General features: G+C 41.4%; 3 protein-coding genes across 8 annotated transcripts; 1 reads left to right on the top strand and 2 right to left on the bottom strand.

Annotated features, from left to right (window-relative positions):
* Positions 1–2,981: 2,981 nt before the first annotated feature.
* Positions 2,982–46,534, bottom strand: ALKBH8 (alkB homolog 8, tRNA methyltransferase). Of its 3 annotated transcripts, none has more exons than XM_036385627.1 (13): positions 46,471–46,534; positions 43,718–43,863; positions 42,780–42,920; positions 40,673–40,913; positions 39,503–39,634; positions 38,558–38,653; positions 37,030–37,134; positions 34,030–34,100; positions 16,939–17,045; positions 13,783–13,937; positions 12,705–12,970; positions 4,877–5,026; positions 2,982–3,696 (listed from the first exon to the last, which is right to left on the bottom strand). In XM_036385627.1, exons 3-13 carry the CDS (start codon positions 42,909–42,911, stop codon positions 3,127–3,129), a joined length of 2,025 nt encoding a protein of 674 aa, XP_036241520.1. In that variant the 5' UTR covers positions 42,912–42,920; positions 43,718–43,863; positions 46,471–46,534; the 3' UTR covers positions 2,982–3,126. The 3 variants fall into 3 exon arrangements, with proteins under 3 accessions (XP_036241520.1, XP_054369984.1, XP_036241528.1); XM_054514009.1 differs by having other exon boundaries at positions 42,843–42,920; XM_036385635.1 differs by having other exon boundaries at positions 43,718–43,853; positions 46,471–46,491.
* Positions 46,535–56,772: 10,238 nt separating this feature from the next.
* On the top strand, positions 56,773–101,169 carry ELMOD1 (ELMO domain containing 1). Of its 4 annotated transcripts, none has more exons than XM_036383376.2 (12): positions 56,773–56,931; positions 72,223–72,317; positions 82,790–82,935; positions 83,082–83,110; positions 84,292–84,389; positions 89,859–89,988; positions 93,054–93,187; positions 94,400–94,468; positions 94,758–94,781; positions 96,844–96,894; positions 98,373–98,506; positions 99,348–101,169. In XM_036383376.2, exons 2-12 carry the CDS (start codon positions 72,301–72,303, stop codon positions 99,518–99,520), a joined length of 1,005 nt encoding a protein of 334 aa, XP_036239269.1. In that variant the 5' UTR covers positions 56,773–56,931; positions 72,223–72,300; the 3' UTR covers positions 99,521–101,169. The 4 variants fall into 4 exon arrangements, with proteins under 4 accessions (XP_036239269.1, XP_036239300.1, XP_036239289.1 ...); XM_036383396.2 differs by lacking the exon at positions 56,773–56,931 and adding an exon at positions 57,016–57,112; XM_036383386.2 differs by lacking the exon at positions 56,773–56,931 and adding an exon at positions 57,999–58,064.
* Positions 101,170–120,566: 19,397 nt separating this feature from the next.
* SLN (sarcolipin) lies at positions 120,567–122,371 on the bottom strand. Its single transcript, XM_036387516.2, has 2 exons — positions 122,278–122,371; positions 120,567–121,224 (listed from the first exon to the last, which is right to left on the bottom strand). The coding sequence occupies exon 2, from the start codon at positions 121,115–121,117 to the stop codon at positions 121,022–121,024; it is 96 nt and encodes a 31-aa protein (XP_036243409.1). The 5' UTR covers positions 121,118–121,224; positions 122,278–122,371; the 3' UTR covers positions 120,567–121,021.
* Positions 122,372–136,351: the final 13,980 nt, after the last annotated feature.

Raw genomic sequence — 136,351 nt, 5'->3', positions numbered from 1 at the left:
GTGAGTACTGCAGAGGGCAGCTGTGGTTGCACATAATTCTGTGTTGTAAATCTCTGCAATATGTTTTGTTAACATCTGACTGCCCTCCTCCCTTGTCATTTTCTCCTTCACCATTTCATTCTTCTTAGAGCTTCTGAAGAGACTCTCTGACTTTAACCAAAGAAATATTTCGTAACATTTCCAGGCCTCAGAGGATTTCAGAGTACTTTTAACTTTTCTATTGTCTTTGAAGAGATAGCATGCCGCTGGGACCGTCCTCTGGCTCACAGCCCTCAGAAGTGCCAGGAAAGGCCTCTTTGGTAAGGAATTATGTTCAACCCAGTGTACCTGTCCAAGTAGTGTTGCCCAACCTGGTCCTCCCCATGCCAGAACCTCCTTCCAGAACCAGGACCCTAGGTGGTAAGTTCCAGTGGGTCCTGGTTCTGGAAGGAGGTTCTGGGCTGCCTAGGACAGGGAGAACAACACTTTTTGCTCTGAGCCAGCATGAAATGGATGGAAAGCAAGTCACAGCATGAAAAGCTGCTGTGACTCAGCTAAAAGGAATACCTTGCAGGAAGATTGATGGCCTCCAAAAGACTGACAATAAAATTTGACTCTCCTCTCAGACATCCCAGGTGCTTCACTGCAGACCTGGTGAGAGGGAATGGGACCTATTCATTTATATGCCAGTCAATAAATGATGGTAATCAGCCCAGAAGGCAAGAAATGCTAAGTGTGACACCAGACATTGCCTAACACTGCCTCTGCCAGAGAAACAGAGGGAAAACAGGAAAGCTCTACAGGAACCACAGGGCCTGCAAAAAATAGATCAGTGTTACATAAAGTCCACATTTAATTATTCCGGCTTTGTCTACTTGATGCATTTGAGCCCCAGGTTAGAACAGTGCTTAACCCTGTGTCCAGTCAGAGCCAGCAATGAATTTGGAGGCAGCACCTCTGAGCTATCCTCAGTCAGAACAAGGGTACATTGACTAATCCAGCACAACTGCAGACCTGATTCCTAATTTGTCACACAAGGTCATGATACGGCAGCACTTCAGAAGGACTTTCAAGGAGTAATTGTTCCTTGCCAGAACACTGTATATTCTTTAAAAAAATGCAGCTACAGGCAATGTACAAACCCAACAGCAGCTGCTGTGTGCTCAGCAGGAGTCCAGGCACCAGCAAACACAGGGGCAAGCAGGCACAGATGTGTCCACACAGAGATGTGTCCTCTTCCTTTATTCTACATGAATGCAATCCACATAATCAGAAATAATAGGGAGCCCAGGTTAGTGAGTCAGTCACTGCACAGACACCCAGCAGAGGCTCTCCCTGCCCTTTCTCACCAGTGACACAATGACATAGTGTAGCACTGGTTAGCTCTGGTGCTACAGTCCAGCTGGGAAACGAGTGAGTTCCTGCACCTAAACACTGTGTACCAGTACTAAAGCCAGCTCAGGCCTTTATAGAGGACATGTTTCCGGCAATGTGATATTCATTGAATGTTTGCAAATCAGCCCCTGAACATGCCCAAGAGGGCTCATTGCTACAGACATGCTTCCTTTGTTGGCCAAAGGAAAGGAATCAGTTAGGACAAGGCTGCTGTTACATGGACAGCATGTGCAGCTGAGGATTGAGACCTTCTTTCCCAAGGCTCTTTGGAAGCAGACAGCACACAAAGCACAGGCCAGGTGAATTGTGGTTGCAGCAAGCTCCTCTTGTACTGCTCTCGTTCCCCTTGGATTTTCTCCATTGCAAGATGGGAGCCTAGGAGAAATGGTGACTGTGAGCAGGCTGCCAGCACAGCAGCCTTTTACCTGCACATGGGAGGCAAGCAGGAATAAGCCAAGCTGTCCTCAAAGTCCCCACATGATTTAGGATGGGCACCTTGGTTTGTATGCCATTATTTACCGCAGCACAACCTGCCAATACCATTGAGCTTGCTACAATTACAGGTGATCAATATAACAGCAGAGCTAAGCAGCACTGGTTTCCAGAGGCACCAACAGCCATTCATCCCACAAAAGTCAGCCCATTATTTTAGCTTAAGAAATACATTCTAGGTGTCCCACTCCTTTGGCAGCACAAGAGCTGTAATCAAATAAATTGCACTAGTCCTTGCAGGCCACAGCCCAAAGAGCTGCTCTGAGACAGCCAGCCCAGCATCAGTTCCCCTCTACTCAAATCCTTTCTTCTGAAGTGTATTAAACAAAACTTGCTCCACTGTTTTTAGAGGTTGAAAATACCCACAGGAAACCTGCACCAATATTGCCTTCACTTTAATATTTTTCCCTTTTTCCTCTGGGGGACCTCTGGGTCACCCCACCCCCACAGCTCCTGGTGCTACAGGCACAGAGATGCACGCTCATAGGAATGCAGGTGTGTAGCAGAGCTGGTCTGGCTGTTCCAGCTGGGCTGGAACTCACACCTCACAGGAGCCTTCACACAACACTACAATGAAGAGCTACAGAAATCTGGGGATGGATCGTGGGTATTTGAGAGTCAAGAGCAAAATGTCTGTGGTATCCCCAATATCTTTTCAGTTCCCTTTGAGGAAATCATTATTACCATAACCAAGAGAGTAAATTTCAAACTGAAAGAGATCTGTCACCCCTCATGGACACCAAAACAGGCAAGACCAAACTTGAGGCAACATTTTGACTCTTCAGCTTAACTGCTTCATATGCAATTCACTCCCTCCTCCCTCATCCAAAATTTTACACAGCAAACAGCCCTGCCTTTCCTGCCCAGAGTCCATTCCTATTAGCTGTGGACTGCAGGGAAAGCACTGCAGCTATGTCAATATAAAATGGTGTAAGAGAAGGGAGAATCAGGCCCTTTGTCTTTAAAAGCTCAACACTGGTCTTAGTGATTTGCATGGGCAGTATTTTCCCACGTAATCCTCTTCACTGTAATTCAGAGAAGTAAAGCAAACACTGCAGAGGTAGTAGCTGAGTTTGGGCATTGTTTTGTTAACACATGCACACAGTGCTAGCCACTGTTATTAACTCAATGCAAAATCTTTATTCTGCTATTTTAAAAGAGGCAATAGCTGCAGCCTGCAGTAAAAATACCTGTCACAAAATACTTTTCACTGTAAAAAACGAAAGAAAACTCTACAGATAGTAGAGGAAGCATCACAGGCTACAACTTTTCTAGAATCACACACCAGTTTCCCTGATCATAGTAACTCTTTTGAACCTTCACACAATCCAGGGATCTGCACACTGCTTCCAGTTCCCCTTCAGAGAACACATGGTAATAGCGGTGGAAAACAGGGCTGAGTTCTTGCAATTCTTTGGAGCCACCTGGAACCACCACTGTATCAATACTTTCCTTCTTCTTTTTTGTACAACCTTTCAGGTGCCAGGGAACCAGCAAATCTTGAGAGTGAAAGGACGTTCTATTAGTGTGAACAGGCAGTCTGAAGTCTGCTACTGGCATGGCACCACAGCTTTCATCCTTGAAGTCATTAAGCAGTTGGTTAGACCATGCTGAGTCTTGGCTGCAGTTATCAGGCCCTTGGTCATTAAGTGGTCTCTGGGCTGTGCCAGTATTCATTTCCTTCTCTTTGTTTTTACTACCATTCTTTTCCTTAAGGTATTTAGACTTCTGGTTTTTGTATTCTTGTTCCATTGCCCAGACATAAATGAGTGCTGTTCCACCAGGTCGCAGAAGCCGAGCTAGTTCCCGGATAGTAGCCAGTCTCCGCTCCTGGAAAGGAAAAGCCAAAGTGTGAAGCTGCTACATAAACAGGAAATCAGGAGAATAGAATGGCAGCAATTTCTCCTTACCCAAGATACAGTAAATCTTGAAAAGAAGCTGTTTTTTCCCACTATTTATTTTCATTCATAATATAGCCCATCACTGTGTGCAAGCCAAGACATTTTCCTAAACACAATTTCATGATCAAGACATCATTCATGTCAAGCACTAGAATAGGCTGTCCAGGATTCACCATCCCTGGAGGTATTTAACCACATTGCCCTGTAGATGTGGCACTCAGGGACATGGTTTAGTGGTGAACTTGCCACTGCTGGGTTAACAGTGGGACTTGATGATCTTGAAGGGCTTTTCCAGCCTCAATGATTCTACTATTCTCTTTCCATTTGAAAATAGTTCTGTGCTGAGCACGATTTCTTGGACATTTCAGCCCACCTGGAAAAGACAGACACCTTCTCAAGAAGGTGATTCAGGATTTAAAATCCCCGATTCAAATCTACCACACCTGATGATGCACAGGCTACGTTTGCAGCTGAAGGGGTCAGACTTACAGCTTAAACACAAATCCTCTGACCACACAAAGATATGTCAGCCTTCTCCAAAACAGAGTTCTTTCTACTTTTTTTTTTTTACTGGATTTGGAAACATCACTGCATTTATGGTATGGAAAGGTCCATGGGGCCCCTCTAAGATAACTTGTTACCATGACACAGTTTCTGCCAGGAGAACCTTACCCAGCCCAGAGATACAGCAGTCTGGTGAGCAGTCTCCCTTTTGTTTGGAGATGCACAAGCAGTGCACAGATTAAAAAACCCAAGATCTGTCCAAGAGCCCAATATCTGACCCAAGGAAACAATAGATGTCTTGACTCCCAAAGCAGAGCCCCCTTCTCCAGTGTCATCAATCACAAGCACATGAAAATGAAACCCAAACAGAGGACCAAAGCTTCAGTGGGAGCAAAGGCATTCAAGGGAGAAGCAGGAGGAGAATATGAACAGAAAGTCTAAGAAGCAACAGTAGCACAACAGCTTAACTCTGCTCTCACAACTGCTTACACCAAATGCAAACCTTGAATTTCTTCCCATTTTGTTCCTGCCTTTGCTTGTATTGCAGTATTAGCAGCTCTGCCCAGCAACCCAGCAGTACCATGGAGCAGAGAGGGGTGACTTACTGCTGTTGAGAAGTGGTGGATTACAGCAATCGAGATGCAAGCGTCACAAGAACCGCTGCGGATTGGCACTGACAGGGCATCACAGACAAACGCCTGGAAATGTTTTTCTCCACAAATATCCACCAGGTTTTTGCTGCGATCACAGCCAACCTAGAACAGAAAATGTTTCATTAAGCTTTTCAGAAGAGGATAATTACAAGACTGGAATATGATTTTCATTTGATGCTTACAGTAATAGAGTCATCACAGTCTCCTACTGAGGAACACAGTTTAAAATCAAAACAAGAGCAAGTGTGAGAAAATAAGCCTTAAAAAGACTATATAGTTCCCAGGTATAGACAAAAAGAAAACAACCCTGATGTAGACTTAAAACAAAGATAAGAAACTGGATATTAGACAGCTCATTATAGCACCCTAATTTTGAACCAGCTTAAGACAGACCAGTTTTCAACCTAACTTTTCTTCAAAATTCATTCAAGCTGTCTTGAAATGAGCAAAATGAGATGTCACCTAATCTCAGTATGCTCTTTTCATTTCAACTGCCATTTTTAACTTGACAACATTTGAAGTACCGAAATAGTGAACTCACAAAAGCTGATCTACAAATGTAAACAATTATCCAGTGATTTGGTGGTATCACTAAAGTACGGCATACAGCTTCACTCATCACCCAGGTTTTGTCATTTCAGTGGGATGAAGTGCTCAACATAATTTTACAAGGTTCTGTACAGTCCAGTGAAGTGACCCCTAGAACCATTTCTGAATACCTAATTAAACATTAATTTTTTCCCCTTTTAAACCCAGCGGTCAGCCCACTACACCTGCCCAGTGTCCACATCAAAGGCAGTAAGACAAAACTTACCATCTTTGAAAAATCAGCATCTAGAAGTGTTTTTTACATGCTTGCATCAAAACAATTGATCAAGACACCTTCTGAAAGAAATAGTGAGGCATGTGCCACCTTGTTTTCATGTCTGCCATGCATACTGAATATGCAAACCAAAGCCCTGCTACCAGGTTGTATACCAAACTGTGCATGTATGAGAATAATAAATTTTATTTGTTTTCAATGACTAGCAACAAGTAGATAGCAGAGAATAGGTTCAGAATCCTAAATAATTACTGTTGACAGTGTTTATTGCTGATTAGACAGTGAAAGAGTACTAAACCATCTTTGATGCAGGAAGAATAGCAAACAACTCACCCTGCTTTATCAACCCAGAAGAGACAGCAGTACCACTAAAATTAAAAACCTCTTTTGCATTAATTACTGAAAATATATTTATTTTCCATCATAATTTTTGATTTTATCTGTTCAAGTCCTTTTACCTTTCAGCCTACCACCACAGTTTTGAAGAAAACCAGAATTCAGCTCCAGCCTTATTTCCTGAAAGCTTACCAGTGAGCTGCCTTCTACTCAGGTCCCTGACTTTTGATCCAAAATAAATGTAACAGTTGTGAAAATGCCAACCTGACAATACAAGATAATCCTCCACCAAAACCTATGAATGTGTACATATTAGCCAATTAGCAATAAACAGACCTAAAAAGATCAATCCTAACATTGCTTTCTTCACACTCATTCCTTGGTCTCTCGCATTTACTGAAGCACTGAGTGAATTGTGTTGTTTATGAATTAAAAAACTAAACCCTTGCTTACTTGAATGCAAACAAATCCTCATCATTTTACACTGGCAGCCAACTGAAGTGTCTTTAAATTACTCTGACAACCTGCATGTTAGTGATTGCACACCTCATTACCAGTACCTTTAACTACTTCTGCAATTAAGACATTGGCTTGCAGTACTTAATAATAAAACTCAAAGGACCAAATTTACTGCTGGCAGAAGGAGGAAGAGCTTCCACTGATGGCAAGCTTTCCCAGAAAGAATTGCTTTGGACCTCCACATCTTGAGTGAAAATGGGCTGGATAATGGAACACAATCCCCTGTTCCCAAAATGACCTTGAAAAGGACTACAATATATGTTGATGAATTCCAACGAACTGAGAATGAGAACAAAGGCATGACTGCCAGATTGCAAAGTTCTCATTTGCATCTAAATTATAGCAAATATTATAAGGTTTGGTTTACTTGTATTGACATACTTTCTAAAACAAACGTACATCCAAAGCAAAAAGATGCTGTTTCACAGTGAAAATGGAGACCTTGAAACAGAACACTTTGAACACACAGCTGCTCTAAAATAGGTATACTAGGCTAAAACTTTACATGATTTTAAACGTAAACAGGACAATAGGTGCTATGCATATATGCATAAATGGTGAATGCAAAGAATCACCACAGATGCCTGGCATTGAAACTAGGTAACTTTAGCATCTATACTAGAATTATCGCTAGGTGATATTTCAAAATAATTAAAATCACCACATTCCTGCATTTTCTGACTTGCAAGAAACATGCATTCATTAAAAACCAAAATACATTTGTTTCAGTCACTTAAAAAAACAATAAGGTAGCAAAATGCTACCTTAAATTAGTCTATCTGTGGTTTTTATGAGTACAGAAAACATTTACAGCAAGGGGCAGAGATCCCAAACTCAACTTTTCCCAATTCCATTACTAACTGATTTTTAAATTCTAATGCATGAAGAATCTCTGATTTGATGAAACTTCATCTACAGAAGAGTTCAACTGACTGTTTTAATTGAGAACAGGTTTTTCTCTATCTAATTAAATATATAATCAGAACATTTAAAACTAATCTCAAAATATAGCTGGAAAGCTTTAATTTTGCCAGTTCATATCTCTATTTTTGATGGTCAGGACAGGATATTTATTGTCTTTGCTGGCTTCTCTTCCAGAAGAGTGGAGAAAGGCAGATGAATTATTATTAGTCTGGTGTCCAAACCCAGAAGAATCTAGTACATCTCTTGGTGAGTCAAGCTATATGTGTATGTTTTTAGACTTTCTATTTCTTATTATCTATGATTCTTCTCAATCATTTCTTATACCTCAGCTTTCCAAATCAAATTCCTTGCTCAAACTCCACAATTTCTCATATATATCTCAAATAGCATGGCTGATAATTCAGCTGAGTCTACCTCAGCTAGTTCACCTCTCAGCAAGTCACTCCACACCTTTCAATACTCCCGTAAAGGAGGCTGGCTTTTCAGGCTTCTCAGATTTTGCTCCAGATATCCATTCCCACATCCCTGCCTTTCTGAGAAGTACCTCCAGCCATCTCTTTACCACTTTTGTGATGTAAACAATGGCTTACAGGAGCTCAAGAGTGGCCACTGACAGTTACTGTGACTGAAATCCACTTGGATTTCAGGCACTGATTTTCAGTGTATAAGGATAAATATTAACTGCATCCAACTCTTACCTGAAGACAGGAAATCTGTATTAGTATGGAGGCCTCTAAGTTTGTAACTAGAACTCCAACAAACACAAAACTTAGGAAAGGCGGGGAAGTTTGTCATCATACTGGCATACCACACCCTTTCTGGGCACACTGGATAATGCAAACCTTTAGACAATCAAAAAAAAGGCAAAGATAAAGAAGGAAAAAGGAGGGAGAAACAAATACAATGCCTGTGATTTGTCTGAGTGTTCAGGAACTCTGTACTGACTTCCTGGAAATGGATAACACAGGCATTTATGCCATCCTGCTCCTTCATGTTCCCATGCACCCTCAACTCCACCTTTACAGCAAGGAGTAGCTAAAGTAGATTTTAGAAAATCTATTCAATGCAGTGGTTTGGTATACATCATTGTGGGGAAAAGACACTATTAAATAGCTTGCTTTGTAGTTATGCTGCAAATCTGCAAAAGATAAACCCTCTTGCATGCTGAAAAAAAAAAGTAAAGACAGGTTGAGGTTACCCACCACTATGTTTTCTTTCTACGTTATCTCATTATAACTAACTCAGCCTGGTAGACTTAGTTCTTGTAAGTATCTGGGAACCTGATTTATTCAGCACATTACAGAGCGATGAACAAAACGACATCTAATTCTGAAATCCAGCCACTGAATGGAATTATCTCGCTCTCCAGAGACAAGCCTCAGCTATAACTAACTGCATGAGAAGCTCAAGAAACCAAATTACATTCCAGCAAACAATTCATCTGAGTCAAGCTTTCAGCATTCCTTTCATGTAGTGTTTTGCTTTTCCATTGCATGTAGTCAAGGTATCTCTGAAAGCAAAGTGCTGTGTTAAGACACGGAGTTCATTTCTCAGTGACAGAGCAACAGAACCAAGTTGAGCAATTCAGCTTTCATTCTAGTTTTGTGCTGCTCTTGCCCAGTTCCTTCTGAGCTCTCTTCCCAGATCTCTCACCCATTTAATGACTCTTATTCACTGAGAGAAAAGAGCAGGAAAGGTTCATCTGTGTCACCCTTCAATTGCTAAGATATGGTGAACTTACTCCATTTACTAATTAGGTTTTGTCCCTCCTGCTTTTACCCACTACTAAAAAGTCCTTGGGAGAGGAATCTATTCCCAATCTGTACAAACCCAGTGAACTAAAAGCCACGCAACTTTATGCAACTATACCACAGAAAATATTAATTCTCTCTCCTCCCCACACACTGGAAAAATCAAATTTTTAAATAATTCTAGTAGATTGTAGTTTGGGACAGTAATACAGAAAATAGAGGTGCACATTTCAGAGCAAAAGTCTTGTGAAATATAAAATGTGTTACCAATTACCTCTGAATGACACACACACACACAACAAAAACAGGAATATCTGTATTAAAGCAAATCATTCTGGCTCCTCTATTGGCATATTTTTTTCCCTATCATCAGTACTCTGTCAATCAGAATAATTTCTTTATACAAAACCAAAACATATCTACCCTATGGCATCTTCAGTTATTTGCCACTGAATTTCCCACCAATTTATCAGTTCAATTAAAAATGGAAACCACAAATTTGAAAGACTTCAATGGCTTTTCATTCACGCTGTAGCCCTGTGAGGATTTTGAATGTTCCTGCAGAGACTTACACATCACCACACCTACCTGAACACTGGAAATAAGGAGACAAAGCTAAAGTGCATAGAAATTAATGATCTCATTGCAATAAATCAATGAAACCCTCATGGTAATCAGGGGAATGGCTAAGGCTGGAACACACTGTTCCATAGAAAGAAAAGCTCTGCTTACAGAGATGACTATTAAGCTTGAAAGCACCTAAATAAAATCTGTTAAAATAATTCCCCCAAATGAGATTGGGTGAGGAGAGAATCGTGGAAAAACAACACTAAAACCATGTCTCTTTTTTGCTGTCATTTAAACAGTAACAAGGTGGGCGAGACAGAAGAAGTAATCTGAAACTGTTAAATTCAACATTTCTCCAGCTTTTGTGCTAGCTACATCAGACATGGATTCCATCTCTAGCTGATACATCCTTAATCTGAATTTGATTGGCATGGAATTGCTGCTCTCTCACTGTGTCAGAATAATACAGCCATTACAGCACTGTCAGTTTTGCTGAGTGTAGATGGACTCACGCATTTCATTGTCACACGGGATACTCAAGTAGATGAGGCCACATTTAATCATCCAGGGAAACTGAAGCAACTACAATAGCACAGGTCACAGTGAAGATGTTTTCAGACAGTACCTGAAGAGTAAAACATCAAGAGAGCTACCTTAGCTGTGATCTACCATTAGCACTGCTACTTAAAGCATAAAAGCATATTGCTTGTCTTCAGGAAATGCTTGCCTCAGGTTTTCAGTATTTCTGAGTCAAAACACCCCAAGCTACAGAGCTGTGCCAACAGTGCCTTACCCAATTCCTACACAACTCCTAATTTCAGCACTGCTTTATTGCTTCTTTCCCAACAGGACCTGGGCTAAGAGCTCCATTACACTGTGCACAAAAAAAAGAGATGTAGAATTTACTAAGTTTATGCCTGGATTTTATGCTTCCAACTTAATATGAGTAAATAAGGAAGAAAACTGATGCCCTACATCTAGAGACCATTCCTTTTATCCCAACAACGCACCTGATACATAAAACATCGTGTAATCCCTCACCCTCTGCTCCATGATTAAACCATGGTAGGTGGAACAGCACTTGAGATACCTTGTCAAAAGTTTAAAAACACCTGTAAACACAATATACACAGGGTTTTCTTTAGCCACATTTTGGCTGCTACAGAAAAAAAAAAATCGGATAGAAAGGAGTCAAGTCCATTTTCCTGAGGCTCTGTGCTGACTTGTAGATGAAAACAACCAAATGCAAAGTCTAGAGTCTATCTCCATCTAAGAACCACTAGTTGTCACCACTGGAAAATAAAATGTCAAGGGAGGCCAACTGAATGAAGCAATTCCCAGATTCTATTTTTCAACTGTTTCAACTGCTTCTTTAATAGTTTCTTCCCTTTCACTGTTATTTTTCATGTTTTTTATTTCTCCTTCTGACACATATGAAATTAGGCAACTCCTAAAGTAACAGAGAGGAGCTGGCTTTCCTTTTACTGCCAGCCAGTATGTGATCTTTCCTTTCCTTAGCTGGTTAATTGTGTCTAGAAAACAGACTGATGCTGGCAATTTCTGAATACAGTATCTTGCATTAATTTCACTTTACAAGTCTACCACAAACCTCCAGAACTGCAATTTACCAAATCCATTCTAGGACCAGTCAACCCTCATGATACTCTGATAAATGTTTCTCCTCTCTAGTTAGGCTTGCTGATTTTTCTTACAGCAGTCAAGACTGAAAGACAAAAAGACTGAAATATACTGAAATTAATAACTGGGCTACAGCGGTTAGGCATGAAGATGCCTACTTATTAATTGGCTGACGTGGTTCTAGCCCTTAAGAACAGTAAGGGAGATAATTTACTAACACAAACAGCATTGTAAATAACCACTTATCTTTTTTAGCTGAATACAAATAACAGGACAGAAACTCCTGAAAAAGACAAACAACTCCAAGTTTTACTGTCAATAATGAATGCTTTGCCCTAAATAGAAGTTTTCAAGTCTGATGGATTTCAGAGTGTTACACAGGACAAATGTGTGAAAGAATCAGACAATCCTGGAATGAAAGAGAGCAGATACCATAACACACACTTCTCTGAGATTTCTCTTGGGTTAAAACAATGGCAAGTTTGACTCTTTTTTATTTCCCCCAAAAAGGATCTTTTAAATATTTGCAGTGAAAGCTATCTTTTGGTTCATACTTGTACATACATCATCTCATAAAACTGGACTAAGTACAGACTGTGAGACAGTGAAAGAAAGAAAATGAGCAAGAATTATGTCAGAACTGTCTGAAAGTGAAGAAAAGGGAGTGAAAGGCCAGAAATCTGTACCAAAGTTGAGATCTCCCTGTGAATTTTATGTTGGCATATTTACTGGGCCTGTGCAAAGAGCCAGAGGTAGAACAGCCAAACATCACATCATTCACAAATGAGACATGCCACCAGGCCACAGGGAACTGAAGAGGTCATGAAAAATAGCATTGCCCATGGAGATTTCACCCACTCACCAAACAACCAAAAATTTTGTTGGAAGCATTCAAATTGCCCAAACATTTAATAAATTTATTCAACACTAATGACAAGAAAGCCTAAACCATCCATTATAATTATTCAATCTGCTGCATCCATTACTATTTTTCTTAACATATTTTGAATTACAAAGCAGAAGTGGCTTTGAAAAAAAGAAAAAGGTAAAGCACATAATGAATACAAATGGAAACTTAAGACAATTGGTACTTGATCTTGGATCAGGAAATAGCTTTCTGTTCTTGGCATTCTTCCAATGCCAACCTGAACCTCCAGCAAGTGCATCATGACAGAATAAACACCAGAACCAGTGAAAACAAATGACAGGAACTACTACTTACCATGTACAAATCGTCATTGATGCCAAGGTACTTCCCATTACCACAACCAATATCAGCCACTATTGACCCTGTTGGCAGGGACCTGAGAAACTCTACAATTTGGGGCCATGGGCTGTGCCTGGTACTGCTGAAGTGTGTAGCAATCTCTTCATACACCTTGTGTACATATTCTTGCTCCAGCTTTGAGGCCTCCATCTCATTCTGGGGAAATGAAGGCTGCACTGGTCTCTGCTGTCCTTTCTGGCTGTCACAGACAGATGGGTAAACTAGATACAGCAACAGATACAAAATATTAATTTTAAATCAATTCCTCTTTGATTAAGCATATTTAGTAATATTAAATTAAAAGTGAAATATTAAAATGCAAAAAATGTTTCAATCCTCCTTTATCTTTTAAAAACTGAAACACAGGTCAAAATACAGAAGTGTTTGATGACCTGAAAATAAGTAACCAGCCCACATGTACCAGAGGCTGTTTGCAGTGATCATTAATCTGCTATGTTAATGATGTTTATGTTCTCAAAACTGAGATAGTGCCCCCAATGCCAAAGACCATGACATCATTGAATTCAGCCTCTGAAATTCTGTTTTAAGGGCATAAATGGAATTCAATTCCATGTAATCATTGAGCCACCTCTCTATTATTATTTCTACTGCCCTAAGGCACTTTACGTGGCTCTGTCACAGCAGATATGACTACTTCTCCTTCTCTAATGTACCTATTTTCTCAAAATTAGAGGTCCCCTCAAAAAAAAAAAGGATCAAAACTGAGGAAAAAACTTGAAGAATAGTAATTATTTCTATTTTGTTACATTATTAGGCACTTGAAATGCCAGTGACACAGACTCCAGATTACTTGCCTGGCTCTGGAGCAAGCCAAATGCCCTCCTGTATAAACTCCAGCAACCACATGAATGCAAGCAATTCAAGCCATATAATATGCTACAAACCATCCAGGAATAGCTATGACGACTGCCAAAACTACCCAAAAGAATCAAATTATTTTCTCAAAGCAAAAAAAGCTACCTCTTGGTGATAAATATCAAATTTGACTTGAAGTTGGCCTCAAGACACTTACTGCAATTGCAAGGGCTTCTCCTCACTTTCCTGAATGTAAATGATGTCCTTGTTTCCCTTCGATTTAATGTTAAATCCCCAGCATCAGCAGTGATTGTTCTATCTTTTTGCCCAAGTTCTGATGCTTGAACAACATCATATTTTCTGGGTGTGATCCTAAAATAAAGCAACACAAAGTAAAGGAATAATTCCATTTGCATCAGAAAAAAAACCACAATCCATCTTTGTAAGAAGGCAATCCCTACACTGAGAGAAATATAATTACAATGTCCTATTTAAAATATTTCTGCCTCTCAGTTTTCAACTTATTCAATTTCAGAGAGAAAAGAGATGACACATAAACTAATAATATGAATTGAAGTGTTTAATTGCATGTAATTACATTTCCCTTCCCTCCCTCCATTTTCTTCCATAAAGTTTGATTGTTTATTTGTCTAGCACTTTTTTATAAATATTTTTTAAAATATATTTATTTTTGTCCTGGTTTTGGCTGGGATAGAGTTGATTTTCTTCTAAGCATCTGTGCTAACAGCAGCAGTGCTGTGGTTTAGATTTAGTACGAGAATAATGTTGGTGACACACTGATGTTGCATTTGTTTCTCAGTAGTGCTTAGTCTAAGTCAGGACTTTCCAGTTTCCCATGCTCTGCCAGTGAGGAGGGGCACGAGAAGCTGGGAGAGAGCATGGCCAGGACAGCTGACCCAAACTGGCCAGAGGGATATTTCATACCACAGAGCATCCTGCTCAGTGTATGAACTGGGGCATGGGCTGCACATCAGTCACTGGGTGGTGAACAACTGCACTGTGCATCACTTGTCTCTCCTGGGTTTTGTTCCTCTCTCTCATTTCCTCTCATTACTATTACGAGGACTTCCCAATGTCAAAAATAAAATGCTGCCACCCCCTCTTGCTTGGCACAGAGTGATTTTACTATTGCAGTGCCAAGAATATAGTTTTGCCAAGTTATCCAACCAAATATCAAAAACATCACTAATGAACTTCATCAGAAAAGTCAGAATTCTATTTTCACCTATGAGTAAAAAAGAGAATACATCTTTTGTCCTCCTTGATGACACTGCATAAGCTTATTTCTAAACCATGCGTTTCCCTTTCACAGAGAACTAAACAAAAATGCTTTTCCTGTGCACTTTGTTAATGGGGTCAAAAGTAAGTCTCTAATTCCTTGGCATACACACTGAAAACACAATCAGATTAATTTCAAAACTGACTCTTGTGCTCTTATAATTTGAGTTCTGAAATGCAGATAAAAGGCATCACAAATTTTATTAAATCTATTTTGACATTATGTATGCAAGTGAATTAGTTACAACTTCTCGCTGGATGATTATAATTTTGATTACAATACAATGTTCCAGTGGCACAATGCAAAGCTTACTCCAGTTGAGTATCTTCACTCACTACTGCTTTTAAAAACATATAGAAGAAATATATTTAGGAAAGGTGGACAAATACCAGCACAGGAACCATTTGTACATGAGTAGAAAGGTCTGGGATCTTCATTTTCCATGTAGTTTATTCATTGGTTCTTGAAAGACAACCATCACTTGAAGGTACAAGGGAGTTAAGTAATAATCTCATTCCACATTTCAATAGACAGATACACTATTCCAACTTCAATGGCTGCTGGCCAGTACTGTAAGTGCCAGTCATGTATCCTTCTGCCTCCTTGGGAGTGTGGCTGCCCAGGGCTGGCTTGAAGGAGCAGAGCTGGTAGCCCTGGAGAAAGCTGAGGCCTCAGAAAGGGTGAGCCCTCCTTCCCCTGGGAGCTGCGTTTAAATGGAGGCTGTCCCCCTGGCCCTTGTTCCAGTTACAGCCTCAGATGCACGCCCAGCTCTGTCTGTGCACAGCCACTACCCTGACCTAGGGCTGGAGTTCCAAACTGGCCTCAGCACGGCCCAGGGAGCTGCCTGATGGGTTGGGGACTGGCCACCGGCTTCCCTGGTCAGCAATGTCACTGACATGGAAACTGCACTGTGTTCTCAGAGCTGTGCGTGACCTTTCCAAAAGGCAGATGATAGGATTAGACAGGACAGCATAAGAAGATTACAATGCTGGTATCTGTATTCAGTCCTGTATGTCAAACAACAAGGGAGTTCACTGCTCTGGGCTTCTATACTGAGGCACATCAGAAGTATCAAGTGCTTTTTACAACTTTATTTAATTTAACGAGGGAATATACAGGTGGTATAAGAGCTCTCTAAAATTAACACTGTAAAGGTTATCAGGGATTTCATATTCACCTGTTTACATAATACATATTAACCAGCAAAATTAAAAGGCAGAAAAATTTCTGCCAATGAAAGGATTTGGTGTTTAATTGACACAGAATGTAATTAGTGCCTCCAATTGACTGCTGAATCAGTGATGGCTTCGATCAAACAAAGGAAGAAATGCTTGCTATGGGCATTTCTGTCCAATACAGGGTTGCCATACGCTCCTGAAATGCATTACTGTCACACTCAGAGCTCAGCAAGGTTTTAGCCTTTTTGCCAATTTCAGCACTCCAATTCTAAGTATCTCCCAGTGGTGCATGATTTAAAAAGCATGTATTTAAATTCTACAATAAGCACAGCCTGAAGATGTATTTCAATAAATACTCTTATCAGTGTCCCAAAACTGCTGAATGCAGTCTTACCAGTATTAAAGTGTCCCTAAAGCAGCTGGGAACAGTTCAGGAAGACTCCCCTCTGCCACCCTCAAGGTCTCAGTGCAGGGGAAGTCAATCTTTTAAACTCTCAAGTCCCTCTCTCAAGCCTTTGGCATCTGTAATCTAATGGGAAAAGTTGTGGGCTGAAAAGAGAGAAAGGGAATGGTGACACTAATTGCACTACAATCAATTCTTTGCCAGCTCAGAGTCATTGAGAACTTTCACACTGCAGATGTGAGAGCGATTTCCGACTGAAACTTACGACAGCAGCAGGAAACTGCACCTCAGGGACTGGCAATTAGCTCCCTAAATCCCCAAGTTTTTTTAATTTAACCTAAGCAGCATCTGAGCAAAGGAGTGAATTTGGATATTAATTATAAAACTTGATTTCTTTCAGGAAATTTCAAACACAGAGTGTCTTTAAAAAAACCAAACAAACAACATTTATTACTCTTCTATTTTCAGCAATGCAGGGACTCTTACACATACCCATGTGTCCACAGGTATCTGGATTCTCCAGTCATCACCAATAAACTGCATCGGGGCAACATAATTGCCACTGTAAGGCCATCAGGGTGTTTGAAATCCATCACAATCTAAAAAGAAACAAAACCAGTCACCATGAAAGAGCATGACTTATAGAGCTTCATATACAAGCCAGGTATTCTCAAGTCCTAGCTTTCTTTGTTTCTCTAATGTGTTTAACTGAATATTGCTATGAAACAGCTACGTATTTCCTAGGGATGCAAAAGCCTCTAGGTCCCCTGTCCTAAAACTCCCTCCCTTTCAGCACGATGTTCAGATCTTGGGCAGTCACAAATATATGTATATAGAGATAATTATAATTACATATTAATTTCTTTTCACAGTAAACACTTTGTAAGAACAGTAGCACTGTTCAATCTCTGTGTACCCGTGAGGCAGGAAAGGACTGCTACCCCACAACTAAAGGCAGCTGCATGAGAGGAAGAGAAGGCTCATTTGCTGTATCTCAAGCATCTGAAAGTTATGTACCTGGACTAAGGCCATCAGCTACTGTCTTTTTGTGATGTCTACACAGAGAGACAAGTTTCTCCACAGGGTTATTCATCCTAGTGTAAAATGTCGAGCTAAGTGATGTGGAATGACCCCATGCCCTCTGGAATTGCCTATCCGCTCACAGTGGATGAGCTGAGACAATTAGCTCAGTAGATACATAACATGCAGATAAGCAGTATTAGGTGAGAGAAATAATTTCCAACCTGCCCACATTTTGGAGATTTGAAGCACAACAAGCACATCCCAAGATCCTGACTAACATGCCAACTAACAGACCATCCTTTTATTATCTGTCATCTGGCTTCCAGCCACGGCAATATACTGAGGTAACGCTTTCAGCTTTATTCCAATTTCACAGCCCAGATGGCAGTGGTGCATTTTGCTTCTGCTTGGGCTAGGAAAGTTATCCTTTTACATTTCCCAAACGAGAGAAACTCCTGCTGTGGAAAATAAGGAGCAGGTCATTTAAGCAAGCCAAATGAGTTACAGAAGACTTACTGAAAAGGAAAAGTGGTCAAAACCTATTCAAGTCAGCAGTTCCTGGTACACTGGAGAATTAGCACCATGCAAATGCTGCCATCTGATTTGTAACCTACTAAGTATGCAATTTAAAAGCAGACTTACTCCAGTATGCCAGATTGAAACAAATTAGGCAGTTCTCCTTCTGCGTACAGATGTGTTTCACAAAGAAAAACAGTGGTGCAACAATCAGTCATTCAGCACAAAAACCCAGCATGACAGAGACTGAGTAAGCAAGACTCTTAAACACTACAAATTGCCAATAACAACAATTACTATTTAATGTTGTGCACACTGAAGCAAAGCACAGAGGCATTTACATCATTAGGAAAAAAATTATTTATGCTGTACTACCACTCAGAGTGACACAGCTTCTCCTGTTGGGCTATCTAAGGCAAAAAGTGATAAGGGTGACAAACAGTGTGGTTGAAAGGGGTAGAGAGATATCAGGGGAAGACTAATAAAGCATAACTATAAGCTCTGATTAATGATCATGCAATGCTTCAATAGCTGCACAAATACATGAATGGCAGCCACTTGCTACAGTACTTTGGACTTTGCAATTTCTTCTAGGAAACCTCAAAGAAGCATGGGGTGAGGAAGGAGAAAGTACAGTGGACTTGACAAATCTGATGGGGATGCTGTCCTGTAAAGCACAATATCATCAAGTCTCTGCAAAAAGATGCAGCTATCTGGCAAGGCAAATAAATCAGAAGATAACTAAACAGGACCAGCATGTAAAGAAAGAAAAAGAGGAGTAAAGAGGTCAGATGAAATGAGTGAGATGATGCCTCAGTCTGTCTTATGCCTCTCTGGCTCACTGCTGCTGGAGACATGGGTGAGGGGACAAGATAGAGTCTGGGCTCTTCAGCAGCATGATATAATAAGCTGCACACAAGAATGTCTAGATTCCTTCCTGGAAGGAATCCCGTTGCCCCACTGGCCCTCTTTCTGAGTCAGTAGTAACTACAAAGCTCTATTCTTGCAGATGATATTAAAAAACTGTACTTTATCCATGAATCAATGAGGAGACCTTGAATGGGTCCCCTGCATTTCCAGTTCCCATCTCCCTCCAGGGCCCAAGAGGACCTTGCTCCCTTTCACTTCAGCATGCCAGGCTGGTGACTCCGTACAAAGCAGTGGGAAACAACACTATCTCCAGCTCCCTGCCTTCTCTGCTGTTTTACCTCATTCATCTCCAATTCCTTTTCCCCCACCATCTGTGTGGCCCCAGAGTCTCTTCACAGGAGATGCTTCTCAAACCCTGTCCTGTAAACAACTGTGCATCCAAAACAACAGAGGTTCAGAGTGCTCTATAGGCAGGTGACACCTTGGGAATCAGAAGCCACAAAACTATCCCTGGCAGCTGGATTTTCAGGCAGCAATGGCAGGAAATAAAAGAAGAGCATGTTCTCCTGGCTGAATTTCAACTTCACTAACCCAGCAAGAAATACATGAAACAAAATTTCTGATGGTGCAGAATTTGAGGCTGAAAAGCAAGAATTTCTCTTGGTGACATCTAGTCCTCACCAGAACAGAATCCCAGCTCTGTTCCTGCTTTTCTGGGAAGGGAAAGCTTCTGTACTATAATGTCACTTTGTGTAGCTGCTCCCCATCTAACTGAATTTCATCCTTATGAGAAGCTGTGATAATTTGGGAAGGAAAATATAAATAAACTATTAATTTACTTGCAAATGGGCAATGACAAAGTAATTAGCAGTAATTAAATGAGTCAAAAATCCAAATCCAAATCTGACTTTTGCTTATGAAGTGGACTGAGGTCCTAAGCTAGAATATATTAAGGTTTTGCACTGATCTATTAACAACAAATTTGACATTGCAATTGAGACAGAGAATAAAATTTAAGGAACACCTGAAGAAAATTATTATAATTCCTACGCTTCATTCCTTTACCTAGACTAATTGCACCTGAATGCTTAAAAAAACAAGCAGGAATACTTCCTCTGTCCTTTGTTTACAGCACAGTAAAGAACATTCAATCCAGAAGGATTTCTGAAGAACCCTATTCTTATCTCTGGCAAGCCTGCTACTGACTGAAGTAGATAACATTCCCACACTCCTCTATCTGTCTTTATCCTGGCAGAGCATTTTCAATTGTCACTGTCAAACACACACGCACACAGAAGATTAACACATTTGCTCCTCTTTTTAATTTACTAAGGACTTACAATCAATAAAGCAACTTTGCCACTGCTGAATCAATCTGCTTCATGACAGCTTTGCTCCACAGGAGCTATTTCCAATTACTATTTTTGTTTTTACCTATCTTTTTTTTTCCTCTTAGATGGCAGAGTCAATAAAGATCAAATTTCTAGCTAGCTCATGGTGTATCATCCAAGGATTACAATCAAAACATAAAAACAGTGTGTGTTACATAAGTTTTACCTATTTCATTCTACTATGGAAAAAGTGAATCTCTGAATATAGCAAAAAAACCCAAAACTTAAAAGAAACAGCTAATATCTACTTGTGGTTTTAAATAATTTGTCATGATGCCAAGTTATTTAAGAGAAGATGTTCATGACAAGGGAGCACATGAACCAGTAAACAGCTTTCAAGGATGGCTAAACCTGAAAGCAAAGAGACACCCACATCGTGAACATTGTTCCTTGTGACATAAAATATGGCAAAAGAAAATAATCCAACATAAGAAGGGAATAAAGTATCTTTTTCTTAACACCTCAGGGTGCAGAAGTCTGCACCACCTTTCAGTGCAGTGGTACTGTACTTCATGAAAGAGTAGGAGGATGAAGGTGAATGACTGGTCTATCAAACAAGTAAAGATTCAAAGGGAAAGCAGAAATAATGCAGCAGAGCTATAAAGACAATGTCAATAAGAAATTCACAGCTACAGTGGGGATCGGCAATTCTTTTTCTAAGCTTTGTCTCTGATGCAATTTGTATTTGATGATAATAGACTACCTTAGACGAAACATACTCTAAAGCTAAAAAAAGTACAATGTGGAACGCTTCTCAAGTCTCTGACATTATTTACTGAATTTTCAGAGAGCAAAGACAGATTATCAGCCTACATAACAGTTTCCCACATGTAAAACAGATGAAAAAGAATGTCTACTTCAAAGACAGCTGAGAGGTTTAGAGCCCACACACAGAGCTTGAACAACACAGTAGGGCTCTATGCAGAGACAAGAGCCTGCTGGCTCACACAGGACCAAGGCACTTAATTGGTAACATACAGCACCTTTCACTGCAAAAACCATGCTAAATTCCAAAATTCAGGATTCAGAAAATGCTGAATTTTCAAAGGAAAGCAATTAGGATTATCTTTCCTGAATAATCCACATCACAGGAAATTTACCTTATGTAATATATGCAGATATTTACATCATGTATCATGTACATACTCTGGCCATACTTCAGAAAACAAGTGCAGCATTGACAATCGTGACGGTGAACTATTTCAGTACTGCCTTTTCAAAAATCTCACAACACATGTGCAGGCCTCCCCCATATCAGATCTATACCATAGCATACCATCTCTTGCTAAGCCTGTTTATCCACTTAGGCACTATGGTGATGTTACTCAGATGCTTAATATACTTACTAGGCTTTCTTTCTTCAAAAGTTGTATTCAATTTTCCATCCATGCAACATGTAACTATCTTCCTGGATTCTGTGTCATTTTAAGTATCTATGTGGTTTCTTTTCTTAATCAAAGTCTTTTCTTAATCAAAGTAGCATATAAGTGTTTAAAAAATATTTCAATATATGGACACTTCATTCTTTTATACCTGAGGTCTCACCTTGTTATGATTTTCTTGGTATGCCCATGGAGTTGAGTGCATGCACTGAACAGCACACCAGTATCTCTGCTAGTTATTCTGTATGCCACTGACTCCATGATACAAATTCCTTTACTGTCTGGCCTTTCTCTAAAAGATTCATGTAGTGCACAAGAAGAGGAAAACTATTGTAATTTTCAAGCAAACGACAGTTGGATGGAGGAGCTTCCAATCCTCTGCAGGCGTTGTCATAGCTAGTAGGAATATACGCCACTCTCCTTTTGTACCCAGGGTTTCATCTCTGGAGGTTCACCAACACCAAGTCATTAGAAATCATCAGTCACCTCACTAAGCTGGATGCCAGCTCCTGGTGATGTCCAGCGAGGTGGCTGCTCTGCCCAGCCCTGGCAGAGTTGGGATGCTGGTGGTACTTATGGCACCATCCCACAAACTTCTGTTCAAGCTGACTCCTTGTTTCAACAGCCTTTAAATATGTCAGTTCCTACTGCTCTAAAAGTATCAAGTTTCTTTTGTATGTCAGGACATTACCTGTGGTGTTTGCACCTTCCCAGATCATTACCTGTGTTAAAACTCAATGTTGTATACTAGACTCTTATATAAAAGGCTTTCAATGCCTACAGTAAAAGGCAATAGTTGCATTACCACTGCTCCCCTCTCTCTCCCCACCAACAGGTATAGATGTCTCCTTTCTGGGAAGTGCTATCTGACCCTAGCAAAAAACCTTGATGTCCTTTTGTGAAGCCAGAGTCAAAGAGTCAGTCAAGTTCCTAAGAAGAACCAATTTAGTCATTCTCACTAACATTTCATCTTCATCCTTTAATAAATTGCCTCCCTAGCTCTTAGCTTAAACTCTTTTAGTACACAGAAAGAAAGAGGCTAATGCTGTTAGTCTTCATATAATTTCTTTTACTGATTTAGCCTCCTCTGCAGTATTTTCCCATTTTTTCAGTCATATATCTTCCCTCACATCCATGGGTGCTACTACACTGACATACAGGGAATTGCATCCAACTGTATCAGGGCAGAACGTGCCTGAAATGCACCAAATCATTCATCTTCCCTTCCAAAGGAAAGGAAATTTCTAAGGTTTTGCATCTCTTGCTTTCTAATGGAGTACAGTTCAATGGAAGAGCACAAGAGGATGCCTACACATCCTGACCCTGATGACCTACAAATGGCTCAGTCTGTTAAGATGTAAAGCCCAGACATCATAAGAAAGCAGCTGTGTCCTCAATTACATCTCCTCAGATTTGCACATAATGTGTTACTCTATGCTCTGAAAGCAAATAATCCTTATTTACATGTCTAACATTGTACCAAATGTCCACCAAGAAACCACTAAACAAGTCCTTACAACACAGACATAGCTGTTCTGTAATAAGCACAAATTTATATGCAAGTATGATATTTAGATGATCCTAATATTTATGATATTTATAGGATCCTAAATGGATGTGTATGGTAGCACATGGTCTATGCGATGCTGTGGCATATCTGTAATTCTTCCACCCATTTAGAAAAGTTCTCAAGAGATTTTCAATTTCTAAGTAGAAAGGGAAACACCTCAGCATTCAAAAAGCACATCTCAGCTTTCTAAACCATTGATTGTTTACCAATACCTGTGGAAATACACACAATTCTCACATTACTGAGGTTGCAAATACATGTAAGCAGGACTCCCTTCAACTGTAATTGTACATCCATTCCACACTACCTGTACATTTATCATCCTGTCATCAACCATTGCAGGCTTTAATTGCAAGTTTTCTACAGCAGAAGCAGTGAGAGGAACAGAGAATAAAGCCTCCATGCTAAATAAACAATAATTGATACAGCAAAAACCAGGCTTTGCCTGAGTAATATTGCCAAACGTGGAATAAAACAGGTAAGTGTAATTTGCAGGAAAGAGGACCTGAAATATTTACATTCAAAGTGTAGACTCATACCAAGTTACTAGTGTGGCACAGACCCACCAGCTCTTGTAAAATAGCCCAAGTCCTTGCAGGTTTAGTGTATTTCAAGGCATGGGTAAAACATGCTGCATATTCATTATCCCACATTGCGGAAAACCATCTTCCCTCATTCTCTACAAACACTGGGATTATTCATCAAACCTTATTCTCCTCTGCAGGTCTCAGCTTTCTGCTTGCAGTGCTGTAGTAAAGGAATTCAGGCTAACTTTAAGACTAGGGTGGAAACAGGCAAATCAGTTCAAGATTAAGATCTACATTTGGCCTTAGATTTTAAAACAACCCATTGGGGAACTGAAACCTATGAAATGAAACGAGATGCCTAACCCAGCATGAGCTGAATTACCCCATAAGCTGGACTGACTCAATCCCCACTGATTACAGAGGAGCTCAGGCATGCAGCCCACAGGTACACCTACTTGTAAATAATAAAATTTCAGTCTTAATCCTGGACTAAATACCATTGACAATAAGTTATTTCATAAGGCATCCACATATGGATTCAACAGATGCTTCAACTCTGTTTAAACGAGTCCTGCTTTAATTAAAACCGAGTCCTGCACTATTATCATCACTAAAATCTTGACCCCTATATACTGAGAAAGTAGTGTGGAAACGGTGTGGTGCTGAATACCTGTAATTCAAAGGGATGAAATAATGAATTTATGTCCTCATAGTTTGAAACAAAGGTCAGCTAGTCCTTCTCATACCTGCATCTAACAGCTGCCCCAGAGATCATTACAATAAAAGAGAACTGCCAGGATACAAGACATGCAAACTGTGCCTTCCCAAACTAATTCTTGCATCATATCTCATAAGGGCTGACAAGACATGGTTTTTCATCTATTGCTATAGAAACTACCATATGGCCTGTTTCTTAATCCTCTACATCTTCACTGTAAAAGGGAAATCTACTGAGGAACAAAGATTTGGGCATGAATTTAAAGAAATTGCTTACATACATTAAGAAACCTCGTTCCTTAGCAATCAAAAGCATTCCTCAACCCCCCCCCCCAAAAAAAAAACCAAAAAAAACCAAAAAAACCCCAAACAAAACCCAAAGAACTAATGAAAGCCAATGAAAGTCATCTTCTTAGTTAACAATGTCTCCTGTGGCCATAAAGTATGATTCAAAACACTGCTTGACACAAAGATACTTGTTTACAATAATTTGAATAAAATTGTTTTATCAATTACTCAATTGCTACATTTCATCCCACAAACCTCCCACACATCTGACATATATACGTTATTTTAGAACAGGGAAAACAACCATAAAGGAAAAACACCTTCTGAAATTTGGATAGGAAGTATTCCAACACTGCTGATTTTCATCACAAAGGACGTCATCTCTTTCTTCTGTCATTCCCTCCATCTGCTTCATTAGCACAATGACTGCCTTCTCATAATCCAGCCAAAGTTACTCAAAAGGGCTCTAACCAGGGCCTCAACATCTGAATTTACAACTGATTGCATGAACGCACATGGCAGAGATGCAAGCAGTAACAAGAAGGGCAGGAGGAACAAGAACACCTCCCAAGGAACTGTGAAATGTCCACTTTTCTGCTTTCTGGTGCACCATCAGCCTTGGTTTCCTCCAACCATTCCTCTGCTGCCCCAGCAAACAGACCAGGGTTTTCCCTGCACTGCCCCTGGGCAGCACAGACAGGCTGCCTGCCTGCTTGCTTCTCTGCTAAGGGCACAACTCTCCCACTGACAGAATCATTCTGCCAAGTGTATCAGCATCACAGGTCTGACAGCTCCAGCACGCTTTAACTGCTCAACATTACCAGCTCCTCAGCAAAAGTTTAACTCTACTGCAACAAGAGCTCTGTGGAGAAACCCCTCTCAAACCATAGCTGGTAAGAAAAACAGAAACAGAACATTAGAGCATGCAAAATACTCAGATTTGTAAGATAGTATAAACACAGAGAGACTTCAAACCTCATGTGCTACCACTTACTGCTATTACAAATTCCTGTCCAAAGCCATGAGAGACAATACACCACAGCAGGAGCTCAACAAGTTAAGCTTGTTTCTTTGCTTATAGGCTACTTGTGATTATTATTATTGACTGACTAGACATTTCTACATGAAATTTGCCACAGTCTTAAAATAGGCTCCTATGACAATACAGATGACCTCAACAGCTAATGAAATTAGGTTTTCTTATTGAATTCCAGAACTCAAGTACAGTCGAAATGCAACAGCTAAAGATAACTTTTTAATCCACAGTTCAGCCTGTTTGCTGTTAACTGGTAGGAGACACCAGGATTCCATTTCACACAGCAAGTACTGACCTCCTAAAAATAACATGGGGAATTAAAGTAACTTTTACTGATGAACGTCTTGACAAAACAAAAAATACTTTAAAAAAAAATAAGAAATTAGTAACTACTAAAAAGCAACACAGAGGTTTCTATTAAAAAATTTAACTCTATTTAAAGAATGACAACTCAAAACCTGACTCAAAAACAACTTCAGCTGTAAAAATACCAGTTGAAATGTAAATTCAAATGCTCTGTTAGTTTTCATAGAATCATAGAATAGCTTGGTTTGGAAGTGACCTTCAAGAGCATCTAGTTCTAAATCCCCTGCCAGGGGCAGGGACACATTCCACTACACCAGCTCAAAGCACCATCCAGCATGGCCTTGAATCCTTCCATGGGTTCAACCCTTCCAATGGGGCATTCACAACTTCCAATGTCTCACCAGCCTGATGGTAAAGAATTTCTCCCTAATATCTAATCTGAATCTCCCCTCTTTCAGTATCCATTACTCCACTTCAAACCATTTCTTTACATTTTTTCACTATACTCCCTGATAAGGAATCCCAGTCCAACTTTTCTGTAGGCCCCTTTGAACTACTGGAAACCTCCCCAATCCTCTCTTCTTTAGGTTGAGCAATCCCAACTTTCTCACTCTGTTTTCACAGCAGAAGCTCCAGCTCTATCAATTTCATAATCCCCCACTAGACTGTCTCCAAAAGGTCCTTGTCCTGCTTAGGTTGGCAGCCCCAGAGCTGGATGCAGAACTCCAAGAGGGATCTCATGAGAGCAGAGTAGAGGGGGAAAATCCTCTCCCTCAACCTGTTAACCACACTGCTTTTAATGGTCTCCTATCAGATGCTTCTTTTCTTTTATTACAATAAGTTGGGTTTTTTTCCCCTGGAATAAATAGAAACTTTGTATTTAAACAGTTAATTCATCTCACCACCACAGAAGAACAGTTCATGTATCATAGCAAAGGATACATAGGAGGCATGAAGTGCAAAAGAGAAAAAATAAAGGTTTTAATCTAAAATTAGTGGTACTGTATACTATAATATAATGTTTTTTCCAAGATTGTTACCTATCTATCTACATTTTTCTTACCACATGAAAACCAATTAGAAATATGTAGCAATAGCTATGGAATAGCAAGATGCTTTTTAGAGAGTACATTTGCTTCCACTGAAAAATTCAGTAGCTGTATTTGTGTGTTACGGTAGCGCCTTAACAGCCAGACGTCTGAGAATTGAAAATGAAATGGTGCTGCCTCAGCATACAAAATAAGCAAATAGCCTGGAGATAACAGGTTCTGTTAAAACAGAATCAAGTTGCTAAAGGAATTAAGCAGAAGCTTTCTTTCATTATTTAGCAGTTATGACCCCAATTAGAAATTCTTAAGCCCTACTGCAGACTGCAAACATTTTAGAAAGTATTTCAGTCACAGTAGGCATTCTCTCACAATCACACAAAAATAACTGGAACCATATGATATTTCTTATAGCATCTCAATGTATTTTTCTATGTGATATTGAGTGGATTTCGTTTTCAAATTCTTCCTAATTGCCACTTCTTATATCTCTCTTTCCACATTCACTTTGGATACACTGCCCAGAGGAGTTCAGCAGACAAAGAAAATATTCTTCCCACAACCCTTTCTCAACACTACAACGGCTCAAACAAAACACAGGAAAAAAAGAACAACCAACTCACTGTGAAGAAAGCAAACTGGTAAGAACCAGGAGAAGCCACAGCTCTGCCTTCCCCCTCAGTAGCCAAAATAATGGACCACGAACAGGAAACAAAACCACTACAGAGAATGGAGTAAAGCAGCTTCCCACTCTAGCAGTCCCAGGAGAAATAGCTCAGCAAGGCACAGCACATTCTGCACATTGAGCAATCAAACCACAGGGTGCCTTCCTTCCTCAGCACTCAAGTAGGAGCTACTGGACTTTGCATAGTGGGGAACAGCTTTATGGAAAGGTATGGAGTATGATAAGTTTCCTCCTTCTGTGGAGAGGAAGGTAGGCTGGTACAAATCCAACAGAAGGGAGAGAGGAGACCAACCTTTTCAGAGTTATTTACCTGGTATTGGCCCACTCATAGTAAATACCCAGCCTCAGACCAAGAGGCAGCTGGAAACTGTAATGTCTCGCCAATATGAAAAGGGAGCAAAAAAGAATATTTTTACATACAAAACCCTTGAAATATGGCTCTGTCATAGCTTAGCTTTGATTTTGTTCTTCCCAAGTAGTTGAGGAGATATCAGAGAAAGCAACATCTCCACACTGCTGTCCTGTTTCTTCACAAATTACTGCCATACAGCTTCTGGGGAAATAATGCTACCAAATCATTGTTCTGAGGGCAATTCTGACCAAACCAGAATGCTCTTCTTGTAGCATCTCCATGCAAATTGAAATTGGTTAGCAGATTCCTACAGCACTTGGGAAACAAATGCTTGTCTACATTAATTGCACACAGTGGTTGCCTTGCTCTTGTTACCCTTGGCTAACACAGAAGTTAGCCTATCAACAACCAAGGAGGGGTTTTTTTACTGCAGGACAGGTTTCCTCTGAACAGTTTACATGAAAGCTGGGCTTTCTGGATCCTTTCAAGAGTTAAAATAACTCATCAGGTGGAAACATCAGCAGTACATGTTGATATCTGTGAACAGAATCCTGTATGTAAATGGGGAAGACACATCCAGCACAGAAATAAAAACTCAGAACAGAATGTTTCACCTTTCCCAAAAGAGACAGACTGTTGTAAGTATTTCCATGAAGGGGCTGCAGGCTTTGTTACTTGTCTAAGAGGGCATATTTCAATGTTCAATTACATCAAAGGGAAGTTTTCCCTTGATTTGGTGCTTCTTGTATCTCATCCAAGCTCAGTGACAGTCAACCATGGTATGACATGCACGGACAGAAATAAACACACAGGACATATCTATAAAGAGTAAATGCAAACAGAAGAGACAGATCTATGAAGCTTGATGCATTTAATCTGCAGTGCTCAGCACATCTTTCACTTGGAGCAGCTCCTCATTAGTTTTCAAAAATGAAATACCACTTTAAATGGGACAAACCAACTAAACTTGGCATACAATTATAAATTATGTCCATTTGGATTTCCAGCTAAAACCACTGCAAGTTGCTATTCTTCAAGAACCAATAAAATCCATGACTGTAAGACATGTTTCTTGAGTTGCACCTGTCTTACAGAATGGAAAAGCATTTACTGAGCTTTAGGAATCCTACCTCATCTGAACAAACTTTTAAACTCAGCATTAGGTTGTAGTGATTAAAATTAGTATCTTCCATTTGGGTTCAGAGACAATTTGATTCTGCCAATACAATCTCTTTTCAAATAGTGATGACTATTACTACTATTTCACCCACTACCATCATCCTGCCAACACAGAGAAAAAAACTTTAGTATAGCCACTACCATAGTAATTCTTTAAATAGGTAAGATGCTTTCTGCCTTCCCTTACAAGAAAAAAAAAAGGACAATATATATGTAAACAGCAAATTAACTGAATTAGCAACTAATCAAGATAAGCAGAGCACAGCAGTACCTAGTGCCTGTCTATCTTATTAAAGCTCATGCAAGACACAAAACAGCTGCTAACTGTCAAAGGCTGGGTACAGTCTAGACTTTTAAAGGCTTCTCATAAAATCTCTCAGCTATTACAGAAACAGCTGCTGCTATACCAGCCACAGGTTTCTGTTTGTTAGCCAAGACAGATTGGAAATAGATCAACAGGTAAGAAGCAAAAGTGCCAGAAAAAGGGTCAATTATCAGACTGAGAGATGAGTAGAAGCAGCATACCTCATTCTATCAGTTCTAGAATGACCATGCTCAAAGGTTGTTCAAAAGGTCTGGTGAAGCTTTTCTTTGAAACATTGCTCTGCTTTCAAGGCTTAAGAGACTCACAGGTTTTCTTTATAGATCAAAGTACTTAAGATCCACAGGCTAAGAGATGATGGGTGTGTTCAGATGAATAGAAGCTAGGCAGAGGTCAAGGATGATCCATCCACAGTCCCCCCTCTTTAATCCTGAGCCACAAATCTGGCTGATATCCCTAAAGCTTCCCTTCCTCAGACATTAGATCAGGGCCTATAGCATCACAGCAGTTCTGTGTTTGTACCAGCCTTTTGCCAGCCCAAGACACAGGAAGCAGAGTAAGGCAGGGAAAAGCAGTGCTAAGGACAAGAGAATGACAAGCCTGGGGCTGCATCTTAGGAAAATGGGACACAGCAACATAAATCAGGATACTGTGCCAAACTAACATCCCTTGGGAGCAAACTATGACTGTGCTTTGCTGTGTGGCAGGGCACAGTGGGTGTCCCACAGCAGTCTCAGACACAGCAAGGCAGAGCTGACGAGGAAGGACTACAGGGGGTTGGTAACTTTAGATTGGGAGTAAGATCTGCACCCAGGAAGGGAAAATTCTTCTATGGGTTGGATATGTTCATAGCACTGCTTGGCTCATAATAGAAATGCATGCTACCTCTGTATTTCTAAAGTTTTAATGAATCAAGGCTTACACAGCAGCATATAAAATGGCAAATTAGGAAAACTGGAAAAACAGAAATCTCAATATCGATCAAGCTCCTGCAGCAAACCTGCAAAGAGAAATTCAACACAGGTAAAAATTAGGATTGAGACGGCTGCAAACTTGGTCAGGCTTCTGATGAAATACTGTAAAACTGCATATCTTTAGAGACACCAAATGGAGGCACTGAAAATAACACCTAACTGAAATAAAACCAAAATTCTCAACAGAAAGGACTGGTCCCTGCTTTGCAGTATTTTGTTCAAATTTATGGATACAGAACATGATTTGTCATTAAGTTCAATAAAAGACTGTTTATCTATATTTACCACATTGTCATACTAGGAAAGACAAGGCAATTTATGAATAAAAGAAAGTTACATTCAATAACAGAGCATTGAAACTAATATTCATTAATAATTTCAGTGTATCAACTCCTATAAAGACAGGATGAATGTGGTGATTTATAAAATGCCTTTACAAGCCACAGGACATTCTAAAAGTCTAATTTTATTCTGCAGTTTCCCAGGAGATAGCATAGAAATGGGTTACAAACCCATTACAAAACCCAGGAAAGATTAGTCTGCGACCCCCACTTTTCCTGAAGTATTATACGACAAATCACCTCGCACTGCTTTGCCCTCTAGCTATTCAGTGGTTTTTACAAACTAGGCAGAAGTGACAAGCAATAATGAAAATTTCCTCCTTCAAAACAAGTTCAATCCACCTTGTAAACTCCTCAAAACATGATGGATTGCACCAACCAGGGCCACCACTTGGCCACTCTGTGCCCCTTGAGAAAGCTGCTTCATGAGACTGAGATAGGAAAGAGGATCTCACACCTACACACCTACATTTTCACCTCATTTTGTGCAGGTGTAAGAACCTGGATCACAGAATCAGACATCACAATTGCTGTAGATTATCTGATGCAAGACAAATGCAGTGTTGTGAAGAATCTTGCCTTTATTTTGCAAGATTATTTATATTTTAAATGAACATATATGCCAATAACTATTCATTTTTCAACATAAATCAGATTTGCAGAAACAAATTAAACATCACTAGTGGGCTGCCCTTGGGATTGATACTGGGGCTCGTGACCTGGATGATGGGACAGAGCACACATTCAGCACATTTACAGAAAAAATAAAACTAGAAGTGGCTGATATCAGATGGTTGTGCCACCATTCAGAAGGATCTGGACAGGCTGGACAACTGCTGCCAACAGGAACCTCATGAAGTTCTACAAACAAAAGTGCCAAGTCCTGCACCTGGTCAGGAATTATTCCACGTATCTTTACACACTGGCAGCTGATGAGCTAGAAGGCAGCTTTGCCAAAAATGACCTTGAGGTCCTGGTGACAAGAAGGTGAACATGAGCCACCAATGTACTCTTGGAGAAAAAAGGGCCAACAGCATCCTGGGTTACATTAGGAAGAGCACTCAGCTGGTAAAGGGAAGTGATCCTTCCTCACTTACCAGTCCTGGTGAGGGGGTATCTCTTGTACTCTGTTCAGTACTGGAACTGGACTGGGCTTCCCACTACAAGAATGCCATGGACTTACTGGAGCAAGTCCAGGACAGGGCCATAAAGATTATTAAGGAATATCTTTACATAAGGGGATGCTGAGAGAGTTGAGACTGACCAGCCTGGACAAGGATGCTAAGGGTCAGGGAAGATGGCTCTTATTCATGTGTGTAAATAAATGACAGGATGGAATGAAGAAGAAGGAGCCAGATTCTTCCTAACAATGTACATCAACAGGACAAGAAACAATGGGCACAATTTAAATCCCATGCCATTCCATCAGAACACGAAGAAACAGTTTGGATTTTTACTGTGACAGAGGTCAAATACTACAAAATATTGCCCACAGAGGTGCTGCAGTCTTCATCTGCATAAACATTCAAAACACAACCAGACACAGTCTTGGACAACCTGACCTTACTTAAGCAAGAGCTTGGGCTACATGACCTTAAGAGATTCCATCCAACCTAAACAGTTCTATGGGCCTATGAAGATGATACAAAGGTGATAACTAAGTCACCAGGCTAGGAGGGTGTTTGTGTTTAGTCCTCTGTTCTGCCAGACTTCTTTTTCGTAAGCCAATGCATTTATTGTAGTTATTAATTATCACAATCTGCCTAACTCAAATCCTGGAGGGACAAGCATATAAGCAATAGAAAGAAATGCTCTTTCCATTACTCAGTATAATGAGGCATTCTGCTTCCTTTTTTTCCTCTGAAGTGCCTGTCAATTTCCAAAATACAATACAGAACGAGCTGGGTTGCAAGGTTATTTCTTTATGGCACTTTTTATTTAAATGTGTGCATTTACTGTTGAAGAGAGCAAAGAAAGGACAAGACATATGGCTTTATGCATGTTTTCTACCACACTGCAGCCTAATGTATTCAGGTAGGAAAAAACACCCTACAGAGAGAAAAATAAAGAGAAGAAGAGAAAGACACCAAATGTTGATGCTGTATGTGTAAGTCCAATTATTTATTAATAGTGTGTGTAAATTTTGCCTGTGGTAAGATTTAATGGGAATAGAGAAGGGGGCTTCACTCCTAAAATGGATAAATCACATATTACTGCAACTGCTATTTTCATTTTAATATCAGATGAAGAGCTAAGTGCACAAAACCACAAAGAAATCATAAAAATTGTAAAAGTACTAGAAAGAAAAACCATAAAAAACAGAGCATTTCATGGGCCACTGGCTTGTTTAACTATATCTGTGTTTTGACTGCCTGCACCTGAAAAGTGCATTTATGGCCCATTGGGAAAAGGCACTGAAATTTGTGAGAAACCTAACAGGCCAATGCCTATGCCTGAAACATCTAGAAAAGGTCCAAGTCTGGCTGTATCCCTGGTTGAAATGCACACATTCCAACCTTTAACAGATAAAAAACACACCATGCAGTCCACTTCCCAGAAAGATTTGTATTTTTCACATGATTAAAATCACTGTGCTTTTGGCCATCTCTGAGATCATCAAGGTCTCAGGTATGCTGAGATATGCTGCAATACAATAACCTAGAAATGCACTGCTTATGGTTACATCAATGAAGTAACAGAGCATCTGTGCCAGAGTCAGCCTTTTCATTGGAATGGAAAGGGTAAGAGCCCAGGACTGCAGTACTAAGGCAGAATCTGTGAAATTAAAGCATGAAATAAAGATGAAGGAAGGTCAACGGAGACCTGAATGCCAAAATTTAAAAATCATTGTATCAATGATCTTCAATCACTGTATCAATCAATCTTCTAGTGACAACATCACATTGCAGTTACTTATTTAATTAGCATATCACACCACCTTTCATACTTGATATTAAGTTTGGATGAATGTGAACAGACACCATGAAAAATTAAATTACCAATATCAAAATGGAACTCCTCAGTAAAGCATCAGACCACATGCAAACATTAAGTTTACCTCAGCTCCCAAACTGAGAGAGATTATTTCATCTTCAAAAGCAGAATGTGTATCAGTATGAGGGGGAATTCCTGTTAAAAAAAAATGAACAAAAAGTGAATATAAAAATTATACTAATAATAACAACAGTAATAGAGTGCTATCTCCATTGGCAAGCCCTATTTCCATGGCTGTCTGTATGGAAAACCAGGATGTACTGTTGAACAAACCAAACTTACCATAAACAAGGGAACTGCCTTCCAATTTGAGGCAATTGTCTTAGATGGACACAATTAACCCAAGTGTCTTGTATAATCAGTAGAAATACCTAGAAGATAGTTCAGGTTACTCCAAGGCCTTGCTCATTCCTGGAGGAACTCCCTAATGCAGAAAAAAGCTCAAGCACTTTGCTCTCCTTGCAGGCAGTTTAGCCCTTAGAAGCAACAATTATGGTACCTATGGCGATTTTGGGCTTTAGTTCATCCACAATAATATATTTCTTCCTCACTCCCTTCAGAGAGGAGCAATTTCAAATCCCTCTATTTCCTAAGCAAATGACTGCATTAAGAATTTCAGCTTCAGCATAAGACCTGCTACCTCAGAGGCAGGCACTGTTAGGATCAAGTCTGCCTGTGCTTTGCACTTCCTAGGCAAAGTAACATCCCTGCTAGGCTAACCCCTGGGTAATACATCTGTTAGTGTGGGTATGAGTACACACACATAACTGAGAATTGCCAAAAGGACAGTCATTTTTAGGGCGTTGTTTAGATTTTTCTTTCATATCTGCTAATTGGAAAGAAACTGCCAATCCCTGCAGCTTGTGTCACACATTTTAATGCCAAATGCTAGAACAGCAGTGTGCATGCCACAGCAAGATCTCACCACACGGTGGGGAATGGCAGTCAGCAGTGAGCAAGGGAGAACAGCAGACAGCTTGGGAGAACTGCAACTGCACCTTCCTCTGATCCACTGCAGGCCAAGGCAGACAGAATCATTCCTATACCATCCAAACTGAAACAGTTTTATTGGATTACTAAAAATTCTACCCAAGTTCATTTTGGGCTCTGTAGAGAATTCCTGAGTTGAAGACAATTTTTTCTGAAGTGTTAGTCAGCTCTATAAAGCACCATTATTATATAGCAGATTTTATATCCAGATGTAAATATCCTGAATTCCATTAGTTTCAGCAAAAACAATACAAGTGTTTTATGAGACCAACATTTAATCTGACAGAAAATCAGTGAGACTTGAAAACCAAGGACAGATAGATACCTGTTTGTTACAGCTCACAACTTTGCCTCAGTACAAAGCACTGAGGCTCTGCCTCAAGAGGCACACTGAAGTCTGTGCAATTCACTGTGCAGCAGGAGAACACTGACAGCTCTCCACACTGTCACCGGTAATTCAACCAAGACCACACTGACTCACACACCTCATTTAATTTATCTTATGTGTGGTCCCTCCAGTTCAGATACTCATAGCCATAACTCACTTTCCAAAATTTCAAGTATAATTTCCAGTGAAAAAACAGCTCAGAACCAAGATGCAGGTAGTATTAATCTGACTGCGCTCTGTGCTCTTCATATCCTAATGATTTGCACTTAAGAAAGGGTATTTTGCCTTGGGATTGGGTTTTTGTTTGATTTTTCAAAAAAACCTGCTTTCATTCTTGATAGAAATCTACAATTCTAACTAATTTCCTCAGATGTCCCAGCCAGAAGTACAGAATGTATCAATTTAACAGACTGTCAGATACACAAACAAATAGGATCAGACCCTTGTTCAGCAGACATTGTAATAGCTGCCAGACATTAATTCTGAGAGTAAAGCCATTGTTCTTTCTTCCTAAGGACAAATGAGATACTCACCCTGGAAAGCAAGCCAGATACTTAACCTTGATGACTAAGCTTAGCAAAAAGTACAGCATGTGACTTGTTCCCTAGAAGTGTGATTAGAAGTTTGTTTTTCTTCAGAAGCCTCCAGTTTGGAAAAAAATACAAAAATACAGTAATTCCTTATTGCTAGAATAAGGGAACAATGCTTGCATCATACTTAACACTCCATATATGACATGCACTAACATTATATCATACGTACTAACAGCAGGAGAGTCTCCATTTTTTGGAGACTGTATGCACATTACAGGAAGCAAAACAAGTTTGGAGTAAAAAAATCCACTTAACTAGAAGACCAAATATGACTATTTATTCCTGTATCTTTTTATAGTTAGTTTTCAAATCATGACCTTGGACTCAAACACCATAATTTTTCCGTAACAGTGGTATCAAAAACTGCACTTCTAAACCTAAGTTCCCATGTGGAGAAACCAGTACTAAAACTTTAGTTTTGTTTCAAAGCATCTCTGGCCACAGGAAATACACTAAGCAGGTGCTTAAATCCTGTTCCTACCCCATTTCACAGTTAGATGCTACACTCTCCTGCTTTTTAGTGAAGTTGTACTGGCTTGGCTGTAGTTCATTTGCTCCAGAGGTGCCCGTAAGGTGCTATGCTTTGGATTTGTGATGAAAACAGTGTAGGTAACACATGGATGTTTTACCTCTTTATAAGCAGTGCTTACACAGCACCAAGGTCTTTTATGGTTCTCATGTTTCCCCGCCAGCAAGTCAGCTGGGGGTGCACAAGGAGCTGAGAGAGCACACAGCTGGGACAAGTGACCCCACGTGACCAAGAGAATATTCCATGTGATCATATGACATTGTGATCAGTAATAACACTGAGGGTGAAGTTTACCAGGGATGTCATTACTCATGGACTGAGCACTGATTGACCAGCAGCTGAGGATTTTTTTTGCATAATTTTCCTTCCTTTGTTTTGTTTGCCTTTTTTTTTAACTTACTAAACTGTCCTGATCTCAAGCCTCCTCACTTTTATCTTCCAATTCTATCCTCTACCTCAGTGAGGGGAGTGAGCAAGCAGCTGCATGGTGCCTAGTTCCCTACCAGGGTTAAATCCCTATATAAAATAAAGAGTTCAAAATTTTTGAGGGACAAATGAACTTACCTTGTCCAGGTTCATACTGATTTACAGTCAGTTGATCAGGTTTATGTTTGATATATCCCTGCTTTAAGCACTTCTCCAAGAATGGGTTGCAAATTTCAGGAAGACCTAGTTATAGAAAGAGAACTGTAAACAAGACAGGACAGCTTTTTACAATAAATATAACTAGGAAAATACATAGAAGTAGCTTCATATACATGCAAGTCCATCTTTAATGATGATTACTCTGCATCTGCTACTAACACACATCAGAACTGGGGGTCCAATCTTCACATTCAATATTCTTGAAGGTCTCAAAATTACAAAGGCCACTCTTCCAAGCCCTCTGCATTCAGAAACAGAGTACTCCTTACAAAAGCAAAGTGTAGTATCTCTACACATAAATAAAACCACATCAAATCAGAAGGAAGGTTTTTACCAATTACAATAAAAAAGTTGCAATCAAGAAGTAAAATTATTATGCAGAGAGTCAGATGTGCAAAGAGCTCTCTGAAAAATTTATTCCCTGGAAATCTGTTACTGAATTAGATTAAATATCACCAAAAAATCTGCTGAAGTTAATCTGGTCTTGAAACAGGAATGGAAGGCATAGTCCTCCACTGAACCTTTGGTTTGCTATTTTACTTGAGGACTTGATTGAAAAATTCTGCTGAAGGTAACACCAACAAACATGATACTACTATCCCTTCCATGAATCTACTGATTTTTATTCTTGTTTTCTCCCAAGAAGTATTTATGCTTTTCTGACACACAAGATAGTCTGTGAGACTAGAAAACAATTCACATATCACTCATCTTACAATGATATAGCTTCACAGTTAAAATCTTAAGATAACGAGAATCCTTCTGTTGCATGCTACATCCACCCCAGTACACATGCACCACCTTAAACACCTTCAAGTTTTACAGGAATTTAACTCTCCTATTTTGCTATTTTTAAATCTAAGTCTATAAGATGACTCACTTGCCTTGCTCTGACTCACAGCTTTCAACTCCCAGTATGAGTTATTGAAACCTTTACAAAATTGCTTTCAGAGCAAAGGAAATTTTATTTCAGTGTGCATGCATCCAGCAAGCTTCAAGCTGGTTGAGATAAATATATACAGCAACATACGTCATATCCCCCAAATAAATTAATATGCAATTTGTAACACATAATTGTTTTATGGAACAAAAAGCTAAAAAGGAATGACAATTACAATCCCAAAAGCCTTATTTGACCAGAGGTCAACAAAGGGCAGCAACCTCTGGCTCCAAGTGACTGGACAACAAGCTTAAAGCACTAACAATAATTTGGAATGGATCTCAAAATTAAAAAGCACTTTTGTGTGTGCTTAAGATACAGCAAAGGCTCTCCTTTAACCAGACTGTCACAGCCATAACTCAGCAAGGCTTAAAGGCTTTATATTAATGGTTCAAACATCAGTGCAAACTGATATATAAACTTTATATAATGGTTCAAACATCAGGCTTTATATAATGGTTCAAATATCAGTGCAAAGAAAGCACAGTTTAATAGGGAAGTTCTCACCTCCAGGTAATGGTTTGTCTTTATCAACATTATTGTTATCATAGCGAAACTCATATCCAAAATGCTTTACTCTTCTATGCTTTAAAGTCTTCTGGGCTGTAAAAATACATAACTTTAAATAAGATGACAGTACATAAAGACTACATGAAACATTGCAGGCAATTTACCGTATTTCCCTATTCCATTCTGCCTGTTAAGCCTAAATATTCTTTAATTAGCAGTTAAAACAGTGTATGTGATCCTTGTTCTTCACGCACACACTTCTGCTTATGATCTCTTGTAATTCATCAAGCATCACATTCACTGCTGTTTTGAGTCAAAGGGATGGTGTTTTTGTATATGCAAGAAACAGGGAACACCAATTTTTTGAGCCATGCTTAATGCACCTTTTTCTTGCCCTGATCTCTGAATTTACACCTGATGAATACCCTACACATACACCAACATCCATCATTCTCATTAATCACCAAGTTACACATGAGCTAAGGTCAGAATAACCTTTTGCGTTGCTCCACGGAACAAATTTACACAGGAACTCTGAAGTGATTTCCAAGAACTCATTTATTGAAGGATTTAACTCCAAAAGTTCAAGTGAAACCATCCAGAATGTAGGCCTCACTATGTTATTTTTTTACATAAAAGAAGTCACAGCTCTTCAGTTACAAACAGTCTTGGGCTTGGCACAAGACACATAAAAAAGACTTTAATTGTTTCTGAATGAAGGTTTGTTGTTCAAGTAAATCCACTCTAGCATATCAATTCAGATCTCTTGTCCCAAGGAACTGATCACTTGCAGTACAAGACCCAATTTCCAAATGCTAAGAGTAACCACAGAATCATTTCTGACAATACATTTCCCAAGATGGAGACTTCCTGCAACCTGAAACTGCAGGAAAAAAACAGCATGAAAGTATAGAATGTCTGGATTCCTATAGTTGTACCCACCATTCTGAGTATCTTCATCTGCTTTCCAGTCAATACTTTCCAACATCCTCCTTTCTTCCTCTGGAGAAATAATCTTTTCAATTACCATTAAGCCTGGAGGCAAGCTTGTAGGAACAGCACTTTGCAAGGCAACTGAGGTATATGAAAAAAAGAGAATTTTGTCACTCTTTAGAGAAAATAAAAACCTGTGTTCCCTATGGAGATATAGTTATTTTTATGATAATATAGCACAGCTGTAGAAATGTTTAGTGATACAATGGAGCCCTCATTGTGGTCTTATTTAGAGAAAGAATGATCCTTTTTGTCATGACAAAACAGGGTAAGGCCTGAGTTCTGCATCATTCCAGCATTTTCTAAAAATTTTACTGCATAAGACGAACAAGACTTTACATTACTCAAACACAAAACTGCTTGTGGTTTTCCTGTAAAAATAATGGTAAACAGAATTTCCCAATCACTTCAGGTTCTACCTGAATTTCATTTTAATTTTGTAGAATTTTAGTGATTTACCATATCAGCAGCTTCCACAGACAGAGCACTCTGTAATCAAATATGTACAAATACAGAGTACAGGACAATACCGAGGTGAAAGTAAAACACCACTGATGTTGGGACATTCAGTTTGCTTTCCTAAGAGATCAAAAAAAGCTATTTGCTAGCAGAATGTACAGACCAACACCAGGAACCCTTTTTTCTAGACACTATGGAAGCTCACAGAAAGAGCAACAGTTCTTTATAGCTTATAATCAGCCAAAAAAAAATTAGGGGGAAGGAGGAAAAAAAGACAGAAATTTCATTGTGCATATTTTGCTTCTTGGAGCTGAGATAGAGATTGCAAGACTAGGGACACACAAGAAATCCAATGAACTGTCCAGAGATTATGCAGGCTCCTTAATCCTAAAACCTTCATGCACCGTACTGAATGGTCAGGAAATTACTCAAATCTTTTTTCCTTTTGCTTCCAAGTAATACAGTTGAAATTAGAGTATCCTAACCTGGAATACAAGGAGCAGAGATTATTTATGTCCTGAATCTCAGATTCTAGCTTTCGTTTTCTGTGTCTACTTACGAAAACTAGTGTGCTTTTACCTGTATTTACAACCCAGGAAGTAAAAGCAAGGGAAGCAGTATGAAGGAAGCTGGATATATAGGAGAGCAGGAAAACTGTACCTTTTTCCACAAAATTAATATATAGAACAATGTTTTGGTCACAGTCTTCCAGTGTTACTTCCTTTCCATTAAGGGCATTAAAGGCTTTCTTGGCTTCTTCTGTTGTTCTGTATTTCACAAATGAGTATGGTTTATTTGGTGGCATTAAGAGTGTTTCCATTGCTCCATACTCTTGTAGTATTCTGAGCAATTGCTGTCTACTCATCCCATTACCAAGACCAGCATTGGCAATAACCAGGCTCTAATTAAAAAAGAATTAAAAAACAAAACGAAAAGAATTAGTGACTATTGTCAGTTCATTTGAAACTAAGATTTTACCAAGAGAACAGCACTATAAAAAAATTAAACCCATGAGCACTCTTTTATGTATTCTGCACAAGATATTTATGTTTCCATGAGCTTGTTATACCAGCACACAGCTGTTGCCCAGCACACAGTGTGGCTGAAAGCCTTGCAAACTCTCTCAGAAACACCTCCTCAGTTAATGCCCGCTTTGAAGTAGCATGTATGTGACAAGTGTACTGCAAGTAAACAGTGGCACTGGCACACATAATTTTGGTGGTTTCTGGAACAGCTGGGAAAAGTGTTCCATTAATTCAAACAACAGCATTTCACTTCTCTAAAAAAACAGAAAATGAGTTTTAGAACCAAAGAGGAGGGTCATTAAAAAAAATTATACACTGAGCACTGCTGTGATTATGCCTATTGTGAAGGCTCTGTTAACATCTGTTCTAAGCTCTGCATCAGGCTGTCTGCCAAAGATCACATTTGTCAAGATTTACCTCATTATTAATTACTGCTATTTTCTGGAATGTTATTGATGGAGAGACTCGTGTGTGAAGGACATGCAGAGGTTCAAACCCCTCCTTTCACTTAATCTACAAAGACTCCACTACACAACTGCTGCAGCACATGCAGCAACTGATGATGTTAATTCAGAGATAGTCAGACTCTTGCACAAAGCCTGAAAGTATTTTCTATATTCCTGACACGAGTTTTCCACTAGCACTATGATTTTGTTTCACATATCATTTATTCAAATGTTCTGTCACCGAAAGGACCTTGCTGGACCCCAAAATTATTCTTTGGATAAATTAGATTGATAATTTGGTATCTGGGACAGTTTCAAGGGCAAAAAGTCCCAAATTACAGACCCATTTCCATGCAACACTAGAAAGACACAGTCTTTGTTCTAAATAGTTTACAATACAAACAAGTTTGCTGAGTCATTAACATCTGTCCATGTGGTTTGAAATCTGAGCAAAAATTAAACCAAATTTTATTACAAAAATGTATAAAGATCTAACTGATATTTCCATATTTGAATGGGAAGAATTTTCAGGATCAGGATGAACAAGCATAGGGTAAATATTACTGCTGTACAGTGTTTCAAGCCATTTGTATTTCCTCATAAATGAGAGAGTGAAATTAAAAACTCTGACCTCCCTTTCTGTCTGCAAGTTCCTGTCACTTTTTGCTACATCAGTATCTGTGAGGTCATTCTCTGATGTGCTGTAACTCTACTGGGGCAGAACACTACAGATCAAAAATCCAAGAAGCTTTCTGCTAGGTCCCTTTTCTGCAAGGAAAGAGAAAGCTGTCCCCATTGAAACAGCTGCAAGTCAGCCAACCAGCTCAATTCCCACAGAATCACAGCCTTAATAAAAACAAGATGGAAAAGATTTCCAAGATAGACATGCTTTTAATGGTGAGCTCAGATGAGACAAATTACACTTGCCATGGAATTCTCACTTTTCCATGAGAACCATGGAAAATATAAAGGTACAAAAGTTAAAATCCTGAGGAAAAAAAAGAAACCACAGAGAAACAGAATAAAAGTTTATTTACTTCAGTAGCATTTCCAATGCTTCCCCCTCCTCCTCAACCCAAGTAACTGTTTCAGGTTAAAAAAAACCTTCTCCAAAGGCCAAAGCCTCTCCATAGACCCTGAACTGCTGAAATACAGTTCTGCTTTGAAATCAAAGAAGAACAGAAAACCCTCAATCTCAGGAAGTCCATTTTTAAAAACTGCATTTTACACAAGACACATGTGAGAAGAGAACACAGATAAACAGCATTTTAACATTACCATCAAAATCACAACTACCTGTGTCACATGTGAGACACACTTTATGCCCTCATGTCTCATCAACGTATGCTGAGCTCTGACCTGCTTCCTCAATACCTTCTTCTTCATTTTCTGGACTTTCAAATGATCTTCACTGGTTTTAGCTTCCATACTGGTGTTCTGGAAAACAGAAATAACAACACAGTAAGTGTCCTGCTTGAAAAGGATCTCTCCCAAAAATAAGGCTTTAAAAGATTGCTATGATGCTTGATTTCATTTTCCCATTTTTCTCTTCCTCTTCACTCCTTTATTCATTCACAGTATCACTAGATCCATTCGTGGTTTTTAATCTGTCTGCCCCTCCTGTTTTCATACAGTAATTTCAGCTAATTTCCTTCTCTCTGCAGTCTCTCCAGAGCAGAACATGAGAAAAAAATAACGTGTAGAACTGCCACGAGATTCGTATTGTCTCAGCTTCTCATGCCTCACCAAATGCTTCAGCTGGAGATGAAATGTCCGGCTCCTTTTACCTAATTGCAACCAAGCATGACATTTGGCCAAACTTGCCTTCCTTGAGAGTAGAAAAATGTGTGCAATACATACATGTCCTAGAGCAAGCAACTAGGATATTGCACACATCATTTCCCACACCCCCCAAACTTAATGAAAATCACACTCCTGTTGTGTGAGGGAACAGAAAAACTGTGTACATACATATATATAAATATATATTTATTAGCTACTGAATTTCATGGCAACACAGAATTTACCGACCAGTGAGTACTTAAAGGTCAATGGCATTCTTCTTCAGGTTTTGCTGCATCTTTTGCCACTTTTGGTCTAACAGTACATTGAGATCATACAGTACCTTCCCACATTTCCTTGAGCCTACATTTTTTTCCTTTCTTTTTTCTACTTCCCTCAAATCCAACGGAGGAGTCTTTGACTTTATCTGTCCCTATAACACAACCCTCTACCTGTATTTTAGAGGTATCTTCTCTTCTTTGCCAAAAATCCTCCTAACAGTATAGCTGGACAAACCAACTGCAGCTGTCTGTCCTATTCCATTCTTTTATCATCGTGACCTGGCAACCATCCTTCCATCTTCTCTTCCTGTCAAAAACTGGTTTTGTTTCAGTTATTTTTAAGGGAAAAAAACAAAACAAAACTAGGTCAATCACCCCTATATGTAATTATTTAACTCTGTCAACTGCCCCAACAGTCACTTGTCCACTTGCATGCCTTCTGGCTTGCATGACTGCAGAGCTGCTTCCCAATACCTAAACTGCAGACACAACCATGACAATATGACAATGTACTACAAAAAAGGGTAAAGGTAAAAAAACCCCTCATATTAGTATTTGCTGCAACTTCGTGTTGAATGACTTAGCAAAAATTTTGGTCTAAACAAGCACTAATATGCTAATAAAATTGATATAAAATTTGAAATAAAATGCATCTAGTGGGTTACCCTTACCAAGATTCAGCTGACTAGCAGGCTCCTTCAACAAGCCTACTATGACCAATGTATGCAATTATAAGATTTCATAGAATCACAAAATTATTTAGGTTGCAAAAGACCTGTAAGGTTGAGTTCAACTGTTAATCCAGAACTGCCAAGTCTACCACAAAAGCCTATGTCCCTAAGCATCACCATCTACACAATTAGCTCCAAAAGGCTTGTCCTGTCCCACCTTACTTGCAACACACAGGTGAACAAAAGCCCACATCTTTACAGCCTACACATGAGCAGGTTCCTCTGCAGAGGGTGTCAGGCAGACCCAAACTACTCCACAGGAAAGTGACACATCTTTGGCTTGGTGAGTTTACAGAAAAAGAGCAAAACTACAGGACAGGATAATACTTTTGAGTGAAGCAAATTGGATTTGGATGGAAAAGCGTGGAGGCTATGCACATCACCCATACCAGTCAGACCACTGTCATGCAGCCTGCAGAACAGAGGACTTGAAACTGAAAGGGTCAGGCCTCTCCCATAACATCTGCATCTCTACATACTGGAAGACTTCATCTGATCTCTGGGGAAAGCATTTCTGAGTTTAGTCAGGCCTTTAGTCAGGTCCTCACAAACACCCACATCCTCCAGGCAAAAGCAAAGATGTCATGCCACAATATTTGTTAAACTAGCACAGAAACTAAAGCTGAAAGACTTCTTTTTATCCTTTCATAAACCCTGAACAAGGGACAGCTAAGGTGTGACTCAGCTGTCTAAATAGCACCTAACACTGGCAGAGATGACCTAGCCCACAACACTCAACCTTTCACCAGCTGCTCAAGAAGCTGAAGACCTTCTTGATGTGCTGTGTCATGCTTGCCAGCATCACTCTGGTGCCTCCAGCTTCTGAAGACATCTTAAACAGTAATACCTGCATAGCTGAGACAAAATATTCCCTTGGTCTCTGTCTGAACTGGGTCTAAATTCTGTGTCTTGTCTGTTGCATCATTACCAGTGGCTCAATTTGGCAGGCAAGTCTGCCCTGATTTCTGAAAAAGGAATCACACTCAACTGTATAGAAGTAGGAAACTTCATTTGCTAGGATCTCACACCTCCTTTAGAAAGGCCAATACAACTACAGAAGAAAAAGGATTAATCCACTGTTGAATTCATTACTGTTACCACCTAGTTTCACAACAAGTGTTTTTAAAAAGTAGCTCCTGAAAACATACACTGAAAACGGTTTCCCCTTGCAATACGAGCTAAGGTTACACGCACTTTACAAAACTGGCCTGAAGCTACTACAGAGGTTAATGTAAAGCTTTAATGCAACGCACGAAGCTTGTTTGCTGTAGGAGCCGCCTCTGAGAAGTGAAGTACCAGGCGGGCGGGCAGAGCAGAGCGGCGGCTGTCGCCAGAGGGAGCGCCACGATCAGGGATAAGCCGCGATCTCTGTTACTCACTTTTAGCTTGGTTTTGTACGGCAGACACGCCACGACAAAAATATAAGGACACAGTATTCACATAAACATCCGGGAGCGAAAAAATACATTCAGGAGGCCCTACGGTGAGATTTAAGAGCTCCAGCACTTGCAAAACGCGCCTGAAAGCGCCAGCATATCCAGGCAGCGGCATGTCCCCGCGGCTGCCCCATCCCACCTCTGCGAGAACAGCCGGCACCAAACCTCCCACCGACACCCCGCAAACCCCCGGGCTCCGGGCACTTGCTGCAACCAGGAATATCAAGAATTCCTGATAACAGGAATAACCACAGGAGCGCGTCTTACAATCATGGAATGTTAAGGGTTTGAATAAACCTTAAAGATCAGCCAGTCCCAACCCCGTGCCATAGGCAGGGGTGCATCCTCCTAGACCAGGTTACTCAAAGCTTTGAACACTGCCAGGAGTGGGGCACCCACAGCCTCCCTGGGTAACTTGTTCCAGGGCCTCACCACCCTCACAGCAGTGCCCCTTCTTCTACTCTCTGCCCTGAGTACACACGGGGGAGGCTATAAAAGCTGTGAGGCAGGCGTAGGGACTGGCTTGGCCTTCTCCCCCTTGCACCACCTCGTCCTGGCAGGAACAGAGATGGAGCAGGAGGCGCAGCCAGGCCGCCGCGGGCTCTGCTCCCCGCACAGGGCGGCACGGCGGGCACGGGAGGGAAGGAGAACCAGCGGCAGACACCGCCTGCGTTCCCGCCGCCCCCGCGGCTCTCTGTCCCCAGGGAGAACCCGGCGAGGCCCGGGCGCTGCAGCCCCGGCCCAGCGGGCGCGTTACCTGCAGGAAGCGGCCATGTCGGGGCGGGCACTGCACGCCCCGACACCGCCCCCGCCGCGCCGTCATGGCCCCGCCCCGGCCCGCTGCCCGCGGAGAGGTGCGGCCTGGGGCGAATTTAGCGACTGCGGGTGTCTGTCGCTTTATTGCACGTCAGGGAAGCCAGGCTTTGATGTTCAGCAAAGCCATGTGCCGCGTCCTGCCTTTGGGTCACAACAACACCAAGCAGTGCCACAGGCTGGGGGAAGAGTGGCTGGGAAGGACCTGGAGGTGCTGATCAGGAGCTGAACATGGACCAGAGTGTGCCCAGGTGGCCAAGAAGGCCGATGGCATCCTGGCCTGGATCAGCCAGGTGTGGCCAGCAGGAGCAGGGCAGTGACCGTCCCCCTGTAGCCAGCACTGCTGAGGCCACAGCTCCAATGCTGTGCTCAGTTCTGGGCCCCTCAGTGCAAGAGAGACATTGAGGGGCTGGAGCGTGTCCAGGGAAGGGCAACGGAGCTGGGGAAGGCTCTGGAGCACAAGTGCTGTGAGGAGCAGCTGAGGGAGCTGGGGGTGTTCAGCCTGGAGAAAAGGAGGCTCAGGGGGACCTCATCACTCTCTGCAGCTGCCTGACAGGAGGGTGCAGCCAGGTGTGGGTCGGTCTCTTCTCCCAGGAAACAAGTGACAAGACAAGAGGATGTAGTCTTAAGCTGCAGGATGTTCAGGTTGGACATTAGGAGACATTTCTTCATGGAAAGAATGATTAGACCTTGGAATAGACTGCCCAGGGAGGTGGTACAGTCACTGTCTCTAGAGATGTTTAGGAAAAGACTGGTCATGGCATCAATGCCATGGCCTGTTTGACATGGTGGTGTTGGGTCAAAGGTTGGATTGATGATCTCCAAAGGTGTTTTCCAGCCTAACTGGCTCTCTGATTCTCTGGCAGCAGCCAGTCCTATGTGCCAAGATTTCCCAGTGACCAGGCCAGGGCTCTCCCATGGCACACAGCCATGTTCAGGGGAGAGGGACATCCATGCTGGATGGATCCAGGGCAATTGATATGGCAAAGGAGAGCAGCCCCCTACAACCACCTTCCATGGACACACATTTACTGTCACTGTGCCACCTCCTGTTCCTGCTCACTCCATGCTTCCGAGCTCCACTTGCCAGCAGGTCCTCCCTGTGCCACCTTTTCTCCAAGTAGAGCCAGCTCTTTGCCATCCTCCTCTCCATCCAGTTTCCCTCTGAGTCCTCACAAGTGCAATGCTTTAGCCCTACATGCAGTGGAACACCATTCCTCAGCCCCACACCTGCCTTCATTTCTTCATTGGAGCCTCCTCCAGCACAGGGGATCCAAAACCAAATGGGGGAAGCCACATCCACACTGCAAATTAAAGACAGCTTCCACCAGGCTAGGATGAATTAAAGACAGCATCATGGCTTTTCCTAGGCTCACGCGCTCACCTGAAGAGACTGTCCCCTGGGCAAGGCACCATCACCATCAGCCAGCACTGATCATGTTACCTTTGGCACGCCATAGCACTTGGGACAGAGGAAGATAAAACCATGCCAGTCCACATAAGGCCATGGGAAGAGCGAGTCACTGGTTGTACATAAATATTCCTCTGCACCACTATTGACTTGGCCAGCAACCCCCTAAGGCTGTGGAGTAAGCCCACACTAGTGAGAGGCCTACCTCACTGAAAGGAAGCATCTCCACACCTCACTGACTCCCTGTGGGGAAAGTGGTCCCTTAAATCAGAAATACAGTGTGTAAGCCTTTGCTTCATTTTTCTTCTTCATAGGCTAACCAAGCTGCATACTATGCCCCTAGACATAACCTTTCTCCCTTCTTTATCCAAAATGCTGGAATTTGGGATTGCCGCCTTTTTGTTTACCTGACAAATATCCTACTTCTCACTGCATCTTATTATCTAAAGCCTAACTCTTTTTTTCTCTCTCTCTGTTTATTTTTCCTCCCTCAGCCTCCTGTGGGTATGTAAACTTTCTCAGCATCAATGATGTAAGGAATTCCCAGGCAGGTGATATGTAAGGTGTGACTGATGAGCCTGCAAACCTGTAGATTGAAGCCAGCTCCTCAAGTTTTTCCCAGATGCACATGCTGGAGGAATTTGCCCATGGCTGTGCTTACCCAGAAGAAAATAACAAAAAATGCCACCACCTAAGAAACAACAACAACAAAAAAATCCTTTCTCTCTCCCTTGGAATGTATACCATGCCCTATGCCAAGGACACAGTTGTTCCATGTACAGAAGGTACAAGGGCACTAAGTGTGTGAGGCTGACAGGGCATATCTACCAGCCTGTAATATTTGGGAGGTAGGAATTACTTGGTCAGAAGGGTGGTTCCACTTCTTTTCCTCCACCAGAGTCACCCTCTGTCCTCAACCCACACAGTGGATAGCAAAGTGTTGTGATAGCACAGATCTTCTGCCTAAGTTTTCTTATATGTAAAGTATGAATATTTGCTACCTACCTAGTAAGAGTACAGCATAGACGTTTTTAATCTTTGTGAACACTAAGTCTTAGCATCATCTGCTCTTCTTGTGAGCCAGAATGAATGGAGAAAGAACAACCAGGCTGCATCAACAGCTGCTGTCTCTATTAAAGTATTCTCCAAGGCTCTCAGCCCTGGAAACCACCCAACCCTGAAAGCTGCTGAAAGGATGATGCTAATGATACCAGTTTGTAATTCATTACCAATTTGTTCAGACAAGTGGAAAATACCTGCCCAAAGGTTGTTTCTTTTAAGTGTCCACATTCCAGATTCTGTGCACTCTCCATTCTACGTGCATTTCTATGTGCGTTCTCTGGAGGAGAATAAACTCACTGTGAGTTTGTTTGGTTTTTTTAATTAAGAATCTCTGTATGATTAACAGTGGTCAAGAAATTTTCCTGCATATAGCAATAACATTTCCTCTGATAATGCATCAAGATTTTTCTATTATAAACAACATATTCACATAGGAAATTTCCACCATTTAAAAGGAAAACAGTTAAAGGCTGATTAGGGGTTTAATACAAGCATATTTCAAACCAGAACTGTTATGCCCTTCATGATTTAAGCCCAGAAGCACTGTGCATTCTCCTCCCATGCTAGATAAGATGCATACAGGCTCCTCCTACAGATACCATAGTGCTTATTGACAAGTAAAAATACATCTCCATTAACAACATTATCACTGATTAACCCACAAAAGAGTTCACAGAAATGGAGATTTTAATACATTTACCTTTGATGTTAATATAATCTCTGACTTAAAGTGTGTTAGCAGAAAGCTCACTACTTCTTTTAAAAAATCTGTTTTTTATTATTTTAATATTTTGGTTTGTATGTCAGCAAATATTCTAGTTTGATAATATTTCTTTATAGTTTTCTTAAGAAAAAATAAGTTTTATATCATAAAATCTTGGCTCTGCTCTATTTTTTTAAATTGATAATGAGGGAAGATGTTTTCTAAAGCAGAATATCATGCTCCCATTTAGTTATAGATGAAAAATAAAATCCTACTGACTTTTCTCAGGAAGAAATTACACTGTTTGCTATGCTATTAGCTATTTTATCTTGGCCACATTCCCAGGGAGAATCAAGGCATTTGTCAGTCCTGGCAATCAACTTCATAGGATAACAAGTAAACACTTCTATTTCCTTCAACAAACAAGAGGTTACTGGTCCATAGGTGGAAAGATAATCTTACTCCCTTTTATAGCAAAGCAAGCCAAACCGTGCTGTAGCCTAATGTGATCACACTGGATTTCCATTAATTTCAAACCCAATTAAAAGGGAATTGCAAGAAGATAGGATTTGCTATATCAAATCTCTTGGTATAAGAAACTGCAGTTTAAGAATCATGACAAATAGGATATATTTCAGGATAGCAGTTTGTTACAGAAATAAGAAGAAGCCTCTTAGCACAAAATCACCCGTGACTACTCCTGTAGAGAAGTACTGTAATAAAGGATGAGACACAAGATAAATTGTTTTAGGATAGCATTCATGTCATAATTCAGCACTTGGACAAATATGTGTTGACCTAAATTCAAAATGTGCAACTGCTGCTGCTTGAGATAATAAAACTCTCCATAACAAACCTCTGCAATGCCAAGGGCTTCTATTTTTCAGGACAAAGGCAAGGCTGGCTCTGTGCTGCATGTCATTTTTATTCTGTGTTTGTGCTGTTCAATGCTAGATTTTCTATTTCTTTCTAAAAAAGAAAACCAGTCAGAAAAATAACAACTTTTAGAAGTTTGTTAGCAAATGCATAAGACTGAAAGAGACATGAGAAGTCTGGATCCTGTTAAAATCAGTGGGATTTTCAAATGCTAGTGATCAAAATGCTTGTATTCTCAAGAGACTTAAAATGTCAAGTAGTATCAGTATGCTTTCTGGTTTCTAAGCTTTAGCCTACATTTTGTTAATATCTCCAAACTTTCTCAAGCTTTTTTCCACAAATGTAAGATTTTAGAGTACTTCTGCTTTCCTTTAATAAAAAAGCTGCGCTTTTCCTGAAATTTCAAGATTCTGTGTACAGAAGCTTCAAGAAATACACTAAATAGCATAAATCTCACAGTGAAACTGTAATATTTGGCAACACTGCCTTTCTGGCACAAATACATGATTATTGGCAGGTTCACTTCCACTGTTACCAGGTGTGATCCTCCTGTGGAGCAAGCTTCTTTAGCACCATGACATAGCTTTTTCTGAGCAGGGAGAGTCCAGTTCTCCACTGGGACAGCTACAGACCTTGCCATCTGCAGAACCAAACCTGTCAGTGAATGTTTAGGATTGGACAGGGGTTAGCTAAACTGAGCACTTCTGCTATGCCATGGGATTGCACTAATGAAGTTCAAGGCTGTTTATTGGAGGCAGGGAGGAACAGCTTTAGCTTCTGTTGTCAAACACTGCAAAAGAATGCCTACACTGCTGGGTGACCATTAATATTGCACTTGAACTGGGAGCACAATCTGTAAGTCCCAACAAACAGAAAATCTTTTATCCTTTTCTGGTGAGTCTTCAGAAAATTCCTGTGAACTTTCAGGCATAAGACCGAAATTACTGTAATTATGATGTGCCTGCTACAAGTCTGAAGATATTTCATTATACATACTGCCAGTGCAAAGAATCAGCTCTTGAGAGGTTCCTGCAAGATGTGGACACAGACGTAAAGAAACAGATAATTTCTTGATTTCATTAAGGAAGACTCCAAGAGCTGTAAATTCCCTGGATACAAGTACTGGAAAGCATAATATCCATGAAGTTATCTCAAAAATTCCCAGTGAAGCTCCTGCCAGATTTTTCTGCTTGAATAAATCCTCTCAGTGAATGGTCCTCAGCCTTCAAAGTCCCACATGTACCAATACTAAGCAAACCATACATTGCATGGAATTGCTTTGTCCTCAGTTTTAACTTCCTCTTGGCATAAACAATCTTGCTGACTTAGGGCTTTAAATCTTTCCAATGCCATGCAAGCTTTAAAGAAAAGATGATAATTCTCTGCTGAACAGGATTGTTGCTTTCACTGCTGCTATGACTCTTTCTCTGCAGTTCAGGCAAAGTTTAGGTGAGATCATTTGCCAGTCTAGTACACTTTCTGGGGTGTCAGAAAAGAAATATGGAGTACTGAAAGAACCCTACAAAATATTGATTTCCCTCTAAATCATTAAACCCATCAACACACGGTGTAGTTTAGCTTTGAAGGCAATGTTGTTAGAAAGAGTCTCATAAAATATTTGTTTTCTCTGACATGGATACTGAAAATTGTCATCCCTTCAAAGTCTGCATGCACTTTACATTCTCTTCTGGTTCTTTTTGCCTGTTTTACATTTAACAAATAGGAAATATAATTTTTTAAATGCTGTTTGAACTATATTATACTCTTCTGGCCATACAGTCAAAATCTTACAGTAGCCTGGGAAAACTCAGTTCTGTCACAAACAATTAGGATTTGGTAGGCATTCAAGAAGCAATGCGACCTTGCACAGGGATCCTCCCTGATATCTACACTAGGCAGGCAGTCTGCTCTCCTGCATATCCTTGGAAAACATCATTTCTCACAGTTATAACTTCAGGGCATAAATGTATCATAAGGACAATCATGGAATAACAGGCTCTGATTCTGTCTACTTGAGCACTCAATACATTTTTCAGGATGCAGTGCCTGCAGTTTGGACACAATCTCTGAAGTAAATTTTTAAAGACACAGTACTGTTTACATAAGAGAACTAAATGTTACATTTCTGTCATAAGTGAGATCCTTGGTGCCCCCACTGCTTGGAGAGAATATTGCAATGTATTCCTTGGACTGGGACTCCATTCTTTCATCTCCTTTCAGGCATCATGTCAGGAGAACTCTTTAGCTGTTGCTTGTGCAACATATTTACTTTCTTTATAAGAATAATAGCTGTTCAAGCACAAGTTAAAATTTTCTAAACTAAAACATGGTCAGATGCTTGGGTCACCCCATTTGCTGCTCTTGTAATCAGTTTTCATTACTTCTCTGGATCTATGTGCACACAACATATCTGGAAAACAGGAATTGTAAGCTTTTAAGCTGAATAAGCAAAAGAAGAAAAAAAAAAGATGGATCCAAACTTTGTGATTTTTCTTTTATAAACACCACTTGTCTGCGAGTCAGTTTGCTGATCTGTATGACATTTACATAAATATTTACCCAAATCACCAGGGGTTGTGAATCCTCATGAATCATTGTTGGTGAAACACTTCATAATCTTTTCATGAAGTGTAACACATGCATTCAGAGTATGGATCTAATTAATGGCAGAAGATGAATGAAAAGAATAGATAGAAAAAAAAAACAACACATCACCTTTTTTTTTTCCTTGTTAGAAATTGATTTAAATTTTTTTGCTTATAAATGCAAATCTTTCTTTTTCACACAGATATAATATGGTTGGTACACATATTGGCGATGATTAGGACACAGTTTCAGCATATTCAAGTTTGTTCAATTTTATTAAGAGAAAAAAGCAAGTATTGCTAGTCTACAGTACTTGAAACTCATGTCAATATCACTATATTTTATTCTTTCTATGTAGAAATATACACCAGAATTATTTAAATTACAATATTATCACATTAAATAGTCTTAATTTATATGTAGACAAAGTCTTTTCTGGCAAAATTCTTTGCTTCAAGAAATGGGTAAACTAAATGAGCATACTGGCTGCTTCACTTAGCTGTCATCTCTCTAAAGGCTCTATGAGTAAGCTTGACACACTTCATCTTTCATGTTACCATCATCTACAGGCTTCTGTTAATGTCTCCCATGTTAAACTTTATGGCATCTTCAGTCAAAGGAATACAAGTGAGGCAAAGTGTGGGACTGGAAATGAATAAAACATCTAGAAGATTGGTTTAAAAAATTATCCTGAAGCTTGTGTGCACACAGCCCTAGTTGCTAAAATATCAGTGGGCGAGAGCCATATAATTCACCATCACAGGACATGCTTGTCCTAAACCAGGCACAAAGAATTACCAGCTGACAAGAATCCCCTCAAAAGGGGCAGTTGAGGAAATTTGAGAACAGCCTAAGAAGCTTGTCATTTAAGCAGAGTAGCCTATCTCATGCTGAGTAAAAACTACAGGGATTGATAATCTGAACTACAGATTTTGGAAACTGAGGTAAGAAAGTTCCTTATGTAAATAGGGAGGGTTTTCCTATTCATTCCTTGTTCTTTCCTCCTACATCTCTTGGGATTATTCCAGCAGTACTAGGATTGTTTGGTAAAATACCTTCTTTCTCTTGTTGATTTTAAGTCAAAGAATACAAGCGTAGCTAAAGTATTTCTGCCACCTCTGTATTGTCACAAAATGAAAAATGCTACATGTTAAAAAGGAAACACAATAATACTATAAAACCATTGACTAAAATATAACTTCTTATGGTGCAGTTAATAATGCTTGGGTGGCACATTGAGAAAAGTGCTGGGTGGTGTTAGTTAGGTTCTTCACAAGGACACAGCACATATCATTGTTATCAACTTTTTCTTTATCAGTAATTTCTGTAACAGCAAGAGTGTCTATCCAAAACAATAAGGGACTTGAACTTTTGATTTTTCACCAATATCTGAGCAAGGTGTGTTGCTATCTGGTTTTTCTGCTGCTTCTGTCACCTTCTTTCCAATGCTTAATTAATCATGCAGGTGACCTTGCTGGTTTTATTAAGCACAGCAGGCTGTATGAGCTATTGCTGGAAAAGCATGACATTGCTCAACTAGTGGGGTCGTACATCTATATTTTTCTAATATGGTTTCACTGCCACTTCTAAGTACAGGTTATATTTCTGCTGTCATTCACAGTTTCCTTCATTTGCCATCAGTTAAAATTAATTATGCTGTTAAAAGGAAAGTACAGCATAACTGCTTATAAACAGAAGAACTTTTTATAATATACTGGTTTGCCTCGACTTTCCATTAAACAACGATGCTGAACACAGGAGTCATAGTAACCTGAGCAGCTTCCATACCAACATATTGAGTGAATGGGTACATCAAACTGAAATTTGACAACGAGGGTCTCAAAAAAATCCAGCCAAGTCTGAAATGGCACTGCATGACTACAGTACAACCATGTACCACTGCATGATTCCAGAGAATGGGCAGGAGGCCATCTGGAAACTCCAAACATGTTGATCTCCTAAATTTGCCACAACAGTAAGGGAACAAATCAATAAGGCTTTCACATTTTGAACTCCTTAATATTTGTGAACAAGAGCATGTCATCTGGGAAAGTAAGGCCTCTTCTGTAGCAAGGATCTGTCTTTTTATGTTCATGATTCATCTTGCATAATGTGAATGAATTGTCTTACAAATCTCTCTCTAGATTTATTTTGGGAAGCATAACCAAACTCTGCTCCTGAAGCCCCTGAAAGATCCCCCAATTTAGAGTTTATTCTGTTCAGACCTGCACTGGATCCACTGGCCTAGTGCAAGAGAAGTTTCTGACAGGCACAGGATCTAAGAGCAAAGATCTGATGTGTTGGGGGTGGACATTGTTGTGATACAGTAACTAGAAACACTGCCCTAATGCAGTGTTACAGGAGAAAATAACTACTTTTCTAGTTGCATTGATTCATGGAATTAAGCTTGAAAGATTATTTCAGTGTGCAAAGCATGATGCAAGTAAGAGATGAGGTGGCAAAGCTGTAGCCTGATACCGGCTATTGAGTTGTTCCATTGAGCATTGGACCTCATTAGCTGATGGACCACACCGCTGAGGTGGAGGCTGCTGGGACCTCCTCCCTCCCTGCCACTCCATCAGCCCTGCAGCACACAGCACCTGCCAGCCAGGTGCACCAGGCATGCTGATGGCAGGTGGAAGACAGACAACATAGCTCTAGCCAGGAGGAGAATTAAATACCAGTCTGCTTTGCCTTAAGACATGAACAGTGTTTCCTAGTCATTAAATGTTTAACACAACAGCCCAAGTGTTTTCACCATACTTCTTGAATGTGACAGTTGATTATGGGATCAAAATAACTGAAAAGGGAGATTCAGAAGAAATTAAACCATGTCCCTGAAACAGGCATGCTGAAAGCTATTTTCAAATTAGGCATAGAGAACACTTAGAAAAATAGGTTAATTAGCATTTTCAAAGGACTTCTGAAACATGAAACTTTTGGCTAATGTCGGGATGCCAATGTGGCCTGACAGGCTGCTTACAGCTTCAAAGGAACATCTGGACAGATGCACGCAGCAGTAAGGATGAATGAAACACAGAGCACTTGCCTACTGGCAGTAGATACTGCACTGGGCAACTTTAAATGATTCTGTGGATGCTGCAGACAACAGTTGTTATTCTCCTAGAGGGGAGAGCTATAAAAATAGGATGACATGCCTATGATCCCAATTAGCTGACTTGAAACTTTGAAAATCAAAAGCCTTCAGGATATACTGCTGGGGAAGAAAGGACACTGCTTGACAGGTCAGTGGGCTGGGATATGGAGGAAGGACACTGGCTCGCTGAGTACTACCCCAGCTAGCGGGGACCTTAACACCGAGGAGATGCTCCCCGCTTTCCCGTAGGACTTTAGCCGTACCACTGTGGCTGAGCTCCCCTGAGCGCAGACAGGTATCGCCTTTCCTTGGCAAGCGCGGGGAGGACGAGACGGGGGGAAGGTCTCGAAGTGCAGGGATGAGAGGCGCGCCCTGCGCTGGGGGCCGGGGACGGACGGCGGGCGGCATGCGGGGAGCTCCGGTCGCTCCCCGGCCCCTTCCCCTCCCTGCGGGGCGGGCTCGGGCCCCGCCGCAGCCTCCCCCCGCGCTCGCCGGTAGGCGGCACCGCCGCCCGCCTTCCTCCGCCTCCTCCTCCTCCTCACCTTCGCCGGGCGCCGCGCCGGGTGACCCAGATCGCGGCGGCGGCGGCAGCTCCGTGTCCCTCCCGGCTGGGAAGGACGGCTCGGGACGGCGGCTGCGCTGCGCCGCGGGCATGGAGCGGCGCGGAGCGGTGAGTGCGCGGCGGCGGCGGGCCCCGGCGGCGGCCCCGCGGGTCGCTTAGCGACGGGAGGCGGCTCCGGGCATCGCATCGCAGCTCCCTGCACCGCTTCCCTCCCCTGTTCACCGCCCGGCGGTGGGAGAGAAGTTTTGCCCCTCTGAATGCGGGACGCTTTATGGAAAGACCTTGCGGCGTAAGGAAATTTGGAGGCGCTGAGTGGTTTGCACATTTAGGGTATTCGTAGTTGATTTTTAAAATTAATTTATTTTTTTTCTAGCGGCCCCATCCTTTATAACTGTACGGGAGGAGGCCGGCACTGGGCGGCCGCCAGGCGCACGGCTCTGCGGCTCCGCAGTGGGCTGCGCGCCCTGCCCCGCAGCCCGCCCTGCGCGGCGCCGCTGGCCTGGCTTGCCCCTCCGCACCTGCCCCGGGCTCTGTGCACCTCAGTTACACCAGCGTGTGCACATGACAATGATGACTTCTTTTTTCCATGGCACTCTCTTCTTCCCCGCCTCCCCTTCATCCCCCCACATGGTCATTGTGTATTGAAGTTACACTTGCTCCGAGTTTATTCCAGGATTGATGGCTTTGATGTTTCCCTTTGTCCTCACCGTTTCTGCTTTTCTTATAATTTCCTTTAAAATGGCTAAAAGAGGATAGAGAAAGTGTATGTCAGAATGGGGGCGGTGGGGGAGAGGGAAGAACAACACCTTTGTCCCAATTCAGTCAACTCAACAGTCAGATCACAACAAGCTGTTTTTTTTTGTGACAAAGGCATTTGAAACAAAGAAGCCATTTTAGAAACAGAAAGAAATTTATTTTGTGGCTTGCATGTTTTAATCAATCCAGGTTTTCATTCTTTTCTCTTCTGTTCCCCCCTGCCCCCTCCTCCACTACCCGTTATTCTAATTTATCCTAAAATGAAATAGAATAGAAAAAATAGCATCTCTAAAATCCTGCATCATTCCTGTGCTCTTCAATAGGCTTGCTGATTGCCTTCTGTTCCAAACGTTTCATTGCACATTTTTAAGGAATGTTATTTTGTACTCGTAGATCGATGAATAGTTGAATCAGTTGAGTGTGATAAGAACATCTCATCTCCCCAGGAACAGAACAGCAAAAGCCTCATTATGTGTAGTAATTTGGTAGGTGTTGCATACTTATATCTATTTAGCAAAGTGCGGGTTCAGATGAGACTTACTGTTCCTTAGGAGAGCCTGCTTTTCTCTGGCTGTCTTTAAATTGTGGGCCACTGTGTTGCCAAGATGAACAGGTGGAGTTACATCTAGAAATATCCTTTGACTTGTTCAGGTCTTATAATCTGCATATTATTTTAAGAAATATTTCAAGTGAAACTAATGCAAAACTACATTGCTGTAGCAAATGACTTACCATCAAGGCTAATAGAAGCTTGGAGACAGGAAGCCTATGATTTTCGAGGGTGAAATCATGTGACAGCATCAGATGCTGTATGTATTACTCTAAACAGAAAATGGGCAAAAGATGATTCCAGGAAAGCAGCAAACAATGGGAAAACCGTGCAATGGAATGCATTCGTTAACTTTCCTACTGGCTCACTGACACACAGTGAAACATGTCCTGCTAGTGTAGAAACCTGCTATGGCTGGGCACATAACCACAGTGTCTGTGAATCCTCAGCCTGCTCAAGTTTTGAGACAGGGCTTTATTAACCATGGGACAGCATCACATTAGCTTCACTGACATGTGTGAACCCAAGAATTTCCTGTAATCAAACATCTTCCTGTCACTCTTGACAGGGAATTGCAGCCCCCTGAGCTAAGCTATACTTAAGTGGTAAACTTTTGGGCTATGTTGCATTAAGTGATTATTTTGTTATCTGTCATCTTCCCTGCACAAACAGACTTGCTGCAGGGAAAATGCTATTGCACAAATGCTGGCACATGTAGGGCTCCAGACTGCTGCTAGTATTTAAATAATCTTGTATTTTAAAGTTAAGCTGTGATCAGCTATAAACCAATTTAAACAAAAATTATGTTCAGTTGTACAGTCAGGGCATTATAACTATACAGAGCCAGGCAAGCTTTATTTTTCCCTAGGGGTCACTTGAAGTGTTAGCAGAAAATTGCGAGAAGAACAAGCTTGAGTTGCCTGGAGATCAAATCTTGTTAGATTTAATGCTCTCCCGCTCATAAGACTACATTTTAATTTTTTTTTTATGAATATCTGCTCAGCTTTCTTGATTGGAAAGCTTCTTTCATTTGACATTCCTTTTAAATCCTTTGCTTGGTAATGCAGGGCAAAGGACTGCATGAAATACACTACTGTTTGAATACAAGCTTTGGGAAGGAGGCCTGAAAAGTAAACTCTAGAGGAGAGCTTACTGGAATACTGAGAAGGAAACCAGGTGGTGAGATTCCAAACACACAAGAAAGATAAAGTAAGGAAAAATAAAATGAAAGATGAGACTGATGTAAAGAGATGTGGAGAATGTTTGTGATCATGCAGGACTGTGACTATGGTTCAGGCTTAGCATCCTCAGCATCCATCTAACATGATTCAGGCTCAGCCACCTAACTGAGCTCAAGTGCTGAGCTGTGCTGTACCGCAGGATTTACCAAGCCTGAGCTGGAGGTGGAAATTTTGCTTGTTCCTGCCAGGCAGTGTAAACTGCAGTATGACAGCAGAAGCTGTGGGAGCAGCTTCCCAAGTCACTACTTAGTGGTATGTGGGACTGCATGAGCATTCCTTTTCAAGGCAAAGCAAGCATTTTTGTGACAAACTGACCTGTCTGACTTTGCCTTGAGACACATTATAGGTATGTTTACTAGTGATTTGGCTTGCATCTGGCTTAAGTATCTGACATATCCTCCAAAGACCTTCTCCGGTTGCCTTGCAGTGGTTCAGGTCTCAGAGCAGTCTGGCTGCAAGAGATCTGAACTCTCCATTGAAACTACACCAGGACTTCTGCTTTGGGAGTGTTCCCACTCAGTTTCTGAGCCTTTCATGAAAGATATTGGTTTCTTTAAAGTACCTCCTAGCTGCAGTCTAGTGAGCAGTTCTCATCCACTTTAGCATAAAACCAATGAAGGGCCCCACACCAACTTCATCAGCTTCAAGTGTTTCTGGCAGTTTGTTCTGGAGTGCAGTATCCTGCTCGTCTGCAAAATGTGAGCAAACACTTCTCAGCTTTTTCTTGCAGCTGAGAGGCCCTTCAAGAAGATAGTTTCTAGCCCTCTCAGTAAAGTACCTGAGAGAAATTTGGCATAGTGTTTTTACCTCATCCTAATCTGTCTACAGGTCTGCAGGCTGAGCACCACAGTCTAGTTCAGACAGATACAGCCACAGACGTCAATAGGAGCCTGGGGAACAGGAGAAATATAGGAGCTACAAAGACTGGAATTGAAAACAATTGACAATATAAGCAGGTGAAATTGCAACTTGTTAGAGCAAAGTTAGGAGGTGAAGTAGTGGTCCTCAGGATTGTGTCTATAGGAAAATGTGTACCTGTGAGTTCTTCCCTCTCTGGTAAGAAATTACTTCACAGGCATTTTTAGTCTAAATATAGATGTCTACATTAATGTTTCTCAAGCAAATCTCCTGGCTTTTGTTCTTCACCTTTCTTTGTGGACTAGTCTTGGAGCACCTGAGAATAAATAGGTGAAAATGTTTTGGAGCACACCAACTGCAAGCTGATATTCAGTCCCAGGGACCTGGTTGGAGCTACTCCAGCATCTGTATAGGATGTTTTGTTTAAAAACAAACTGCCTTCCCCCATCCTGTGCAGTTTCAATTTCAAGTACTTGGCAGCAGCATTTCTTTTGGTCTGTGCTCTGCACTGATGTGGCTGTAGCTTCTGTAGTAGCTATGTATTTTGTTTTTCCAGGGAAGGATACTCAGGTAAATTAAGGGACAAGACCAAACCCAAAAGAATTAGCTATACAAAGTCCTGTCTCCACAGCTCTCTGAATCATCTTTGTAACTTGGCCATGGTTAACCAATGTTTTCTGATGGTGCATAAGAAAGAAGGGCAGTTTCTGCAAAGAAGGCTTGATTAGGACTGCGTACAGCTATCGATTTCACAGACATAGGAGTTATTCCTCAATATATATACACCATCTGCCATTTAAGCCCCTATAGTATGCCTGTGCCCATGCCTGTGTCCACCAAAAGTGAATCAGTAAGTTTCCTAGGACCCCAAAACTGATACTATTACACTTGCCCAACTGAGCAAGGGCTTCTGTGGATTGTTACAGATTGCACTAATGATAAAAAGAAGTTTCCTAATTATGTTTATTTCTTCTTTTTTTTTTTTTAGTAGTCTTATTCATATATTTGAAAAATAGAATTAAATCTCTACCTTTCATTATCTTCCAGGATGACTTAGATGTTGAGACTTGTCCATGGCATATCAACAATTTGTTACTACATTGATAATACTTGCACAGTCATGTGGGTGTGTAGGTGATAAAAATTGGGCCCTTTAGTACCAAGCTGTCCTGTGGTCATGGAAACTACAGTTCTCTTCTGATAGGCAGTTATAAGAGCAAGCCTCCTATTCCTTCTCCCACTCTGCTCTCACAAAGCCATATCCATATCAACATTGGCTTGGACATGTGCCATCAAGCAGGTTGTTCCTCTGAAATACTAAAATCAATGTGGAGTTTGTTAATTTTGGGCTTGCTAGGCCCTCACACTGTCAGTGTTAAAGCAGCCTGAGGAGAACAGATGGATTGAAGGAGGAAAAAAGGAGTTCTTGCTGAACTGAGTGAGGAAGGGAAAGAAATGGTGGTGCTCCCAGAGAATGACATGGAAACAGGACATACCATAAGCAAAAATTAGGAAAAGGCCGCACAACCTACTCCCCACTCTTTTAAGCAGGACTACAACAATATCTCCAATGGTCTGAGATAGTCATGTTCTTCTTTGAACCTCGTTTGTCCTGACCAACGTGTGCTATATTGTTCATGTTACTGTCTCAAGGATAAGATCAGTTCATGCTACTGAATTATTATGGGTGTATCTGCTGCAAGGGTTCTGGAAACTTGTTTAATGTGTTTCCTTTTAGAAGTTTTCCTATCACTTTACACTTACTAGGTTAAGAGTAAGACTATGAGAAATAAAAGTATGCCCACTTTTCTAAGAAAAAAGAGACACTGAAGGAGGAAGATTTTCAGTGTTAAGTGTGTTTCAGTGTTAAGTTAAATTTTCAGTGTGTTAAGAATAAATGCTTCATGGCAATCCTGTCAATCATCCTGTCCTAATCTGTTGGCTCCACTTTGTTCCTCTTCCCCCTCAGTAATATTGCAGGAACATTGTTCAATGATCTTCATGTTTCTTCTTTCTGTTTTCTTCCCCACATGGTCTTCTCCTGTCTTTCCAGTTTTCTACTATCAAATCTTTGCCATTATCCTTTTCTGTCTGAGAGTGGGCACCCAAAATAAAGTAAAGGTCTGATTGAACTAAGCAGGAAGCAGCAGACAGAAGAGCACCACAGTACCTTGCACTTCCCTTGTTACTCACTTTGTTTTCCTTCTTGTTTGAGAAAATACATTTTGTGCAATTACCACATAAGAATGGTTCCTACGCCATGCTTGAAAGTGTGTTTCATACACCTTGCTTACAGCTGGTGGAAGTTCATTGACCTTCAAACCATTCTTTCCATTTTGACCTTTTGCAGATCTTCCTCGCCTTTTCTGTTACTTTGTCGTGTCAGTGTGGCGTTTGTGTTGATTTATCCCTTATTTTTATGAATGTCTCTGTCTCCAAACTCCATCATAGCTTTCTTTCTCCACTGCTTATAGAAGCAGTGTTTGACTTTGATGCTACTTGGAGGTATCTTAAGCTACAGAAAGGTGAAGGAAGGGAGCCTTAGTGTGGTCATTTTTACAGTTGTTCACAGCTCTTGTTAATAGAAATAAAAACTTGGTAAGATATTTGTGACTCTTTCAAGTTGAGCTGATATGCTGGTACATAGGTCTGTCTGGACAACAGATTGGATAGATGCCCTGGAGCAATAAATTACATACAAATATATATATATATATATATATGTATATGTATATGTATATGGTTTGGGTTTGTTTGTTTGTTTGTTTGTTTGGGGTTTTTTGGTTGTGTGGGGTTTTTGTTTGGTTTTTTTTTTTTGGTTTTGTTGCCATTCAAAATTTTTCCCTAAAGAAGGGCTTAAACCTGGTTCAACCACAGCATGGAGTTTGCAATACATATTAGAGAAACTTTAGAAAAATTTTCTAGTTTCTGTCATAAAACAGATGATTTCTTCCACTTCTCCTCACTTCAGACATTGGTAAAACCAGAGCAGTCTACCCTGCACATGTCCTTCTGGGCAGCAAATGCAAAACCAGAGCTTCCAACAAGGTCATGTACTTGGAGTTGTCCTGATTTCCTACCTCCTGGGATGCAGAACATCTCACTGAGCAGCAACCAGGAGATTAAATTGTAGGCCATGAAGTTTGCAAAATAACTGCAGTGGGATTTTAGATCCTCCTTTCTGGTGAATAAGTTTTTTCCTCTTTGATTGCGGTCCGTCTGCAGGCTGCAGGACTGCAGGCAGCAAACAGCAGGTGCATAACATTATTACAGAATGCTATGATTTCACAAGTGTGGTGCTTCATGACATCATCTAACTGGCTGACTGCATGGGAGGTCATCATTCTTGAATCCTGTCTTAGTAAAATGGCAGAAGGAAATTCAGAAACTCTCATGGATCCTACTTGCTCTACTCTTGCATGTCTGTCTCTCAGAGCTCTATGGAAAAGTTGCCACTTCCATGCCAAAGTAATCTGGTGAAATGAAGGGAAAATGGCACCACATGGAACAATTTTCTGTTAGATCAGTATGAATTGTGTCTGATCTTCACCAGATTCCTGGGTAAATAAATTGATTGATACTCCTCTAGCTCAAAAGCTGAGTTTGGCTTTTGTCCTGACACCTCTGGTATCCTTAACATTTTTTGGGAGGAAGGGTGAGTTAACAAACTAAATCTCAGTTCGTAGTTTTAGATGCTTTCAGGCTGATACTTGGGGTGAGGTTGTATTATTCTGATGGCTGAGTTAACTCTGCTTGATCCAAGAAAATACAACAGATGTTGGAAAGGTGGAGGCATGGATAGAACAAGAATCTCTGGTGTAAATCTATTGACATTGCAGGTCTGTATGTACCCTGTTGATAGGATGATGTTTCTTCCCCATAAACTACTGTTTGTTAGGAATTAATAGGGCTCTAAAGCAAATCTAGACTTCAGGTAATTTTGGTGGCAAGGGAATACTTCATCTTTGCATTTTAACTTGTACCTTCCACTCATCTCTGGGCAATGGAATGGAAGGCAGGAAGGGAGGGAGAGCAAAAGCACATCAGTCATTCACTTTTATAAATAGTAATTTTGGGTTTTTTTTCCTGAAACTTCTTCAGTAATTAGTCTGGGAGTTAGCCAGGCAGCCTCTTTGGATTTTATGTATCCAGCCTTGTAGGATTTATTCTAAACTTGAAGGATTTTTGCTACAAAGTGTGATGTTTTATTTAGAACACGCTTCCTTGAAATACAAGCTGTTGTGCAGCGTGTCTGGCAACAGAGCAAGCTGGCCAGAAACATTCCACTGCAAACCATGGAGACACATGTGAGCCACCCAGATGATGCTGCTGTTCTCCTGGGTGAACTCCTTAGTGGTCAAGTGAAAGTTCATGAGAAGTGACTAAAAATTATACCTTTTTATAATGTATGAAGGAGGGGGGTGGAGGAAGTTTCTATTCTTTGAAGACTGTTTTCAAGCATGAGAACTCCATTTTTAGCTGGATATGTCATTTACTCAGTGCCCTTCTGAAAAAAATACACTTTCCTCCATGTGTAAAGTGAGCTTGTTAAGGATGGACACACTATAGACAGAGACAAGACAAGACAATACTTTAATTCCTCTTGAATTTAGGCATCAGATTACAATTCTAGAAGTTTATAGTATTCTGGGTTGTGGAGAGCTTGCTCTATTTTTTACCTTTGTATTTATTAGAAATAGACTTATTATTAGAAATAGAATTATTAGTATCTAGCAAAGTCTTCACCAGTGACCTGAAGTGCCTTTATATAGTTTTGTTCTTTCTTTCCATCTTTCAACATGTAGTAGAGCAGAGCTAATAGAAATTGGAAAAAGCAGATTATTGTCACAGTTCTGCATGTAAAGTGCGTCTGTATGCATGAACATTTCCTTTGCCGGATTTCTGGGATTTAGTTTGCTTTGAACAGCCAGGTAGAGAACCCCAGCCTTTTTCTTTTAAAGGGCAGAGATCTACAATGAAAGGTGGAGATGCTTCTACAGTGCTGAGTTCTGGTTTGACATTAACCTTCATCAGATTGTGGGTTGTCACTGAGCCAAAATCTGCAGGTAGGCTGAATTGAATGGTGTTAAAGGTAACTTGCCATGTGAGATTTGACAAGTAAGTTCCCTTGAACCCAAATACAATCCTACATGACTGTCTCTTATGAGAACTTTAAGACCCTCTTGATCCTTCCTTATATTCGTAATGCTTTGAAGAGGCAGTAATGGACTGAAATGCTAAGTTAGAACTACAAAATTAGAGGCTTTCAAAGCACTCTTCTGTGGCTTGAGAGAAGCTGGGGGTTTTGTGCCCTCTGACTCCCCAACTCTGTTGTGATTTTAACCTTTTATTCAGGCCTCTTTTCTTTTTATTGCTTAATTGTGTGGTATGTGCTTATGCTCACAGGACTAAAATTCAGTTAAATTTTACTTCATATGTAGCCTTGCCCTCACTCTCCTAGTGAAACACAGAAATGTAAAATGTCAATGTGTGATGGAGATTAGAAGTGGAAAAAATTTTATTACCTGTGACAGTGTGACTGAAGTCAAGTCTTGCTTATTAGGGTAATCAGTCAAGTCTGACATTTTGTTCCAAGATTTTCCTCTAAAGAATGTTTGAAAGGCTGTTGAATATAGCCTGATCTTGGGCACATGGAAATGAAAATACCCTTCTGTACTGAGATGGGGAACTAAGCTCACACAAAACAGGCATCCACTTTTGATCTCTAAGGTGAGTCCTGCCAGTGGCTGCATTCATTGGAGACAGTCAAAGCCGCTTCTGAGCCAACAGAAAACTTTTGAACTGCATGGAACAGGTGACCTGTTCTTGAGAGCTTTTCTAGCAGTGGAGCTGTTTCCAGGATGTCCTCTGAGTTGGAGAGGTCTGAGCAGTGTTGTTGCTATAACATTCAAAGACATGTAAATGATTATGCTGTAATAGGCATGAAGATCCTCTGTTTTTACTAGTTTAATACACTTCAAGTGATTTTTATGCCACCTTTGGGCATGAATGCAAGATGGAAGATGCAAGTAGGTATGTGTCTATTCCATAGGATAGCTGGATAAACAGCACTTAGAATTAGAATGGCTTACTAAACTGGGGCCCTAGAGTTGTTAGGGTTTTATTTGAATTTGGGCTTTTTGAGTGTTTGTCATTGGCATGATTCTTGTAGACTCTCATTCTTGAATTGCTGGACCATAATATGACTAGTTTATGGTCAAATTTCATGGTGGAGGCTTTTGGTGGGAGTGGTAGGGGGAGATGAGAGAGGGAATGATTTTGTTCCATCCTAAAGGTAAGCTTGTTTCTTGGGAAGCATTGAAAAGTATACTGAGAAGTGGGTAGCTTTTAACTGATAAAATAGCAGGCACTTGGGCACCCTGTCAGTGGAATCTCTATAGCACTACAGTACTAAGAGTATTTGGATACAACATGGGATATTTGAGATCGCCCTGTGAGAGCAACTGTGGGTGGAGCAGAGAATCAAAGGCTGGAAGGGACCTCAGACTATCTCATGCCCAACCTCCTGCCCATAACAGGGTCAGCTTTGAGGTCAGGCTTCTCAAGGCTTCGTTTGGTTGGGGGTTGAAACCTCAAAGTGTCTCTGAGCAGCCCATGCCACTGCCTGACTGTCCTCTCGGGAAAAAAATTTTGCCTCATATCTAGGCTGAACCTCTCCTGTTTAAGTTTTTGCCTGTTGTTTTTCCCCTTCTAGTCCTGCACTGCTGTAAAGACTCCATCTCTTGACTTTTCAATGATATCCCCACAGGCACTGGAGGTGCTGTTATGTCCTGCCAAAGCTGTCCCTGCCTGGAGCTGAACAAGCTCGTCTCCCCCAGCCTCACCCCCATCATGCCAGTGGCCTCTGCTAACTCTCTTAAATTTGTTGGTGTCTTTTGTGTATTGCTGGGGCCCCAAACTAGGCAGTGTCTAAATATGGCCCAGAGTGCTGAGTAGAGGAAGATAATCTCTTCCCTCAATCTACTTACTGGCTCTGCTTGTGTTTGTGCAGCCCAGAGTGCTCTAGTCCTTCTTTGCATCCTGCTGGCTTCCAGCCAGCTTGCTATCCTCCAGGACCTCAAGGGATGTTTCATAATCTGTATTAGCTATTCTTCCCTTTTCCAATTCTAGTTATCTTACATTGGTGTTTGAGATACAGAAACACTAACATTCCCATCAACAAAAGAAAAAGGAATGTACTGTAGCAAAACACTTTTTGTAACATAAGGCTCAAGCCTATTGCCCCTGACAAATAAATAAATGTAGGCTATCAAGGTGAATGAGGAGTAGATGCCAACCCAGGATACCAGAGGAAAGAAAAGTGGCAACCTGAAATCAACATTATGGTGATGGCATTCAGAAGAACATACTTTAACACGTACTTCAAATTGCAACAACTAAAAATAAATTACTTGGTTTGGGGGTTTTTTTTGGTAACCTAATGATCCATATAAACAAAGTATTATATCCAGCCTGCTCACATTAATGTTTCTGATTTTTTTTCTTCAGCACACCCATTCTTTCTTTATAATTGGAACATACATTTTGAAGTGTTTGCAATATGCCAGGTTGCAAATACCCACTAGCTTGCAAAACAGAGATTATGAAAGGAACTACTTTGGGTTTATATTTTACTCTGAAAGTATGGTGATTTAAATTAAATAACACAACTTTTCCCGGCAGCTGTATCTGCAGCTTTATTGAAGACAAACAAAGCCAACCCTCAGCTTTAGATAAAGAGGTGACGTTTAAGGCTTACTCTTGATTTCTTTAAGCCTCCAGCAACTGTTACCCTTTCAGATTGATGCATGTTTTGCTGTACAACTGAAAAGATCATAGAGTCACAAGAAATTCACATAGCTGAGTTTTATTTAAGAGAAGCTTCATTTATATTTGAGACAGATCTTGCAATAGTTTTGCTGTTGTATGTGATTATAGTAATAGTGCTTCTCTTCCAAGAAAAGCTGTGGTTAGTTTTAGGAGGGGAAGATGCTGTCTAGTGTAAAATAAACTGGATGAAACAATTGGCAATGAATGGGTACGTGGGTGTGTTGTTGGAGGGAGTAGGAAGCTGCTTTGTGGAAGTGATAAAATGGGATAAAATTCTGCAAGCTGAGAACATGAACATGTGGGAAACCCAAACTTCATCCTCACCCCATCAATCTCAATAAAAAGCCTTAGAACATGTGTGAGTCCCTTCATGTCAAAGAGCAAACTTCAAACACCTACTCTAGAGGCTTTCTGTAGTTGTAGGTTCAAGCTACCTCTAGGGAGCTAATGGAAGATTGCTAACAAAGTCAAATCTATTTGTCTTTAGACTTATACCAGCTGCATGACTTAAAATCAGAAAAAGCTGAAAAACTATCTACAGAAGAAAAGCATCTTGAGTATTCCTTAGTGAGAAAATGTGCTTATAGCATGAAACTGCAACATTTTCTTAAGCCATAAAAAAAGCCCACAGCTACAGGTTCACATGAGTGAAACCATGTAAAAGCACAAACTTGGGCTCTGAGCAGTGGGTGGATGCTGTGGCCAACTGGCTGCTCCCCAGCACCTGCTGGCTCCGGGTATCCTGCTGTCAAGTCTTCAGAATTTTGTATTTCAGTCTATCCAACCATAACTGCTGACAACTTCTCAACTGAATTTATAATTGTTGTGCCCTTTCTTTCAACAAACTCATAAACATTGATTAACAAGATTTTCATTTGTAGAGGAGAATCTTTTTCTCATGTCTTTCTTTCCTACAAGTGGACCTTGAAAGCCTTCCTGATCAGCAGACATCCAGCTTGGTGAGGAAGGTCTTTCCTAAAGACAACAGGAGGCTGGAAGTCAAGTCGTTCTCCCTAAATAAAAATGAATATGTGACTTTTTTGTTTGGGTTGGATTTTTTTCTAAGCACACCTAACGGCAAATGAGTCTTTTTGTAAATTCTGAATTGTTGATAGAACATACCATTCTAAGCTAGGGCTGTTCTTCCTGTTCACTGAGATGCTATAACAACCTCACTGGAAATAAAGTTTCACTTATGAGAAATCTATTACATTTTGAGATGAAAAGAGATTGGTAGAAATTAGATCTTCTGGCTCTACAGGTTTATGAATAGTTGAACTTAGCTGTAAATTGTGGTAATAATCTTTCTTAAGAGTTTAAATACTGTTTTCTTCACAGAAAATCTTTACTGAACTCCTCTAGAGGATCACTTATGGAGGTATATGGAAGCAGGAAATGCTGCCCTCCAGTCCTACTTGTTTTAAGATGACTGTAAAATCTCACCTGATTCAATTTCTCAGTTTATCCTGGGTGTAAATAGCTTAATGCTGTCTGTATGTGTGTGTTCACAGAAGTGAATTGTTGCAAGAACCACAGAGCATAATGTTGATTTCTGTCTCTGTACTTAGCAGATGACAGCATTTAGAAATGCTGTCTGCCATACACAAAACCTAAACTTTTTACCTTATGAACCAAGACAGCAGCATTCCTGTATTGTAGATTCCCTGCACTTTTGTTTGAGCTGGAAGTCTTGCCTCTAGATATTAGATTCCTCTTTTTAATAGAGTCAGGTGGGATTTGATTGCTTTGTGCCCCTGTGGAGGAAACCGCTTTTGAGGCCATGGCCTTCCTATGGACCCAGTTATTAGCTGGGCTTGTACTGTAGGGAACTGGCTGTTGAACTTGCACATGAACTCTCTCTCCATGCTGAAGGGCTTTGATATTGACTTCTATGGCATCAGGTCTTCAGCTGTAAAATTTCTTTCTGTAGACTTCCCCACACACATTTTAATAAAAAAGGAGAGAGCAAGGAAAATTTATTCTTGTAATTTCAAGTGTGGGCTTTTGAAGACACCCAAAATAGGCACTTTTAACCACTTGTCATGCTTGTTGTGTCATTTAGTTTTTCTTTTATTTCTTTTTTTCAGTCAACTGCCTTTCTTTCAGTGGTCTCTGGACAGCTACAATGATGCTCTAATTTTTAATGAGCATTGAGAACAGATTTGTAATTTATGATTGGCTGGAGCTGGTAACTATTCTTGAAGAGACAGTATCTTGAAGCTCCTACCATGCAATGCTTGTCTGAGCCATTTCTGGATTTGGGACAAGTGGAATTTCTCTTCACTTTAAAGCAGTAATAATGAAGCGGCATAATTTTCAGCAAGGACCTTGGTCAGAATCAAGAAGGAGCTGACCTCAGAGACTGAGAGTCGCATGCACTTTTAGAGGGGGTTGATTTGACAGCTTCTGGCACTTCTGGTGTGTTCCTTGCACTGATGCCCTTATGGGTCAAATTTTGTGGTGGAGCTTCCTTTGTTCAAGTTGATGTTAAAATGCTGAGACTCAGCTGTGAGAATCTTTCACAAACGATATCTTTTAAACAGCAAATTATTAGACTGGAGAAGGGGAGCAGGTTACATCCCCTCCAGTTTTTGCCTATCTCCTGTGCTCACTGCCATAGAAGACCTATCAAAAGCTGTCGCAGGAAGTGTTTGGAGCCTGCCTCTTGTGTTCATTAATGAACCAGAGTTAGCATCTCTCTGCCCTTGCAAGCAGGTGTCACTGCAGCCAGCACCAATTACAGCTGTATTCAGGGGACAGCAACATGATTCAGCCAGTCAAAACAATATAAATGAAAGAAGCTTTCACAGTTCAGGGATTATATATTTTAGCAAGCTGTATGTGATATAATCCAACAAGATAGCTGTATTTTTCTGAACTTAAATACTTGTTCTGTTCCTGTCAGCAGGCAATAGCACAATATAAAACTTGCAAGTTACACAGAGGAAAGAATATGAGAACATGGTAGGGCAAGAAGATTTTTATCCCATCATTGCTGATAGGTCTTGCAGAAGAAAATAGGTTTAAGTTCTCTAGATTTCTAAATTTGTGACAAAAGAGGTCAGATTTCTTAAGGCCTTCAGTACTTTTCAGCATGCAGTGCTAAGGAAGAATGGGCTCTTAAATGATTTTTAACAACAGAACTTTCATTCAGGCCTTTGTGTGTGGTTTGTACCAGTACAGAGTTTGAAACCATGATCTTGTTCCCTCTAAGTGTTGGATTAAGTTGTCCCGATAGCAGTTGCCCCTGTGTAACAGTGTCCCGTTTTTCTGGCAGCAAGTAAAAATGTTTTACTGCCTTTTACGGGACATGAAGTACAGTAATTTGAGAAGTCTGCATCTTTTAGTCAAGTATCACTTGTATATGAATACTTAATTTTAGAAACTTAAAGTAAAGAGATGATGACTGGGGAGAGTCTGCAGTACACAGGCAGGGTTATATTTATATAGTCTCTTTATGAAGTCTCTTCATTCATTCTTCCTGTTGTCCTCTGCTGGAACTATGTGGTAATTATAATGGGCATTAACCATAGGACACAAGGTCACAGAACCAGTGGGCAGCCTGTATTATAGGAACTCTGTCAAGAAGTTCCTATAATACAAGGTCAAGTGTATTATAGGAACTCTGAATTCAAGAAGTGTTTGGGCAATGCTCTCAGGCACGTGGTGTGACTCTTGGGGTGCTCTGCACAGGATCAGGAGTTGGACCTGATAATCCTTGTTGATCCAACTCAGTATATTTTATTATTCTATTATATGTATTATGCAAATTCTGGTGAAGAGAAGACTTCCAACAGCAGAATGAACTGAGTGTCTCTTGAAGCTGCTGCTTGGGAGTTGAACCAGACAGGTGTTTGAAGAACACAAGAAGCATTTGAAAATGTCTAGGTAATTCTTCAAGCTTTATCACTCATTTCTGTCTTCTCATTCAAGATTTTTACTTCTCTAAAAAAAGACATGGGTAGCATAGTCTGGTCAAAGTATGTGCTCAGCTGAAGTGTGAACACCTTATGATTTTTGATTTTGTTTTTATTGACATGAGAATTTTTCTTAATATATTTCCCTTGTATTTCCATAGATGTTTGTTTCAAGAGCAATTTTAAAAAACTGAAGTATCCCTTTTTTTTTTCTGTCTGTAAGAAAGTCTCAATTCTATTTCTACAGCACTAATATCCCCTGTGAAGAAGAGGTCATCAGTGATCAATATATTCCGGCTCTAGCAGCACAGACCAAACCATCACCATGAAACACTTCCTGAGGTAACTGTTCTGTATTTTCTCAAAAGTTTTGAATTATTCCAATTACTTTTATGCTGCAGTGAGCTAAATGGTTTAATTGTTACAAGTATTACAGAAGGTGTAAACTAGATTATACTAGACTGCTTTCTGTTCACCTAGATTTCACTATTTAATTAAAGCTATTTTAATTTAAATTTTCTTTTGCTGTTCTTTATAGAAGCAAAGAATGTGGGAACTGCCTTGTGGGATTGGAACAGTGATGTTTCAAATCAGTAGTGCCTGATATGTCAGGGGAAAAGAGAAAAAATAATAGCATAGAACAGTGCTTGGAAAATGTCAGGTTTTTTCCTTCCTGCTCTTGTCCACTGTCTGGATTTTTTGGAGTGTTGTTTGTGAAAGCAGAGATGCTTGCTGAAGATGTGCAAGTGTTTTTGAAGCTGATCATGCCCAGTTTGTAGGAGAAATGTCAATTACTTGCTCCCACATATGACTTGCAGTTGCTCCTCTATAAACTAATTATAGAATGGGGGACTTGCAGACAACAGAAGTAGGTGCAGAAAGCCCATGTTGTTTTTGTTCTGTAGTCAGTGGAGGGAGTTGAGCACTTCTCAAAACTAATACAGATCAAGAGCTCATTTGTGTATAAACCAAAGAAATCATATTCTCTCTGTATGGGAGGAACCTTTTCAAGAGGACTAAACATATGCTTCTGTATAGAGCATCTGTCACTATATTTTTCTCCCTTTTTAGACTGTTTATAGCAAAGAAGCTTACACACTATGGATATCAGCACCATTACCTCTAGGCTGATCATCTGTAATGATTTTGCTGCCAAGACAGACATAGCTAAAGCATTTCTGTGGAGTGTTTGGGCCAGCTTCCTCATCTTGAACCAGCTGCAAAAAGCGGTCTGTAAGAAGGACATAGAAAGATTGAAAGTATAAAGCAATTATTTGTTTGCTAACATCCACAAAACACAGCCAAGGCTGAATTGAGCCTTAATTTAAACATTAGTGTGCTCAGCACCTGATAGGCACCAGCCAGGAGGGAAAGAATTGACCCTTGCAGCTCTGTGGCCCAGGTCTTGGGTGGTCACAAATCTTCCACCAATTCCATTTTGTCATGGTTTGACACTGGGACAATGCTAGTGCCCCCATGAGAATACTCTCTCCCTGGTTTCTGCTGTGAGATGTGACCAGGAATAAGCAAAGCAGGCTCCTACTTAGGAAAAAAAAATTATTAACTAAACGACAAGGGAAAGGGAGGGAAAAAAAAAACCACGCAAGGAAAATGAAAACTTCACAAATACATCTCCTCCTCCTCCCCACCAAATTCCCAATACAATACATCCCCCAAATCATCGACTCTCGGTCTGGCACCACCCTTCAGAAAACTCAATCCTCAGTCCATCAAGAGGAGAAGGAGTCCTTCTTGTGCCAGTGGTGACCTCTTCCTTTCATGTCCAGCGCTCTCACCACTGAACACGGACCAGAGCTGCTTCTAGGGTCGACTTTTAAGGATGCTTCGTCCCACTCCAAAAAGGCACAGTCTCAACTTTGGGACATCTGTCCCCCCCATATTTTTCACCCCCTGGGGCCGAGGGGTACCCACACTGAACCCTCTTGGTCCTGAGGCATTGCCTCCCCCTAGAATGCAGTCTCTGTATCACAAGGAACATGGTTCTGTCCATGGCTACACAAAGAGTCCAGCAAAAGCCACTCCATCATCTCTTCCCACTAAGATTCTTCTCTATTCTTCCAACATCTCTCACTCGCCCAGACCTCTCTCACACTTGCACATTTCCTTCCTCATCTTCCACTCTATCTCTCTTCTAGGAAAGGTTAATGTTCTGTAAAGTTTTCATTGTCCGAAAAGGGGTTAAAAGCTCCTACAAGCGGCCGGCTGCACTCCCCCCCCCCTTCATCTCCTTCCCAGCCATGCAAGCACAGGCCCATGTTTATCCAGTTTCAAGGTTACAGTCCCAGGCACCGGCTCTCTTTCTCTCTCTCTCTCTGTCTCTCGGGGGGGGGCTGCTCGATGGCTCCTGGTGTCTCTCTCTCTCTCTCTCTCTCTGTGTCTCTCAGGGGGGGCTGTCCGATGGCTCCCGGTGTCTCCCTCTCTCTCTCTCTTCCACCCTTCCACCCCCGGGCTCAGGCCTACCTCTCTCGGCCTCATGGCTTTTCCCCTCCCCCTGCCCAGCCAGTTAAACTATCTGTTCTGCTCATCTCACCTTTACTCTTACTGGCCCCTTGATGATTTTCTCCATGTTGGAGAAAGAGAGCTGTTTTGAATATGTGGGTTCCTGAGGCTGTCATGGAGAAGCTACCTTCTACTTCTCTTCATGTTTTTCCTGAAGTCAGTGAATCCTAAAAGACTTGAAAGGTCTCAATGGTGTTAGATTCTCTTAAGTAGTCAAGGTAGATCTTCTGAAAAACAGTTGTCTAACTAAACAGGACAGTCTAGGACTTTGTTATGGAAAATCCAGTATTCCAAATGCTGAACAGAAAGTTGGATTAAGGGATGGGGCAGAGGAGAGTACAGAGCACCAAAAATATGAACACAGTGTTGAAATAGGAAAGCTATTTCTATTTACTTACAAGCATCTGGATTTTTTTATATTATGTTAAACCTTTGACATGAACTGATAAGAGAACTACCCTCCCCGTTTTCTGTAAATGTAGAAGAAATCCAGAGAGACTAGGAAGAAAAACCCTCCAAGGGAAGCACTTACTGGGCATAATGAGTTCTGCTCTATGTGTTGCAACCTGCAGTTGCAGGTTTGTGTGATGGGGAATAAGTGAAGTGTGGAACTGCAGGGACATATATGGGCAAGACAAGGTTATTAAGCCTTCCAGCTTGGAAATGGTTTGGAAAAGAAGTTCAATATATATTGTGTCCCCATGTTTGTCTGTAACCAATAGCAGCACCACCTGGGAGCTTAAATCATCCTTAGCTGTTTGTGAAGATCAATGCAGGGTTGAAATGTGGAATTCTGATTGTGGGGACTGCTCAGTGGCACAGTGTTTTCCTTGTTGCACAACGTGGGACAGACATCAGAATAGCTGATGCTGATGGCATAGATTATCTCTGTGGTTAAAACCAATGACTTTATTCTGCACAAACTGCAAGTCATTTTGTTGATTGCAATGTGGAAGTTGCCATAAAACAGTCAAGAGGAATAGGACTTTCATCTCTGAAGTTATGATAATCTTGACTTTGCTTTCTAAGTGGTGACAGTATTTTACCTCTAGCAACTTCATGCAGCAGATACTCACCTGGAGACCCAAGGAGGACTTCAAAGAGTGGATTTCAGATCCAGCTTGTTGTTTAGTGAGGTTGAAAGACAGCTCTGGAAATCATCAAGTCCTTTCCCACTGCTCAGAGCAGGGTCACCTATAACAGGTTGCTCAGGGCTGCATCCAGACACATTTTGAGCACCTCTAAGGATGGAGACTCTGCAGCCTCTCTGAAAAACCTGTTCCACTTCTTTAGAATCATAGAATTTCTTAGAGCCTTTTAAGATCATCCAATCCAAGCATTAGCTCAGCATAGTCAACTGTACCGCTAAACCATGTCACCTGAATGCCACATCTATGTTTCCTTGAAGTATCTCCAGTGATGGCGATTTCACCACCTCCCTGGGAAGTCTGTTTCAATGCTTGACAATTATTTTTGTGAAGAAATTTTTAATGATTTTCAATCTAAACCTTTCCTGGCACAAAATGAAGCTGTTTTCTCTTGTGCTGGGAGAAGAGAATTACCTTGACCTGGCTGCACCCTCCTGTCAGGCAGCTGCAGAGAGTGGTGAGGTCCCCCTGAGCCTCCTTTTCTCCAGGCTGAACACCCCCAGCTCCTTCAGCTGCTCCTCACAGCACTTGTGCTCCAGAGCCTTCCCCAGCTCCGTTGCCCTTTCCTGGACACGCTCCAGCCCCTCAATGTCTCTCTTGCACTGAGGGGCCCAGAACTGAGCACAGCATTGGAGCTGTGGCCTCAGCAGTGCTGGCTACAGGGGGACGGTCACTGCCCTGCTCCTGCTGGCCACACCTGGCTGATCCAGGCCAGGATGCCATCGGCCTTCTTGGCCACCTGGGCACACTCTGGATTGTGTTCAGCTGCTGTTGACCAGCACCCCCAGGTCCTTTTCCTCTGGGCAGCTTCCCAGCCACTGCCCCCAGCCTGCAGCGCTGCCTGGGGCTGTTGTGACCCCAGTGCAAGACCTGGCACTTGGCCTTGTTGAACATCATGCAATTGGCCCTGGCCCTGAGATCCTGCCTGTCCAGATCCCTCTGCAGAGCCTTTCTACCTGTAGTAGATCATCACTCCCACACAACTTGGTTGGAGAAAGAGTCTGTCTATTAAACAGTCCAGTAGCTGGAGTAACCCTAAATCTCTGAATTTAGACTCTTATGTTCATATTTCCAGTTCAAGGCAATGTCCAAATGAAAATAGTTGGTCTTTTCTTTTTCAGCTTGTCTGATATGAATTATTTCTGACATCTGAAATATTACTTATGAAAAAATAAAACTATTTCTCTGTTAAATACTTAATCTTCCAGGGCTTTCTCATTTTGTTGTAAAGGGGCTCTGAGAAGTCCATCATCAACACTTCTACTTTGACTGTAATTTATCTTAAACATCTGAAATAATAACAACTTGGAGAACCAACTGTAGTAGACAGGTTTTTTTCAGTAAATCCTAGAAATCTTACATCTCTTGCTCTACTGCAAAGCAAACTGTAAGCCCTAGCAGATTTTAAGTGTACTGGAGTCATCAGATAAAATGAAAATCAAATCAGCAAACAGCAAGAGCAGTGAATGTGTGGAAAGCTGCTGTTAAAAACTATTCATATGTCTTCCTTAGCTGCTACAGTGAGTTGCTCCTATGTCTAAATGGGGAGATAAGGTGGATTTCAGTTGTCATGTCTGCAAAGGCACAGAATGAAAGCAATTTCTTGTGTTTTAAAGGAGGTAGTAGCCGGTCTGCCTATGGCAGAAATGGTGATTGGTACCTCACTTCTTGGTTGACCTTGTATGCACACTGTAAACTATGCACATAAACCAAAGATAGTCAAGTTAATGAGCTCCTACCAGGGTTGTAGCACTTGCTTACTCACCCATTGGACAGCTGATCAGCTATGACTAGTGTGTCCTTGACTTCACAAACAGTAATTAGAATTCTCAGAAAGGAAATACTGATATGTAATGCAGTCTTATCTGAGATTAGTATGTTCTTCAGGAAAAAATAGTTGTGTAAAAGTCTTCAGAATCCATAGGGCCTAAAACACGCACACAGAAAAGAAAATGATATGTAAGTATGCTCAGTGACTTTTATTTCATTATTTTAAACAATTGCTTTGGGGGAGAGGATGAGGGGTATTTTGTTTTAGATTTGGATCTAGGGTTTTAGGTTTTGGATTTGTTTTTTGTTTGGGTTGTTTTTTTTTTTTTGGTAGGGCTGGGCATTTTGGTTTGTTTGGGGTTTTTTGTTTGTTTGCGTGGTTTTCTTTGGTTTTGGTTTGGTTTGGTTTGGTTTGGTTTTTTTCTTGTTTCAGGAGTTTGCTTGCTTTCGCCCCAGGTTGAAGTCCAGTAAGTAGCATTGAGTATCTAGGTGAAGCTTTTATTTTACCCAGAATACCTATGTTTGTTACTAGCTCTGAAAATACTGAGGTTCTCAAATAACTGAAGGAGGGAATAAACACTTTCATTAGTTTCATGCACAGTAATTAATCTCTACTTCCCTTCAGGAAGTACTTCATGTTGCATCAGACGTACATCTTGATATTTAGCTGAATGGATTACATAGGAAGGAGCTTCACAGAAATATTAGGCAACTTTGGAAAGTTTTGCATAATTTTGCTTCTGACATTTTATCATGGAGAAGGCTGTGCTTATCTCCTAGAGGTATTCACCTTTAAATAAAAAGCCAGATTTCATGAAAATGTGATGTCATACTGTCATTGGAGAGAGATGTAAATTCTAACAGCCATTGCATTTCTCATTTTAATCACACTGTCCCAGCATCAGCTAGGCTAGTCGAGGGCAAACCTGGAAATCCCTTGTTGAAAACCACTTAAATCCTTCCCTATGCAGTGCTGGGGTGGGAAGCAATATGCTCAGTGCTTTTGGCTGGTTGCTGCCACGTGCTTTCATTCCCCAGGCAAAGCAGCACATGCTGTGGAAAATAGAAGCACTGTCTCTGCTGCAGCAGTACTCTTACTCTGTGCTGGCTTTGGCTCTACATTTCCCCCTGTCTTGCAAAGATGTGAGAAATTGTAGAAACCCCTTTCTTTGTCTTCTTTGTCATGGAAGAGAGCACTCCAGAATCTCTTGAGCCCAATTATTGCTGATAGAGATTGGTTGCTTGATTGGTTTTGTCATGCACCATCCTTGGCAAGGGAACTGAATGTTGATTTGATATCTTATTATGCAGTTTTTTCTTTATTTTGCTTGAATAAATGTTCATATGAACTGTTTTAATGCATGTATAAACCCAAATATGCAGGTCTATACAGCTGCTTGGAATACAGGAGGGGAAAGGAACTTGGATTGAAATAGGAAAAAGTGCGAGTCCCTGAGGAACAACTTCATTTCTGTCATACTTCTGTTCTTAGACCTCTCCTCTGAGGATCTGAAATAATCCTGTACATGACCACATGAACTATTTTCTGTGCTGAGAAACTTGCAAAGGCAAGCAGGTGGGGAAAAAAACCCCACAAAACAAACAAAGAATAACAAACTAAAGAAAAAACAAACAAACAAACAAACAAAAAAACCCAAAAAAAACAAAAACAAGCAAAAAAAACCAAAAAAAACCCCAGAGCACAGAGGGTATTGAGCAGAGAGGAGGTTTGGAATTTAACTCTAAAACAAGCCAGAAATTAATGCCACTGTGCCACAGTCGAAGCACATGGCTGTGCCTTTGGGGGCAGCAAAACATGAACATGATATGCTGTTTTGTTTTACAGTGCATAGGGGCTAACATAAAACCTGCCTTGCATAATCACTTTATTACAGGATTTCTGCAAGCAAGAATTCCCTTTTATAAACAGCTTGTGATACTTTTTGTCTTTCATGTTACAAATGGAAGGTTTCAACTACTGTAAACTTGAGATGGATGAGTGGTAAAAAACTGAAGGTACCCACAAAGATTGACTTTCTTCTATATAAGTTACCTAGTCAAAATTAGTGTGTGTTTGGTTTATTAGTAATAGCTGCTAAGTATATTTTAGTGAATCACAGAGGTAGCGTTTGTGTGCTGTAGTGTCTTGGTTTTAGTAGATGCTTTTTTAGTAGTCTTTGTGCAAACCACAGCCAAAGCAGAACTTTGGTGGAGAAAGTGGTTGCAATTATGTGGTCACAGCTCTATCCCATTTGGAGTTTTTCCTTCAATTTGCAGATCTGTCATTAAGCCTAAGGCAAAAATATGTAATTCAAATGGACCTGATACCTTCCCACTTCTAAGTCCCCAAACTTATCCACAACACACAGTATTCAATTATCCACAATATAGTACACAGAACACTTTTAATGAAATGCATTGTCATGTTTTAGCATTGGAGGCAACAAAGTATAGGCATTAACTTTCTTAAAGCACATCTGTCTTTACAGGAGCTATCTTGCTCATGAGAAGGAAATCTTACATCGACTGTAAACATGAAGTTAAATGAGTCTTTCCATCTTCCATATAAATGATCTCTCTGTATTTTTTTTGCTCTAAAAGAGACCTAACATTTGGAAACAAAGCAGACCAAAAGAAAGCAACTCTAATTTCTACTACAAATATATGATGAAAATTCAGGACTCTGTTTTACCATATTCGGCCTTCAGATTTGGTGTTTTCCTGTGCTTTTAGCCCAGCTACAGAGATGAGTTGTGCTGATGAAACTAAAGAATAGCGGTAGGTTATATTTGAATTCCTCTTCTTGGTCTTGTGGAAGGTGTCCTTGCCCATGGAAGGGGGATTTGGAGCAAGATGATCTTTGAGATCCCTTCCAGCCCAAATCCTTCTGTGTTGGTTCTGTTATTCTACTTCTGACTGTTGGAAACTTAAAGAATGGCTGCTTGCCTGGTGATGGCCTTGCCTCCTGGTACCTGGTGATGTTCTTAATACTGAAGGTGATAACCTGCTGTGAAGCACAAATTAACTCCTCACAGTAGTGTATTCTGCCATATCTTGAGTCAGGGATGAGGGAATACCCAAATACTTTGATGTCAGCTCCTGAAACTTTTTTCTTGTCTAAAACTTGGTTCCATAATGGGACTGATTCCTCATTCTTTAGGTATCAATTTGTTTCTAAAATAGAGGCTTCCTGTTGAATAAAACCAAGGAGGTTTTCTGCATGCAGGCATTTGGGAGTTCTAAGTGAATTAACTGAAAGTCTAAAGATAAATTGGATGCTTTTAAAGCATTTTAAATACTTGTGTGGATGCTTTCCATTTAGATATAAAATGTCTTTAGTTCCCATAGCTTAATCCCCCTTCAAAGCTGAAGCCAACATAAAGCAGATTAAACTCCTGTGTGGGCCTTAACACACCTTAATTCATCTTCCCTTCCTTGAACATCCTTCTACACCATGCCCTTCAGGAAGTTTTTAGGAAGTCATGGAGCTCTTCAAGCTTTACATACACACACATGCATATTTATAACTGATTTGAGTATCTGGAATTCAGTGTTTTGAAATAATCACTGCAGTCCATTGAAAAGGATAATAGAGTCTCCTAAGAAATAACTGTCCTTTGAAAGCATCAACAACAGAAAATAATGGGCTAATGATGAATATGCATACACACAGACTTAGACCATAATGGACCAAATTATTTGTGAATATTTATTGGCAAGCTCGCATATCAAAGTTGTATTGATGTTTTCATATAATGTAATCACAGAATATGATCACAGAGAGTTTGAGATAGGAAGACACCTGTAGATGCCATCTAATCCATCCCCCTGTTCTAGCAGAACCACCTGTAGCCAAGGACCATGTCCAAATGGCAATGTTCCTACTGCTAGTTCTTTGCAATTTGTCTTTTATGAGATGTGTTTCTGAACCCAGGGGCTGTGGGTGGATCCATGTGGTGGATCATCCTCTTCATCCCAGGAGGGTGACAGATAGTTGGGTGATGTGGCAGGATCTGTGCCATCATAGCCATAGAAACAAGAAAGATAAATTATTTCCAAATAAGTTGTTTCCCATTAAAATATGGGTTTGGGGTGCGTTATGTAATTGGTAGCAACATGAGCTTTTGTAGCAGGTGTAATGATAACCAAGTTTAAAATTGAGTGGTTTTCATGTATGCGGCCTTTTTCAGGCTTTTGTAGGATCCCGGTTGGGCCTGGGAGGGACCTTAGCAGGTCTCCAGTTCAACCTCCCTCTCACAGCAGGGTTAGCACTGAGGTCAGACTGGGCTGCTCAGGGCTTCTTCCAGTCAAGGATTAAAAAACTGACAAAGGAGACTGCACAGCCTTTCTGGGCAACCTGTGCCACTACTTGACTGTCCTTGAGCGAAAAAGCTTCTCCTTGCAAGGCTGATTCTCTTGTGTTTCAGCTTAGAGGTGTTGTCCCTTGTCTACTGGCCCTGCAGGATCGTTGAGAGCCCAGCTCTGTTTCCTTCAAGATCTTCCATAAACGCTGGGGGCTGCTGTTAGATCCCCCCTGCATCTTTGCTTCAGATGGAACAAGCCCAGCTCTCCCAACCTCTCTTCACAGAGTTTGTGCTCCAGCCCTACCATCTTCACTGAAATACATCCAGTTTGTCAAAGTCTTTCTTCTGTTGCTGGGACTCAAAACTAGTTGCAGTAGCTACGTAAGGGCTTTCTTGGCTTACTGTCAGTTCTGTACTTTGAGAAATTGTGCAGCATCACTGCTATGTAACAGCTGCTCTTGGGAAGAACTGGCACTCCTCAAGAGCAAAGTCTATATTATAAGAACCAAAAGGTTCTTAAACACCTTTTCTTCTGCAAGGGGAGAAGCTTTGATTGCCTTAGTTTTCCTTCTTAGGGACATGACATGAATGCTGTCAGGATGTCAAGTTTGTCAGGATAACCAAGCATTCTGCTTGGAGCAGATTGTTTCTGAGGCAAAACTAAGCTAGGGTGTAATGTCTTCCTGAATTCTCAGAATCCATTATATCAGGGTGAGCTGTACTCCCTTCTCATGTACTCCTATTTCCCCAAAGCATTGGTAGGAACTATACAGCCTTTTATGTTAAGAGGACAAAGAGTTTTCGACAACTACTCTTCTAAAACTCTGGAGCTTACTTATTCAGTGCTTCTAGCTGTGGTGCTTTTTGTGGGGGATGTTTTGTTGGCTAATACTAAAAAGCCCAATTTAATATTTACTGGCATAAATGTTTATAGTGTAATTGCTGCTTTTGCTCTGAAGTTGCCTTTAGGCAATGGGAATTTGGGGTGAGGAAGTACTTTCTGTTTGGGTGGTGAACATGTTGAAACAAACTCTGCTCCAGACTCTTATTTTCAAGCTTCTTCTTTTGCCAGGATGTTTGTCCAGGTATGCCTGTACTTCTACTGCAAATGCTTGTGGCGCTGCCTGAAGTTCGTGGTCAGGAAACTAACGGGTCAATGTGAATTGCAAAGGATCTGTTACAACACCAAACCTGGAGCTGCCAGAACTATGAAAATAGGTAACTGCAATACACTTAGTTCTGCATGCCTTTGTAACCTTCTGCATATGCTCAGAATTGTATATTGTTACTAGAAATAAGTTAATAAATTGATTCAATGTAAACATGCTTGTCTGACATGACGCTTTTGAATATTTCCCTTACAGAGGCATCCCTGAAAGGTTCAAAAAGTAAGGTGAGTGAAAGATCTCATTATTCACCTTTTCATGATGTCTTGTGCTGTTGGTTTGTTCAGTCTGGTATTTGCTCACCCCAAAAAGTCACTTTAAGGTTTGATATGATTTTACATTTTCCACTGAAGAGGGTCTTGTGTCTGCCATAACAGTTGATCTTGCAAAGTTGGGTAGCATGTCCTGTGTTCCAGGGACAGGCCCACTGTGGCAATGACGGAATCAAGGGAACAGTTTGCCATGGTGGAGGTCATGAGAGTGAAGTGTTGTAATTTAGGGGTTCTTGGTTTAATTCCTCATACTGTCCTAGAGTATCTGTAATCTGCAGTCAGTTGCTTCCAAATTTAGAAAGAAAGTCAGAGGTTTTTGTGTGGAAAGCAACTTTCCCAACTTTGTTCCCTCTTTTCCTTTTAAATACTTTGATGGAGAAAAGCCTCTTTCACTTCATCCTTTTACTGTACCAGTGGTTGAGCTAACCTGAGTTGTTCCCTAAGGCATTTGTGTGTATGTTAAATACCATCCTTCAGCCTTTAAATTTTCTGTCACAAGAGTCAGTGATATTGAAAACCTTTCCTCACCATTAACAAAAATAAAGTAATTTAGCTCTTAGTTCAGCATAGTAGTTCCAAATGCATTTCTAGCACAAACAGAAAGACAAAATCTTATGTAAAAACATGGATTTAAGTAATCGTGAAGTTTGAGACAAAGCACAAGAAAATTCAACCTCTAAAATTTTCAGATGGCATTTTGGTTTTTGAATACTGAACTTCTGGGGGCATTTCTACAAATAGCAATTACATATGAAAGAAAGGAAAGGATGTTTTGCTGTATTACTGCAGCATGTTGGGAGAGGGAATGGCAAATGAAGGCTGTCAGTTCCAGTGTAGTTAGGTGGATGGTCTGTAGCTGCTTCTTGGTCTGCACTGAGGCCTTTGATCATCTTCACTGACAGCCACCACAGAAATGTGATAAACTGACTACAAGGGCAAAGGGACTCGAGTTCTTACAGCGCAAGTGCTCTGAAACAAGTCAGAAAGGTTGAATAATTTGGAAAGATATGTACAGGGGTTAAGTTGGATCTTCTGGGCTCTTAATGCAGACGCTTTCAGGTATCAAACTTACCACTGTTAACTTCTGTTAAGTAATAGCTTCTGTATGAATTAATATGTGTTTAACTTCTTTTTAGCGGCTGCAAACATCAGTAAATGTTCACCCTGATGCTATTGAAAAAACGATAGATGACATCATGGAGCTGAAAAGGATTAATCCGGATATAAATCCGCAGTAAGTTCATAGTTTCCTTATAGAGCAAGTGGGAATTACTGATTTTCTCAATTCTTGGGTCCATGGAGAATTTGTTCTCTATAGTTATTGTGGTACAGAAGTTGAAGATGAATTCTGTCTCTTAGCATAAAATTCTAATTTTAGCTTTGCTGTCAAAAAACTGATGTAAAAATGAATGGTTTTTTAATGGTGACTTAATAAGCAAGTCCTGAGTCTTTTATCTATCTAATACTGTTTTAGTTTATTGTTGATGCATGGATTTAATGGGGGTCACTTCCCCAGGGATAACACACCACCAAACCACAGGCCCTGGCAGGGACAGTGATGGCTTCTTAGAAAGGCTGCATGCTGCCTTTTGAGTAGGGAAGAAACCATCTTGTTTTGGCTGATACAGATGTATGCTGGTTTGCATTTTGAAACTGCCTTTAAATATCCAAACAGAAGTTGTAATAATTGAACTAATATTTATTATTGTAAGAAGAGATTGACAAGCACCCATTAAATTTACAAGTGTGTATTTCAAGAGCAGGTGATGATAACACTTTTATGGTTGCCTTACCTTTCAGTTCTGAGCTTAAGGCACAAGATATCTAGGTCAGGAATCAGTAGGAGCAAAGCTGAGAGCTATATTATCCAGGTGATCTGTCTGAGGTTCACTCCTCTTCCCAAGCTTGAAGTTGGTATACATAATTAAAAATGGGCATCCATAAATTGATAGCTGCTTTTCTTTAACTGGTCAGCAGCATCAACAGGTAAGGTCATCCAAAGGTCTTACTGCAACAACAAAACAGCTTCCAAAAGCTAAGTTGGAAAATTATAATTTTTTGGTCTCATTACAGGAATCTCCCTCCCAGCCCACTCCCCATTAAAAAGGCCAGTAACTGGGTAGTGTTAAAATGAGGCTTCACTGATCATAAAGGAAATAGAATACACTGCCTCTCTCTAACTTGAGAGACAACTCTTGTGATGGCCACCACAGCCCCAATAATTGAAAAAATGGTCACCCAACCATTAAAGAAAGGAAGAAAATAAGAGAAACAAAACAAAGAGAACCTCTCATTCCCATAGGTGAGAATCCCTGTGAATTTTTTCTGGATGTGAGCACAGAGCTTTTCCAGGGATGTGTCCTGATGCAATCCCACATGCTCTTCAGAGGAAGGGTGATGAAAGACCAGCTGCTTCAAACAGATGTGAGGCCTTTCTGAGAGGCTGCCATCTGAGGAAGGCATCACAGCCCTGGTACTCTTGTGTTGCACAGCATGCTGTTTGCTGAAATTCAAAACGAAAAACCCAGCAATGGTAAAATCAGAGAAGGTGATCTCTGAGGAAAAACTGCAGGATGTAAATGCACACAGCTCAGAGCTTGGATTGTGGACATCAGGAACTGCGATGTTTAGCAACCAGGGTGATCCAAGTGCTCACTTCCTGGTGTTGGACCTTTGGGCAACTGGGTAGAATGATTTCAGAAGAAAACAAGAAATTAATTATTATTTTGTATAACACCAGAGATCACCTTCTGATTCCCCTCATGGCATGCTTTTGACCTCTGAAGAAATGTTCTCCTTCAGAAGAGAGAGAGAGCAGACATGAAAATGACTTCACCTTTCTTGAAATCAGGACCCTGAACATTAGGTTACATTTTTAGTGATCTGGTCTTTCTAGTACATGAAGAGACCCTACAAGAGAGCTGGAGAGCATGTAGTGACAGGACAAGAGGGAATGGATTCAGATTGAAAGGGAGTAGGCTTAGATTAGATGTTAGGAGGAAATTCTTTACAGTGAGGGTGGTGAGGCACTGGAACAGGTTTCCCAGAGAAGTTGTGGATGATCCATCCTTGGAAGGGCTTAAGGCCATGTTAAGTGGTGCTCTGAACAATCTGATCTAGTGGAAGGTGTCCCTTCCATGGCAGTGGGGTTAGGACTAGACATACTTTAAGGTCCCTTCCAACCCAAACCATTCTGTGAATCTATGGTAATATTTTTTAGAAATACCACACAGAGGGAAAAAATAACCCAAGCAAAAAATCACCTGAATTATCTTTTTTTGATCCCGTTGGTGTTCATATGCTTAGCACAGGACAAATGCTTAATTGTCTTTAGAATGCTTGCATTCAATATTTTACTGCATTTGAGTCTCTCATCCCCTTTTCCCATTGCACTCCCTCCCATTTGGTAAAATATCTTCTTAAAGCAGTGAGGAATGGGGGCCTGAAATGTGCAAGATGAGGTCACATACGTAGATACACACTCTGCCACTTAATTAGTCCTTATATTAAATTAATCATATTTCTGCTAAACTTTAGACATCTGCACTGAAGTTTTACATGCAGCCATTTATTTTATACTGATGTTTTCAACAGAAATTTGAGCAAAAGCAGGTCAGCTATGTCTTTAGACATGATTAAGGAAAATCCAGTGCCTTGCCTTCTCTTGAACATAAAACACCTGTATGCAAACGATCTTGTTTAGAAGCTCTGGCCTTGTGTTGGATAGAAGAGACTTGGAATTTCCTGGGATAAGGACAAGGGGACATGTGTCATACTGTATGTGTTTCTGCAAATCTGTATGCAGTCATTTTTGTTAATGTGGCATCTTTGCAGAGCTGAATTAGCATCCCAGGGGTACTTGCACTGGCTGTTCTTGAAAGCTGTGGGCTGCTGTGATCTAAAGAGGAGAAGGCATCCCACAGTAATTTTCCTTTATCAATGCCTCTCAGATAAGTGTGTGTATTTAGCAGTAGGAGCAAGCAGGTTGAATATCCTGGTGGTGACGTGCAGTCTACACTAACTATGGAAGCAGACATAGAACCACAGGAAGGCTTGGGTTGGGTGGGAATTAATGATGATCTAGTTCCCCTGCTCCAGTTTTGGACTTGCCTCCATCTGGTGGAGCACCTGGAGCCGAGTACAGTGGGAGTGCAAGCCCAGGTGTGTTGCTCCTGGGCTCTGAGAAGAGCCATAGCCAGCACCAGGTGACAAGGAGGAGGTGTGGGACATCAGCACTTCACCCACATCCATGTTTGGCAAGAATAACAAAGCATAATGAAAAGGAAAAGGAGGAATCTAATTCGACCCCCACCCCCTCACCTGAATAACATTGTGTGGAGCTTTTGACTGCCTTTATATAAAGTGCAAAAATGGTTTACTTTGAATGTGTTGTGCACCTTGTATCTTAAAAACATGTATTTTTTTAATATAAAATTGCTCTGCTTTGCCACAGCCTGTGTTCTGCTGCTCAAAACCGAGACTATAAAGAAGTTAAAAACATTATGGCTGTGATTTAGTGATACTCTACAGCAATTCATAGTCTGTCAGGCTTTTCAGCTTTCTTTGAAATGCAGCCTTTCTGTAAAATTGGAGGCTATAGCTACTGAAGCATGTTAAAAGAAAAAGCCCCAAAAAAAACCCCAAAAAAGAAACAGCAAAGGATGGAAAATACTGTGGAGGCTTTTCTGTCTGAAAGGGTTATAGCTTCAAATGGGATAAAATTGCAGCATGAGAAATGGACTAATGCTGATGTCTCTGATTCAGTAGATTAACTGTGGAATCATTTAGGTTAGAAAAGGTTTAACATTCTGAAGTCCAACAGTTAACCCAGCACTGCTAAATGCACCACTAATACATTTCCATAAGTGCCACATACATCTGAAAGATATACATGTTTTTAGATACCTCCAGGGATGGTGACACTGCTTCTTTCCTGCAGGCTGTTTCAGGGCTTGACAACACTTTTGGTGAAGGAAATTCTCCCTACTATCCAATTTAAACTGTTTCTGGGGCAACCTGAGGCCATTTCCTCTTCTCCTACCACTTGTTACCTGTAAGCGAGTTATAGAGAGTCCCCCCCTATATAGAGGTCCCCCTGAGCCTCCTTTTCTCCAGGCTGAACACCCCCAGCTCCCTCAGCTGCTCCTCACAGCACTTGTGCTCCAGAGCCTTCCCCAGCTCCGTTGCCCTTCCCTGGACACACTCCAGCCCCTCAATGCCTTTCTTGCAGTGGGGGACCCAGTGCTTTGCCTTGCTGAACCTCATACAATGGCCTTGGTCCATGGATCCAGCCAGCCCAGATTCCCCTGCGAGCCTTCCTGCCCTCCAGCAGATCAACATTCCATCCAACTTGGTGTCATCAGCAAACTGACTGAGAATGCGCTTGATCCCCTCATCCAGATCATCAATAAAGACATTAAACAGACTGGTCCCAAACTGATCCCTGGGGAATGCCACTAGTGACCAGCCCCCAGCTGGATGTAACTCCATTCCCTACCACCCACAGACAGTTTTTACCCAGTGAACAGTGCACCCACCCAAACCAAAGCAGCCAGCTCCCGCAGAATGCTGAGGTGTCAAAGGCCGTAGTAAAGTTCAGGTACAAAACATCCTCGTCCTTTCCCTCGTCCTAGGGAGCTCACCTTGACATAGAGGGAGATCAGTTTAGACAAGCAGGACCTGCCTCAGAAGATAAGCAGTGAAAAATCCTTATGTTCAGAGAATTTAAGAGTATTACAGAATAAACAAAATGTTTCAGTGTGTCAAGCACAAAAGGCAAGGAACCTGTGCAGCTTCTAATCAGTGCAGCCTGTGTTCCACAGAGGAATAAGGATGCACACTTAGCTTGCCCTCCAAATTCATACCAGGTGTTCAAATAATTTTACACACTATTAAATATTAAAGGGCTTATTCCCATATATAAGCAAATATTTCTATGAGCATGGCAGCTGCATACTGCATGACTTACATTTTGTATTGTAAAATCTTAATGTAAATCTGTTGTTTGGTGCAGAGTTTTCTGGTGGGTTTTTTATAAATTTGATTTAGGGTTTTTTGAGGGTAGTTATTTCATGTATGTTGGGTTTGGTTTTTTTGATGCATCAGAAAATGTAAAAAGGAAACACAAAAATCTGCATTATAATGAAAAGAGAACCATCATGGTGATTCTTAACAAGAGACAAAAGCCAAATCTGCCTGGAGGCAGATCTTTGAAACTATATTACTTCAGGGTTTTGGCTTCTTTATGCTAGCTTTAGTGGCACAGGAGCAAAACAATTATTTTTAGCTTTTTGCTGAGTTTTCTTTCCCCCCTCAGCCTTTTTCAAGTTCACATCTCTGATCCCAGGGAATTTTTTGAAAAGCTGTCATTGGAATGAAGAGAAAGATTCAGTAATGTGCTTGTTATAGGCATTCAATTCTGCTGTGTATAGTTATAATGTGATTTCAATGTGAAAAATCACTGTTCACGGTTTTAAAATATCCCAAATATTATAATCTAAGGAAGGCACTAGATGAGACTGTGCCCTTCACAATGCCTTGTTTAATGTAATATTGATCTCTTGGAAATTTTCCTGGTGCAACTGAAGTGTTAGACTGTCAATTAATGGATGAAACAGTAATCATGTATTAGCTGTGTACACAGCAGTGCTGTTTCATGGCTATACCTGATTCAGGTGGAATATGTTGCTCTTCCCACCCCCAGGTTGGGAGTGTCTCTCCAGGCATGCCTGCTGCAGATTGTGGGCTACAGAAACCTCATTGCAGAGGTGGAGAAGCTGCGCCGAGAGCCGTACGATTCGGAGAATCCGCAACATGAGGAAATGCTGCTGAAGGTAGGCACTGAAGAGGTGCTTGGAGGGCATCCTTTATTCATGTCAGCTCCCAAGCCTGCTTCATAAACCTCTTTGAAACACTGAGAACTGTTCTCACCTTCCTCCATCATGTACCTGTTTTAAGATAAGACTACATAGCATTATAATCTGGTCTGGGTGTAACACCTGCCAAGCAAGCAGCTCACTCCCTGGCTGATAAATGCATTTCCCTTGGCTGGACTATATCTAGGCACTGGATAACACAGGTCTTAGAGCACAGAGCTGTTATCTGCAGTGAGCTCTGGAAAAGTAGTTTTATGTCCTACTTCAGTACACCTTTCTCCAGCACAAGAAGGTATTTTTCTCTATTAACCAAATTACAAATTTATTTCTTCAATTTAATGTATTTTTGCAATGTCTGTGTATACCAATGGAAAACATCTATTTTTTATTGTGTGGAATGGAAGAGTGGGAGTTGATGACTTTCACATTTATAGTTACCAAATGTATTTTCAAGCGAAAACAAAATGAAACTGTTATTTTGATAATACATGCAGAGTCAGGAAAACCATAACAATTGGGTTTTACTTCCTTCATGCTTTCAGGAAAGCCTTGCACTGGAGCAGATAATAAAAGCAATTTTTCTATCTTGAAGCCATAAGCGGAGAAAGAGCTAGAGAGTTCTTACATTAGAAAGAAATTGAGGAAAGAATAAAGGTCTGGAAAACAGCCTAATAGCAAGCCCTGGCCCTGATCCTGGTTTAACCGTAGCTATTGCAAGATGCTTCAGAGAAATGCCAAGAAACATAGAATAAGTGATAGGGAGCTTATTGGCTATAAGCAAAATGCCTTCCTAGAGAATTTTCAGAGTTCTTATAAAAGCATACTACCTGTTTGGTTGTGGGGGATTTTCTTTTTCAATTTAAGACAAAAAATACTGAAGACTTTAACAGTACCAGAGCATGATAAAGATGTCTTCCATGCTGTAGCTTGCAGTGCAAGGCTTTGCACAAGTTACAGTGAGAGCTTCTGGAAATTTTACCATAATTACTTGGTCTTCCAAAAATCCCAGTAGGCATATTATACAAGCACTGTCAGATGCAAGTAACTACTTCTAAAAATGCCTCAGATGGTCAGGATTGCTGTTGGTGACTGGAAAGCTGCCTTTAAGGTTTGCCCACTGATGGGAGGTGGGAGTCTCACCAAGGAATGGTCCAAATCCAGAGCTGCCCTGAAGGAGTGTTGTAACTATCAGGTAGACTTGGGCAGATGGACTTCTGTTCAAATCCTGCCCCTGTGCATCCAAATGCAAAAATTTATGGGAGTGGAGTGAGTTTTAACTAAAGAGATACACGGATTTACCCATTGAGGAAGCCTGTGTCTTGCAGGTGAGAGATCCAGGTTGGCAGCCTACAGCGTTGGTTGATGAAAATACCAAGCACCACACTGCAGATTAAAAAGGGCCTTTGGCTCCAGGAAAGCATCCCTAAATTCCCTAAATACAAGAATCTACATTGCCCAGAGAGCAAATAGGGTCTGGGGGTGGGGTCATAGGTGAGAGGGACCAAGGAGCTGGCTGTAGTCTCTCCCCACCATCCAGCCTGAGAATCATGTCAGCAATGATGTGTAGTCATGAAAGTGCTTTAAAAACATAATTACACAAGCATAAAAGCAGAATGGAAACTGGGCATTTGTCTGAGGAGAGATTAAACAGTGCAGTTAATGCAACATTATGCAAAGTCAAAATGTTGAAAAAAGTATCAGTTTTACCTAAGTATTAGAACTTGTTTACAGCAGATGTTCTACTTTTGCAAATGTCAAATGAAAATATGTCCAAGGGTTTAATTCATTTTATAATCCTCTCTGTGTAAGAATAGTCTGGTTGGTTTTCATTCCTTTTAGATACTCTGCTAAGTGATCTCTGCAATGGGTAATTCAGATTCCTAATGGCTATCATTTATTCATGTTTACCAGGAGAGCACTTAATGAATGAGAGAAAGATTAACTTAATGTGATTGTACTAATGATTAATACTGTATTTACTGTTGATGGATGAACATTGGTTTAAACAATGATGCTTTATGCAGTCGTTACAGACTGAAATCATTAAGATTTTAACCTTCCCAGGGCACTTAATTTTAAATGCAGTTGCTAAAATTAAAACAATTTCTGTTTTTATTTGGGAAATGTGCACACATCTCTTTCCCTTGGGTAGGCTTTGTCTGAGTGATTTTCTTGAGGATGTACTCACCAACTCATGACTGGTGATTAATACACTTTCTTATTCTAAATTCTGATTTCTTGATACACTTCAAAAAGGATGAGCTTGTGATATGGCACATGAGGTGTGCATAAAGGTATGCATTTGTCATATGTCAATTGAGGCTTCTTTTAGGTGCATAGCAACGTGATATTTAGGCACTAAAGTTGCTGGACCAGTGCAGTTAAATGGATTTATTCCAGCTGATGATCTGGCTTGTTAAATCACTTCAGACATTTCTTTATGTGAGATCAATGAATGATTCTTCCCTTAGTTAAATATGATGGTGCACGTGCTATCCTTATATGGATTTTTTTTTTTAATGTTCTCCAGTTTGCTTCTCAACACTGTGGTAGCCAAGTCTCTTGATTTATAACCTTTCTAGAGACTTGCAAAAGATGCCAGAGAAAAGATTGCTGCAGAGCCTCAGGGACTCAAAGCTCCTCTGCTGCTCTGTCAGTGATTTACAACCAAATTCCAGCCCATTCCTGTCTCTGTGGTTATGGAGGCAGACACCACCTTGATGCACAAAGCATGAGCAAAACAGCTCTTTGTGTGAGATGTTAGAGCAGCTGTGATAAGGTCAGAAGGGCCTTGTAGGGCTGAAATGTCTGCAATACTTCAGAGCAGTTTGGGATTTCCCCCCACAGACACACATCCTGAGGAACTTCATTTGATTTTGTGTTTGGGTTGCTGGGATAGCAGTGCAGTGATGTTACTGCAGTTGTCTGTTCAGTGATGATCAGAATTTAGCTTGGTTTAAAAAGAGAAAAAAAAATCTTTACTGTGTGGAAACTTAACTGTGTTTTACCTGTAATCTTCCTAGTTGTGGAAATGCTTGAAGCCGAATTCACCGCTGAAAGCTCGGATTTCGAAGCAGTGGTGTGAAATTGGTTTCCAAGGTGACGATCCTAAAACAGACTTTAGAGGAATGGGTCTCCTGGGCTTATATAACTTGGTGTAAGTATGTTCCTCTGCAGATGGGTTTACGTGTGTCTGAAGTCATGAAAAGTAGCATTACTTACAGATTTTAGCAAATCAGTGGGAATAATTTATAAAAGTACCAGGGACTTCATATTAAGCAAGTGAAAGAATTTATTTGCTAGCCTAATTTTTGGAGTGTTTCTCAAAGGGGTCTCCTTTCTTTCAGTATTCCTAATTCAACCTTGTAATACCACTTGCTAAGCCCTTTTTTTAGTTTCTCTGTGACACAGTGAGTTAGCACTCTCTTCCTACCAGAAAGAAAGTGTAAAGTATATTTTCATCAGTATCTAGATCTCCTTAAACAAAATGCCCTGGAAGTATGTAGGTGGGAGGGTTATGTTACTGCTCAGCTGCTGTCTTTGGGAATTTCATGCTGAATTCTTAAGCAAAACACTTGATAGGCAGTCACTGATGGCAGATTTAAGTAGTTTGAGTACTACTTCAATTTCTGTCAATACTCAAAATTAAGCAGTGAGTTTACATCACTTTTTTCTTCCAACTCATGCACACCAGGTGTTAACCCCATAGCTGTGCTTTGTAATTTGGGAATTGACTAATGCCTGTTATTTTCTCCAGCCCTTGTATTTGCTGCATGCAGTTACATAACTTGGAAACATTTGGTAAAATAACTTCTCCTTACAAGGCGAAGAATAAGTATTTTCTGCTTTTACAGATTGCAGGACATAAATCATCCTCTGTCCGTATGTTGTTCCCTAGTAAATCTCAGTTGAGGATCTGGACTCTTGACTCTGGCTTTGAACTTCCATTTGAAATTAATCCCTACCATGTATTTAATTTCTTAGTCTTCTGTGATGACTCTTATCTTGCTTAATGAATCTGCCAGATCAAGAAGCCTGAACTGTTTTTTCCTGAGCTCAGGAAAATGCTCCCGACATGCTCCAGTCATAAACAACTGATTTTCCTCAGGGTGGGTAGAGAGGAGACTCTGGCAATGCACATTCACTAAACCCACATAGGAGTGCACTTGGAGTCGGAGGCTGCTTTAATCTTTCAATTTGGGCGTCTGAGTGGCAGTTTAATGAGTTTAACACATCGGATGCTACTCATACTGTGTAACACATGCACCTGCCTTCAGAAATTTGTGTATAGACAGCTTAATATGACTTCAAATGCTTTTTTTGGTTTTGTTTCTTTTTAAACAATTCACCTAAACATATATGTCTGCAGGTATTTTGCTGAATGGGACACTGAGATAGCTCAGCAAGTTCTCACTGATTCTCTTCACCCTAAATACAGGTAATGCTTGAGACCAGAAACAATAACTTGAGAGAGCACTCTGCTGGCTCTCTTTGAGGAAGGGGGCTGGGGTTTTTTCTCCTTGTTGGGCATATCCTTGGATATTGCCACATGCTGTCTGTTGTAAAGTACTGGTCCTGAAAGTTGATCAGGTGCAAGAGGCAAACTTGTATTCTGAATCTTAGAAGTAGTTAAATTTAATGTTAATTGTTTTCACTTCTGATTTCAAGTTATTTTTGTGATTTTATTTACCTTTATTTTAATTTGTTTGTGTTTTTTCATAATAAAGGGAAGTCACTAAGAAGGAACTAAGGTATTTTTTTTCTTTTTTCTAAGTTTTCTGAAACACTACATGTAAATAAAGATCAAACTACAATTTGGTGTGTTATAAACTTAAAGTTTTTGTTGCAACACTGGAAGATCCATATTCTTTCCTTTAGACCTAAACTGGGAGGTGGAACACTGGGTACATATGAACATGCTTATATATAAAAAATGAAGTCCAAATCTACCACAATATCTTGCTTGATATCATTAAAGTGACTGACTTGATAATCATAAGTAGTCTATGCCAAATATTTGTTAGCAGAGCTGGAAAGCCCCTTTATTTATAGTCACATACTCTGTCTACCTTGACTAATGATGGTTCCAATCTGGCTACTCCATTGTCGTGGCTGTTGAGAGATCAGGCACCTTCAAGTGTCACAAACTGTGCTGTAGATAATTTTTCAATGAGAGACTCTATAATTATTGGGGAGTCGAGGCCTCTTAGTCAGCTACATAGAAATCAGTTGCCTTAAAAGACTTTTTTTTTTTTTTTCTTCTGCCAGTAGTGTTAGATATCATAAAGCTGGTTCACACCTAAATCCTGAAGCTTTTGATCTCCTCAGGGTTCTTGGTTTTTTTTGTTGAGTTCCTAATGGTAATTCTGTGACAAAAAGCCCTTGGAACATATTAGTGTGCTTCATTTGCATGTTTGATTACCAAGGGCAGTCTCGGAGTGCAGTGTGAGCATGTGCAATTTCTGTGCCTTGCAGAGCATTCAGTAGAAGATAGATGCTGCAGGTGGTGCCCATGGTGATCTTCCTGGTGTGGTTGCTTAGCAGCTGTGCTGTTTTCTGATGGGATCGATGGATTTTCTATCTCAGTTGAACTTGTTCACTTGCCCACATCCTATGTGTGCCACCTTTATTATTCAGTCTTTACCTGGGGTTTTCTAACTGGCGTTATTCCACAGCCTGCAAAGACGGTTCAGATTTTAGAGGATGGTCAAATAATAGTGTATTCCTGTATGCAAAGCTATTTAGGAGCTGAAGTTTTTGTCCTCATGCATGCCAGCTAGTAACCCTCAGATCACAATGGGTATGAATCTGTTAGCATCTTAAGTAATTATTGATAACAATTTTTATATAATATATTTACTCAATATATTGACGCTCAGGGAATTGTTTTTAGTGTAATATATACTTACTGAAGTTCAAGAATAGTCTAAGAACAATGCCTTTACACATGCCTGTCTATAATTTGGGACCTAAAGCTTGCAAACTCTGATTTGCCTTACTAGGGCAAAACTCCCACAGCCATTTAAAGGTTGTAGGCTCCTGGTTAGGGTCAGTTCTGTGCCTGCCTTTAGCTGGTTTTAAATGCAGGCAATGATTTCTGCTAAACTTGCTCATCTCAGTAGACTCAAACCTGGTTAGTGGGATGTTAGCTGACTGGTTGGATCACACAGCTCTTTTAAATTGTTGAAGAGCTGAAATTTAGTCAAAAATCAATCTGTTCCCTGACTAATTTTATTTTAAGGGAGGCGTCTTCTGTGTCCTTGAAAAGCACTGCATTATTGTGCCAAATAATAGGAAACTCTGTTCCTTATCTTTGGCTTTTGAGTGATTTCTAATTTGGCTGGTCATAAAAACTTACTGTCAGAGGAGTATTTTCATGTTTGCTGCCTCAAGTGAATCATGCCACAGCATCAGTGATGAGTATCACGAATATCTCTGAAAACACAAAAAAGCTAAAACCATCTTTGATTAGTTAAATGTAATTTCAACTTCTTGTACAGCTCAAGCTTAACTGAAGTGGTTCACCTTTGTGGTCAATTTAGAAAACAATGAGTTTTTTCTGAGAGCATTGACATAGGTGCATTTTGTAATGGTGAGACCAGTTTGTTGGCAATGCTCTAACCAGTTACCCATTTCAAGTCTGTTTATGTCAATCCATTCAGCCAGAAGGAGTATTAAATGGGACTAGCCATATAAAAGAAGATGAAATATCATGTTCAGCCAGTATTATTGCATCAGAGAAGTTGAAAGAAAATATTTGTCAGTTAGTAGTGTTTGGCAATGTCTGGATTTTAACTATTTTTTTTTCCTCAGCCAACTTAGCAAAGCTGAATGGGAGAAGAAAAAGTTTGATAAGGCAATTGGGTAAGTTTAAAAACCTTTTTAATTTGCCACAAACACAGCAGGTAACAATGAGGCTGTATATTTGAGGGAGAAAAGGTGTTTCCTAGTTATTTTTTAAAGGAAATTTCTGTGAGCATATGTACATCTGCCACACCTTGATTTTAGTCGAAGATTACTGGAGAAACAATTCAAGTTACATTCAGAAAAAAATAACCCAAAAATTTTGTAGCAAGGAGAAGCTTTCTCTTTGTGCTATATATAGTGTGGTGATTAATATCTGTTTAATTCTTCTTAGCACATGACATGATCAAGTTTCACTTCTTGCTTTCAAAGCCAGGTTCAGAACTGCTTTTGGGAAAATATAATAGCGAAGAAATAATACTGAGAGTTATTTCTTCTTTAACAGTGGGTTTGGTATAACTGCATTATTCATGGAAATGGAACAGGATGTTCCTTCTGAATGTATCTAAAAATCTGTAATACAAGATTTTACTGCCCAGATTTATTTTTTCTGTGAAACTTGCCATTAGGCAAGTTAACTTCATGCTGAAGTTAACTTCTGGAGTTCAGGTTTGTTTTTTTCCCTCCTGAAATGCAAAAAAAAGTTAAAGGAAAAGAAAATATTTCTGTTTGCTTTATAGAGGTAGTTGAAAAAATACCCAAGACAGTCTAGAGAAGACAGCTGTCTTTAGCTGAGAAAAAAATTCAATCACTGAATATCCAAACATGTTTGCTTTTATGATTAAATGTCCGTGAAAGTCTTTATGTGCTTCCTTGGGAAATAGTCACTGCTAGGAATGTCAAGTTCTTTATGCACCGACCTTACAAGTTAACTTCCAGTTTCTGAGTTTCGTTGTGCTTAAATATACTTCACTTGTTAATATCTCCTAGCAGGACAGAGTTTACTTAATGAGTCTGATTTTCTTGTTTCTGTTTCCTGCATGCTTTGATTTAGGATTCTGCCTGTTTTCTGGCCTTGTCTCTAGCTCTCTTTTAGGGAGAAATTAGAGGTCACTCTGCTGGATCCTTTTCACAAGCTTTTTAGCCATATGAATGTCTTTATAGGACAGGTTGTTGAAGCATGATGTTCCTAACTATGGGTAATGAGTTCCAGTGGGAACTCCAGCAGTTAAAAATAACAAATGATGGGTCACCCTGCAGCCGTGGCCACCGTGTGGAGTCCTTGCCCTGTTTCAGAGGCGAGTGCAGGAGCACGGGGATGTCTGTGCTTGTTCTTATTTTGTAGGACTTAATCAGTACTGTTCCACTGAAAAGGCTGGCACATGAAACTCCTGTTTTTACTGTGACCATTTATTTCCCAAGGGAAATGCTGTACAAAGCACACAGAATAAATGTTTTCCTTGCTTTCCATCCCACACACACCTTGGATACTCACAAAGGAGAGAATGAATACATCTCAGTAACAGGGTCATCAGTGTTCCTTAAAATGTGACAAAAGAAAGTGAATTCTCAACAAAAGTTGCTGCTTTTCCTTACAGCTACTCTTTTGCCATCGTGGGCATTAACATAACAGACCTTGCATACAACCTGCTCGTGAGTGGGGCTCTGAAGACCCATTTCTACAATGTTGCTCCAGAAGCACCCACGCTCACCCACTTCCAGCAGACGTTCTGTAAGTTCTGTAAGGGTGGGAGTGTGGGGCAAGGGGTGGAAATTCATAATTGGTACTCTGCTAACATACTACTGCCCATAGTTTAAAAAAAGAAATAAAGTCTTCTGACGCAGCACAGAGACTGTGCGCTCCTGTCTAGCATGCTTGGATTCTGCTCTTCAGCTGTGATGGAGGCCTCTACCAAGCCAAGATGTAAAACAAATTAAGAAACACAAACAAAAAATGCACTAAGCACCTTACCAAGTGACCTTCCTATTTTTTAAATAATAAGAAAAAAGTAAATGTGCTTTAAGGAGTGTTTGAATATTGTTTCCCCTTAAATCCAACTGCCATATGATCCTTGCAATTGCATTCTGGTGTTACTCCCCACCCTTCAGCAGAGTTGCTGCTCCACCGCCAAAATAATGTTTTGACAGTTCTGTCCCCTGTATTTAAGCATCCCTGCTACAGCAGAGGCCTGCTGTTCATCTTTGCACAGTGGGAGTAACACTTCTAATATTTTTCAATGTGTAGGCAAGGAACTGATAATGAGCACCTGCAGCATCTTTCCCCCTTTTTATACTCCCTGGTTTTATGTTTCAATTTGTGAATCCATATATCAAAATGACTAGTGACTTGCTGTGTATATTGTGAGAAATTCTGCCAATGTGTGTATTCTTCCAATTTTGGCATTGTCCAGAATAGGTTTAGTCTTGTTCCTGCCCAGTGTCATGAGGTGTCAGATCTCAGTGACTAGGATTCTCTGTGCAGATCATAATTACTAATTCCAGGGTACTTTTTAATTGTATGTGTCATCTTCACATATAGTATTTATCTCTTCTTCCTTCATATTGTTTTGTAGGCTACTTAATGCATGAATTCCACAAATTCTGGATTGATGAGGATCCACTGGACATAATGGAATTTAATCGCGTCAGAGAGAAATTTTACAAGCGAATCTTGAGACAGCTCCAGAACCCAGAGATGGCTCTGTGTCCTCACTTTGCTGCATCAGAAAGTTTAATCAATATGTAGTTACTCAGTTGATTTAATTTGGAAGCACTCTCTCACTCTTGGTTTAGATCACTGTTAGACCATCAGTAGCATACTGAATGACCATGGCAATTGTGTGCATGTTTTTGGCGCAGTGTTCATCTATTTTTGTCACATGATCCCCTTATGCTTCTCTTGCTGGGGATTTTTCATTTTAAATGGGTGCTCATATTGCCTCATTATGCAGTGTTACCTTCTGAATTGATGTCCAGATATCAGAGTTTTTCTATTTTTTTAGACTTTCCTCATAATTCAGCATTGACAATTGAATTGTATTTCTCTAGCAGTGTTTTTTGTATATGTGGAATAAGTAGCTGGATCTTGTATTGTGAAAGCTTTTTAACTTCTCGGTATGTTTTAAGATAACTACTGGCATTTCAAGCAAAATATATGTTTGGACCTCATCTAGAAGATAATGTAATTTAATCTAATTCAGACAAACACATTTAAGTCAAATTTTCTCCATGCAACCATTATATGCTTAATGCAAAATAATGAGGCTTATGAGATACAACTTTCAGTGAGAAGAGTTTATGCAGAATTATGATCAAATGCATGAATACCAAATGGTCTGGTGATGCTAACACAGTGAGCTGTGAGCACATTCACAACTAACAGATACCAGCAGGGGCCAAAAATTATAACATCAGGCTGTTGTCACCAACACCACCATGCTGAAGCATGGTCTAGATTCCTGCACATTCCTTTGGATATGCAGAGGTTAGTGCTTTGTGTCACACATTGGAAGGCAACATGATTTGGTCACATGGTGCTTGGTGAATTCAGGGAAGCAAAATTATGTATCTTTTCTTAGAACTACTGAAAATGTTGCTTTGGTTGTTAATTCAGTTCCTAAGAGCTGGGAGAAATAATTGGTTAGAAGGTTTAGAACAAAACTGCTTGTGTTTCCCAGACTACTTATAAAAAAAAAATTCAAAATGGCAAACTGCCTTTTTTCTAAAACCATAAATGAATAAAAGTGTTTGACACTAAGATTGTGTAGTATGCTGAACAACATCTACCATGGCATTTCATACCCATGGTATTTTTTACCTTCTAAGCAATCAATTTTAGTATTATATGTTTGTGTAAATCACTTGCATATGGAGATCAAATTCAGTAGTGTCCAACTACTTGTGAATATATGAATAAATTATACATCATTCTAAACGGAAGCACTGTGGGTTTTATTTTTGAGGTATGCAGTAATACAGAGGAAAAGTGTTTTACTTAATGGATGAGGTAAAATGGGTTGTAACAGCTCTGTGGTATTCCTGAGGAATGAAGTGTGATCACAACTTCTTCAGATAAGGTGCTTTATATCATTTTAGTTACTGCTTGGGCCATCACTTTATTTAACAAAATAAATAAATAAATAAATGGAAGTGCTTCAACTTCCTAGGAAACTCTTGGATTTAAGTTGTCTCATTTCTTTGCTAAAATGTAAGCTGGGGTCAGGACTTCTCTACATGGCTGGAAACTTGCACTCATGGAGTTAATCAGCAGCATTTTATGGGTGTTGCAATAATTAGTCTTTTCCAATGAATCTGGAAATATGGAACTGGAAACATTAACATTTGCATATTTTGCATGACAATACAAGGAATAAAAACTATGCATGTTCAACTTAATACCATTGATTTTGGAAAGTGGTTATTTATAGCTGTTAGGTCTCAAGGACTTTTTTGTGTGACTCTTGAAGCTTCTAAAATAGGTTTCTAGTAACAGTTATTGTTGTTTCAAATTTTAGGCTCTCTCTTTCTTTCCTTGCCCCACTCTGACTTAAATATTTTCTGCAATTTATTAGGTTACTCTGGTTTATTTTTAATACTCTGCAGTGGAGTTCATGAAGTTGTGGGGGAGGGAGGGAAGGTTCCTGCTACCTTCTTACTGCTCTGATCCTCTCAGGTGTGCCTTGTCTCAAGGTGTCAACCTCAAATAAAACCAGAAAATGTCATCTGGCTCTATGTCAGATTGTATCAGTATAATCTAACTAGTTTGGGTTATTATTTTTCCTGTCCTGCAGGAAGATAGATTTAATGAAGTGAAAGCGTGAAATTCCTTCTCCTGTGGAGCCCTTGCATGCTGGTGCCTTCAAATCTTGTCTTCCAGCCCGTTTGTGCTTCAGCTTTGTCCTGTGATTTTGTTCCCAAAGTCAATGTCAAACCTGGAGCAGAGAACATCCCTGGTGGGTGCCCAAAACTGGCTGGGCACTGCTGAGGAAGGATGTTTGTGGGGCACTGCCTTCCTTCCTCCCCAAGAACGACCTCTTACAATGATACAAACCTAAGCATTTTTTAAAAAGTTAGAATTTATGCTATCACTAGTATAGATCCATACTGACCTGTGAGCAACTGGATGCTGCTTTCCCTAGGGAGGAGAAAATTAAAGAAATGGTGGGGGGGGGCAGGTGTGTGAAGTATTAAATAGCTTTTTCAATAAAGAAGAATCAATATTTATTCTCACTACAGGGTACAGAATTTGGTTTGAGTATAGAGAAGGTTTAGGTTGGATCTTTCCACAAACCTTCCACAGCTTCATGGTTGTTGCATTTCACCAGCCATCTCTCTCAGGCTCATGCCTGGCCACGTTCATCTCAGGCAGTAAGTGCTTCCTGCCCAGGCTGTAAAGTAAATGGTCACCTTCTTTCTTAACAGGCAATTTTTCTCAGGCAAATAATTCACATTGGCGATGCCATGCAGCCCAGGTGTTGTTTTTAAAAGGCACAACTATGTTGTAAGTCTAAGCTGCTGCTTTACTGTATAAAATTCAAGACAGCTTGCTGAAGCTATCCAGAATATGCATTGCTTAGAATATGTATTGCTTGGGGTCAGTAGGTGAAAATATAACTGATGAAAGTATAATATTGGGAGATTGAATGTGTTAAAATGCAGACATATTAACCTTGATCTGCTTAAAGCCAGGTGGGGAAAGGGCTATGTAGTACTGGAGTTCTTTAATTCTGTATTCATCCTTTTATAGTGGTGCTTATATTCTGTGTTACATGTTCAAGCATTTCCCATAGCACAGCATTTTCTTATCCTAGCTAATGTGTATTTAAATTGTTACCAAGGCTCCTTCAACAACATAGGTGGGCACGGACTTGTCTTCAGTAACCTTGGTCTTCAGTAACCTTGGTGCTTCAGTTTTTTCTTTTCCATTCACATGCTCCACAGCATCTGTGGAGCTGGGGCTGTGAGAGCCCCAGGACCTGTGCCTGGGGGGTTGTTTACAGCCAGGAGGAGGAGAGCAAGTGCTACTCCAGCTTCCTGACACTCTTTGGCTTGTAGCTTTTTTTCTTTGAGGGAAGGAGAAATATTTTTGCTGCTCTTCTAATTGGCTCTTTTGGAAGGTAGTTTTTCAAATCCTGGTGCTGGTGGTATTTCTATGTGCTGTTTTTAGAAGCAAACAAGGTCTACCTTATGTACACAATTCGCCTTGGACAATTGTATCTCCTGACTGTTTCCTGGAGCAGCACTGAAGCTCTATTGAAAAATTTACTGTCATTTAGAGGGTAAAGGAGATTAATTTATTGTCTTTTTTAATGAAAGAGCAATCTCTAAAAGCACCTGTGCCCACTGTGGGCCCTCTGGGGCACAGACAGCTGGTGATGACTTAGCAGGCTAAAACACTTTGCTGCAAGCAGGGCATTTTCAGCATGTCCCCAGCTGAAATAAGTGCTGTTAGTTGGAACAGGATGTATGTGAACAGAGTGCTGATGCTCAGGTTAATGAACCCAGATACACCTCCACTGGCCCAAAGAATCACTGGTAGCATCATAATACATTGGCTTCCATTATGAGGGATCATAATTTCTTTCTTAATCCCCCCCTTCATGGATTGTGATTAGCTTTTAACATGCCATTTGCTGACCCATCCCTTTTTGTCAGAACGTGATCAGAGATTTTTGACCCTTCCACAGGAGTGACCAGCATTGCAGGGTTGTCCCCTAGTGTGGTATTGCAGATTGTTGTCATTCCTGCCCGAGCTCTAGGGGAAACCTCAATCCACAGCTCCACCACTTGGATGAATCTGACCAAGGTAGGAACCAGTTACAGCCTAGAATAGTAACCTGAGAGCAATTCTATAACTTCATGTTATAGGTTAAGTTCATGTCTTTGGCAAGTGCTGTTGGGGAAATAGGGAAACTCTGTATTCATATTGGAAAATATGGTAACTCTGATTATACTTACTTCTCTTCCCCAGCTGGCTCTTAACAAGCTTGACATCATCAACATTTTGACATCATTGTGACCATTTTGCCATAACAGTAAGACTCCTCTGGAGCTGTGATTTTCAGAGAATTGTTCTACTTTGAATCTTGTAAACTATCCTGATTTCCACCCTCAGTTCTCACTTGGAAATTGTTCCAATGGGAGCTCAAATTTTGCACTAATGAATCCTCTAGACTACACTGAGACAAACAGTAGGGTTCCCCTCTGTACTCTTGCATCTTCAGCATGGTGCAGCTAAAAATCACATAAATTATTAAAATAGATGTTTTGCAGAAAACAATCCTGAAATGGATAAGGCAATGAATAATTCATTGTTTTCCTTGGTTTGCAGCAGAGCAGGTTTTCTGTAAGACTTGCCAATGATTAGACAGGACTCTTCCTGCCAGATCCTAGAGGACAGGCTTTGTGCTTTCCCCTGTGAGCAGTGCACACGGAAATCAGGTCATTACTTATTCTAGCAAAGGAAACTGTTCTACTCTATATAGAACTATAATTAGAAAAGAGATTTAGCTTTAAAACCCAGCAAGAACTGGGGTCAGCAGCTAAACTCCAAAGGAGCTATGAGGAAGGGCAGAGGGCTGGTTACTAGGCCTGGGCTCCACTGTGCTGAAGGATCCACTGCCAGAATTATAGGTGGTGTATTCCCCAAAAAGCTTACAGCTTGGAATGAGAGAGGCTAGCAGGATGGGGAAGCACAAGACCAACACACACCAGCACAGCTGGCAGCTCAGCAAAGCAGATCAGCACAAGAGGAGTTGGAAAAAAGAGACGTGAGGTCTCCTGTTGTATGTTTACAGTCAGTATTGCCCAATTGAAAGGGTAACCAGGGAAGACACATGCAAGTGACTGTGAAAAACCTAACCCAAGGACAACAGGGCATGGCACTGTGACACTGGAAATGAGGACAGACATAGGAGACCCCAGCTTGAGTACTGCACCAAGCTCTGGGGTCCTCAACACACGGAGGACACTGTTGGAGCAAGTTCATAGGAGGGACACCAGGATGATTGATTAAAGGGATGGAGCTCCTCCCCTATGAAGAAAGGCTGAGAGAATTGGGATTGCTCAGCCTGGAAAAGAGTAGCCTTGGGGTGACCTAATTGCAGCTGTATAGTACCTGAAGGGGCGTACAGGATGGAGAGGCTATTCGCAAGGGGGAATGGCTTCCAGCTAAAAGAGGGAAGGTTTAGATTAAATATTAGGAAGAAATTCTTTACTGTGGGGGTAGCGAGGCACTGGAACAGGTTGCTCAGAGAATTTGTGGATGCCCCATCCCTGGAAGTGTTTAAGGACAGGTTGGGTGCAGCTCTGAGTGACCTGGTCTAGTGAAAGGTGTCGCCCATGGCAGGTGACTAGAACCAGATGAACTTTAGGGTCCCTTCCAATCCAGGCCATTCTATTATTCTGTGATCCCTGGTGCCTACCACACAGATGAGAAGAAAATCTGTGATTCTCAAAGGAGACTAGTCAGGAAGTATCAATAGGATATAGACATAGCTTTGATGTAAAGCTCAGAGGGGAGGTTAAGGCCCAAACTGGGATCCTTGGTCATGGTCCAGAGACAAGATAGGATTGTTCTCCTAAGTTAGAAAGTGCTTCTTGGCACATCAGCCTATGAAACCTGCCTGCTCACCCCTGAGAATCTGCCTCTGCTTGATGTGCTGGATGGGGGAACACCAAAGGAGCAGGATGTTGAAGACCCAAGGATGCAATTTGCTGTCTGTCTTTGCTAGGGGAATTTGTGATGTTGTCTTGGCTCTGGGTGGTCTCACATGTTCCTTTAAGCTGTTATGATTAGCCACCATTTGCCTCTTCGCCCTCAGTTTTCCATTCACATTGGCTGGTTGGTTTGAATTTAAGGCAACTGGCACACACACCACCTCCAGTTTCCATGCCTCTGGCCCTTCTCACATATTTGTCAGCAAGCCATTTTGCAGAGCTTACAGGAGACCACTGTGACACCAGGGGTAGGAAAGCTGTTCTAAGCTTGGCTGTGGCAAGGCTGCTGTCTCCAAGTGCTTTGTGCCTGTCTTGAGGGCTGTGGAAAAAGGACATGAACATGCGGCTGCACGGACAACCCAGGGCTTCTCTAGTTAGCTGCTGACAGTGCATGGGGTTGTTCTGCCCCTCAAGCACCCTCAGCCTCCCACCAGGTTCTCTCCAGGGGGAATCAGCTTTTTCTGTCTTACAGAAGAGAGCAGGGGTTTTCAGGAGTTATTTTGTCCATGCCTGAGACTGGCCTCAGTTAGTGTAAGTCATGCCTGCCTGCTGTGAAACTCAGCAAGTTTACACTGGTTCCAAATCTGACTGGAATAAATGAGTCCAGCAACAGCAGAGAACAGGGGATCCGGAGCCATGGCAAGAAGTTATAATCCCAGAACAGTACTCTCCTTCATTTGCTGGATAAAAAGACATGTCTGGGGGAGATATAAACATCAATTATCTAGCTGTAACCAAATATCAGTAAAAATAAAATAAACTGCTTAACACCAATGTAATACTAAGAATCAGGTGTTCTTTATTTGTCAGAAGGCATGAAGGAATATTTCCTTCAAAATACTGTGCCTGCTGAGTACAGGAAAGCTTCTGATTTTATACTGTATTTCACATACATATTCACTGATTGCCCCAGAATAAATATACATATATGATAGTCATGTCCCTGAAATCATTGATATATTTTCTCTCCCCTTTACACGTGTTCTTCTGTGCTGGGGGTCTCTTTGGTGGTCAGCACAAAGTCACACCTGAATGATCAGTGAATGAGTATAAGCTGGCAGAATTGGGGCTGGTTGCTTTCCAGCTCTCCTTCTTACACAATGGGCATTGTGCAGTTCCAAAGGCCAGAGGGTTTTAAAGAATAAGCATTGTGTTAGCTCTCCAGGTGTAGATGATTTTTCATCTGGCAACACACAGAGTGGGTCAGAAAGCCTTCCTTGATCACTGGTGTGAGTGCCCTTGTATTAATGGGTAGACTAAGCCTTCATATCCTTAGAGACTATTGTAAAAGCTTGCCAGTGACTTTCCCCCTGTGTGAAATATCAGTGCTTTTGGAATGCTAAACTAATTTCTAATTCCAGCAGAGATACAGATAGATGGTGGGAACCTGCCTTTTGGAGCTGTCTGAACTGCACCAGTATCAGTATCTCCAGTATCAAAGAGAGATACTGGCACTTCATTTTGCATGTATAGGTGCAAGTTAAGAATAGAGAATAAAGTATTAAACATCACTGTCTAGAAACAGTATCTTTTGTGATCCTCTTCAATTTATTATGGATGTCTGTAATCTCTGCCTTTGAGTCTTATACACAATAGAGATTAACTTCTATGTCACAGTTCTGTTCCATTATTTTTTAGGCACAGCAATGACAGCTCCTAGACATCTGAGTGATGAGAATTAGAAACTCTCATGCCCAAAGAGAGAGAATTGCCTTTGGGGTAGATCATTGTGCGAGGCAATGCTTCCTATGTCATTTGGGTTAGGTCATCTGTGATGCTACTGAAAATTCAATCAATATAACCCTAATATCAGTGCCTAAACTTCAGAGAGGGATATCAGCACAGGTGAAAACATTCATAAGACCATGTACCTATCCAGGAAAAAGGTAAGCCTGAAATACCCAAATTGCAGTTGGGGGCTGCAGAGTGATGAATTACCTGCACAAGCAGTGGGACTTCTACATCGGTCTTGCACTGTGCCAGGAGTTAATTCCAGGACACCTTAGCTCACTGCTGCTCTTGGGATCAAAGTAGTTACAATATCTTTATTTTCTTCATATTAAACTGCCTGTTACAAACACTGCAATGGGGAAAATATTGTGGTTTAGAGAGAGCACATTTTATCAGTGTATCTCAGCTGCTCGCTGTCGTATGACTGAGTCCCAGTAGCCATGCTCCAGCAAGGACAAGCAATGCTTTGCCCATCATAAGGAATTCAGCTTCACAAAATCCCTGTACACGAACAAATAACACCTACTTGTCACATTTGAGGAAAAGGAGGTGCCATGCAAAATAATGTAGGTTTAAGGTATGCCATGCATGGGAGAGGCCTGAATTCCCATGCTCTCGTTTCTTGCTTCAGCAATGAGGATGCTTTCCCCAAAAGACAAGTAGAATACCATCTGAGAATGAAATATCTTGGTTTACAACTGGCAAACACAAATTTTGGGTATGATCTCATTGTTTTGTCTCAGCTGCTGAAGCAGCCACTGCTCTGACATTGGCTGCATTTTGTGGTTTTCCATATATATACGCACTGAATATGGAATACAATGTATCATCTTGCTTAAAGCTATCACATCACCATCATCCTGCAACACTTGAAATCTGACCTTTAAGCAATATCTGTGCCAATTTTGGCTGAGGTAGAGTTAATTTTCTTCATATTAGCCACTACATGGCCATGTTTTGGATCTGTGCTGGAAACAGTGTTGATAATACAGAGGTATTTTTGTTATTGCTGAGAAGACCTTGCACCAAGCCAGCAGTGAGTAGGCTGGGGGTGCACAAGAAGTTGGAAGGGAGCAGAGCTGGGACCAACAAGGTATTCCAGACCATATGGAATCATAGTCAGCTTATAAAACTGGGAGAAGAAGGAGGAAATGGGGATGCATGGAGTGATGGTGTTTGTCTTCCCAAATAACCATTAAATGTGATAGATGCCTTCCCTGGAGATGGCTAAACATCTACTTGCCTATGGGAAGTGGTGAATTAATTCCTTACTTTGTTTTGTTTGTATGTGAGGGTTTTTCTTTTCCTATTAAACTGTCTTTATCTCAGCCCATGACTTTCTTGATTTTACCCTTCTGATTCCCTCCTCCATCCCACTGTTGGGAGGGTGAAGGAGTCACTGGGGATGCTGAGTTGCCATCTGGGGCTAAACCACAACACCACCTAAGCGCAGAAAGTCAGATACCCCTGGCGGGGGGCAGCTTCCTCTGTTTAATGCCCAGCACTTTTTCTAGTTTCTAACGACTTAACCATTGTACCAAACCTTTGGGTTTTGCCTCCTTGGTTATTTTTTCACCTGCATTCTTATTTCCTCAAAACCAAAGTCTCACTCCTCCTTCAAAACTTTCGTTCTTGCAAGGCCCCCACAACCGAAGTCTTCACCACTTATGTCTGACTATACAATGAATAATAAGGGAAAAAAATCCCCAAAAACACAAAATACCACTTCAAAGCCATTAGCACCAACATTTTTATGAACAGCCTCACATTATGGTGAGTGAAGGGCCATCATGATGGTGAGAGGTCTAGAGAGGAAGCTGTAGGAAGAGCCACGGGGGTCACTTGGTCTGTTCAGCCTGGGGAAGAGGAGACTGAGGGGAAACCTCACTGCAGTCTGCTGCTTCCTTGTGAGGGAAAGAGGAGGGGCAGGCACTGATCTCTTCTCTGTGGTGCCCACTGACAGGACACGAGGGAATGGGCCTGAAGTTTTGTCAGGGAGGTTTAGGTTGGATATTTTTAAAAGGTTTTTCAACCAGAAGGTGGTTGGGCAGTGGAACAGGCTCTCCAGGGAGGTTGTCACAACACAAAGTCTGACAGAGTTCAAGAAGGACTTGTAAAATGTTCTGAGGCACATGGTGTGGTTCTTGGGGTCATCCTGTGCAGGGACAGAAGCTGGTCTTCGGTGATCTTTGTGGATCCCTTACAACTCAGGTGATTCTATTATTAATTGCCTTCAGCTGACCCCTCTGTGTTATAACCAAGGACCGTTCTGGGGTAAAAGCACGAGATTTCTCTTCTTGGTCTAAAAAGCAACAAGAGGTTGTGGACAACCTCCTTCTCCTGGCGCCAGGGTCCCTCCCAGTGCCGCCTCCCGCCGGGCAGAGCCGCCCCGGCAGCCGCGGAGGATGAGGTGCAGCCGGTTCAGCACCCTGGAGAGCGCCGGGCCCGCACCGCTCCCGGTGCGACCGACTGGCGGCGTTGGGACCCCGAGGCACAAATAACAACCCTCTCCGAGCTCCTGTAATTCCCCTGTTACAGCCCTTTGCTGCCGCTAAGTGCTGGAGCAATAGCAGTGGGGATGCTTGGTAACTATCTCCAATAACGCCCTGTTAATCAAATGAGGTAAATTTTAGTTGAGTTTCTGATGGAATTCAGAGCTTGGCAGTCGTGTTGAGGCCATGCCTTCAGGGCTTTGGATCTGTACGGGGGACTTTTCGCTCAGTTTGCCAGTCAGAGTTCACTGAGAGGCTGGACAATGCTCTCAGCCATGTGGTTTAGTTTTACATATTGCTGCAAGCTGCAGGGTGTTGGATTTGAGGGTCCTTACAGGTCCCCTTCCAACTTGAAATAATTTATGATTCTATTCTATCAAGAGTTTCTTGAATAGGAGTTGGCTGTTGTGAATTCACTCACCTTGGGGATAATTCTGCCAAGGACCCTGCACTTCAGACCTGACAGATCCCAAAGAGACAGGAGCAGCCTGGAGGAAATAAAATCAGAGCAGCATTTGTCTTCCCTGAGGCAAGCATTTTCCATGCTGTGAAACACTGCTCTGAGTCACCTAAACACTTCCTAAATTCCATAAAGGCAAGTGCACATAGGTCTATTCACATCTCCTTGTTTCTTCCTGTAAGCAAATTACAGCAACATTCTATTAGCATTTCTCTCCATTGTAAAGTGTCCTCCTCTTCATTGAGCCAGGCTGGGAAGGCTGAGGCCTCTTAAACTCTGTGATATCTGCTTTCACAGGAACTCCTTAAGAGGTAGTATCCCTCTCCAAGCTAGGAGAGTGGTTATAAAGTATTCCTGATGGATTTTTGAACCCATTCCCTGGGACCACTGGCAGCATCTCTTGACATTGGTAGCCCCACACCTCTCAGCAATGTAGCATAGTAATCAACTACACCAGCCATTAGTTAGACTAAGAAAACTGCTCCAAAGTCTCTGTTGCTAACATCCAAACCCATTACTTTATGTGCAAGGAAAAGTTTTTTCTTTCTTTCTTCTTTGCTGTTATGTTGTATGTATTTGAAGGCTGTCAATAATCTTCCTTTGTCATATTTGGCCCATCTCCATTCCCAGTGAGGTGCCTGGTGTCTGCTGCTGGGGCTGGTCACATTGGTGCCCTGATGGTAGATGAAGCAAGGTGCAATAACTCTTCAGAATACCTACTGAGATTTAGCAGTCTGTGGGTTAAGCTTCCTGTGGAGCCCCAGCAAGCCTACCCTCATATTCATCAGGTCTTGAAGCCTTTTATTCTCCTTCTGCAGATCTGTCTAAACATTTTAAAATATCTGTTCTGTTTTCTTTCAAAACATCTTGTCCTTTTGAGTTTTACACTGCAGTTTTGCTTCGCCAAATGCCTTTCTTCATTTTATATGTTGCTATTATGTTTGCCATTTATTTGATGGACTGAGAGACTGCAAATAGCCAGTCTTTTTGCCTTTATTTGCTATTACTCATGTCTTTTCTTCAGTTACCTTTTTCTTCAAGGTAAAGGGATCTATGTCTACCAAATTTCTTCTCAAGTCAAAACTGTTACAATGCTTTTTATTATTTTATTGCCCTCTGCAATTTTTCCAACACTGCCCACGGAGCTGATGTGTTCAGGGAACTCTCTGCAATTATTCCTGGATTTTTCCTGTATGCCAGTGTCTGCTGAGCTCATTATTTTGTGTTGGAATGTTCTTTCTCCCAATGTATTCTCCTTCACATTTGTCAACTTTTAACTTTATCTACCATTTTATTACTTATGATTTGGCATTCAGATGACTTTCTGCAACCCCTCGTTTATGACATGTATACCACCAGAAAATTTTGCAGTGCTTCTGCTTTTCCTGTAAATACATTAAACAGCGAAAGCTCTTGCGGACCTCCTTTTATTATGCAATTTCACTGTTCACTGCCACTCTCTTTCCATCTTTCACCCAGTTAAAGGGAGAAGTCCCCTCTCGCTCCCATCACAGTTTGTGGTTTTTAAAACTTATTGATTGGCTCACTTTTACTGTTTCAGAATTGTAATAGATACCAAGAGCAAGATTTCCCTTTGCTGAAGCCTTGCCAACTTTTCCACTTAGATTCATAGAACTGTATAATTTTTTAGATTGGAAAAAGTCTTTAAAAATCATCAGCTCCAACCATTAACCTGGCACTGCCAAGTCCACCATTAAATCATGTCCCTGAATGCCACATCTACACTTTTTTTAAATACCTCCAGAGAATTTGACTCCACCACTTCTCTGGACAGCCTGTTCCAATGCTTGACAACCCAAGGCAACTATGTGCCTTTGAATTCTGGTTTTCTGTGGTTTGGGGTTTTTTTGGAAATGGAGCTTCCTGGTCTGTAACTGCCCAGCTGTCCTCTGCTTTCCTCTTAAGAACTGATACTTTATCTGCCACCTCCCATTTCTCTGGTACCAGTCTGATGTGAGAAATAAGTTACACTCCACAGTAATTTGGCAGGCAATTTCATATCCAAGCTCCTTTAAAATCACCAGGTGAACATCATCTGGTCCTGCTGATATATCACTGCTCATGCTGTTGGCTTCTGGCCCATCAGTTGAGACCATTACTCATTGCCTGCAGATAAAAGTTCTTGCATGGAAACTCTCATAATCTCTTCTACAGGGAGCACTGCTGCAGGTAATTAATATACCTTTCCTATACCAAACGTATTTTCTGAGCGCTCCTGCTCTGTATCTATCATCTGCAAACCCTGCAGTCTCCTGGCAGGTTGCCTGCTTCTGGTGTATTTTATTTTTAGCTTTTAATGCATCTGCTGTGCTGTTAATCAACAGTTTTCTTGCCCTCCTTACAACCTTTTATTTAACTTTCCTGAGTTCTCTTCAGTTTTGCCAATGTAGATATATTTTCTGTGTTTTAAGCAGTAGTATTTTATTCATAACTCCTCCCTGTGCTTTGCTGATTCTTCTTTCAGCCTTCCTAGTTCCATAAGGAAGTTTCCCTCATGCACATTGTGGTCACTGTCACACCATCATTTTACAAAAGTAACATTTGATCCTGATCCCATGTTCTGTTAATGGCTGCACAGCTTCTCCTTCTGTGACATCTGAGTGCTCAAGGGGAAATAATTTATGTTGCTTAAAAATGTAGCAGGAATTAGAGACCAGTTTGACCTTTTCCCACTTTGTGGAGGTGGTGCAAAGATGGATTTTTCTATGGCCACAGTGCTTTCTGCCTTACAGCCTCCCTGGTGTCTTATTCTGGTTGACACTTTAGTCCTTATTGCACTTTTCCTATTTTTGAAATGTCAGGCTAGAGGGTTATTATATATATATTTTTAACAGTGAGTTTATTTTGATAAAGATTTCTTTAATGCATGCTGCACCTTCTTTACTGATATTGTCATCTTTGTCTTTCTGATATTTGCATTACCACCATGTCCTATGGTCTTTTTCTATTTCTGGCTAAATGGGGCTTTATTTGTTGAAATTTCTGATTGTTTTTTCTTTTTCCCATCTGAATTTCATTGACTTTCACTCTGTTCTGTGTCGGGGAATGCAGTATGGTATGATTTAAATCTATAAACTGAGAACTACACATTTGGAGTTGGCTGTTTATGCAGACAAGTTTTCCCCAAGCCTGAAAGGGAGTTTTCAGTAATTTCAGAGCTCAGCTGAGTGCAGCCTAAGAAGAGAGAAGAGCCAAAACTCCCAACCAAGGCTGCAAAAAGGAGTACAACTCTGGAACAACAGATATAAGTTCCCACTTATTAATCTCACAGGAGACTTTATTTAGCCTTATTATGACATGGAATTGACTGTATCTGATGAGACAGTTTCAGTTTCACACTTTTCTTGATACACAGGTAAAAATGCAGCTGAAGTACCCAGAGGGATCATTAAGTAGGGAAGTATCCCAGACTGAAAAAAGGAAAAAAAACAAGGTTTAGTGTTTTCAATGCTTACTATCTTCTGACTTCACTTAGATTTAAACCACTTTAAAAAATAGACTAGATTTAAAATTCTATTTTAAATAGAACAGAACAAAATTCTGTTCTAAATTGTAAAAACAAATCTGCTGCAAAAGAAGTCTATTAAACTCATTTAATTGTTATTACTTATTTTGTTCCAAGCCAAGTAAGTTTTAGAACCTAGTAATTTGAAAGCATATTTTGAAATAGATGTATATATTTAAATTGTGAGGCTTACTGTTTCTGAATAATAGCTTCATTAAAGTGTTAATTATTATTGCTTATAGTGAAATTCTTTTATTAAAATTTGTGTTGAAGTGGAAGATCTAAAGCTACTTCTGGTGTATCTCTTCCAGGTGATGCTAAAACAGAACTCTGTGGAGGGCAGATGAGAACCAGAGAGACACAGAGGGGCAGATCCTTGTCTGACATAACCAGGCCCAGCTCCACTGGAGCACACTGGGGAAAATGCTTGCAGCAAGCCAGAGCAGATCCTAACATGGTAACAAGGCTCGGGTCAGTCCTACTGGAACCGGCAGTCACCAGTGAAACTGTACTGCAAGTATTAAAAAATCATGTCCCTGCTTTTAGCTATGCCAAGAGATGTCTGAGAACAACGAGCTGAGCAGCAAAAGGGTTGAATACAGCAGGGAGAAGAAGTACATGCAAAATCCATCCTAGATTATTTATTGCTCAACGTGTCCCGTAGTTTTGATTAAGGAATTGGGTCACTCCCACTAGATATTTTGGGTGATGCATCTGGGCCAGGCTGTCACAGTGATGTGCAAGCCCACACAAACGCCATGTGCCTGTAAAAATATGCAGATTTCTATAAGCACAAGGTAGGATCTTCTCCAGGAGCCCTCCTCCCAAGGCACATATCCATGAGGGATTAAGTCCCTCCTGAGCAACTGATACCTGGATCACCATGAATATCCCGACCCCATCAATTTGATCTTCGGGTCACCTGAGCCACACTTGCTCCAGGCCTTCATACACGTGGCAGGGACAGCAGGGTGGGGCAGACATGAACAGGGCAGGACATTATTCTAGTATTCTGTGTACATCTCTGGCCACGAGGCTGAGACAATACCCACAAAACCCACTGCCTGCTTCCCAAGAGGGCAGAGTTGAAACACAAGGAAAACAGCCATTTGGAAGAGAGGCACAGCTCTGGCAGCTCATCTGGGTACACCAAAAGGCATAAATGCAAAACCAAAAGATTAAGGCACATCCAGGCGCATACAGAAACCTTCCTGAGCCCTGCCATACAAGCTGTAGAAGAAGGAAGCATGAGTCTACATTTACCTAACAACTGCTGCCAAAACCAAATTATTACTCATCTCCTTCATCCACCCACTACAGCCAAGAACTGGAAAGTACAAGTGGAACACAGCACACACAGTGGGACAAGATGGCCACCTCTGTTCGTCCCATTTACGAATTTATGCTTCTTTGCACTCCCTCACAGATCAGCCCAGTGTGAGTAGAGATTGGCATTAGCTGATAAGCATAGCAGAGCCTGCTTGAAAATGCTGTCATCTCTCTGCAGAAGCTGCCAGCTGAACTGTTAAGCTGGGAGGTCAGAGCTGATTGGCTTGAGCAGCAGCTGAATGTGGCCCTGAGAAACGTGCCAAAGGCTTTTCCAGCTCAGACCCGTAATCTGTGGGTAAGCCCAGCACACAGGGGGCAAACCAGCTCAGCTGTGCAGGTGAAGAGTGATTTAGGAGTCCTCACAATGGCCAGCCAGCGAGTCAGCACCTGTCAGTCTTCTTGATCCCTTCTAGCTCACTGCACCAGCAAAATATAGATTATGATTGTGCCAAGTTCTTCTTGAATTGCAAGGGCATCTATTGCCTCTGGCATGCTTCCAAATGCAGTTGTATAAATAGAGCTGTGCTGGACTTGCTACATAGCGAGGAAGTTATTTATGCTTCACATTTTTTTTGGCATGACCCAGAGAAAGATTCTGTACATACACAGGAACATTGCCTTGATAAGGCTGAGAACCCCAGGTTTTGGATTTTCTTCTTTTTCTTTGTCATCTGCTGAACTTACACATTTCATGTTATATATTTCCATCTGCTGAGCACAGAGCTTACACAGTGTGCCATTTTTCCCCCCACAGAAAACTGAATTTTGAGTGAATCTTTGCAAACTAAAAAATGTCACTAAGAAAATGTTTGTAACCAATCCACTTAGGAAGCAGCACATGCAGATCCTTGATGTCAGCCACTTCTTTTTCCCATACTCACCTCTGTCTCATTGCATGACAATTTCCTACCTTGTGATTTGGAGGTAGCACACCATGAGAGTGATTGGTTATGCAACATGGGATAGAGAGCCTGCCTGGCCTGGAGCCTGGGCAATGAAGGAGAAGGGGGCACAGGTCACATAGCCTACAGAAGCTTTGACACATCATTCAAAAGCAAAATGGACACAGTTGGTTTTCATACACGACATTTGACTTTGACAAATTTTATTTTTCCTTGATAAAAACAATTTTCTTGAAAAAAAATAGAGAAACTGGTTTCAACTGAAAACATACTGGATTGGTAAAAGTATTCTGGTAGACCCCGCTGAACAATTTTCTAATGATTAGCCAAAGTTTCAAATCTTGGTGCCTAAATTTGTTCTAGGTTGGTACGCAGGCCCATAAACTAGCAGTCTGATTTTTCCCAAAAGCATGCTGAACATCCTATGTCTTGAGCTTCTCTGGAATGAGGTACTTAAGACTTAGCAATTCCACATGACCAGGACTAGACTCAAGCTTCTGAAATCTAAACATGGAGAATTAGGTAGCTACAGTCTTATCCAAAGCCCAGTAAAGGGAATGGAGAGATTGCTGCTGGACTTCTGGTTCTGTGTGTGGCTAATTCATCCATGCTTAGGTGGCAGAGTAAAAATTACCTCGTTTGAGTCAGGTCAGTCCTAAGCAACCACTGTTTTGCTCATCGTAAGCAGCTCCTGCTGCACAGAGTGCCTTTAGCAAAGGAGGTGGGATGGCAGAGGGATGGGGTATGTGAGAAACAACTGCTCACTTTGAAAATTTAAAAAGGTTTATTAAACCTTGAAAAAATACAACAAAGGACTACATAAGGAAAAAGCTGCAGCGCTGGGAACTGCCCCTCGTGCATACCACATGGCCAGTTCATCTTCAAGATGGATGCTCAGTCCTTTATACCCCTGGGGGGGGTTGCATCAGCCAGCCCTGGCCCCTTCCAAAGTCTGTCAGTCAGCTCTTCTTTGCCATTTATTGGTGGAAGCCATTTTCTTGTAACTTGGTTGGAGGTCAGGCGTTGCCATGCTGCACCCCCTAAGCACCAAGCTTTTCCCATTCCCAACTTCCCATGCAAGGGGCACATGTGCAGCCTTCTCTCTACCTGTCCTAGGCAACCCCAGCTGTCTGATGGCAACAATACAGGGGGGGAAAGGAACTATGGGGAGAACAGAGGACATCTAAACTACAATAACATAACTATACATCACTACAGCTTTTCTTAATATTCACACAATAGTTATCTTTTAATTGCGAGAGCCAATCATCTCATTTTCCATCTATAACAGTGTAGTAAAGTGTCACCTGGGCAATCCTCCTCACAGGCAAGAACTGTGCCGCATTGATGTCCTGGGCATACTGTGTAAAACTGCCAAATGCTGACATACAAATGCACAGGAGGGGCCAAGCAGCTGGAAAGCTGCTCTGCAGAGGACCTGAGGCTCACTGGGTACGCCATGAACCATGAACCATGAACCAAAAATGGGTCCTTGCAGCAGAAGTCAAAGAGCCTCCTGGGCTGCACCAGGCAGAACATTGGCAGTAGACTGAGGGAGGTGATCCTTCTTTTCTGCTCAGTGCTGGAGGCACATCTGGAATGCTGTGTCCAGAACTGGACTTTCCAGTACAAGAGAGACATGCAGAGGGTCAAAGCAAAGGGTCATTAAGATGAGGAAGCATCTGATGAAAAAAGGCTAAAGGAGCTGGGACTGTTCAGCCTGGACAAGGCTTAGAGGGGTCTTCTCAGTGTATGTAAACACCTGGTGGGTGAGAATGAACAAGACAGGGCCAGACCCTTCTCAGTGGTCCCCAACAGCAAGACAAGAGGAAATGGGAACTAACTCAACAGCAGGAAACACATTTAAACATAAGGAAACTCTTTTTTCCTGTGAGGACAGTCAAGCACTGGAACACTTTATCCAGGGAGGCTACAGGGGCTAGAGCCCTTACACTAAAGTATTGTCCTAATGAAAATTTTGAATAATGAAAAGTATTGTTCTAATGAAAATTTTGCCTAAAATAATTTGACTGATAAACTAAGACAAATCACTGTTAGCCCAGAAGTCCTCTGATGTTCTCCATCTCCTTTATACTGCAGAAGGATGGAAAATTATGACAACATGCATCTCCAAAAGCCATCTCTCATCCAGGGATTCTTTGGTGAGCAAGAAGGTAATGGACAGAGTTTGAACCTTAAGGGTCACACCAAACACCTACATTAAGGTCCCTCAAACTAGGAAATTTTGTATTTACATATCTGTATTTGGTTGAAGTTCTTTGACAGTAATGCGCCTGTAAACTACAAAATGCTGTCTCTTCACAGCATCTGGCACTAAATGTTGAATTGTCTTTTTCCTCAGCTTCAGGCAAATGACCTAGACAAGTAATTTATCTCATTCAAAATTTTCTTGAAAACTAGAAATGCCTGAAAAGAGAACCACTTAGGCTGGTATTCTCACTTTTAGGAACTTGTTCAAGTTGATTTACTTTAATCATATTGTCAAAGTCAGATGCATGGTGACTCTGAAAAAGATTGCTGACTAAAAGTTGTGGATGGCCCAAACTCTCCAGAATATTTTCTTAGCATCTTTCAGCACAAATACAGGCTGGGTAGAGAATGGATTGACAGCAGCCCTGAGGAGAACGACTTGGGGACATCAGATAATGAGAACTGAACACAACCCAGCACTCACATCTCAGAAAGCCAAACGTGTCCTGGGCTGCATCCAATGGTGGGCAGCAGGGCCAGGGAGGGGATTCTGCCCCTCTGCTCTGCTCAGAGCCCACCTGCAGGGCTGCATCAGCTCTGGGGTCCCAGCACAGGGAGGACAGGGACCTGCTGGAGTGAGTGCAGAGGAGGCTACAAAGATGATCAGCAGCCTGGAGTACCTCTTCTATGAAGACCAGCTGAGAGAGCTGTTCAGCCTGGAGAAGAGAAGGCTTTGGGAATGCCTTCTACAGCCTTCCAGTACCTAAAGGGGTCTGCAGGAGAGCTGGAGAGGAACATTCTACCAAGGGCATGTAGTGATAGAACAAGGAGGATGGATCTAAAGTGAAGGAGTGGTCTAGTGGAAGGTGTCCCTGCCCTTGGCAGAGGGAGCTGGAACTAGATGAACTTTAGGGTCCCTTGCAAACCAAGCCATTCTGTGAATTCAGTTTTCACTGCACACTGAAAACTGCTAGGATCACCTTGAAGTGTTTCTGAACCACTGCTGGTTCAGACAGTGAAGACTACACCTCTGGTTTTTTATTTGCTAGACTGGGATGAGCCCATGGTATTGCTCTCTTCTGGGAGTTACAGCCAGTGAAAGATTCTCATCTTTCATACTGAATTATCAAGTATTCACAGTATTTATAAATAGATTTTCCATGTCCTTCTCTAGCCATTGCTTGCAGGTCTCAGCCAAGCTTTTGAACACAAACAGACCATGTGCAATACCGATAAAAGAGCAGCATCTGGTGCAAGGTGGGCTGCAGAGAAAGGCTGTGTCCATTGCTGACAGAAGTTCATTTCAATGTCTCAGCACTTTTTTTTTCTGAAAATTTGCCATCCCCTGAAGTTCTGGAGGCAAGTTTGCTCATTTGCAGTCAAGAATAAACAAGAGGTGGCTTTTTAGCATTGCACTGCAGTGGGGATTCCTTGACTGGGAGAGTGAGAGGCACAAACTGCAAGACTGCAGGCCCAGACAGACAGTACAAATGACACAGAGCAAGGGCTCATTTATTAGCAAACTTGAAGCAACACAAATCCTTAATAAGTGGTTCTAACAGAATATTTGCTATTTTCCCAAAACCCAGGCCCAAATCCCACCTGTGAGGGCCAGCTCTGCCTCACCATCAAAGACCTGGGTAGCCCAGCACAGCCCTGCAATGCTGCCTGCTCCTTCCAGGCTCCTGGAAGGGAAGGAGACATGTATCAGCATCATGGCACATACTAAACTGCCTTCCTACAGGAAGCTGTACTTTGTAGAGGATGCTGATTCTCTGAAGCCATTAAAATGACAGATGGGGAATTCCTGGGAGGAGTTTGATTACTGATTTCACAAGCCCAGGAACTGTGGGCTCTTCAAGCTGGCTCAAGATGCTTTAGCAGGCGACGACACCGTGACAGCAACCCAGACACAGTCACACCTCAGCCTCCTGAGGCTGGACACGGCAGTGCCGTGACACCTGGCGTGTCCCCCTGGGAATTCTGCTCTGGGCAAGGCTCATGGCTGGGCTGGGGTGCCAGCAGGAACCTACGCCTGCAATTGGGCAGGCTCATCCCTGCAGGCACTGCTCCAAAAATAGCTTGGCCCAAAATAAAACTGTGGGAATCCCTGCCCAAAATCGAGCGTCAGAAAACGCGATTATTGATGATGTCCCAGTGGGACAAAGGCTCTCTTTGAAGTCTGTGTCCACAGGCACCAAGGGTGTAAGTCTCTCTGGACAGAAAATCACCCAAACAGGTCATATATGTGGTTACATGTCTGTTATGCTGCAGGGTTTCCATTCTACAGCACTTTTTAAAAAATACAAATTGAAATGTAAGTTGGAGGAACAAGCAAACCACCCCACTTTCATATCACACTGTACCACAGCTATTATTGGCTCAGGTCAGGAGAGGGATAAGGAATGCTCCAAAAAATGGTTTTACGTGGTCTTTATTTAAACAAAATGTGCAAGTGGAAGCAGAGGTTTCACATTCCTTTTTTCTAAGCAACTTTATGCCTTTTACATTGGATAATACAGGCTCTTACATTACACATTGCAGTTTTACACCCTCCAGAACCCAACACTGATGCCAAACAAGCCAGCATGGTGGGCTGGGAGTACAGCACTCACAGAAACTAGCACAGAGGAGACAGCCACATCAAGCTGTTCCTAAGCATCTTACACTTTACAGCTGGATCACTGCAGACTGAAAGAATTACACCATCACAGACCCATTACAAACATTAGCACAGGCAACAGATAGGAGAGAGTGAAAAATAAAGATTCATAACATCTTCAATTGACTGAAAGCTAATTGATGTGGCATGCTGTGGGTGCCACTGATGTCTGTGGAAGCACACACTGAAATCACCTCCAGGATTTCTGAGAGTCTTTCAATCCTGATAAGACTTCACAAGGAGCCACATGAGGATTACAGTAACCAGGACAACCATGAAGTTGAGGCAAATTTCTCGTGTGGAAAGTTCCATTTTTTGGGAGTAATGAGGAGAGAGCAGAGGTCAGCAGGCAGAGCAAAGGCAAAACTCCAGTGACTTGCTTGGATGTGTCCTTGAGTTCAACCTTCAGGTCACAGGCTCTTAAAAAAAAAAAAAAAAGAAAAAGAAAAATATGTAAAGGACAGATGCATGAAGGTGACAGATTCCGTAGAGTTTTTTATGTCAGTCTAAATAAATGTTGTTTCAGTGGCCAGGAGTCAGTAAGCACTGGGGTGCTAAGAAGTAAAAGCCATCTTTGGCAGCTTATCACCTTCTTTGATTTCCAGCAAGGACCTTCCCAGTGTCACCCCAAAATAGAGTACACAGGGGTGAGCAGTCTGTGTAAATCAATGCTGCTTTCTGCAAGTGTTTTCAAATAAATAATGCCCAAGACCCATTTCAACAAGTATACATCATAAATAGAATACTGTTACGAGTTTTTAAATTCCTATATTTGTAGGTGTATTGTTTTTAAAAAATTAAGTGCAAACTATTATTTTATAGAAAAAGATTAATAAATGTGAATTATTTGCTACTACTAAAAGTACTAAAAGGAGAACCTAAGGTTAGACATTTTAATTTCTGAAGAACTTCACATATTTTGTGAGTCATTTCTACAGATGAAATAGTATTTTCTCGATAAACTTCTGCCTCTCCTGAAATTTCAAGGAAAAATTGAATTGAAAAATGCTAAAAGTCTCATATTCCAAAAATCCCATTCGAGTTGTACTCATAAATTTTTCTGTTGGTTATTGCTTTTATTTACTTCATGACAGCAATTTTTAAATTTTATATGATTTTGGAGTTCATGCAGAGAAAAGAGAATACTTTATCAGAAATATCATGCACTAATCTCTGCATACCATGTAAATATAATAAGAACCCTTAAACAAATGAAACGTTAAGTCTAGACAAAGAATTTCAGCTACACAACCAGATTAGGCTGTAACATCTCTGGTGCAAATGAGAAGCCTTGGGACCATACCAGCATGAAGACAGAGAGTTTCAATTGAAGTTACTTTAGTTTGCAGATTAAACATTAAAAGCCTAGTGCATGCAGTTAACGAATTCCTACATTTTCAAGTTGTTTTGCCAGCCTTCTATGTCCTTGCACATGAGAAAATCTGACCTAATAAGTAAGCCAGTTCTTTTACCTTGAGGAGGTAAATGGAGCCCAGTGGTTCTGCCTCTGGACTTTGGGTCACTGCAGATAATTTTTCCCTCCAAGCTTCTGCCTATCTCCCACTCAGTCTGGATACTCTGTCCCTGTGTGGGAACTAAAGTAGGCTGAGGGTGGAGACCAACAAGTGCATTGGCAATCCAGGTGCTGACATCACCCCCCCCAAATATTTTTAAAGGGCTAAGCTGGGCTGCAAAATTGGTTAAAGCTGTTTATGCAGTGGGCTCTGTGGGCGGATTTGCTTCTTTTGCCACAGTGCTGTACTAACAGCAGAGCTGTGTGCATCCCTTGGGAGTCAATTGGATCAGATAGAGAATTTCATGCAATCATAGAATGGTTTTGGTTGGAAGGAACCTTAAAAATTATCCAGTTACAACTCCCGTGCTGTGGACAGGGACACCTTCCACTAGACCAGGTTGCTCAGAGCCCCATCCAACCTGGCCTTGAACATTTCTGGGAACTGGGGCACCCTGCTTCTCTGGGCAACCTGTTCCAGTGTTTCATCATCCTCAAAGTGAAGAATTTCTTCCTAATATCTAATCTAAACCTACTCTTTGAACTGGAAGACATTCCCCATGTTCTGTCACTACATTCTTTCCTTTGGCTGGTTGGTGTCTTCCCCAGTGTGGAGAAAGGGAAAGAAAATGTTGAGTTCATATGCATTTAAAAGAGAGTGAACAGGAGCAAAATATACTTTTCATTTCAATACAAATAACTGAAAGAGGATAATTTCCTGGATAGGAAAGTTTGGGACTAGTTTGTGCTGAAAAGTACAAAACATTTCTTTAGAGAACTGTTGACACTCTTGCATACTCTTCCCCCAGTGAATTTCAGTGCTGGTGTGAACTTCAACTATCTGAGCATACAGAGAAGTATTTCTGCCACCATGCAGTGTTTCACCCCACAAAGACTCTGCTCTGTGGCCTAGAGAGCTGTAACCCCCACATTCCCTTATGTTTGCTCAAGGCACTGCTAGAACTTGCTGTAAACATGAACAAGAAGTAGCTATTTGCTCCCTTTGAATTGACACAGCAGAGCGAGCTGGGATCGACTGGGAGCAGACAGTGCCCATGGGTTTCCCCCTACTTGGAAAATACAAGTATTTCCACTGAAGTCAGAGGGTCACTTCTGCAATATGGTGCTGCCAGAGGAGTGGGGGGATCCTGCTCAGGTTTAAGTGTGTAAGGCTAGCCACAACACTGACCTTATTCTCACTGCCAATCACCATGTGGTACATAGCATGCAGATAATTTATTGATTCTGATGCCTTTTGTATATTTATACTCAGGCATGCTGGGACATATTTAAGCTCAGAGTATCCAAGTTTGTTTGTCACCATCCCCCTCCCTGAGGTCCCAGGGAGCATCATCACTGGCACTCACATCACAGGACCATGGCCAGTGAGCGAGGCCAGCTGGCTGGAAACCTACCCTGTGGAAAACACAACAAAACAAATAGCTGTGGGTAACCAGGGGGGTGGAGGGCAGTGTTGCTTGGGTTTTGCTGGATGCTCTCCCTAAATAGTCTTCCCACGGGATCAGTGGAGATGGGAGGGGGATCGGAACAGTAGAAGATTTCCTTTTCTTTGGTTTGACTGCCTTGCCACTGCCCTCCTACACAGCCAGGCAGCATGTTCAGAAAAGCCAGTGTGCTGTGTGGGAGCCTTGTGCTAAAGTACACAGATCAAACAGCAAGGGCTTTAACTCTTGCCTCATGCAGGAGTTACATGCCTAAGTAGGTTTGCAGGGTTCTGTTACTATGCTTGCTCTGTTGAGCCATCCTTTTAGGGGAGACTTGGGCAAACATCCCACGCTTACAGAGATTTGGGAAATCCAGGATGAAAATGCTCCTTTTAGCCAGAGGGAAGCAAGATTATGACTACCATGAGCCTACCCTAGACATTTCCTCCCTTGGGATGTTCTGAAGCAGAAATCTGTGGATTTCTCATGCTATACCTCATTTACTTCACCTTGAATCACATAAATGTTCACCAGAGAAAAGGTGAAACATTTGAATGCCATTCACCCTAATTACTGAATGTTACACAGCACTGCCCAAATGTTCCCCTTGGGCTATGGAAACCTTGGGATTTATTTTACTCTCTGCTAACAGAAAACTCATTTTTAAACCTAGAACCCATCAGCTCTGGTCCCCATGCTCAGGTCCCCTGCGGTTCCACACTGACGGAGAGCTCCTTCTCCTCTGTCCCAGTTCATCTCCTTCTTCCTTAATGTCCTGCATGACAGCTAGAAAATTTCCCTTCTTCAAAGCAGGGAAACAGCACCATAAATGTCATTAATCACAATACACACAATAAACACTCCAACTCACCTCTACAAGCATAAATGTTTCTCTCATTTTTCGTGTTGAGGATCTTGCAGTAAACCATGGATGAGCATATAGCATCACAATTATTCATTGTTGAACCAGAACAAAGTTCATCTAACCCAACACACTGACTAGTAGCGGGGGGAAGTATATAGAAAACAGGAAATATGATATGATCTTTGCCTAGATATGCTCAAACATCTGGGATTCAGTCTATGGGAATTGCTGGATAGAGACTACAAACAGGTTGTGTTTATGGCTCCCTCTTGCTCATTCCATGAATAATTCTAGATCAGGCAACTTGTTAATAATAGTTGAGCTTTACCTATATATTACATATGTACACACAGACACACAGACACACACACAGACTCTTGTGAAAAAAAAAGGGGCTTAGCACTGACCAGGAGGTCCAATAAACACCCCTGAGCTCTGGAATTTTCCCCAGATGCTGACTGTGAATCCAACCAGTGTCTGAACATCTGACTTCAACTCACCACAGATTAGAGTTTGTGATTGACCAGAGGACGAAGCTTCTGGCCCCTCCACCCAACCTCCCCCCACAAAAAAAAAAAAACAAGAAACACTTACTCCTGCTCTTTATGAAAAAGCATAAAGACCTTAAAGGCTGTTTCTTTAAAAAGTTGGTCTATTTATCCAAGTGATTTAGTACTGATTAGGAAAGCAGAAAGAAGAGTAAGAGAATGAATGTAGTGATTTTACTTGAAATGCTAATCCAGAGGTTTAGATAGAGTGTTGAATTTTTTTCTCATTGTCACTTTTTCTCCTTTTTCTGACAGATCTGAGTGTTCTCAGCTTTCATGTGGCCATGCCAAAACTCCATTTTCATGCCTCGCATACTCAAACTTAAGGCTCCAGTCTATATTTAAAGCTGCTGTGACTATCTCACATTCTTCCCAGCCTACTAATCAAGTTCCATATAATCTTTCAAAGCCATTCTTACACAGTTAGAGGATATTGTGCTCATTCTTGCTCTCAGCATTACCTTTCTTACCAAATGCAGTATATGTATGTATAAGTATGGACCATGAGTCACACAGGTGTTTACAACTGTTGTCAGCATAATTCCTTGTTCTCTGTCAGAGCTCATTTCTTTTTATAATATTTTCTTCTTACAACATTTTTATTAGGTTTTGGGTGTTGTTTCATTAATTTTAGACTTCAGAAGATACTCCTTTTTTTTCTCTACAACATTTTCAATTGGACAAATATTGCAATACTGTGAGACAAACTAAAACCCTCTGTGGCAATGTACTTAGACCAATAAAAGACCATGTGCAACCCTGAACACAGAGGGGAAAGAAGAAAACTTGAAATTACTTCTAAAGCTCCAGAAATGGGAGATACGATAAGAAGGATAAAGCAAAGGAGGCCTTAATTTTAAACTTTTAAAACTTTTAAACATAGCTGTCTGTCTCAAAAAAATTAAATGTCAGGTCACGAGTGAAGAAAACATCAATTCCCCTTCAACAGCAGTGACCCTGTCACTCCAGGGACAATCAAGCAGTGAATAGCATTAGGAGATTAAATATCACAGATGGAATTATGCAAAAAATTATGTTGAAAGTTAGACAAAAATGGGTATATTTTACATCTTGGCTCCCATATTCTTACATTTTACTTGTTCTGAATGGAGTTGAATTCTGGGACACAGCCTTCGTCTTCCACAGGGCTTTACAGAAAACCATTAAAAGCCAACTACTCCCAGTGATGCTAAATGTCAGGCCTTGAAGTTAATGAGTTTCTCCAGGAAGATAACTAAAGGCTAGGAGGGAATTCATGGCTATGCACTGGGGTATGCCATCACTGCACTTGCTTGTCCAGACAGTACTGATGGAAGCTATGGAGAGGGTTTTGAGCTTAAACACTTGTAAAGCTAATTTCAGCAATCTGGATCAAGGTCACAGACATGCAGATTACTGAGGGCACACTCTTCCATACCACCTTAAAATGTGCTGCCAGAGAGAGCTGCAGTTTGGGCAGACAGAGTAGGCAGGAGCATATTAAATCCCTGGGAATATGAACCCCTGCATTGGCAACATCCTCAGCAGCACAGTAGTTGTGACCTTTGTCACATCTGTCTTCCAAAAAATGCCATTTATGAGGTTTATGCTTGAACCAGCAGACTTCTGTCCACAAGCATAAGGTGCTAACAGAACAGACCAAAAATCTAGTCAGCACTGGTTCAAAGAAAAAACAATCTGGAGACTAGTAAGGAAATACATGAGAGGGATTGATGGCAGAAGATGCAGTGGAAGAAGAACACATTCAAATCAGAAACAGAATCAATCTCTTTAAAAGTGATTTCTGAGTGGTGCGGGAAATTTCTGCAGGTGGTGGAGGAGAGACTGGTGCAGTAGGGTTGGGGGCCCAGGCATAGAAATGCAGATTTCTGTACTCAGGCCATGGTGTTCAGTGCTTTTGCATCAAGAATTATTGATGCCCTTATAGCTATCAACATGTCACAAGTCTGCAAAGGGTTCAGCTATCCTGGAACAGGTATGGGCACAGAGCACAGAGGGTGGCTGTGAACCTACAACCTGTTGGTGGCATCCTGGTAAACGGGCATATAAGCAAAGACAGGGTGCTTATCTCTGGCAATAAAAGGGGCAGCTTTGTAAGTAACTGTAAAGTAACTTCTGGGTAGGAGTTTGGCCACGAGTTTCCACTGATGTCAGTCTGCTTCTCCCCTTACTCTAGCACAGAGTGAGGCATCTGTGCACTTACAGCCTGGCTTGATCTCTTCCATGGAAAGAAGTGAGTCTTCAATAAAATATGTTCTGGCACTGAAAAGAAACACAATTTTTATCTCTGTGAACAACAATATCAGCACTACTGGTATGTGACAAGCTTCCAACTTAACCCATACAGCTGTTGCGTGAGCTCTCACATCTCTGAAGTCACCTCCAAGGCAGCCTGCAGCCCCTCCCAGAGCAGGAGCTTTGCCTTTAGTTACTGAGTGGCCACCAGCTGTTGTGCCAACACACCCTGGTGCCTCAGCCAACAGTGTTTGTGTGGGTTTGCAGGGCTGTGGGCTGGTGACCCTGCCTCTGAAGGCTCCCAGCCCAGCTCTGCTGCAGCATGCAAGGCTGCCCTCACCCCGGGTGTGCTGCGTGGTGCCCCTGCCCCTGTCACATTTACCATGGAACAGCAAACACAGGTGCCGTGGAGCACCTGCTGCCTTTCAAGAGAGCAGCACTATTTCTCCCCAGACAGACAACATCCTGCCCAAACCCTCATGGCAAAGCTGTGGCAGCCACAGGGGAGTGTTAAACACCCCTGGCTGGCTGTAAGAATACAGAGAGGGGTGTGCTCCAGAGGGGTGTTGGGGGCTGTCCTGAAGGATTGACACTGCTGAGGGAGAAGGCGGCAGGGGAGCAGCCGGTGCGTGCAAAATCCAAAAGGAGTGGAGGGCACCACTCTCTGTGCACACGGGAAACAAATCCTTTGACAGCCCCACCTGAGTCCAACAGACAGTCCAACCTGAGTCCAACAAAAGAAAAACCCTGGAATTCTGACTAAACCTTGGCCAAACTGGGTTCTCAAATACCACTCCAAGCAGCAAGAAATTCTGGGTATGCCCTACTTGTTGGTGCAAGCTTTCATTGCCTCCCATTCTCACTACTTCACAAACACCAACAGCAAACTCTTTGACAAAACAGTGCACTTGGTTCAATGAAAAAAACCCCAAACCAAACCAAAAAACACCATGGTGGGACCTCACCCTCAGCCAGGAGATCATCAGGAAGTAACTACCAGCAGTAGGCTGGTATTTTATATAGTCCAACATCCGCAGTAAGAAGACAGAGATCCCACTCCTGGGAACATGGAAAGGAATTGGCCTTCCCTAGAGACACTCAGAGGAGCATGTGGACAGAACCAGCAAGCTGAAGCCTTAGCCTGGAACCTGTCTGGGGGAAAAAAAAAGGAAAAAAGAAAACCAAACTAAACCCCGAACAAACAAAGAAACCACCCAAAAAAAACCCCCAAACCCCACCAAGGAAAACAAATAGAAAGCAACTGTCCTCCTGGAGTTATGGAGCTCAGAGGTACATAGCAAGCCACACATTTTCATTCAGAAAACAAGATAAAGAAGTGTGTCGACAAAAGAGAATGTGTGGGATGAGCTCTGGGTCCAGCTCGGGACTGGTAGAGAGGAAACCACACTAATCTGGGTATCTGTATTAGAAGCAGGAATATTGTTGATTTTAAACTGCAATAAAAGCTTATCTCTATAAATGCTTCACAGCATGAACCCTGTTAAAGCACAGTTTAGCACTCACCATCAATTAGATTATTTTCTAGGTTTTACATTTGTCTGAGTTTGTGAATGCTGTAGACAAGAAGCCTCAGACAATGCTTGGAACAGGGGGAAGCCAACAGGCTGGAAGACCTAATGCTTCTGCAAGATTTAGGTGTCTTCTACAAATATAAATATATATGATGAATAAATAAACTGCCACTAAACATCTCTTCTGGCCCAGCACTACCTCAAACACCCCTTGCAGAGATGTTAACACTCACATTTCAGTACTATCTGTTGAGACAAATCCAAAGCCAGTGTTATTTAGCAAGAAAAGCTCATGAAGGATCTTATCCTTCTCTCACTGAATTCCAGAGGAATCTTGCTATGGGTTTCAGCAGGGTGTGAGCAGAATCCAAAGCATTGAGTTGCATTGCTGTGTGTTCATTAGGAAAAACAGAGCTAATAAGGGCTGGATTGACTTGGTGGAGGGGAAGGCAGGAGCAGATCCTCCCTCAGCATGGATTCACCCTTCATTTTTGAGGTGTTTATACACAGCCAAAGAGAGTCAAGAGGTCTCTAATGACTTTCTGATCACAGCAGTCCTTGCCCCTGTGTGAGTGGGATGAAATCTAATATATAGCTTGGCTCAAGACAATGCAGACCAGAGTTTTGTAACAACTAATGAGTATAAATTGTTATTCTTTCTCAGAGCAATGTACTTTTATGGAATTTTATGGAATGATTGAGAAGTAAAACCTGGCTACTCTCAACAATTCAGTAACCCCTTCTTTCTCCAGGACCCAGACGATTGCTCCAGGCTATGAAATGCACCTGAAAAACTTTTGAGACTGTCAGGATTCAATCCAGAAAAAAAGTTTGAACAGCCAAATTAGTGGAACATTCCAAAACAGCACCCTCAACCTGGACCCCGCCAGTGCTTCTTCTTTCCTCTTACTTAGTCAAAATCCACATCTATTATAATTGCTCTCCCAGTCTGTTTTGATGGGCATATGTTCTGGGTCTTGGAAAGACAAGTCTTAAGAGTGAACAATAACTTTTAACAGGACTACTGACCAGTAATGTATTGGGAGCGAAGTCTTTTAACACTAGATAGCTGCATCACTAAGGTTAAGCTTCCTCCATTGTTTGAGATAAATGCCCTCTTTTTGTCTTAGTAATCACAGTTTGTGCATCACTGATGAATAGTTAAACCCCCTTTTTGCTTTCTGCAAAATCAATTCACACATCTCTGTGTGAGCAGATGGAGGCTTCATTACCTGAGGGTGTACAACTGCAGAGAGGAGCAAGTGAGCAGCACACAGACACCCACTCTTATGCCCACAGACTTCGGTGTTATGTGGCTAAGGTGAAAATCAGAGATCCACTCCCTGCTCAGCTATCATACCTTTTCTTCCCTTCCTCTGTTAATACATTATCTTTCATTCCCTGCCCTGGAATAGGAAACTACTTGCTTTGCCCTCTCTGTGCTTGGTTAGGCAACTGCTAATAGCAAACCTGTGCACTACCAAACCAGCTTGTGATAGATGAGTATTGTGATGATTGACTCTCACAATTAATGGACAAATATAAAGCATATAGGTTAAGAAAAGTTTTACAGATTTATAGTTATGTTTTACCGCCTTGCGTGGTTATCAAGGGACAGCTGGAGTCGGGACATCTGGGAGGGCCAGCTTGTCACTATGGTGACTTCTGACCTCCAATCAGGATTTGAGGACAAGATTTCCACCTCTGGACAGCGAAGAAGGGGTTGATGGACAGAACTCTGGGAGGGGTTACAGGGTTAAAAAGGGAAAACCTCCATTGTGAGGGGGCTGAGTACATGGTGAGGGAAATCTTTTGCTCCCAGGCTGTAACCTTCTTTCTTTATTCAGTCTTCTGCTGTATTTTTGATAAGGTTTAATAAACCTTCCTAAACTATGAAAAGTAAGTAGCTATTTCTCACAAGCTGTCAGCATGACTCTCTTTGGATCAGGTCACAGACATAATCCTGCAGCAGTGAAGGTGACCTGGCAGTGAGCACTCAGTGTTTATGGCAGCTGGAGCCGGGCACCCCACCTTCCCTTCACCCTTGTGTGTTCCTCAGTGCTAAGCATTTTACACAGTGAAAACACTTCATAGGTGGTTATTGGAAGGCGTGTTATCGGCCATCTTCCAGACCTTTCTGCATCACAGGAGACACTTCCCAGGTGGGTAGTCTGGCTAAATTGTGGACAAGACTTAATTCATACCCATTGCAGAACATGATCCAGAGTGTGCCCAGGTGGCCAAGAAGGCCGATGGCATCCTGGCCTGGATCAGCCAGGTGTGGCCAGCAGGAGCAGGGCAGTGACCGTCCCCCTGTAGCCAGCACTGCTGAGGCCACAGCTCCAATGCTGTGCTCAGTTCTGGGCCCCTCAGTGCAAGAGAGACATTGAGGGGCTGGAGCGTGTCCAGGGAAGGGCAACGGAGCTGGGGAAGGCTCTGGAGCACAAGTGCTGTGAGGAGCAGCTGAGGGAGCTGGGGGTGTTCAGCCTGGAGAAAAGGAGGCTCAGGGGGACCTCATCACTCTCTGCAGCTGCCTGACAGGAGGGTGCAGCCAGGTGGGGGTCAGGCTCTTCTGCCAGGTAATAAGTGACAGAACAAGAAAAAATGGCCTCAAGTTGCACTGGGGAGGTTTAGATTTTATTAGGAAATATTTCTTAACTGAAAGAATTACCAAGCATTGGAACAGGCTGCCCAGGAAAGCAGTGGAGTTGTCATCCCTGGAGGTGTTCGAAAAGTGTGTCGATATGTCACCAGGGGTTGGAGGGACATGGTTTAGTGATGAACACAGCAGTGCTGGGTTAACAGTTGGACTCTGTGACCTTAGAGGTCTTTTCCAACCTAAATGATTCTATGATTGTAACTCTTCCCTGCAAGAGAGGGTCAGGGGTCCAAGTCAGTGCACTCTTTGGCTTGATTTGATAATATTAACAGGATCAGTACTTTGCCCATAGGAGCTAGGCAACCATCTGACACCTAATAGACTGCTCAGGTTGGATGACATGACACTGACCTGTGTCAACCCTGGATAATAGAAGTATCTCTTAATCCAGCCGGAACAGCCAGGGAACCACACTCTGATCCTTTGCAGAGCTCCTGTGGGGCTTGTTATGCTTTTGGAGAGAAGCAGAAATCTGTGCCAGGTCAGTCAAGAAACTTGTTATCCCAGGAAACATTAGAGGAATGTTGCTTCATTAGCTTGAGCTAAAGTTCAGTTTTTCCACCCTACACACTGATAAGGGCTGAAGTTGTTGATGATTACCTGGGCAATAAGGGCACAAGAACCTTGCTAGCCTGTGTTGTTTTCTACGTGCAATCCTCGTCGTAATAAGAAGTTATTGGGTTTGTGCCAATTATTTTCTGAGGTTTGCCAGCATGTGGCTGGGGTATGACCAGCCTGAGAGAACAGAAGGTGCTGAGGAAATGTCAGCCAAGGAGTAATGGAGGAGTGTGTGTGGTATAGGGGGGGCAGGATGCACGGGATACCCTGGGCCAAGGAGCCTGCCTGCCCCCCAACACCAGAGGCATAACTGTGTGCCTCTGCCTGCTTACTGTCCCCCGAGCCACTTGACTTGGAAGAAAAAGAGGTTCTTGCCCCATGAGTGCCCTCAAAAAATGCAGTCTATTAAACTTGGTTGGAGGGAAATGTGGCCAAGCAGAGCCCCATTCAAATTTGGGGGAACTGGTAAAAGACAAGTCACAATGACTTAGAAAATGGTGTTGGGTCCCAAGTACTTACAGTGAGGTTGGCAGGACTCAGAGACCATGTCCAGTTAGAACAGGGCTGAACACAGATGGAGACAGATGTAGGGCACAGAGCTTTCTGCATCCAGCACCAAATATTTTTGAGCATGATTGACCTCACCATCAGTTTTCACTTGGTCGGCAGTGGCACCCAGAATGGGAGTCACTGTGATTAATCACCAAGGCTGGTGCTTCTGGCTTTACTGCACTAACCAGGCATAACAGAGGGTTTAGAAATGTCAGGGAAATACATCTTATTTTGGGCAGAAAACTGCAAATAAAAACGTGACTGTATAAATAGCTGGGTTTTGCCAACCAACCTTAAAGTCCCTTCTTCAGCTGCAATTCAGACAATTACAGATTTAAAAATGCAGTAGGCAAGAGCATAAAAATCCCATCCCAGTTTCATTAATAAGAGAAATTGTTTCTAAAATCAGGTTATTTGGGCTGCTTTGCTTCCCCGCAACAGTCCTCTGTCCTTCAATCCATAACCACTCAGCTCAGATCCAGGTTATCGTAATTGTCCAAGCCATGAATTTCATAAACACCTTTGGCACTTTAGCAGGTTGATGCCTGTAAAATAACCATAATCTCAGCAAGAAATATTGCTGATCCCACCTGTAAATCCAACCTTGGATTTGGGTTGCAATCTCATTAGTGCATGTTTTGTCCAAAACTCATCACAGAGGACATGCAGGAGGTGATGAGCTCCTGAGTGCACAACAGAGACAAAAATTGCGGCCATCTGTCTGCAGCATCCCCAGTGCCCACCCTGAGGACTTCATGACATGTGTGGTACCCATTGAGCCCTGTCCCTGTGGAGGAAGGAAATTTGTTCCTCTGAAATCAGACCCAGTGCCCACTGGCTCTGCATGTCTGTCACACTCTGTATTCTGCATTCCCTTTCTGTTGTGTTTTATTCACAAGTTTCAGATTCCCATCGCAGGCTATCAAGTTGCACATGACATAGCAAGTGAGAAAAAGGCGTGTTGTATTATTTGATCTCAGTCCCACCAGCTTTATCACAGACCCAAAAGTATTCCCCATAGGAGGCAAGGCCTTTTACTGAACAATGCACAGCTTGCCACACTTCACACATGGCTAGGTGCAAATCCTTATTTACCAGGTTGCTGAAAATTTAGCTAAGCTCCAGTTTGGAAAAAAAAAAAAAATGTGACCGGATTCACCTACCCATGAATTTTGCAGGACTGTGTCTCTGCTGGTCTTTGTCTTTTCAGCAGTGTCCAGGCACACAGGAGGAGTGGAGGACTCTGCTCCCCTCTAAAACCCCAGAGATCCCCAACTTTGTCACACAGATGGCCCCACCTCTGTGCTTCCCACTAGTCCCAAAGGTACCATTTGTCCACCCAGGACCCACAGGCTGAGCCCCACAGAGGCAGGTGCCCAAGCATGGCTTCTGCAGTGTGTTATTGGCACAGTCTGGATACGATCATCCCATCCTAAGAGGGAAGGGAGCTATGGGCAGGGCAGCTGGGCCATACCTCCCCCTCTCAGGGCAAATAATGGCCCTGGGTTGTTTTATTCAGTAGCACAGGCACAGCTGTGCAGGGCTAACACTGTGTCAGGCTGGTCAGCCTCAGCGCAGCCTGAAGTGCCCTCACTCCTGTCCCTTGCCCAGCTCTCCAAGCCTCCTCACCTGGTACTCTTTGCTGAGCCTTAATTTGAGTTCTTTTGGGCTGAGATTAAAAGCAAAGTGTTAAAGTGAGCCTGGGAGAGGAGCAGCAGCTCTGGGACTCCTGACAAAGGGAATCCATGCTATTCACAGTGTCACAAGGGAACAGCTGTCCCACTTACAGTCCATGAAACATTTCTGAAATAAACTTCTGGAATGTGATAAGAAGGTCTGATAGGATGTCACCTCCTGGAATGAACTGCTAGAAGTGCTGTAAGGTCACAGTCTCATGGCCCTCGTCTGCCGCTTGGATTTGAGGGGTGAAGGTGCGTAGTGGAGAAGCCCCTTGTGCCAAGGGCCATTCAGGCACAGGATTAGCCATGACCACATGGCAGCCCTGGAAGGAGGTACCAAACCCAAGCAGGTCTCACAACTCTGAAGGAAAGACACAGGTTTGTCTTCTCTGGGGAATTAATTAGGCACTTGCCTGCCCCTGGCTTTTGTGCATCCTGCAGGCTACAAGAGCACTCTGTCCCCGAGCTGGGCTGTGGATCTGTCCAGCCTCTCAAGTTCATGTTTGATATCCAACACAGGAGGCTCTTCAGAGCTCCAGGGCCATTGCAGTGCCCTCTGGAAGCAGCGTGCAAAGGGGATCCAGGGCAATTGCCCAGCACCCATGGAGCCTCTGCTATGATCCAATGGTGGTGTAAAAGTGAAAGCCAAGTCAGGCAACTTGAGAAAACCAGACTATGGGAAGCTCATGGCATTTTCCTGCTTGCATTCTAGGTACACTAATCCATGCATACCAGAAGAGGTGAATAATTAACAGCTACCCTCCTAATTTCGGGTGTTTCTAAAGGATATTGTGCTATACAGGTGGGAATGGCTGTACACACCTCACCACAGGAATATCCTGCTTTCTGCCATAGGAAGGTAATGAAAGCAGACTGGCAACCCCTAATTTCTCACCAGCCTTTCAGCCTAGCTAGCACATTATAAACTAAAACCAGCTTGGTGACAGGAAGGCAGGAAGAGGAGGCAGGTACATGTGCTTCACTGGCTTTTACCTGACTCATGCTGCATAATCCCAGCTACTAGAAAATGTCAGGAGTATTAAATTAGCTGCACTGGGGTTTGTATGCACCTTTTTCCATCAGGAACATTCCCTGAAAATTTCTGGTAAACATTCCCCTGAAAACTTGAGAAAATCGCTGACACTTTCAGTGAGATTTTAAAATGCCACTTCTCCCATCTTCCTCTTGGTAGGACTGGGGAGGAATTATTCACAGTTTATTTCTCACTATCTTTCCTGAGAATGGTTCACTGAGGTGATGAATTTACATAAATTTATCTGATCTCTAAATATTGTACTATCTCTTAGTTTTCCTAAAATATGTTCCTGGACAAATGTGAACATTTCAGTAGAGAAGCAGTTAATGGTTACTGCAAATTGTGGCTGCGGTGAGCTCAGGGAGAAACAGCACAGCTGGCAAAACAACCTCCCTCTAGGGCCTGATTTAAGCCCCAGGAAATTCAGAGAGACTCTGTCATGTTTTTAGTTCAAGCAATACTTATTCTGTCAATATCTTGGACCTTTCACACTCTTGTGAATATTGGATGGACCTGCAGGACAAGCTACTGCAAAAAAAAACCCTGAAAATATTTTCAGGTCTACTTATTTCATTTGGACAAAAAATTCTTTGAAAAAATGTTGGGTGTTTCATTCAAGAGACAGAAAGAGGAAAGCCTGAAAATATTACCTACTAAAAAAAAAAAGGGTTGGGGTTTTTTTCCCATTCAAAAGCATTATTTATTTACTTTATAGCAAGTCCTTTTCTTTCAATTTCAAAGCTGAGGATCACTAAAGACTGAGCTGTAGTCTCTCCATTTGAAAAAGGGCCTACTGGAAAGCTCTTAGCTGTAAGTAGTTCATGGACAATGAAACTATTGCATGGAATCTTTTTTCTTCCTGGATAAACCCAGAGGAGAGAACAGGGGGAAAAAGAGGAGAAGGGCATATACAAAAAGCCATCA

Source organism: Molothrus ater, chromosome 2 (genome assembly GCF_012460135.2).
Source record: "Molothrus ater isolate BHLD 08-10-18 breed brown headed cowbird chromosome 2, BPBGC_Mater_1.1, whole genome shotgun sequence".
In the NCBI taxonomy this organism is placed as follows: Eukaryota; Metazoa; Chordata; class Aves; order Passeriformes; family Icteridae; genus Molothrus; species Molothrus ater.
Note: the sequence above shows the minus strand (reverse complement) of the source record. Positions and strands in the feature narration are given on the sequence as shown.

Excerpts from the sequence above, each read along its gene's own strand:
- ALKBH8 (XM_036385627.1), bottom strand. The coding sequence starts at position 42,911 with ATGGAAGCTAAAACCAGTGAAGATCATTTGAAAGTCCAGAAAATGAAG. Across the intron at positions 37,135-38,557 it reads AGACAAACCATTACCTGGAG|GTCTTCCTGAAATTTGCAAC; the intron begins GTGAGAACTTCC and ends TTCTATAACTAG. Across the intron at positions 5,027-12,704 it reads TCAATGACGATTTGTACATG|GTTGGCTGTGATCGCAGCAA; the intron begins GTAAGTAGTAGT and ends TTTCTGTTCTAG.
- SLN (XM_036387516.2), bottom strand. The coding sequence starts at position 121,117 with ATGGAACTTTCCACACGAGAAATTTGCCTCAACTTCATGGTTGTCCTG.
- ELMOD1 (XM_036383376.2), top strand. Across the intron at positions 94,469-94,757 it reads TCTCTTCACCCTAAATACAG|GGAAGTCACTAAGAAGGAAC; the intron begins GTAATGCTTGAG and ends TTCATAATAAAG. Across the intron at positions 98,507-99,347 it reads CCACTTCCAGCAGACGTTCT|GCTACTTAATGCATGAATTC; the intron begins GTAAGTTCTGTA and ends ATTGTTTTGTAG.